At 45.8% G+C, this 144179-nt stretch overlaps 1 long non-coding RNA gene across 1 annotated transcript; it reads left to right on the top strand.

The window, feature by feature from the left end:
- Window positions 1-43304: 43304 nt before the first annotated feature.
- Window positions 43305-128103, top strand: LOC142740562 (uncharacterized). The gene is made up of 6 exons (XR_012880781.1): window positions 43305-43584; window positions 49896-49985; window positions 53327-53440; window positions 53543-53636; window positions 112906-113133; window positions 127902-128103. It is a non-coding gene; the product is annotated as an uncharacterized LOC142740562 (long non-coding RNA).
- The last annotated feature ends 16076 nt before the right edge of the window (window positions 128104-144179 follow it).

Here is a 144179-nt window from a genome sequence, read left to right as displayed (position 1 = left end):
TTTGTTACCCGAATGCCAGTCTGCCTATGGAAGGGCATGTGGGTCAGACCTTTTCCAAAAAACACCGCCACGAGGAGGGTGTGCAAACTTAACTGCACACACCTACTCCCCCACGACCCACGGTCAACCGAAACAAAGCCTTGTCCATACCATCCTGGAGTCCTGACAAGAATATATCCAAACCAATATCGGTGAGGTGCACCCCGTCCTGCAGAAGTAAGCACCTATTATCTTTCTCCAGCTGCCTGTGTCTGATAACCACACCACCACCGGCTCTGACTTTCCTGGAGACCCTAGTTTTTAGAAGGAGCCTGCCCCTTTCAATTGCATGCACGTCACAGGCTCCTTGCCATACTGCCCTAGGAATCGATTCAGATCAGACTAGGATTAACTCGGGGAAGAAGGAAGTAAACCTTTCCAGGTCAGACTGAATTAAGGCAATTCGTTTTCCAAAAATGGACAGAACATAGGTCGTTCCCGCCAACATGGATCACCAGCAATGTGGGAGTTAATCGATGTCTACTGATAGCAACCACCTCAGGCAATACCTCTAACAATCTCAGGCCTGGTAGACCACGCCAGTGAACATCAGCTCCCAATAGACCCAGCAAAAACCTCCTGGTCGTATGGCTGCTTTCCGTTCCGCCCAAAAAACATACAAATGCCCGAGGATCCATATCACGGGGCGTGAACCTGGAATAACAAACAATAATTAATGCAAAATAAAATCCAGGCGTATATGTCCAGCAAAACAATCAGATCGCCAGCGCCCGATGCTGCGAACATCGTCATCAAATAAGCCCAACCCGCTGGTAGTTGTAGCAGCGCCAATGCGGAATGAGTGGGTTCCAAAATTCTTTGGAGGAAAACCAGCACGTGCTAAGGCTGACCTAAAGACTGACGAAAATTGGAACTTAGTGAGGGGTGTGCCATCTATATGAGTAAAAAATTGGGAACCTGACAAACGTACGCGCAAGTATAGGGATATGGCCTGTATTGGGCAGGCGGGCCCGGGTACGGGCCGTAACGATACCCAACAACCTTTGCCAAATACATCTGTCTTGGATTTATGTATATGGAATCGTACCCAAGAGCTGGACAATGCGACATCGTTGAATACCAAACCCCCCGGGCGGGACGCAGACATGGCAATTTATTTGGAAATGCGTAAGACTCCGAAAAAAACCAATGCAAAGGCCGCAGTAAACAGGGAAACTTCAAATGGGGAAGAACATACGTCCGTGAGTACCTGTAACAATTTAAGGAGGATGGGATAGGAAACTAGTTGCCTAGCTTCGTGCCTAACCGCAGATTTCTTCCACCCCTTTAATGCCTGAGCTATGAAGAAGTACTTAGTGACATCCGGCCATGAGTGCAGGTTAAAGAAAAAGGCCAGGCCCGAAAGACGACATTGGGCACACGCTCCTGAAACACCCCGGGACAACAAGAGGGACAGGTATTCCAGTAAATAAGATCGAAGAGCACTTTCGTTGGGACCTAGCACACGGACCCCCACAACATCCAGCCATTCATTCCATGCTTTACCGTATGTTGCCGAAGTGGACGAGGCAAGAGATGACCTCATGAGGGGGACCAGCTGAGATCCAGCATCCTCCACAACGCATCCGGGCAGCTGGCCCCTTCAATGTCCGCCTGTGGGCAAAGCGAACAGAAAACCTGCCAATTAAAAAGTGACAAAGCATTAGCTACTTTATTTTGAACACCTGGAATATGGCGAGCTCTGAACTGTATATTGTGCTGGCGGCATCTTAACACCAAACGTCTAATCAGGATAACTACCGGCACTGAGGAAGAAGTTAAATGGTTAACGGTATGAACAACACTGGAGTTATCTGACCAAAATACCACAGACGAATTAGATAATTTCTCCCCCCAAAGTTCAATGGAAACTATAATGGAAATAGTTCAAGGAGCGTTAAATTACTGCACCATCCGCGCTGGCGCAAGGCGTGGGGCCAGGGGGCCGCGCACCATGAAGAGCCCAATATTGCCGCGTCCGTGAACAGCTGTATCTCCTGGTTAGTCACCGGAGGTGACCTACAGCACGTGCGCCCATTGTAGTCAGAGATATAAGTTAACCAAACCTGAAAGTCGCTTCTGAGAGCTGAAGTAATGCGAACGTAATGTAATGGTGACCGGGCGCCGGCCGTGGCCAGGGATAAGCGGCGTCAGAAAATACGGCCCACAGGCATTACTTTACTCGCGAATACCAACAAGCCCAAGAGCAATTGGACCTGGCGGAGCTGTAACTTTTTGGAAGTTATAGCCGCGGACAAATGCGAATGGAATTTTAGCACTTTTTCAGCCGGTAAGCGAAAAAACATTTCTATCGAATTGATTTCAATGCCCAGGAAGGACAACATCGTTGTGAGGCCCTCTGTTTTACCCTCTGAAAGGGGGATGCCAAAGCGAGCGGCTAAACTCCGAAAATAATGAAGTAAAAATTGGCAATGTGACAAAGAGGCGGGGCCTACAAAAAGAAAATCGTCCAAATAGTGCAACGTAGAAGAACAACCCGTTAATTCCCTTAACACCCATTCCAGGAAGGAACTAAAAACCTTGAAGTAAAAACAGGAAATAGAACATCCCATATCGCACATGTCGTAATAAAATTGTCCGGCCACCTGACAACCGAGTAGGTGGTAGCAATCTGGGTAAACGGGCAATAAACGAAAAGCGGACTCCACGTCTGACTTGGCCATAAGGGCTCCGCGGCCCGCCCGACTAACTAAATCCACCGCTCTATCAAAAGAAACATATGAGACAGCAGATAGTCACATAGTTACATAGTTACATCGTTTGTAAAGTTGAAAAAAGACACATGTCCATCAAGTTCAACCAAGGGTTGGAAAAGGGGAAGTAAAAAATTACTACACATAGGAGCTAATATTTTTTTGTTCTAGGAAATTATCTAAGCCTTTATTAAAGCCATCTACTGTCCCTGCTGTGACCAGCTCCTGCGGTAGACTATTCCATAAATTCACCGTTCTCACAGTAAGGCTGGGTTCACACACCCTATTTACGGACGTAATTCGGGCGTTTTAGCCCCGTATTATGTCCGAAAATGCGGCTCAAAAGCGTCGGCAAACATCTGCCCATTCATTTGAATGGGTCTTACGATGTTCTGTGCCTACGGTAAAAAAGACGCCCGCGTCAAATAAGTGCCTGTCACTTCTTCAGACGTAAATGGAGCCGTTTTCCATGGACTCCATGGAAAAACAGCTCCAATTACGTCCGTAATGGACGCAGCGAAAGACGCCTGCACATGCCATTACGGCTGAAATTACGGTGCTGTTTTCTCCTGAAAACAGCACCGTAATTTCAGCCGGAACGGACGCTGCCGTGTGAACATACCCTAAAGAAGGCTTGTCGCCTCTGGAGGTTGAACCTTTTTTTTCCAGACGGAGGGAGTGCCCCCTTGTTTTTTGAGGGGGTTTTACATGGAACAGGATTTCACCATATTTTTTGTATGTGCCATTAATATATTTATATAAATTAATCATGTTCCCCCTTAGTCGTCTTTTTTCAAGGCTAAATAGGTTTAATTCTTTTAATCTTTCCTCATAACTTAGATTCTCCATGCCCCTTATTACCTTCATTACTCTTCTTTGTATTTTTTCCAACTCCAGGGCATCCTTTCTATGAACTGGAGCCCAGAACTGAACTGCATATTCTAGATGAGGCCTCACTAATGCTTTGTAAAGTGGCAATATTACATCGCTGTCCCGCGAGTCCATGCCTCTTTTAATACACGACATTATCTTGCTGGCCTTAGAAGCAGCTGATTGACATTGCATGCTGTTATTTAGTTTATGATTTACAAGTACACCCAGATCCTTTTCAACAAGTGACTCCCCCAGTGTAGCTCCCCCTAGGACATATGATGCATGCAGGTTGTTGGTACCCAGATGCATAACTTTACATTTATCTACATTAAACTTCATCTGCCAAGTGGACGCCCAAACACTCAGTTTGTTTAAATCCGCTTGCAATTCATGAACATCTTCCATAGACTGAACTATATTACATAGCTTGGTGTCATCTGCAAAAATAGAAATAGTGCTATTAATCCCATGCTCTATATCATCAATAAATAAGTTGAAGTGGTCCCAGCACTGAATAGGTCTTTATCTATCTCGTCGTTAACGGAACTACGTGTGTAGTGTAATGTACTCTAGCAGCGATCAAAGCTGCAAGTCTAAGTGTCCCCTAGTGGGACAAGTGAAAAAGGTAAAAAAAAGATAATAAAAATGTTTAAAAAAAGTGTAAAAATAAAAGTTCTAAGTTATATAAACAAACACTTCATTTTTTTCCTATAATAGGTCTTTCATTATAGGAAAAAAATGAACACGTTAAAAAAAGTACACATATCTGGTATCACCGCGTTCGTAACGACCCCAACTATAAAACTATAATGTTATTTTTCCCGCACGATGAACACCCCCAAAAAAAATCAATAAAAAACGACACCAGAATCGCTATTTTTTTGGTCACCACCCCTCCCAAAATAGAGAATAAAAAGTGATCAAAAAGTCGCATGTACCCGAAGATAATACTGATAAAAACTACAACCCGTCCCGCAAAAACCAAGCCCTTACACCGCTTTTTTGACTGAAAAATAAAAAAGTTACGACTCTCAGAATATGGTGACAGAAAATAAATGATTTTATAAAAAAGAGATTTTATTGCGCAAACGCTGCAAAACATAAAAAAAACCTATATACATATGGTATCGCCGTAATCGTACCGACTCGCAGAATAAAATATAATGGTTATTTATAGTGCACGGTGAACGCCGCAAAAAAGAAACGAAAAAACATTGTCAGAATTGCTTGTTTTTGGTCACCCGGCTTGCAAAAAACTTTAATAAAAAGTGATCAAAAAAATCGCATGTATCCCAAAATCGTACCAATGAAAAGTACAGATTGTCCCGCAACAAATAAGCCCTCACGCAGCTCCGGTGGTGAAAAAATAAAGAGGTTCTGGCTCTCAGAATATGGCGATGCAAAATGTGCAGTGTTTTCTAAAAGCGGATAAGATCCGACACCATTTATAAGTGCGACACCGGGCACACATCTATGAATTATTATTTATTTACCCCATTATTATACCCTCTTATTATGCCCTGATGTTCTCCGCACAGATTACACATGCCCCCACATTATAAACTGAAATACCAGCGAAACCCAAAACAGAAAAACTACCAAGCAAAATCTGCGCTCCAAAAGCAAAATGGCGCTCCCCCCTTCTGAGCCTTGCAGCGTCCCCAAACAGCAGTTTGCGCCCACATATATGGCATCGCCATACCCGGGAGAACCCGCTTAACGCTTTATGAGGTATTTGTCTTCAGGGGCACAAACTGGGCACAACATATAATGCACTAAAATGGCACATCAGTGCAAAATTGCAATATTCACACCATCCGCTGTGCATTAACCCCTTTGAGCATTATGACTTAATAGCACGTGATGGTGCGGGGGTGATGTATGGAGCCGGCTCACGTGCTGAGCTCGCTCCATACGCTGCGGGTGTCAGCTGTGAATTACAGCTGACACCCAGGACTAACGGACAGGAACAGCGATCGTGCGGTTACAGAAGCCTGTAAGAATAACAATACACTGCAATACATTAGTATCGAAGCATATTGTACCCGCAATCCAATGATCGCTGGTACAAGTCCCCTAAGGGGACTAATAAAATGTGTAGAAGAATTAAAGTTATTAGTAGTGAGAAAGAAAAAAAAGTAAAAAAAAAAACCTTTTCCCATTTTTCTTCAAAAGCAATGTAAAAAAATAAACAGAATTTATATCGCTGCGTCCGTAAGAGGCCGAACTATTACAATATACCATTATTTAACTCGCACGGTGAACACCGTAAAAAACTTAAATAATTTAAACCGCCAAAATCGCTGTAGTTTTCATTTTTACCGCACGGCGAAAGCTGTAAAAACGAAAACCCCAAAAAATGGAATCAGATTTTTTTCCTATATTCCTATATTTTCCTATTTTTTTTCAGTTTCCCAGTACTTTTTATGGCACTTTAAATGCTGTCAATAGAAACTACAATTCCTCCCGCAAGAAATAAGCCGTCACATCACTCTACTGACGGAAAAAGAAAAAAGTTATGGCTCTTGGAAGGCGGGGAGTGAAAAACGAAAATAAGAAAGCAAAAAATGGATCAGTCCTGAAAGGGTTAATTCATTTCTAATGAAAAAAATGTATGACCCCATGTAGGGTATTTCCGTACCCGGGAGAAATTGCTTTATAAAAATTGGTTGTTTATTTCTCCTTTATCCCTTGTGAAAATGAGAAAATTCAACATTTTAGTGGACAAAAATTGTGATATTAATTTTCTCCGCCTAATTCTAATAAACTCTGCAAAAGACCAGTGGAGTCTAAATGCTCACTATACCCCTAGAAAAATTCCTTGAGGGGGTTTTCCAAAATGGGGTAACTTGGGGGGCTTCCACTGTTTTGGTCCCTCCAGGGCGTTGCAAAGGCGGCATGGCACCGAAAAACAATCCATCAAAATCCGTGCTCCAAAATCCAAATGGCGCTACTTCCCTTCTGAGCGCTGCCATGGGTCCAATCAGCAGTTTATTACCACATATGGGGTATTGCCGTAATCAGGAAAAATGCTTTACAAATGTTGTGGTTCTTTTTTTCCTTTATTCCTTGTAAAAATTTAAAATTTCTATGCTTTTTCAGAAAAAAGTTGATTTTCATTTTCACTGCCTAATTCCACTAAATTCTGCAAAAAACCTGTGTGGTCAAAATTCTAACTATACCCCTAGATAAATTCCTTGAGAGGTGTCGTTTCCAAAATGGGGTCACTTTTGGGGGGTTTCCCCTGTTTTGGTCTCTCCAGGGCGTTGCAAACGCGACATGGAACCGAAAACCAATCCAGCAAAATCCATGCTCCAAAATCCAAATGGCACTCCTTCCCTTCTGAGCCTTGCTGTGGGTCCAATCAGTAGTTTATTACCACATATGGGATATTACCGTAATCGGGAGACATTGCTTTACATATGTTGGGGTGCATTTTTTTAATTATTTCTTGTAAATATTAAAAATTTCTATGTTTTTTCAGAAAAAAAGTAGATTTTCATTTTTACAGACTAATTCTAATAAATTTAGCGAAAAACCTGTGCAGTCAAAATGCTAACTATACACCTAGATAAATCCCTTGAGGGGTGTAGTTTCCAAAATGGGGTAACTTTTGGGGTGTTTCCACTGTTTTGGCACCACAAGACCTCTTCAAACCTGACAAGGTGCCTAAAATATATTCTAAAAAAAAGGAGGCCCAAAATCCCCTAGGGGCTCCTTTGCTTCCGAGGCCGGTGCTTCAGTCCATTATCACACTAGGGCCACATGTGGGATATTTCTAAAAACTGCAGAATCTGGGCAATAAATATTGAGTTGCATTTCTCTGGTAAAAACTTCTGTGTTACAAAAAAAAAATGTATTAGAAATTAATTTCTGCAAAAAAAATAAAATTTGTAAATTTCACCTCTACATTGCTTTAATTCCTGTGAAACGCCTAAAGGGTTAAAACACTTTGTGAATGCTGATTGGAATACCTTGAGGGGTGCAGTTTTCAAAATGTGGCGACTTCTGGGGATTTTCTAATATATAAGGCCCTCAAAGCCACCTCAGACTGAACTGGTCCCTGAAAAAATAGCCTTTTGAAATTTTCTTTAAAATAAGAGAAATTGCTGCTAAAGTTCTAAGCCTTGTAACGTCCTAGAAAAATAAAAGGATGTTCAAAAAATGATGCAAACATAAAGTAGACATATGGGAAATGTTAACTAGTAACTATTTTGTGTGGTATTACTATCTGTTTTACATGCAGATATGTTTAAATTTAGAAAAATGCTAATTTTTGCTAATTTTTCTAAATTGTGGTGTTTTTCAGAAATAAATACCAAAATTATCGACAACATTTTTTCACTAACATAAAGTACAACATGTCACGAGAAAACATTCTCAGAATCGCTTGGATAGGTAAAAGCATTCCAACGTTATTACCACATAAAGTAACACATGTCAGATTTGAAAAAATCGTCTGGGTACTGAAGGCAAAAACAGGCTGGGTCCTGAAGGGGTTAAGCAAAACTTGCCAGGCTCCTTTTTGGGAACTACACCGAGGGGGGAGACGCGCAGGTTAGGGAATGGTAAACTCGAAAAGGGGCCAGCAATTCGGCCAATCTCCAATTCCTTGCCCAACTTCTCTGCAATAACGGACGAGAACTCTTTGGCCAATTTTAAATTACCAGAATATGTAGGTGATGGGTTATAAACAAAGGGAATAAAGAAACTGAACGAGAAGCCTATTCTAAGCAGGGCGGCTTCCCCCATCTTGGAGTACACGTCTAGCCATGTTAACATCTCTAGGACGCGTATTGGGGTCCTCAATCCTACCCGTATTATTTGGACGTGGGGCCGCGTTATTCGGACGGTTACAACGGGCGGCTGGGTGGGCACCCGGCATCCCCCCAGAAGAGCACTCATGCTTAAACTTGCAGGACCCGTAAAATTTGCAGTGGCCTTCATTGAAAAGCCAGCATGAGCCAATTCGCCTCTTATTGGTGCTCCCGACCTCAGCGGAAGGCCCGCCGAATGCAGGCGGGAAGGGGCCATTGGCTGAAAGGAGAGCTGCAACATCATAAACCGCAGCCAAACGTCTGTCGCTTTGGTGTCCAAACCTACTTCGGGTTTTTGCAACATACGCCTGTGGAACTCCTCATCGTAACGCCACCAAGCTGTACCCCCATGGGACTTGTACACGCTAAAAATCATTGTCTAGGTATACGAAGAGCTGAAAGGACTTGTGAGGGAATTTCTGAGATACTACACAACCCAATACCGCAGAAGCTTGCAACCAATTATTGAAGGTCTTTGCTACTTTAGGCTTAGTAGGAACCCCTCTTTCAAACCGGCGCTCCCTGACGATTGTCGCCGAATCCACTGACACCATGGACCAAATATCAATGTAATCATCCCTTGCTATTTTTTCCTTGGTATCATCGGAGAAGTGAGTGCCGAGGGGGGCAATACCACAAAAATATGTAACCCTGAAAGCGGGCAGAGAAAGAGTAGCTGTGGACGTGGATGCCTCCACTAGGATTTTTCCAGCCATCGCATGCGAGGCCGGTGTGGCTGAAGCCGGTGGAGTGCCCACCAACAGGAATCGCAGCACATTTAATACACCAGAGTCAGAAGTACCTCCTGAACTCCAATCCCGAAGGCAGTCAGACTCACCGTGCCCAGATGACAATGTAGGGACCAGAGCCAGATGGGGGAGGAGGAACAGGTGCTGAATCTGCTACTGGGACCTCCGTAACGCATGGTCATGCTGAACGACGACGATTTGATGAGCGGTTGCTATGGCGACATCTATCATGGCTGTCCTGTGGACTGCCGTGGTGAGACAACCCAGTGCGTGAGCTGGCTGACCTTGAACTTGAGGTTGAAGGCGACCTCCTATGTCGCGGGCTAAGTCGGCTTGATCGGTGAGATGAACGGCGTTTAGAGGAGCGCCGATAACGGGAACGACCTGCACAGTTAGTGTCCCTTGAGCTCACCAACGAGGCATACTCAATATTTTTGGCCAGCACATAAGCGGGTCCAAACCTGAAGGTATCACAAGCACAGCATTGGGTAGGGGGGAGGAGGTTGCCTCACCATGGGTGTCTCCTGCTCACATGGAAAGAAGTCTTTGTCGCTGTCTCCCAATGAGCGATCGCCCCCATCGTCCAGCGGGGGAGGTGAGATCTCGTGCCAGCCTCCAGTGGAAGTAACTGGGGGGCGGTTCTGCGGTGCCTTGCCTCTCGCTCCTCTTCCTGCATTACTCCTGAAGGCTGGGGGAAGGGGAGCCCCCCTTGGCAAATCTACAATGGTGGCAGCGGTGAAAGCCACCTGAGTGGTAGCTTGGGTGGCCGTGCTCCTCACTGCCGCTAGGCGAGGTCTAAGGATGCTAAGTCAGGTGAGGGAGGAATGACATCCTCATCAGCTCCGGCCGCCGCGTCTCGCGAGAGTTGCGGCGGGACTGGAGGCCGGGATGTGCTCTGCGCATATGCCGTCTGTCTGGCCGATGCGGAGCGAGCTCTCGTACTGCTGGATGTGCAGGGAGTGTGCTGGGCAGTGAGGAGAGACTGCAACCAGATGGAGCCCTCATCCTGGAGGCGGAGATGGATAATCTCCTCCAGCTCTTGCCGGTTCATTGTCATTTTTAAAAGTAAGTAAAACTCACAGTTGTATATCCCTCACAAGTAATGGCCAAAAGAGGAAGATGTCTTCTCACCCTTCCCTTATAAACCCAGAACAGGGGAGGGTGGGTAAGACCGCCCATGCCCCACCTAACATCGCCCTGTAGGAGGGTAACCTATGTTTCTATAGGTCATGTTGATGGAATGGTAAATAAACCATCCCCCTAGCCAACTAAAGCTCTCTTAACTCCTTACATGCCTCCCAGTCATGGGCCAGCGGTTAATACGCCTGAGAGCCTACAAAGCAGGATGCAAACGGGAACCTTCATGGGAAACAACTAAGTTGCACAAAAGTTGCTCAGGCATCAGGTGGTCCGAGGAGCTGCCTTAACTAAGTCCAGAGCAATAGGGATTAGGTGGAGGACATTGTGAATTCACACGCTGGACCATTAGGAGTCGGCCAGGGAGCACGCGCGGGCCATATGGAACATGTGGTTATGAGCAACAGAGGGCCCATGCCGCTGGCAGAGAATGTAGGCAAACCGGTGGCTGGGACCGCTGGCTGGAGTAACACCCGCCCCTGGCATTGCATCCCTCTATTCTATGTACAACACTAAATGTATCATAAGAATACAAACTTATATGAAAAAATCAGATCTCATTCTATTGCCCTATGTATATTAATAGTTCACAGAGAACAATCTTTACGCTGTAACCTTGTCACTCTGTGGCTGACCAATAATTGTCCTAATGTCAGTATACGCTATATGCAAATAACGATATAAGAAAGTGAGGGAAGAATGTCTGAATATAGATTGTAACGTCCTGCTCTATACAGTGACATGGGGACATCATGGGAATCAGCTGTATAACTTCTGGGAAAATGTTGACCTCTGAGAATGAAGACAATTCACAGTACCAGTTCTTTCCAGAAATGGCTTCATATTTCCCTTCTGTAATGATTCCCTACATGTTAGACTGCTCAGTCAGCCAGAAAAATCCCAGCATACAATGAAGAACAGGCCTGCGTGACTGTGGTTACGAGGATGTACTGCATTTTTTTAAATGAAATTGCACTATGTCCTATCTAGTTTTTGTGGCATTTTCCCTCCACCATTTAAAGGAGTTCTAGGAACATTTCCTAAAATTGCTTATTAAAAAAACAAGCCAAAAAAGATCTCCACAAATACTCAGCAAATATTGTACTATTAACCCATTTATACATATAACTGGTAAAATTGCATTGCTACATGACCCTGTATGTGTCAGCATGATAGATGTTTGGAGCCTCTTGGTCAAAGAAGGCAGGTTCATTTATTTTCAGGGTGAGCTTTATAGTGGCACCCCAACTGAGAGTTTAGGGAGAGTGCTCAGCGGATGTTATAACCACCATTGAGTTGTGTTTCTTAGGCTTCTTGGGTTTATATTAACCCGTTAGTGACCGGCCTATAGTCTTTTTACGTCGGTCACTAACGGGCCTTATTCCGATGCCATAGACTTTTTACGTCGCGGCATCGGAATAAGTAAACAGAGCAGGGAGCTGTCAAATCGCCCTGCTCTCAGCTGCCAGAGGTAGCTGAGGGCGTCCCTGCTCTGCCGGGTGAGATCGATATTAGTATCGATCTCACTCGTTTAACCCCTCAGATGCGGTGCTCAATAGCGTGCACCGCATCTGAGTGGTTTTGGAGAGAGGGAGGGAGCTCCCTCTCATCCCACTGACACCCGGCGATAAGATCGCCGAGTGTCAGTGTCTCTGATGGCAGCCGGGGGCCTAACAAAGGCCCCCAGGTCTGCCTAACAAAGGTCCCCAGGTCTGCCTGGAGCGAATGCCTCTAGATCATGCCGGAGGCATGACCTAGCAGATGCCTGTCCGTTTTAAACGGACAGGCAGTAATACACTGAAATACAGAAGTATTGCAGTGTATTATAATAGCGATCGGAGGATCGCATAGTCAAGTCCCCTAGTGGGACTAGTAAAAAAGTTAAAACAAAAAGTTTAATGAAGTTAATAAAAAAAAATGTGAAAAAAAATGAAAAACCCACTTTTTCCCCTTACAAACTGCTTTACTATTAAAAAAACAAAATAATGTTAAAAAGTTACACATATTTGATATCGCCGCATCCGTAACGACCCCGACTATAAAGTTATTACATTACGTAAAAAATGTAATAAAAAACTACGGAAAAATTGCTGTTTTCTGTGAATCCTGACTAAAAAAATTTGATTAAAAAGTGATCAAAAAGTCGCATCTACTCCAAAATGGTACCAATAAAAACTACAAGTCTTCCCGGAAAAAAAAAGCCCTCATACAACCGCATCAGCGAAAAATAAAAACCTTACGGCTCTTCAAATATGGAGACACAAAAACAAATAATTTTGAACAAAAAAGCGTTTTTACTGTGTAAAAATAGTAAAACATACAAAAATGATACAAATTTGGTATCATTGCAATCGTAAAAACCCGCTGAATAAAGTTATTGTGTTATTTATACCACACGGTAAACGGTGTAGATTTAGGATGCAAAAAAGAGTGGCGAAATTTCAGATTTTTTTCTATCCCCCCCAAAAAAAAGTTAATAAAAGTTAATCAGTAAATAATATGTACCTGAAAATGGTGCTATTAAAAAATACAACTTGTCCCGCAAAAAAACAAGACCTTATACAGCTATATCGACGCAAAAATAAAAAAGTTATAGCTCTTGGAATGCGACGATAGAAAAACGTAAAAATAGCCTGGTCATTAAGGTCTAAAATAGGCTGGTCATTAAGGGGTTAAAGGCCCAAAGTTAAACGGGTCTGTCATGGCGACAAATTCTATTCAAGCTGGCAATAGACATAAAGATTTGCTCTGGATCCAACCAACTATGTAATATTTGCAACTATGGGCAGGATGTTCCATATGGAGGAATTTTCATTGTTGTAAATATTGTTTATGTGAATTGCTGTACATATATTTTTTCGTCCCATAGCTGATGAGGCTCTACAAGAAAAACGCTTATCAGTATTGAAATGCTGAAAGTTTTTTTGTCCAAATGTATTAATATCAATAGAGGGAATTTACTTTTACTACAGTTACTTTTTCTGCCAAATCTGAACATACCTGGATGCCGACCCTTGACAAGTATTTTCATAATGACATCAGGTAGTTGCCGCATCATGAGCATACACTTTATGCTGATCACCAGGGCATTGCTACTGTGCCTATGCGATCCGGAACAGAGCAACGACTGTAACCCAGTCGCAGCATCACACTAATGGCGGAGATCAGAGGTACCGCTAATCTCTGTCATGTAACCATTTGTATGCCGCAATCAACACCGATCGCAAAATACAAAAGAAGAAACTGAGGGAGGACACCCCTTTTATCCTGTCGCCGGAAATCCCTGTGATGGAGTGCGGGCATTTAGCATATACCTTGCATGGGCAGACAGCCTCAGGATACATTTAAGGACCACAGGATTGTATGACCATACTCCTTGTTGTTAGAGGATACTAACTGCATGTGTACTATTAGTACACAGGCAGGGGAGTAACTAGGAAAGACTGGGCCCCATAGCAAACTTTTGACTGGGGCCCCCCCTCCCCTGCGTGTCACACAACCCCCCCTTGTAGATAGTGCCTTTTTTACAGCCCCCCCTGTAGATAATGGCATACAGCCCCCCTGTAGATAACGCCATACAGACCCCCTGTAGATAACGCCATACAGCCCCCTGTAGATAACGTCATACAGCCCCCTCTGTAGATAACGCCATACAGCCCCCTCTGTAGATAACGCCTTTGTAGATATCTACAGGGCGGCTGTATGGCGTTATCTACAGGGGGGACTCTGTATGGCGTTCTCTATAGTGGGGGCTGTATGGTGTTATCTACAGGGGGGGGCTGTATGGCGTTCCCTACAGGGGGGGTTCTGTATGGCGTTATCTACAGGGGGGCTGTATGGCGTTCTCTACAGGGGGATGTATGGCACTATCTACAGGGGGGCTGTATGGCGTTATCTACAGGGGGGCTGTATGGCGTTATCTACATGGTGGGCTGTATGGCGTTATCTACAGGGGCTGTATGGCGTTATCTACAGGGGGGGCTGTATGGCGTTATCTACAGAGGGGGCTGTATGGTGTTATCTACAGGGGGGGGCTGTATGGTGTTCTCTACAGGGGGGGCTGTATGGCGTTCTCTACAATGGGGGGCTGTATGGCGTTCTCTGCAGATAACGCCATACAGCCCTCCCTGTAGGGAACGCCATACAGCCCCCCCTGTACGGAACGCCATACAGCCCCCCCTGTAGTGAACGCCATACAGCCCCCCTGTAGGGAACACCATACAGCCCCCCCTGTAGGGAACGCCATACAGCTCCCCCCCTGTAGGGAACACCATACAGCCCCCCTGTAGGGAACGCCATACAGCCCCCCCTGTAGGGAACGCCATACAGCCCCCCCCCTGTAGGGAATGCCATACAGCGTCCCCCCTCCCAAAAAAATGTGACCTACAGTGTGTCCTACAAAAGACATGTATCCCCTATCCACAGGATAGGGGATACATGTGTGATCGCTGGCAGCGATAGGGAAAACGGGGGACTGAAAGTCCCCTGAAGTTCTCCATCACAAAGCTCGGACTTCCGGCGTCTGCGCAGCTCAATAAAAATGAAAGGAGCGCTGGTCACGCATGCGCACAAGCGCGACCGGCGCTCCATTCATTTCTACGGAGCTGCCGACACAGACCCCGGAAGTCCGAGGTTTGTGATGGAGAACTTCAGGGGACTTTCAGTCCCCCGTTCTCCCTATCAATGCCAACGATCACACATGTATCTCCTATACTGTGGATAGGGGATTACATGTCTTTTGTTTAATGGCAGAGCGGGGAGATACCTCCCTGGTCTGCTGTAGTGTTCAGTGGCGTCGCGCTGTAGCAGCCATAGCGGCTGCTAGCGGAGCCTCCGGCCATGGTGGGGGCCCGTGCCGGCGGGCGACACGGGCCCCCTCATGCCGCGGGGCCGTAGAAGCCGCTACGGCGGTAGTTACGCCACTGTACACAAGCTAATGTACAGGATTATAGATATATGCTAGTGCATCATATTTAAAAAATAAATAAAAAATCTCCTTATGGGATCTAAAAATAAATAAACAAAAACCCCGGACACGGACGAGTATTACGCTTGTCTGAATGAGCCCTAAATTATCATCAGTTGATCATTAACAATAATAAATCTGCAGGTCAGGTACAATGATCACACTGCTGTTACTTTTTGCACTGCCTGCTCCGTATGTTAACAAGGCGGTGGTAGAATTTAAGAGACGAAACTTTCCCCAAAACATCTTCCAGATGATGCTGAAATGTGTGGTATGTGTTACTGTCCCCTGACATGATGATCACATTAGTTACATATGCATTTCACAAATGTTTTTTTTTACTATTTTGACTCTTTCCAGAGCAGCTACTTTATTCACATGATGCTGGAGGTTGTTAATTCATTTTATGTCATCACACTCCGCAGGCAGGTAGTTCATCGGCAGTGACCGCTGATATCCCATGTGAACAGTAATGTGACTGTAGTCTTTATTGTAGGCCCTGCACTTTGCCTTTAACTAGTCAGGTCTTATGGGGTCACATGTGGCGAACATAAAAATGAAAGGTCTGTAAATTCCATGTCATAAGTTACAGGATTCAAAACCTCTGAAAGAGCTAATGGCCAATGTATAGCCTAGTGGGGGCATTGTCTACAAGAAATTCATGACAACAAGACAGATGAAGCAGAGCCTAATTTATTATTAACGTTCTCTTTTGCACACAGTGGAAACCGTTAAAAGAATAATCCGGTGGAAATCTAATTTCCAATTTCAATTTTTCATTTGAGTAAGCGTTAATTTTTTTAGGAATGATAGCTGCCAGAAAAAGCGTCTGAAAGAGATTGCCGCACACAGTTCTATCTCACTTCACTGATGGGTGTCTCCTTAAATTTACACAATCATTATTCATTGATGCCACAGCTGAAAAATCTAAAACCTACAAACACTTACAAATGCCCATTGACTACTTAAAGGGTTTGTACCAGATTAGAATAACATGGCTGCTTTTTTCTAAAAACAGTGCCACGCCTGTCCATAGGTTGTGTGTGGTATTGCAGTTAGCCCTATTCACTTCAATTGAGTGTGGCGGTGTGTTTCTGGAGAAAGCAGCTATGTTTGTCTAATTCTATACAACCGTTTTAAAATCCCAGAACATTCTAGCCAAATGGTAACTTGAGGACCCAGTTCTTTATGGTCTTAATAATTATACACAGGGCATACAGGATAGGTCTGTATACCACAATGAATTTGTAATGGCAGGAAGGAGGTGAAGGGAAAGTGAGCCCTAATCTACCCACCACCCTGTCCCTGCCTACTTGCAACGACCCGCCCTAGGCGACGGGGTACAACTGGGCGGCGGTCCCTACGCTGTCTAAGTGCACGGGAAAACAAACAGGGAACACGCAAGGGAAGGGGCAGTAGCCCACGGAACGCCACGAGGAAACGGAGTGGTGAATGAGTAGTCAGGACCAGGATAAGGTGGAGTATACCCAAGTGAGCACGGAGGAGGAAGCAAGCCGGAGGCAAAGCAAAGCAGGTTAAGCAGAACAGCAGCAAGGCAGAAGCACGGCAGGAGCAGGCTGGAGCAAGCAGCAGAGGGGCCAGGAATCCAAAAGAATTACAAGCACTGAGGAGGAGAACACAGCAGGTAATAAAGGACAGGGGGCGGAGCTAACTCCGACTGACCAGGCCGCGATAGGCTCTCCCACTCCTGAGCCTGCCACCCTGGTTGGTGGGAGATGGTGTCAGACGAACAGGTCTGGCCTCAGGTGTGGATTGATTAATCCCAGGAGTATACCTAGACGTAGTACCTGGCAGATCCCTAACAGAATTGCTTTAAATGCCATCGCTGCTTGCCCACAACTGAAACCAGTCTGGGGAAAAATGAGAGCCATCACAACCCAGTGCTTAAAGTAGTTAAACATTGATGGCCTATCCTTGGGATCACCGCTATTATTTGAACAATGGGGTCCAACCCCGTGACCCTGGCCAATCCACAGAACAGAATGAAGGGACCGCAGCACTCCAGTGAGTTTATACAGGGACAGCGACTCGTGCATACAGGTGGCTGTGCCTGGTACTTCAGCTCAGTCCTATTTAACGGCTATGTAAATCTTTGAAAGGAATTTTTTTTTCAATAAAAAGGTCAGTCAGTGTAATTGGTGCAACTTTATAATTAGTTTTTATTAGAAATTATTTGTACTTTTTGAGATACAGCTGCTCTGTATTCTGTATACAGAGCAGCTGTATAGTGTGCTAAATCCTGTTCCAGTCAGGTACGCGGGACTGACGGGTTCAGCGACAGCAAGTCCTGCATATCTCTGACATGTAGGATCCACCTGTAATCTATCACATCTAAGTTATGAATTTAGATGTGATAGATTACAGGTAGATCCTGCACGTCAGAGACACGCATGACCTGCCTAGGTAGAGTCGTGTGTTAACCTTAGACCATACTATCCCCCCACCCCCATTTAGTAAAGACACATGACACCGAGGTTGGATGTGAAATGGCCACAGCAGCCGTTTATTAATTTCACAGTTTTATAAAAACAATTTAAATCCGAAACATTCGGATAACTAGTTAGGAATCCACCAGAGAATTCCTCCTAATAATTCACATGACCCAACATGGGTCAGAATCATAAATAACAATTAAACGTTAACATTAACCCGAGCAGAGGAAGTCCTTGAAGCCCCTTCAGATGTTCCTTTCAAGAACACACCGAATTAGCCATCTGCAAACCACCAATTACCTCCAGCCGTAAACCAGCTCGGAAGCACCGTTCACCTCTGCAGATGGCTCCAACCACTAGAAGTCCACTTCAAGGGGATAACACCCGATGAAGCCCTCAAGTGATATACCGACCACTAGAAGTCCACTTCAAAGGGATAACACCCGATGAAGCCTTCAAGTGATATACCTTCTACCAGAAGACCACTTCAAAGGGATAACACCCGATGAAGTCTTCAACCATGTACCTTTTTTGGGGGACGCATACCCCCGATGCGACCCCCCCACCATTTTGTACTGACTGGCCTCAAGGACTCCCCCCGCCACCGCGAAACAGGCCTTGACCACCTTAAGCCTGTGAGTTCCTCCACACCACCACCGCCCTTTCTATGCCTTCTGCTATCGCCAAACTCCAAAGATCAATGCCAACCTCGGTCAGATGAACCCCGTCACTTCTCCAGAAATTCCCCACTCCTGACTCCAAATCCCTATGCCTCACGCAAATGCCCCCGTTCTTTGCCACAAAACGAGACACCGCCCGGTTAACTTTTATGCGAGCCTTATTGACTCTCTCCACCGATCTAGCTAACCGCCAATGCTTTCTTGGGACTATGTCCGACCACACTACCACCAACTTGGGATAAGATACCCACAAACACAACATATCATGTTTGATATCCCGCACCAACTCACGAAAAGGTCGGACTCCTAAATCATTCCCACCCACGTGCAACACTAGAACCTCCGGAACCCTATCAAGCCGCACATATGTCTGGAATTCCGCCAACACCCTGTTCCAAGACATACCTCTAAAACCCAGCCAATGCACAACCGCATCCTGTCGCGGAATGCGCAACTGGCGACCATCCGGGCGGACGTCCGCCCTCAAAGCCCCCCAGTGCACGTACGAATGACCCATCAACCACACCAGACAAGGAGGCGAATCTGAAACGGAAAACACAGTTAGGCACCACCATATAACATTTTCAAACATAAACAACAAAATTACAACATATGGGGGCGGACATAGGACTTAAACCTTTTAAACTCCCAACGACCAATACGCCTCACCCCCTCGTCATCCAACCCCCAGCGCCCCGCTTCCGTTGCTGCGCCAATCCGGAAGGAATGAGATGAATATGAGCCTGCCGCAACCCCCACTGCCGTCAAACATTTTTTAAATACAGCTCCAAACTGAAACCTGGACAAAAACGACCCGTCCTCATGACGTAACAAAGGCAAATCTGGAGACCCCCTGTTTCTCGTAAAACCCCGCATGCACTCCACTGGACACATGACCGACCCCGGGAGAGCGAACAAAACTATCAGTTTACCCTTCCCTACTTGGTCAGTTTTAGATCTACGCAACCATACCTCCAGCCGATCTGCAAAAAGGCTCACCTCCCCAGATCTCAGCCCCCCTGCCTGTTTAGTACTTGGCGACACCAACTCACCTATTCTAAATGCTCCGAAGAACGCTAACGAAAAAGCCAACCGGAACAGATCCATTTCATCTGAAGAACGACATACCGATGCTAATGAACCCCCCAACGAGCCAAGCAAAGCAAACGACACCGGCCTTCTACTATCCGCCTCCACCCTACCTCTGCGCAACCCCTTCAAAGCCTGCGATACCAGAAATTCCTTCGATACATCCCGCAAGCCCCGCAACCTAAGCCCAAACGCCACAGCAGATATGAACCGGTTCACCTTCGCTACTGAAAACCCCGCCTCCCAGGCATCCCCTAACCAATACAAAAGTGCCACCAACCTGTCTCTATCCGTATTGACGTCACCCAACTCTCTTACCCACTCCTCCCACTGCCTCCAACAAGCAGCATAAGCACTCCACGTCGTGCGCGCCAAAGACCTTTGTAACAGCTGCTCTACGGGACCGATACCAGATCCCAAAGATGCTCCGGACAAGCCAAACCGAGACGTTCCGCTCCCGGGGCCAATTGCCGAAACCGGTCCCACTGCGAGCGAGAAAGAGCATCAGCAATACAATTCCGTACACCCGGGACATGCACCGCCACCACCCACGCGTTCAACGACAAACACACCAACACTAAATGTCGCAACAATTGAACTACCGGAGGAGAAGACGCCGTGATGTTGTTAATGGCAAGCACCACCCCCATGTTGTCGCAGTAAAAACGGACCTTCTTATCCCTGAGCCTGTCCCCCCAAATGGTAGCCGCCACCACGATGGGAAACAGCTCGAGCAGGGCCAGATTCCGCGTGAGTCCACTGGACACCCAGCTAGCCGGCCATTGACCTGCGCACCACGGACCTCCCCCGTAAGCTCCAAAGCCACCCGCCCCAGCCGCATCCGTGAAAATATTCAAATCACTCGTATCCTGCGCTGGGGCCATCCATAGCGAGCGACCATTGTACTGGCCCAAGAAGTCATCCCAAACCTGAAGATCAGCTCGGTGCTCCTCCTTGAGCCGCACAAAATGATGCGGCGCACGCACTCCCGCCGTTGCCGCCGCCAACCTTCTACCAAACACCCTTCCCATCGGCATAATCCGGCAAGCGAAATTCAACTTCCCCAGCAGCGACTGAAGCTCCCTCAGCGACATTTTCTTCCTTCTACAAGCCCGTCGAACCTCCAGCCTCAAAGCACCCAACTTATCCGCCGGGAGACGACACTCCATTGCCACCGAGTCTATTTCGATTCCCAAAAAACAAATCGTCGCTACCGGGCCCTCCGTTTTTTCCGGCGCCAAAGGAATCCCAAAATCCCTCGCCACCTTCTGTAGAGCATGAAGCAGATTACCGCAAACCGGCGAACCCCCCGGGCCAACGCACAAAAAATCATCCAAGTAATGGATCAACGAGTCGACCCCGGATGCCCCCCTCGTTACCCACTCCACGAAGCTACTAAACGCCTCGAAGTATGCACAAGAAAGGGAACACCCCATCGGAAGGCACCGATCCACGTAAAAAGCCCCATTCCAAAAACAACCCAACAGCCGTTGGCTTTCTGGATGAACCGGCAACAACCTGAACGCCGCCTCGATGTCAGTTTTTGCTAGCAGCGCCCCAGGGCCCGCAGCCCGCACTAACCCCACCGCCTTATCGAATGAGGTATAAACTACGGAACACAACTCGTGATCAATCCCGTCATTTACCGACGAACCTTTGGGATACGATAAATGTTGAATCAAACGAAACTTTCCGGGCTCGCGTTTAGGGACAATACCCAAAGGGGACACAACTAAATCTTTTACCGGCGACTCAACAAATGGCCCCGACATGCGACCCAACGAAACTTCTTTTAACAACTTTTCCGACACGACTTCCGCATGCAAGTAAGCCGATTTTAAATTCCTCCGCGTAACCGGAACCTCATAAGGAGGTGGAGGAATAACAAACCGAACACGAAACCCTTCATAAAGCAACTTAGCTGCCGCCCTATCCGGATACTCATTTAGATAAGGGGCCATCCTTTCCACCCTCACCGGCGACACCCCCTTGACCAGTCCCGTGCTGGTTCCCTGACCTCTTTTTTCGCAGGCATTTTGCCGCCCCGTGTGATGCACCATTACACTCGGAGCACACGTGCTTGAACTTGCACGTGGCCCCGAACTTGCACTGACCTTCATTAAATTGCCAGCAAAACCCCGCCTTTCCCCCGCCGCTTTGTCCACTCTGACTAGACTGGCCTCCCTGGCCACCGCTCCCGGGAAAGGGCTGCCTAACCGGAGCCGTAACCCGTAACCAGAGAGCAATATCCTTCTGGTCCCACCGAATCGCCGGCCGAACCGCCTTCCGCTGACGGAATTGCTCATCATATCGCAGCCACGCCTGACCCCCATACGCCCTATGAGCCTCCCCAATGGCATCAAAATAACAAAACAGCGCCGAACAATTTTCCGGCGCCTTTTCCCCTATCACACTAGCCAATATGGCGAACGCCTGCGACCAATTAACGAACGTCTGCGGGATCAGCCTATACCGCCGCCGTTCCTCCTCGTCCTTTTTACTCTCATCCCGCTTGCTCTTATCCAAATTAAATTTAGCCAGCGGCAAGAGAGAAAAAATTTCAACATATTCGTCTTTCCAGATCCGATCGCGCACCTCCTGCTTTAAATGCGCACCCAACGGACCCTCAAAACAAACATACACCTCCCCCCGAGCACGATCGTCCATACGCACTCGATCGCCGTCCTTCTGTGCCTCGGTCTGTACCGACACCGCGACCGCCTCTCTAACCGCCACCGCAGGACGCGCCTGTAACGATCCCACGTCCCTGGGGCCTTCCCAAACTATCGCAGGAGACACTTCCGTTACTACCGGCGCCGCGGCCCTATCCAGGCGCCCCACCAGCTCCCGTAAGCAACCCACTAAATCTGCCAAACCCGCTCCGTCGCGTCCGCCCGCGCCACTACCAGCCCCCGATGCAATGCTAGCAGCCCCCCCGCCGACACCCGACATAAAAATCGCTGGATAAGACAATGATGGAGTTATACACTCACCGGGCTGCACAGGCGCTGTGTTCCCGTCAGCCGGACCATCCTGACCTCGACGATACACGTCCAGTTCACCTTCCTCCAGTTCTTCTCTCGCCGACGACTGTCCCTCCCAACGACCTCTTCGGAACGGGGATGAGGACGCGCTGACCAATGGGCCGGCAACCTGCCGCCCGACCGCCGGGACCCAGACTTCCGACCGGACCTGTTGCCTCGACGTCGCTGCAGCTCTAGGCGTCCGTCTAGACGATCCTGACGAAGCCTGCCCCCTGGCCGGAACATCACCATGCGGGGCGGCCGTACCTTGCTCTCCACGTCTTCCATCTGATGGGGGAGGGGTGACAGGGAGCCCAGCCTGCGACTCCCTGCTTACCGCCGGACCCCGTCGCGGCCTGGGATTCCTGCCAGGACGCAGGGCCTGGGAAGGGGCGGTCCTCCCAGCTGCCTGGCCTGCAGCGTCCGGGATCGGGCTCCCTCTGCGACGCCGTGTCCGCGGGACTACCTCCGGACTGAGGCGCTCTGGAGGTCGGGACCGCCGAGAGGGACGGGTCGACCCAGCCTGCATCGCCGTCACCCCTGGCACCGCTCTCTGCCTGCCCAGCGCAGGAGCGGTTGTTGCCGACTCCCCCCCGCCGCCATAGCCATGCTCGTAAGGGGGCCGGGGGAGGGGAGCCTGTCCCTTTCAACAGACCCCGAACGCCGTGCCCGACGTGGCGAAACGGCGTCCGGGATCCTCGTTATTGCAGCCACGGTCTCCTCTAGCCATCCGGGACCGTGGTGCACAGCAGCGGCCCGCAGCCGCTCTAACATAATGGCTTCTGCCATTTCTAAAAACCGGGCAACGGGGAGCTTGCTTACTCTATGTTACTCCTCCCGCTGCTTCCGGCTCAATGCCGAGAAACAGCGGGAAGCGCAGTAACAGCCCCCCCCCGTCCCCCTTAACTCCTCCCCGTCCCTCCTTCAGCTCCTTCCAACCCAACTTTCCCTCACCTCATTAACCCTTTCCCTACCAGGACGGTCATGCCGGCTTCCCTTAACCCTGCGGCTGCGTCCAGCCTCTTCTGGACCTGCTGACACTGAACCCGTCAGGTCCGCGGGACTGACGGATTCAGGTCGTAGAGAACGATACATCTGCTCTGTATACAGAATACAAAGCAGCTGTATCTCAAAAAGTACCAGGCACATCCAAATTTTTATCTTTGCTATGGACACCCCCTTCTCCACGTCCGCCACTGCAATCATATATCATATTTTATGTATTGCTTACATGAGGTATGCTACAAAAACCAAATGAAAAAAAAAGAAACGGTTTTGCATTTTTAAAATACATATTGATCCAAAAAACTACATCTGTGGTGTTTGGGCTCAGCTGTCCTCTAAATCACTGTTACTGCTTAGTGCCCCACAGATGTCCTCTGATAGATTGCCATACTCATATATTAAGAATGAACGACCATTGTCCATTATTAATTTTCCCTTTTACAAGACGCTTCAGCACACAATCTATAATAAAAATAGCTCGGACTAACAAAAGGCTTTTCTTGCAGTGTTCTGTACAGACAAGTAACATAGGATATAAGAGCAGATGAATGGTCCATTTATAAGGACAAGATGCCATATCCGACTATTGCTGGAACTGAGGTCATTGTGGCTCTATATACTTGTGTTTTGGTTTGTTTATTGCCATGTTCTCTGTTTATTCTGCCATGCTGTATTAAATGGATCATTTTTTCCTCCGGCTTCCACTTTAGTGTAGCATCGTTCTCATAGGTCTCTACAATCGGTTAAAACTTCCATATGAAATTTACGACACATTTTAAAAGCTGGAATTAAAAATGACTTTTCCTTGCAGGAAATAACAGCTTAATGTTAGTAAAGTATTCCTTTCCACTGGAGCATATTCAGGAAAAAACGATGGCATCTCTGTGCGGTGATGCAAATCTTACTGTACATTTATTAAGCATCTCAGATGCTGCCCACACAGACTGGTTTTTCATTGCTTGTGGCACATTACCAAAAAAAACAAAACGTTGTTTTCCACAATGGTTTACAGAGTAAAAATGAATAACGTCCATACATTGGCTTAAAGCATGTGTTCAGATTTGGAACACTATTTTACAGTTTATACATATATCCACATAATAAAATGACAGTAACTGTAAATACATTGCATCACTTATCTTCTACCAATCCTGAATTATGCCTGTATGTCCTGTAGGTGTTACGGCCGCGGTCACGTACCGCGACCTCCGCTTACCTGCCTCCCGCACATCTTCCTCTTTCTGCCGGCGTCTCCTTCCCCGGAGCCGTTGGAACATGCGTCCGCTCTGTCCCGTAGTGCTCACTAGAAAACTAATAAACATTCGATTGCCTCCTACTCTCAAGATTCCCAACTCTTTCCACGTGTCCCTCCTTAAACCTGTGGTCCTGAACCACTAGAGTAAAACTTCTGGTCCTGTGGTTGCTCCCAGCGGTTCATCTGATGTCTTTGAGGTGAAGGAGATCCTGGACTGCAAGAGGGTAGGAGGAAGGACTTTCTATTTGGTGGACTGGAGAAGGTTTGGTCCTGAGGAGAGATCCTGGGAGACATAGGAGAACCTCAATGCCCCTACCCTCATTAAAAAATTCCTCTTTCGCTCTGGACCAAAGAAAAGGGGCGTAAGTGGGGGGGGGGTACTGTTACAGCCGCGGTCACGGACCCCGACTTTCACTTACCTGCCTCCAGCAGATCTACTTCCTGCCGGCGTTTCCCTCCCCAGAGCCGTCGGTACATGCGTCCGCTCTGTCCCGTAGTGCTCACTATAGGGCGCGCGCGTGCTGGTTCCCGGCCTTAAAGGGCCAGCGCGCACATATGTAAATAATTTATTCATTATTCCCTGATCACCCTGAACTATAAAAAGGGCCCTGCCCTTCTGATCCTTGACTGAGCGTTGTTAGTAAATACCATGTTAGACTTTGCAAATGGTTCCTTAGTGTTATCCTCTTCCCGTTGTCCCCGTGCCCTGCTACCTGTATCCTGTATCCCGTGCTGTGTTATTGTTCCTGAGCCTGTTTAGTGATTGGGGTTGTGTCCTGCTATACCCGTTGTCATCCGTAACGTCTGGCACAACCTACTGCACCCGTTGTCATCTGCCACATCTGGCGCAACCTACTGCACCTGCTGTCAACCGCCACATCTGGCGCAACCTGTTGCACCTACTACCATCCATGCCAGAGTCCCTGCAACCATCTGAACTATTTCAGGTACCCTTGTGCTACGAACTTGTATAGACTTTTGCATAGACTGTGACTTGGTCAGCTGCCTCTTTGCTATGGCGGAGCGGCTTAGTGGGTCCACATACCCCTAGATCATGACAGTAGGTATGCCTGTATGTCCACAGCTGCATTCACAATCCTGCTGGTTACTATTGACAACAGTCAACAGGCTTGTCAACATGTAACCCATAAAGATGGGGATGTCAATGCTGAGGTAGCAGTGTCCGGAACAGTCAACAAAGGGTGGTGGTACATTGTTCAAGAGTGCTGAAATAGCAGAGGGGACCTGAATAGGAAGTGGTGTGCACCGTTAGTTCCTGTAAGAAGGCAGGAGAATCTGGCAATAAGGAGAGCAGGAGCTGGCTGCCGAGAGATAACAGAGAGAGAGAGAGAGAGAGAGAGAGAGACACAGCTAAGTGTCTGACAGAGGGATTGCGTTTTTTCGTTATCATAATGCTGTTCCAAGCTATTTGCAACTTCTGACCAAGTAAAAGTAAGAAGAATTGTTCTATCCGTCTCTGCCTCCATTATTATGCATATTACAGACAGACACCCCTAAGAGTTTAGCTGAGCTCGCATAATACAAAGGAACAGGTAGTATTTGCTACATCATATTACCATGTGTTACACAATAATGCCTAGATTTTCCAGAATGCAAATCACCAAAGGTAATGCTATACAGATGTTAAGCTAAAAAGGAATGTTGGGAGATTTCAGCTCTGAAGCCCACAGAATTATGAATACAGCTCTAGAGTAAAATACAATCTGTGATTCAGAATTACTACTAGATAAGCATTTGCATAGAGTCAGGACCGTATATACGACACAGCACACAATGCCTTCACACTGGACATTGTGTTGCATTGCATACAACATTCGGAGGCCACCAGGCATCAGAACTTTGTACGCGCCGCAGCACAGAACAGGCCTGATGAGGCAGCCTGAGAGGATCCAAATGCTGACAAGAGAAGATGAAGGAGCGATGAGTAAAGGCTTTTCTTTTTAAAAAAAAATTATCTGTGTGTCTGACCTGGGGGGGGGGGGAGATTGATCTGGGGGTCTGTTTGGAGTGGATGCCCGACACTGCCTTGTTAAACCCCGGAAGATAAGTAATGCAATGTATTTGCAAAGTTACTGATTATACTTATGAAGATTATTTCTATATGTCATTCGTTAAAATTATGTTCGGTGGTGAACATATCCTTTAGGGACCCTATGTTTATAAATTGTGATAAATAAGTGTCCCGTTTTTGGTATAAAACAGCATCTGATTTACAGGCTTGATGTTAGGAAAACACCTGTTCCCTTAAGATCACGATGACTACTGTTCTAGCTTCTGGGCTATTCTGGTTTTACTTTGAGACTATCTCTTTTGCTCTGTCCTTCTGCCTATCAGGTGTAGGCTTAGTATTTATACCTGGCTTCCTCCACCTGTTCTTTGCTTGTGATTCTCCTGGCTGTATGTGCTTTGATCAAGCTATTTACCTACACCCTTTACCTCCGACTTCTGGACTTCTTGGAAATTGACCACGGCGTGTATTTGGATAACCCTTTGTTTACCGATTTTTATTATCTGCTCCCGGCTGGTTCTGACCTCTACTTTACCTGATATCCACTTGCTTACTGCTTTGGACATTCTGTTTACCCTCTGACTGTCTGGTTCCTGTTCAGGTTTGCCTGCATTGCATCTCTTATCCAACACTGAACTATGCTAAGACAACCTGGGTTCTATGCAGCAAAAACCATCCAGCCTTGCAGTCGGCTCTGGCAAAAACCTTAGAGTAGCCTTAGACTATGTCGATCAGAGTTGTGACAGATTTGAGCTTGTGGATTCTAGAAGGGTCAGGGGTACTCTCCAGTACCTGGTGACCTGGAAGGGGTATGGGCCAGAAGAACGAACTTGGGTTCTTGCCCATTCAGTATATACTAGTCGTTTTGTTTTTCATCCAAAGTTTCCTTTGAAACCTAGGCCGAGGTTTAAAGGTCCAGTGACCCCTATTGAAAAGTGGTACTGTTAGGAAACGTCTGTTCCCTTAAAGGAACAGTGTCATCACCCAAAAAATTTTTCATATGTTCAAGATGTTAGTGCTTTATTAAAAACGTTTATATTTATTTGTGTGTTTGTGTTTTACTTTTTCTTATTTTTACACTTTTTCTTCCCTATGGGGGCTGCCATTTTTTGTTCCATTTCTGTGTGTGTCGATTAACGACACATACAGACATGGAATACGGCAGCCACAGTCCCATAGGGACTGCGAACGGCTCCCGTCCCATTGACTGCAGTGTACAGCGTCTGTGTGGGAACTGCGCATGCGCCGCTCCCACACAGTCCTATTCGAAATTGGCACCGTCCGGCGCCATTTTCCTGTGGACCGGAAGTCGTGGCCGGACAGTAATATTACTACTTCCGGTCGCGGCTTCCGGATTTGTGCACTTGCACCAGCGGCAGCAAACGGAGCGGACGGGCCGGAGGGAGCCGCGGCGGCAGGAGCAGGTAAGAGATTTCAATGTATGTTCGTGTTTGTGTGTGTTTACTACTGTATGTAAACCTACTACACTGTGGGTTAGCTCAAAAAATGGCGACACACAGTGTAGGAGGTTACATCGTTCAAACCCCTCGTTTATCCCGGCACTAGCCAGGATAAAGGAGGGGGGAATGCTGAGAGCTCACTAGAGCGAGGGCTTTTAACCCAACGTTGCAATGCTGCAATTTTGGGAACAGCTCCATCTAGTGACCAAAAATGGGTAGTATTATAAATTAGAAATAATTTATAATATTTCCTGGACTCGTGCAAAAAAATAAAAAAAATTTGAACAATGTTTAATCACCCACACACTAAATGTTTAATTTTTTTAAAAAAAACATGTTTTTCTGGCAACACATTCCCTTTAAGATCACCATGACGACTGTTCTAGCTTCTGGGCGATTCTGATTTTACTTTGAGCCTATCTCTTTTCTCTGTCCTTCTGCCTATCATGTGTAGAGTTACTAGTTATACCTGGCTTCCTCCAGTTGTTCTTTGCTTGTGATTCTCCTGTCTGCATGTGTTTTGATCAAGCTACTTACCTACACCCTTTACCTCTGACTTCTGGACTTCTTGGAAATTGAACTTGGCGTGTATTTAAATAACCCTTTATTTAGCCATTTTGATTATCTGCTCCCGTCTGGTTTTGACCTCTGCTTTACCTGATATCCACTTGCTTACTCTTTTGTATGTTCTGTTTACCCTCTGGTTAACTGGTTCCTGTTCAGGTTTTCCTGCATTGCACCTCTTATTCAACAATGAACTATGCTAAGACAACCTGGGTTCTATGCACCAAAAACCATCCAGCCTTGTGGTCGGCTTTGGTGAAAACCTTAGAGTAGCCTTAAACTCTGTCGAACAGAGTTGTGACAGATTTGAGTTTGCAGATTTATTTGCAGGCTCTCTTCCGGCAGTCTCCAGCAGCCTTTTGGGAATTGCTCAACTTGCAATTCTATAACACTTGAACCATGCCAACTGCTTACTACTTACAAATGTGCTAAAAATACATTCACTATATGTCCAAAATTATGTTGACATCCCTCCTAACTATTGAGTTCAAGTGTTTCAGCCAGACTCATTACAAACAGGTGCCGTGTGTGACACATAAAAATTGCCTATTCTCTGCTGCATCTCTCACTACAGACTTCCAAACTGTCTCTAGAAGTGAATCAGCACAAGAACTGTGTCAGGAGCTTCATGAAATGGGTTTCCATGGTCGAGCAGCTATTTGTCCGTCGTGGATTTCCTAGCAAAATCAGCTGTTTTCAGGGGTGCCGGGAACTGGACCAGTGACGATTAGCTGCTTGCCGCTGTTCCTTTCTAAAAGGTGTTGTCCCTAATGAGACAATCCCTTTCAGTCCAGTTTAGTAGAACCACAGGAGATCTGGGTGTTGTAGCTATAATACAGACGCCATACTGTGCCTGTATTATGGTTAGCAGGTATTTCAGAGATCCCAGATCACAATAGATCAAATATCATTAGAACAATAATTATGTTCTTATGGGAAGGAAATGATGTCAGACCAATTACTGATTACCTTAATTGCACTTGTATTTATTCTACAGAAACCTGTCCAAACAAGTTATTGCTATATGAATGGATCACATCAAGTGTTTATTTAATGATGATGATAAGTAGGTGATAAAATGAAACGTACAATCAATTTATGATTAGTAATTCATTAAGGTCAATGTAATAAGAGGGAAATTATGTAAAATTCTCAAAGACACAATTCATAGCCATGTATCCGCCAAATGCATCACTCATTTACTGCCAATAATGAAAAAAATATTTTTTTCATAGCTATTAACAAAAATGGTTCTAAGCTGCAGGTTTTAATTTTTGTTAACTGTACAGATATAGAAAACTTCAACTTGAGACTGATAACTTGCTGCAGCATGAAAACTTAGCAATTAACACAACAAAGTGATTGAAAACTATTGAAAAAGTCGTCTTGCCACAGTGTATTTAACATGTTAAGTGTCAAGTGAAAGATTGCTACTACCAAACATTTGGTGGGTTAATAAAGTAGGGGTGTGATGGAAGGGAGTATGACTGCAGAATCAGACTACTCAGGGTTTATTTGTTGTCGTTACCATGAAGATACTTAGTTCTGCGCAGGACCTGTAGCCACAAAACAGTAGGAGATTTTTTTTTTATTATGACCTATTGCAAAGTTGATTCATTTTTTATTTTACATGCATTAGGGCAAAAAAAATTGATCAAAAAGTTGGACATAGCCTTTAAAAATTATCTTTTATCAATGCATTTTTTTTATAGGACATAAATGTCAATATTTTCCTTTTGCAAGTCTTTTTGGCGATAAAATATTGTATTTCAGACAAATACATTTGTCCATTTACTTCAAGAATCTTTCATTATAATTAGACAATAACACATCTCTGGCTGCTACTGTATTATGCAGCTGTCTGCAAAACAGAATGTGCTGGGACATGGCTGGTGAATCACTGCAAGATTACAGAACATTTGGAAAACTGTAAATAAGAACTTTAATTAATGGAACTTGGAAGATGAAATGGAGCTAACATTTGGCTCACACACTGAAACTCATAGGTGTGATGTAATTAACCCCGCATTGCAATGCCTAAACCTACGAAATGCCCTACAATGTTCCTAAGAGACACAGACAAGCAGAAATACATATCTGCAAAAGTCATTGAAGCCAAAAGTACAAGATATTTCATTATGAAGTTATCAAGGAATGCCTATATTTCACAATATACAGTATATAGATATGTTACATATGGATGTGGTTGCCCCTTATTATAGAATCCAGTGCAATGAATTGGTCTTCTCAATGTAATTTTATACAATTATTGTCAAAATGCATGTTACCTTGGAAAAAATGACACAGTAAACCTATTAGAAGACTATTTACCAATCTCGGCACAATAACGGGTAGGCAAGGTAGATGGTCGTCTAGGGTGCCATAAAGGAAGGGGGTGCAATTTCTAAAGTAAAAAAAAATAATTCAGTGACAATTGTTATCTTTTGCCGATCTCTTTCCAGTGAAGTCCCGCTCCTCTCAAATGCTCCTCTGTGAGGTGTATCAATGCTCGATGTCCCACTCTCTGCAGTCGGGCACCTGGGCGCCTCTTTTCCGGCTAGTGTCCTCCTCTCCACCACCGCTCTCCTGCTGGGTCCTCTACTACCTTTCACTCCCAGCTTCTTAACAGGCCAGCGCGCACAACTGCACTTTCTTTTCAGCCTTTTGCCCTGTCATCTCAGGAATCTTTAGGACCCTTCTACATCTTCATGTGTGAGCAAAAAGATTCTTTAGTTTCCAGTACTTTGAAAAGTTGTTGTTTGTGTTTCGTTTGGCTTTGATCCAGCTTGCAATTTGACTACGTCTATAGTCTGCTGCTCACCCTGACCTCTGCCCATCTCCTGGTTATTATTAAACGCTGTATGCCCTGACCTGTGCCCATCTGCCTTTGTATCGCATTTGGGTGTCTCCAGCTGTCACATGCCAGCCATTGCTAACCCAGACTTCCTAGGGTAGCGACCTGGGAATTCCCTGAGGAAAAGTTCATACCTTTTTGGGAGGTTAAAGAGGCTCTGTCACCACATTATAAGTGCCCTATCTACTACATAAGGAGATGGGTGCTGTAATGTAGGTGACAGTAATGCTTTTTATTTAGAAAAACAATCTATTTTAAACCAATTTATGAGCGATTTTTAGCTTTATGCTAATGAGTTTCTCAATGCCCAAGTGGGCGTGTTCTACTATAGACCAAGTGGGCGTTGTACAGAGGAGTGTATGACGCTGACCAATCAGCGTCATGCACTCCTCTCCATTCATTTACACTGCACTAGCGATATAGTTATATCACTATGTGCAGCCACATACACAAACACTAACATTACTGCAGTGTCCTGACAATGAATATACATTACCTCCAGCCAGGACGTCATGTGTATTCAGAATCCTGACACTTCTGAATCTTTTCTGTGAGATTCCAGCAAGGCAAGTGTAATCTCATTTGAAATGACAGGTTACATCGTAATCTCGCGAGATTACGCTTGCCTTGCTGGAGTCTCACAGAAAAGATTCAGAAGTGTCAGGATTCTGAATAAACATCACGTCCAGGCTGGAGGTAATGTATATTCATTATCAGGACACTGCAGTAATGTTAGTGTTTGTGTATGTAGCTGCAAATAACAATATAACTATATCGCTAGTGCAGTGTAAATGAATGGAGAGGAGTGCATGATGATGATTGGTCAGCGTCATACACTCCTCTGTACAACGCCCACTTGTTCTAACGTAAAACACGCCCACTTGGGCATTAAGAAACCTCATTAGCATAAATCTAAAAATCTCTCATAAAGTGGTTTAAAACAGATCGTTTTTCGAAATAAAAAGCATTACTGTCACCTACATTACAGCGCCGATCTCCTTATGTAGGAGATAGGGCACTTATAATGTGGTGACAGAGTCTCTTTAAGTGTGAGGAATTACTTTAGACTCCGCTCCCTGGATTAGCCCCATGCCAAGACTATTTGATACATCCAATAGGCCTCGTAACACCTATTACCAAAATGAACTAGGCAAACTACTTGAAAGCTAGTATATAATGCAATTTGGTATATATTGTAATATGGTGAAACTATTTTTAAATGTCTATCTATGTTCTACTGTACTATTGATTATATCCATAATTGTACATGTATGTATCCCTCTTCTTTTTTCTCTTTATTTATTGTTTTTCCTTTTGATCAGTTAGGGATGAAATGTGGAAAGACTGCGGGATTTGGGTCGGTGCGTCTATTTTTCCTCTTTTTTTCTGTTGCCCTTTTTTCATAAAAATTCAATAAAAAACAAAAAACAAAGCACTGCCTTTATATTTTGTTCTACAGGCCTGTGTCTAAGTAGCTTAAACAGGATCTGTCAACTATGCTGCCCTTTTAAGGTGCCTACCCTTAGTAGGCAAAACGGCATAAAAAATGTTTGTGACGCTAGGCTAACTGGAGTGCTGAAAGAATACAGGTGACTTATAGTTATCAGTCTGCTGTATTCATGACGGGAGCACTCCCCTTGCCTCTTCCTGCCTTCCTCTGTGGTGACTGACAGGCTACTGTATGCATGTATACACAGCAGCCTGTCAACCACCGGCCTTATGGGTGGGAGGAGTCGGATGGCGCATTCCCTTCATGAATACTGTGGACCCATAACTATGACGCCGCTGTATTCTTTCAGCACTTCTATTAGCCAACAGACCTTAGGTGATGGTGTATATTTTGAAACCCCCACCTTGGGGCCTAAGAGGTTTTCGCACACCTGTGATAGAGCATGGTCAGATAGCTTTCTTACACGTTTTTTTTCTTATTAATTCACATTTTATTGTTGAGTCAAACAGGAAATTATAGAGAAGATGTACACACACAGGGGATTGTGTTACAAGGCTATATATATCCCAAAAAAATAAGTGCAGAATCAAAGAAAGAATGGCAAGGGTAGGGTTGGTGAGGCGGGCGAAGGGTAGTGGGGAGATCGGGCGGTGGGGGGGGGGGGCAACAGATTATCCACACATATATTGACAATGACATCAGAGGCAATAACAGTAAAAATCAGCAATAATAATTACAATAATAATTACAGCACATGGACAAAGTACCCAATCTTCCAAGCCAAGCCTACCAAAGTAAGGCATTATCCGAACCAGAGCCTAGGATCATAGATTCAACAGCTATGATGAACCAGTAGTCGTATTCGGGAAATTAACCTTCAACCAGGAAGACCATACTTTCAGGAATTATTCGTGTTTCCATCAGTCCAACTGAGCATCTCCATGAATCTACAAATCTCATTGTTGATGAGCAGGGGGGATAGTTTGCAGACAGTGTAGCAGTATTTAGCTGCCGCAGGAAGGTGGGTAACTATGCAGGAACGATGGAGTGTAGGTTTGGCGCAAGAAATAAGTGCAGCTAGAGCTTATCTCCAGTATAGCAAAAAAAAATAGAATGATTATAAAGTATGCATTACTTAAAGGGAATGTGTTGCCAGACAAACATGTTTTTTTTTTTTTAATTAAACATTTAGTGTGTAGGTGATTAAACATTGTTCAAATTTTTTTTATTTTTTTCACGAGTCAGGAAATATTATAAATTAGATTCTAATTTATAATATTTCCCATTGCTGGTCACTAGATGGAGCTATTCCCAAAATTGCAGCATTGCAAAATTGGGTAAAAAGCCCTCGCTCTAGTGAGCTCTCAGCATCCCCCCCTCCTTTATCCTGGCTAGTGCCGGGATAAACGAGGGGTTTGAACGGTGTATCCTCCTACACTGTGTGTCGCCATTTTTTGAGCTAACACACAGTGTAGTAGGTTTACATACAGTAGTAAACGTACACAAACACGAACATACATTGAAATCTCTTACCTGCTCCTGCCGCCGCGGCTCCCTCCGGCCCGTCCGCTCCGTCTGCTGCCGCTGGTCCAAGTGCACAAGTCCGGAAGCCGCGACCGGAAGTAGTAATCTTACTGTCCGGCCGCGACTTCCGGTCCACAGGAAAATGGCGCCGACGGCGCCAATTTCAAATTGGACTGTGTGGGAGCGGCGCATGCGCAGTTCCCACACAGACGGCGTACACAGAAGTGGATGGGACGGGAGCCGTTCGCAGTCCCTATGGGACTGTGGCTGCCGTATTCCATGTCTGTATGTGTCGTTAATCGACACATACAGAAATGGAACAAAAAATGGCAGCCCCATAGGGAAGAAAAAGTGTAAAAATAAGAAAAAGTAAAACACAAACACACAAATAAATATAAACGTTTTTAATAAAGCACTAACATCTTTAACATATGAAAAAAAAAATTGTGATGACACTGTTCCTTTAACGACCATAAATTAAAGATTTTCAGGTAAATGTTGCACATATACTGAGTCAAATGAGCCATAGTAAAGGGGTAGTCTGAGAGTCACTTTAAATATGCCTGACTTGGAATCTAACATGTGGGGTCAATCAGGTATACCAATAGTGTAATCCTTTTATCAAATGGTAAGATAAGGTAGGATATACTTGGTTATAGACAAACATAAAAACTCCAAACAGTCCAATACATCATACATGATAGTTATATTATTAAAGACAATTCGAATATTTCTTTTGTTCAAAATCTCAATTTAACTCCGATAAGAGGATCATGGGGTCGCTTGAAGTCTCTTTGTTTATCTTTGGCTTCTTAAAAAAAATGGGGTGTGGCCTTTAACTGGAACTTGTCCGACTAGGTCAGAATTGGATCCAGTTCCAGACTGTATCTAATTCCATGATAAGCTGTTCTGTGCGATGGAAACGGAATGTAGAAATGCTGGAGGGTGGCCACAACAAACTCACGACAGTGGTGCGCTATAATGAAAGCTTTATGTAGTTGTGGTAAGGTTGTGAAACTGTACACATGAGACGGGACCAGTGACATTGTCATAGTTTGTGTGTAATTTATTTGTGATGAATTGAAAATTATGCAATATTATGGTGGGAATTTATTAACTGTTCTACTCAGGTCTCCTGGTGTAGAAAAGTCACAAATTGTGCAAAAAAATTGAGGCACTTACGTCACCCACATCACTTTTTTCAAAAAAAGGGTGGGCTTAGCAAAAGTGGCGTTGCTGACAAATTTACTATAATTTATGCCAGAAACTGGTGTAAATTATAGTGGAGAGCTACGGTAGATTTATTTTTTCAGGCATATGGACAGCCAGAGATGTGGCTAATTTAAGAAGATTTTTTAATAAATTAGGTGCATCTCACTCCAGCTATCTTTATATTAAGACTGGCGTATGAAACGTCAGTCATAATAAATCTCCCCCAATGTCTATATTAGCAAAAGACAACAGTACTAGCTACTGACCTCTAGTGCTGACCAAAACATGAAAAACAGTTGATGGGCCCATTTTGTTTATTTTTTTAGATTAAAGGGGTAATCCCATCTTAGACATTTGTTGCCATATCCACAAAATATGCCATAAATGTATGATAGATGCGGGTCCCGACGTTGGTCTTTAGACCACGTCCTGTCCGGTAAGATGGCCGCTGGCTGCCCTATCTAGGTGGAGAGTCAGTGCAAAGGTGGCTGGGAATTCAATAGCCACAGGATATGCCCAATATGTCAAGATGGGAATACTCCTTTAATATGGAATATAAGATATTGGAGTAGATAGTGTATCACAAGATCAAAAATAAATCAGGGAAAAATTACAGTTTTTTTTTTTTATATGTTATTGCTTTTAGTATGTTATTAAAATACATTTTATTTATTTGTGTTTTTGTGTTTTACTTTTTACTTTTTTCTTTCTTTTACTTCTCTATGGGGGCTGCCATTTTTTTTTCATCTCTGTATGTGTCGATTAACGACACATACAGAGATGGAATATGGCACATACATCCCCATAGAGAATGCGAACGGGAGCTGTTCCATTCACTATAGTGTATGCCGTCTGTGTGGGAACGGCGCATGCGCCGCTCCCACACAGTCCAAAAGGAAGGTCTTCGGCAGAGCGACATCCGGCACCATTTTCATGTGGACCGGAAGCCGCGGCCGGACAGTAAGATGACTATTTCCGGTCGCGGCTTCCGTCCATATGTTCAGAAGCAAGGACAGGGAGCGGTGGCAGCGGCAGGAGCAGGCAAGTTATGTTTGTGTATGTGATGTGTGTGTATGTTCGTGTTATACTGTGTAATTACCACTGTATCTAATCCTCCTACACTGTGCATTCGCTCAAAAAATGGCGGCACACAGTGTAGGAGGTTTGAACATTCAACCCCCTCCTTTCTCCTGGCACTAGCCCGGATAAAGGAGGGGGGATTGTTTGAGCACACTAGAGTTTGACTTCTCCAATTTTGCAGCATAAAGCAATGAGGTTGCTTTACCACATGCCAGTGCTGCAATTTTTGGAATTGCTCCCTCTAGTGACCAGTACATGGAAATGTTATAAATTAGAATCTAATTTATAATTTTTCCTGACTTGTGAAAAAATAAAAAAAATTAGAACAATGTGTAATCATGTATATACTAACTGTTTAACTAAAAATAAAAAATACGTTTTCTAGCGACACATTCCCTTTAATCATTTCAATTTAATGTTTTTTTCAATGGAGTTTGATTGCCCTTTCTATTTTAATCTTTATTTTCGATTGAGACTGTGGATGGATTATTTCACAAGGCTTTTTGCAAAAGTGTCCCAGACAATGCAAAAAGGGGAAGAATTCACGTAGAGTATATAATGCGGTATTATATTTTACGTTTAATAGGAAAAGTCACACAAAATTCCCTTAAATAACACTTAGAGGAAGCAAGAGTGGAATGTGTTCAAATTCTTACACAATCAAAATGAAGACTTAAAACCATTTTTAAATACCCTATTAGGCAGATCTTAGAGGGGGGCGCCCCATTCAGGACTCTTATCTATTAGTCAGAGTGGAGCAGGATTACAAATGCCTTTTTCATGGGAGGACCTGCCACGTCCATGCATTACATGGATGGCCCAGGGATTTCAGTAGTAACTGTGTAATGCTTAATTTCCCCTGCGGTGGTGCTGTAGAGGAATTGAACACTTGCTGCCAGGTTCCTCCAGAAATCCCAGCTGATTGCTGTTCTTTAAATTACCCATTGACCTCTGCAGAGTTCTGCCAGTCTATCTTCTCTCAGGCGTCATAATGTGGGTGTTACATTAACAAATTATTATTTAACACATTTTTATTTTTCGTTTGGAATAAGACAAAGTTACCAGTTTTCTCCAACTTAACATAAAGAAGGACTTCTTTACAATTCAATGACCTACGTCAACTAACTTAGCAAACTTTAAAACACACTGTCCCACATTTACTAAGACTGGCATATATTACACCAGTCTTAGTAAAGGAGCTAGTTGATGTAATTTGTGTCAAATTTATTAAAAGGCCTTTTTCCTGTCACTTTCCAAATTTGGTGAGAAACGATAAAAGTTGCAATTTATGAGCAAATTACCATTTGCCACATTTTTTTTACTGCAGTTTAGGCCAAAAACTTGGAAGAACCAAGTTGCTTTATCCATAAATTGAATGTTTACCCTTGGATACCATTTTTATTTATTTATTTTACTAAATAGGTTCAAAATGTGTTGATTAATTTATTAATACATCTTTATAGTGGTCAGAGCCTTGTTAATCTGATAAAGAGCTTAAAATCCCCAGGATAGTCATAGATTTAAAAGATAACATGCTGGCTGCCTGCAGCCACCACTAGAGGGAGCTTATGAGCTAACTGCATACTGTTTAGATATGGAACTCAATAATAGCACTGTATGCAGTAAGCTCCCTCTCGTGGTGGCTGTATGCAGGCAGAATGTTATATAATGTATCGGAAAAGCAATAAAAGCTCTCACCGATATAAATGGTTTTAAAATGTGAAGATTCCCTTTAAATAAAATGACTTGACTGCATGACAATGTCTCAGTACAATGCACTTGCTCAGGAATTTCATTATGACACTTTATACTAATATAATACATTGATTTTGTTTGCTATATGGAACAGCGGTCAAGTCATTGTCCGCATAAAAACACCTAACAATATTATTCCTTGCATAGAATGGCATAGACAATGTTCTTCTTTTCATTTCACTGTTGAAAACATTGTAACCTATGATACTCATGAAAGGACTTTGTTTACAGAATGACTGATGGTGACAAACAAAGCAATGTCCTGTGCTAATACTGCTGAAAGTGAGCTCACATCAGTCCTGGGAAAGTTAATGATTGAAGGATGAACTTTCACTGTAGACCTGGAGGTGGATGTCCTTCTTCAATCACGGCTCATACTGATGTTATGAGACCCCATTGTCTTCCACTTTGATCACAAAATATGTTTTCAGTTCAGAAACTCCTCATACCATTTCTGTGATCCATAAATGAAAGAGTCACTGGGAAATTCATTGAGAAACAAGCATTTCCTTCCCTTTGAACCCAGTTAGGATAATAACAGTGCTCGTTGTTTCCGAAAAAAAAAAAACTGTTGGCAGATAAAACAACTGCTTTGAAGGTAAAATATCAGAATTCATAATAAACATGTAACGTTCTATATGTGATTGTGACAGGACTTTTAAAACAGCATCTTGAATTAATATAAGGACTTGAATTGCAAACTGAACCAATATGACTGTATATACCATTACTGCGGCCTAGGCGCATTATTTTACATTTATCAACATTAAAATATATCTGCCATGTTTTTGCCCATGCTGCTAGCTTATCTAAGCTGAGTTTTACGTATCCTACAAAGTTTTGTATTGTCCGCAAAAACCGACACCTTACTATCAATCAAGGTCATTAAAGGGTTTTTCCAGACAGTAAAAATTGGTGGCCTATCCCCAGGATAGGCCATCATTAGCTGATCACTCTGGGTCCGGCCACCGGGAGCCTTGCGGATCAGCTGTTTTGAAGGGGTCGCAGCGCTTGTACAAGTGCTGCTTCCCCTTCATTCCGGTCACTGCTCGTACAGTGAATTGCCGACACAGCAGTAGCCGCGGTTTCACAGTATTACAGCCTACTCCCAGTCACTTCAATGGGAGAAGGTTGTAATACTGTAAATTGCTGCTACTGCTGTGTCAGCGACTTGCAATACAAGCAGTGACCAGCATGAAGGGGAAGCAGCACTCGTACGTGCGGCCCCTTCAAAACAGCTGATCCACAGGGCTCCCTGAGGATAGGCCATACATTTTTACTGTCTGAAAAACCCCCTTAAAGAGGCTCTGTGACCACATTATAAGTGGCCTATATTGTACATGATGTGATCGGCGCTGTAATGTAGATTACAGCAGTGTTTTTTTCTCTAGAAAAACGATCATTTTTGACGGAGTTATGACTTATATTAGCTTTATGCTAATGAGTTTCACAATCGACAACTGGGCGTGTTTTACTATATGACCAAGTGGGCGTTGTACAGAGGAGTGTATGACGCTGACCAATCAGCGTCATACACTCCTCTCCATTCATTTACACTGCAGTTAGCGATATAGCTATATTTATATATGCAGTAACATAAACACACTATAACGCTATTCATGTGTCATGACAATGAATATACATTACCTCCAGCCAGGACATGACGTGTATTCATTCTCCTGACCACTTCTGTAGCGTCTCTGTGAGTTACAGCATAACAGGCGTAGTCTGTATATCACAGAGACGCTACAGAAGTGGTCAGGAGAATGAAGACACGTCACGTCCTGGCTGGAGGTAATGTATATTCATTGTCATGACACATAAGTAGCGTTATAGTGTGTTTATGTGACTGCACATAGCGATATAGCTATATCGCTATCTGCAGTCTAAATGAATGGAGAGGAGTGTATGACGCTGATTGGTCACTGATTGGTCAGAGTCATACACTCCTCTGTACAATGCCCACTTGGTCATATAGTAAAACACGGCCAGTTGTCCATTAAGAAAGTCATTAGCATAAAGCTAATATAGGTCATAACTCCGTCAAAAATGATTGTTTTTCTAAATAAAAAACACTGCTGTAATCTATATTACAATGCCGATCACATCATGTACAAGATAGGCCACTTATAATGTGGTGACAGAGCCTTTTTAACAAAGACATTAGAAAGAATTGGGCCTATTCTTTACCCATGTGCATACATGTCCCTGCATCTGTAGCTTCAGTGCAAGACAGTTGTGTGGAACGGTATCAAATGCTTTTTCAAAATCCAGATATATCACATCAGTCACATGACCAACATCCAGATTTGGACTTACTCCTCATAGAATCTGAGCATGTTCTTTAGGCACAACCTTTTTTCATGAATCTATGCTGGTTGTCATTAGATTATTCATATAAACCCTATTTTTCAGACTATAAGACGCACCCAGGTTACTCGGTCTGCATCATCATCATCATCCTTGGAGAGTGTGGATTCTAGAGCATCACAGGGATATGTTCAGACTCAAAATAGGAGATATGAGACCAGACGCCCTCCTATAAAAAGGAAATTGAATTCTGGAGACGATAATACAAGTGGTGAATTAAAGGTAATCAACTTATCTGATGTTGTACTCACCCCCTGTCAGATCTCTGTCCTTTCTCTTGGCTTGTCATTTTGCCCTGTCTCTGGTTTTGATGACTTTACAGCTATTAAGGATGTATTTCTTTTTGCTCGAAAATTTATCTATAAGAAGCACTATGCCAAGAGTGATCCCCATCATCTCTTTTCAGCCCAAGAAGAACTGGACGCGTTCCGGGCACTAGAATCCTTGCTAGAGGAACAGAAGGTGAGCGATGATGGATTTCCCATACATATACGTCCCAAATCCACTACATTTCCACCCTTGTCATTAAATCGAGTAGTGGAGATGTTTGTGAGGATGGTGGTTGATGAATTACGCAAGTTACCCCATAATAGGGGTTATGATAACTTCTCGCGGGCTCAGCGTAAAGCTTTGAGTGAACTTAAAAACATGAAAAATGTGATCTTTAAACCCGCAGACAACGGTGGAAATGTAGTGGTATGGCCAGTTGAGATGTATGAGTCCGAGGCGTTTAGACAATTGCGTGATAGAATTTGTTATAGACGATTGACATCCAACCCGACCGAAATATTTAAGGGCCAACTTAATACAATGCTTCTTAAAGCATGTGATCATAACATAATTTCTAAAAAGATTTTTGATGGATTGGTTGTGAAGCATCCTATTACGCCCATGCTATACCTATTACCTAAAATCCATAAGGATCAGAAGAGACCTCGCGATTGCCCAATTGTGTCAGGCTGCGGGAGTCTTTGTGAACCCATATGCTGTTTTGTCGACTACTATTTACATCCGTGTGGGGCTTATTTACAGTCATATATTAGAGATTCTACTGATGTATTGAAGCGCTTGGATGGGGTAACAATAGAACAGGACATGTATCTAGTATCCTGTGATGTTGAATCTCTGTACATGTGTATTGACCATGATTTTGGATTACGTGCTATTTCACACTTTTTACGTATACAAAATCATGAGTCTGAACTGGTCGAGCTTCTCATTTCCCTCATGCGCTTCATCCTTGAACATAATTATTTTATGTTTAGGGATAGATTTTATCTGCAGCAGTGTGGCACAGCCAAGGGGGAAACTTGTGCGCCTTCATACGCAAATCTATTTCTTGGCTTTTGGGAGCAAGACTGTGTACAGGAGGCCATGGATATGGTATCAGGGAGTGTGGTTATGTGGATGCGTTTTATTGATGACACCCTCTTTATTTGGCTTGGGACACGGTTGGAACTTGATCGGTTTTTGACTATCCTAAATGCCAACCAACAGAACATCAAACTAACCTATGTTATTAGTCAAGAGGTAATGGAATTTTTGGACATTAAAATTGACAGCTAATATTACAGGTAGGCTTAACACGACTATTTTTCGTAAAAAAAAACATCAGTTAATGCTTTGTTGCATGCATCATCATTCCATCCTGCACATACTATACGTGCCATCCCTACAGGTCAATTTTTGAGAGCAAGACGGGTCTGTGATTCTAACTCAAATTTTGAAAATGAGGCATATCAACTGAAAAATCGTTTCCTGCAGCGGGGTTATCGCAGACGAGATATTGAAAAAGGATATCAAAGAGCATGTAGAACGGACCGGAATAACCTTTTGATCCAACACAAACTAAAACAACCAGATCCTCTGGTAAGATTGATCACCACATATAACACGCAGTGGAAAGAAATGAGGGAGATTATGGCTCGTTTTTGGCCAATTTTGTTATCAGATCCTGATTTAAAAAAATGTCTACCTCCTAAACCACAACTGACAACTAAAAGGAGTAAAACATTGAGAGATCTTTTGGTTCATAGCCATCACAGTGCTCCAAAATCAGACACCTATCTGTTTGGCTCCAAAGGTCCTGTTTGGGGGTTATTTCCTTGTGGTCATTGTTCCATTTGCCAAGTGATTACAAAAACAAATACTTTTTCTGATTCTGATAATCAAAAATCCTTTAAAATTGTACATTTCATCAATTGTAGTACCACGGGGGTGGTGTATATGGCGACCTGCCCTTGTGGCCTCTCATATGTGGGGAAGAGAGATGCGAGTACGTATTCAAGAACACGTGAGAGACATCAAGAAAACAGGGACAATTGAATGTAGTGATTGGGAAAAGATTGATAAATTAAAATCTATCCCTAGGCACATTCGGGAACAACACAACAGCAGATGGCAAGACCTATGTGTCTGTGGTATAGATAAAATCATCATTGGATCTCGTGGTGGTGACATCTTTCGGAAATTGGAACGCATTGAATGTAAGTGGATTACTAAATTAAAGACCAGCTGGGTTAAATGAGAAAATGTCCTTTGCATCATTGCTGTAATGATGGGGTCTTGCAGTATCACTATGAATATAAAAATATATACATATAATTGTTTTGCATATATATGAGAAAGAAAAGAGTCATGAGCTATATATAAAGTACAAAATACAATTTTATTAGATATAATTGACATAAATGATTTTAATAAAAAACATGGCGAGGTTTCTAAAAAGAAGAGATATGCCTGTGGGTCACATTTGGAGAGTATATACGACCATGGGTATATTTGTATAATAAACAATGAATGACACGAGAGCATGCAGGTATATATTGCTCAAATGCACCGTTAACAATTTAACCAGCACTGCTGATATTAAAGGGAAAAAGGACAACATAAAGTCTATGTCAAAGGTAAGTGTGCCGTATGAGGAAATCCCTATTACTGGAACAAAGTGCCATTCAATCTAAAAAGTCCAAGGACTTATAGTAATAGCTGCACTCAATGTGCAAAGTATACACCATATGCATGGCTACTACTCCGGAATCACCGAATAGAGCTAGGAAGTATACACTCACCCATAGTTGAAAGAAAGTAAGATCGTGATCCACAGACAGTGAAAGGCCACCCCACTGTCTGTGGATCACGATCTTACTTTCTTTCAACTATGGGTGAGTGTATACTTCCTAGCTCTATTCGGTGATTCCGGAGTAGTAGCCATGCATATGGTGTATACTTTGCACATTGAGTGCAGCTATTACTATAAGTCCTTGGACTTTTTAGATTGAATGGCACTTTGTTCCAGTAATAGGGATTTCCTCATACGGCACACTTACCTTTGACATAGACTTTATGTTGTCCTTTTTCCCTTTAATATCAGCAGTGCTGGTTAAATTGTTAACGGTGCATTTGAGCAATATATACCTGCATGCTCTCGTGTCATTCATTGTTTATTATACAAATATACCCATGGTCGTATATACTCTCCAAATGTGACCCACAGGCATATCTCTTCTTTTTAGAAACCTCGCCATGTTTTTTATTAAAATCATTTATGTCAATTATATCTAATAAAATTGTATTTTGTACTTTATATATAGCTCATGACTCTTTTCTTTCTCATATATATGCTATGCTATCAGTGAGTTTGCTATTTCATGACACTGTGGGGGTACTGCATACCAATGTGGTTTGTACCCAACCAGCTACCTGTCCCTGTGAGACATCTGTTTATAATATAATTGTTTTGGTACATATGTATCCTGGTACATAGTCACTTTTATGTTAGTGAGGAATACGTCTGTGACAAAGGTGTGGTACTTTTGTAGCTATCTATTTTCTTGGGTGACTTATATGTCAGTATTCCATTTAAAGACGACTAATTTTGATCTTTGGCTATAGGTTGGCTTACTATGGATATTAACAATTTCGTTAACTTTGATGGATCTCGTTGGCGACAAGTCTGGGTTTTGAAATGGATCTCTATATATTCTGTGAGTCCAGTGGACATTTGCTGATCTCTTGGTGTGATTTATTGTACTTTCTGGTTTTTGAACCTATTATATGGTGGCACGGAATATCCTCATGTGAATATCCAATTGCGTATAAACTTTTCGTCGTCAGCTTTTTTAAGGGGCATATATTTATAAATTTTTATCCTCCCCTTTTTTTTGTGGGGTGGACACTCGTATTAGGCTTTTTGGGCTTCTATTGGCCTTTTATATTGGGGGTATAATATATATATATACTTTTTATTATCATTTTTATGACTATATTGGGGATTTTCTGATTGAAGATCCTCGTTATATTCATATCAAGCTGCGATGTATATATTTATTTGATTATTATATTGCCTAAGATTTGGATTTCTATATTTTTGTATTGTGATGCTTTATTATTTATTGTTTATGAGAATATTCTATGTAACATTCATTTATCATTGTAATTGATATTCTTGTTTAACCCCTTCCCCCTGCTTGCATTCTGGGCCCTAATGTCCAAGCCATTTTTTAGATTTTTCCATTGTCACATTCGAAGAGCTGTAACTTTTTTATTTTTGCGTCGGCATAGCTGTATAAGGTCTTGTTTTTTGCGGGACGACTTGCAGTTTTTATTGGTACCATTTGAGAGTAGATGCGACTTTTTGATCACTTTCTATCACATTTTTTTTAAGTCAGGATTAACAGAAAACAGCAATTTTTCCATTGTTTTTTATTTTATTTTTTACGGCGTTCACAGTGCGGGTTAAATAATGTAACAGCTTTATAGTCGGGGTCGTTACGGACGCGGCGATACCAAATATGTGTAACTTTTTTGCTTTATTGTAGTTTTTTTTAATAGTAAAGCATTTTGTAAGGGGAAAAGCTGGGTTTTTCATTTTTTTTTTTCACTTTTTTTTTAAATTAACTTTATTAAACTTCTTTTACTTTTTTACTAGTCCCACTAGGGGACTTCCCTATCCTCCAATCGCTATTATAATACACTGCAATACTTTTGTATTGCAGTGTATTACTGCCTGTCCGTTTAAAACGGACAGGCATCTGCTAGGTCATGCCTGCGGCATGATCTAGCAGGCATTCGCTGCAGGCAGACCTGGGGGTCTTTATTAGACCCCCGGCTGCCATAGAAGACACAGACACTCGGCGATTTTATCGCCGGGTGTCAGTGAGATGAGAGGGAGCTCCCTCCCTCTCTCCAAAACCATTCAGATGCGGTGCTCGCTATTGTGCACCGCATCTGAAGGGTTAAACAGGTGAGATCGATACTAATATCGATCTCACCCGGCAGAGCAGGGACGCCCCCAGCCCTCAGCTGCTTCTGGCAGCTGAGAGCAGGGAGATTTCACGGCTCCCTGCTCTGTTTACTTTATTCTAATGCAGCGACGTAGTTTGGCGGCGCTCTAGAATAAAGCCCACTAATGACCGCCGTAAAAAGACGTATCGGCGGTCATTAAGGGGTTAAGGTTGAAATTGCATTCATGTGATTAGCTATAAAATGTGTTTCAGATACAATATACACTACGTATTAATATGCAGCTGTTCTGATCTTCTCCTTCCATGGCATTATGGTGATGCGGGCATTCACTTACTGTTTATGTCTGTCTCCCTGGCACTTTGGGACGACAGGATCAGGCAGCGTCTTATTTACATTCTTGGTGAGTAGGATACTCATGGCAAGTTTGCGCTTTCTTAATATGGCCACGTAGTTCATGTGTTGCGTGTGTGTCGCTCTGATCTCCTTCCCCTGGCACCGTGTGATAACGCAGTGCCACTCTGCTGTTCCAGGGTGATGTGAACATGGCGGCCATACGCGTGCACATGAGATGCACCAATAGGATTCTCTAGGTATGTGATTATGCTAGTTCTGCATTAACATTATAGTCTGGGCAATCTTGCCCTTTTCCAACATGGCTATGATTGCTTCAATGTCATGTGAGCACCGTTATGGTCCCCTCCCCTCGGCGCCACTTGATGATGCAGTGCCTCTCTGCTGTGCACACATGATGAATTAATAAGGTACTCTGGGCTCATGTGCTTGAGTGTTCATTTACTTCACCTGTATGTGCAGGAATGTCGTCCTTTGATTGGAGTATGTGATAGTGTTCCCTCCTATATATACTCATGACTCCTCACTTACCATTACCCCTTGATAAAGCTGACGGCGAAATGTATGTTGGGTGTCTTGGTGTGGTCTGTGGTTGACTCATTTAGGGGCAGATATGCAGAACATGGGTTGGTATTTGACATGGATCTGATCCTGATTTTATATATATTTTTTTATCTTCGATCAGTCTCCCTGACACTGTCATTTATATTTTTTGTCCAGTGTGTACATATTTAGTATACCGTTAACTGTTGAGGTATCCTTGTACAGTATTGTCAATACCTTGACAATACACTGTTTGATTCCATGGATGTATAATATGATACATTTGTTGCTCCTAGATACCACTACCACATTTTTATTATGTGTTTTCTATTGTATGTGATAGGCTATGTATGTTTTTAAATATTTTCCAAATAAAGATTTTTTTTTATATTGGTTAGTGCTTTACTTGTACTATGGTTATTTACACTTCTAGTATTGTCTATATATGTCTTCATATGTATTCTATATCCAGCATTGACATATATGGATGTTATTGCTGAAACAGGTTTTCTGTTTGGCCTGGACTTTATGGGTATTGATATATAGTAAAACACGCCCAGTTGTCCATTGAGAAACTCATTAGCATAAAGCTAATATAGGTCATAACTCTGTCAAAAATGATAGTTTTTCTAAATAAAAAAAACACTGCTGTGATCTACATTACAGCGCCGATCACATTATGTACAAGATAGGCCACTTATAATGTGGTGACAGAGCCTCTTTAACAAAGACATTAGAAAGAATTGGGCCTATTCTTTACCCACGTGCACTGGCGTAGCTATAGGGGTCGCAGCGGTCGCAGTTGCGACCGGGCCCCTAAGCCTGGGGGGCCCACGGGCCCCCGTTGCCAAACGTAGATTAACAGATTTTTACAAACCATTATTTGCGGTGAGGAAGGGCCCTCACGTGATATCGCGATCACATGGTGCATGGAACGCCCCTCACGTGATGTACCATGTGACATCACGTGAGGGGCGTTCCATGCATTCAGGAAGAGGACACAGCGTGGTGCGGACGGAGGAAGAGAGCCTGGACGCAAGTTGGAGCCGATCACCAGAAAACAGGTGAGGAGGTCATTGTGTGTGTATGTGTGTATATGTATCGTGCTGTCTCGTACTGTCTGTGTTTAAAATTGTGGTTCATGTGCCAAGTACTGTATCTGTGCAGGACACAGATACAATTTAATTCAATGCTGGAGCAAGGAGCTGACGGCCCCTTGCTCCAGAATTCACTGTGCCCGTGCAGCAATGATGGCCATTATACTGTGTGGGGCCATTATACTGTGTGGGGCCATTATATTGTGTGGGGGCCATTATACTGTGTGGGGGCAGTTATGGGGGCCATTATACTGTGTGGAGGCAGCTATGGGGGCCATTATACTGTGTGGAGGCCATTATACCGTGTGGAGGCCATTATACCATGTGGAGGCCATTATACTGTATGGGGGCAGCTATGGGGTACATTATACTGTATGGGGGCCATTATACTGTGTGGAGGCAGCTATGGGGGCCATTATACTGTGTGGGGGCCATTATACTGTGTGGAGGCAGCTATGGGGGCCATTATACTTTGTGGAGGCCATTATACTGTGTGGGGGCAGCTATGGGGGCCATTATACTGTGTGGAGGCAGCTATGGGGGCCATTATACTGTGTGGAGGCCATTATACTGTGCTGGGGCCATTATACTGTGCTGGGGCCATTATACTGTGTGGGGGCCATTATACTGTGTGGGGGCCATTATACTGTGTGGGGGCCATTATACTGTGTGGGGGCAGGCAGCTATGGGACATTATACTGTGTGGGGGCCATTATACCGTGTGGGGGCCATTATACTGTGTGGAGGCAGCTATGGGGGAATTATACTGTGTGGAGGCAGCTATGGGGCATTATACTGTGTGGAGGCAGCTATGGGGAATTATACTGTGTGGAGGCAGCTATGGGGACATTATACTGTGTGGGGGCAGCTATGGGGCATTATACTGTGTGGAGGCAGCTACGGGACATTATACTGTGTGGAGGCAGCTATGGGACATTATACTGTGTGGGGGCAGGCAGCTATGGGACATTATAATGTGTGGGGGCCATTATACCATGTGGGGGGCCATTATACTGTGTGGAGGCAGCTATGGCACATTATACTGTGTGGAGGCAGCTATGGGGGCATTATACTGTGTGGAGGCAGCTATGGGGGCATTATACTGTGTGGAGGCAGCAATGGGGGCATTATACTGTGTGGAGGCAGCTATGGGGGCATTATACTGTGTGGAGGCAGCTATGGGGGCATTATACTGTGTGGAGGCAGGTATGGCTGGCATTATGCTGTAGTACCGGCGTCACGACTTTGGGGCTGGCAACCGCTGTGACCCCTATAGCTACGCCACTGGTCGCTATACAATGTACAGCACTGTGCTTGGTGAGGAGGGAAGAGGCTTTTAACAGCTTATTGGGGGTGGGTCCTGGGTTTTGGACCCTCACCAGTCTGATATGATGATCTATCGTAAGTAGGCCATCAATTTTTAAGTCCCAGAAACCCCCTTTAATGTCGTTCTGTGGCTTTGTCAGAAATATCTGAGTTGGGAATAGCTCTTTAAGTGTCAATAAATGGAAGAGAGTCCATGTGCAAAAAAATTACGTGATTGTTTTTTCTTTCCCTAGGACAGAACTTGGAATTGTTTTCATCAGCCAGAAGCAGAAGACTCGCCAGGGATAAGCAATTTGGGAGACTTCACGAAGTGTATAAAAAAAGTAAGTAATATCAGTCCGGAACATTTCACAAATTTGCAGCTGATTGAAGGCACCCGGGAGCTCTGACAAGCACCACTTCATCTACATTTTATACCAGGCACAGCGGCGTACATTCCATACTTTCATTGAAACAAACATGTCCTACCTTTTTGCGGTCTGGGCTCCCAGCCAATGCGCGCGACCGTGGAAACCATGGTTGTGTGCATTGACCAGTAGGATAGAATGTGTCCTATACTATCTGCAATTGTGGATAGTATACGGACAGCACTTTCTTCATATTGGCCTATTGTACATATGCTGCTTTATTATAGATTATATAGTTATTATTCTACCGGAGATATGCAATTTGTCATGCAGTATAAAAAAAAAAAGTCTATTTATTCACAGAACAATTTTTTTTTATATAACTGCATCATGTCTCACCATGCTTTGAGTGGTGCTCAAAAGCGCAAAAAGAAGAGGGTAGAAGAAGAGAAATATGCCAAACTTCAAAAAATATGTAGTTTCTTTAAAGCAACTGGAGATGCAAGTACATCATCTGCTTCTCACAGTAGAAGTGAAGAAATGTCATCAATAGAAGATGTATATGTAAGTCCTGGCAGTATTGTACAGAGTTCATTGCAGGAGAATGTGTAACAAGTGTACATGCAGGCTGTAGCTCAAGTACAACAGAGGAACAGATGGAAAGTCAGTCTGTGTCAGAGTCAACTTCACAGTCTAGCCTTATTGAAGGTGTTCTATCCGAGGAACACGTAACAGACAGAGGCCATTACCCTATTACCATTCAAGATGGAAATGTTAAAAGATTTATTATAAGTAATGGTCCATGCAGACCACAAGGGCCGTTTCCTAGAGATAAAATAGATGGAAGGTGTTTCTCGGCAAGTTTCTATGAGAGAGTCACTAAAACAGGCCTAAAAATACCTGTTACTTGGCTGTGTTATTCGCCCAGACTTAATGCAGCCTATTGTGAGCCTTGCTGGTTGTTTGGAGATCACAAGAGACAGGGATTTGAACCAGCATGGGCAAAAGGTATCCAGAAGTGGCAAAGGTTGTCCGCAAAAATCAAAATCCATGAAACTAGTCAATCCCACATAGAGGCATGTATAGTGTATGACCAATGGAGACGTAATAAAACCATAGATGAGGAAAATTTAAAAAAAAATAAGGAGAGAGAGTACATTTTGGAGACAAGCTTTACATAGGATTGTTAGTGTTACATTAACAATGGCTATGGCCAACCTTGCTTTTCGTGGTCACAGGGAAAAACTAGGGGAGGTGAACAATGGCAATTTTCTCACCATAATTGAGTTACTCGCTGAATATGATCCTGTACTAAAGGACCTTTTGCAGAGACCCCAAGGAACAGTGAAATATCTTAGTCCACAAATACAGAATGAACTGATTAGTCTTCTTGCGAGCAAAGTGGAGGAGGAGATAATTTCTGAAATCCTCAAGTCAGTTTTATTCTATCATAATGGATACAACTCAAGACATTGGGAAAATTGATCAAATCAGTCAGGTGATTAGATAGGTCGTTGTTGAGAGAGATGAAAACTTTCGAGCATCCAGTATTAAAATAGAGGAAGCCTTTTTAGGTTTCCAGTCTGTTGAGGATCAATCAGCAGCTGGCCTCGAAAAGACAATTATAGAATCCATAGAGAAGAAAGGTCTGGATCTATCAAAATGCAGAGGCCAGGGGTTATGATGGAGCTGCCACCATGAGTGGCATTTACACTGGTGTTCAGGCTCGCATTCTCAGCAAAGAAAAGAATGCTCTTTATATACATTGCGCTGCCCATAACCTCAATTTAGTTTTGCATGATGCAGTTTCAAATATACCTGAAATTGCTATTTTTTTTGACACTGTTCAGTCTCTATATACTTTCTTTGGTGACAGTGTGAAGAGATGGGCATTTTTAGCATCCTTTACCTCTGAATCCTCTAACTTTAAAACAACTTTGCCCAACAAGATGGGCTTCTCGATATGATTCTGTCCTAGCTCTAAGATTTAGTTTCAGGATATCTTACAGGCTTTGTCTAAAATTATTATTATTTCCACCAAGCCAAAAGAGAGAGATGAGGCTAGCGCATTGAAGGCAAAAATGGAATCCTTCCATTTTATTTTCATAATTGTCCTGCAAGCCAAAGTTTTAGAAAATGTTAATTTGGTTTCTAAAATGTTGCAGTCAAAAGACATGGATCTTTGTACTGCAACCAAACTGGTATATAATGCTACTCAAGTGCTCAGCGACTTTCGAAATAATTATGACGAGGCAAAAAGGACAGCAGTAACTCTAGCAGAAACATGGGGCATCCAAGCAAAGTTTGTAAATAAAAGAGTGAAGTAAGTTTAGCGACACTTTGATGAGATGTGTTTGGATGAAAGATTACAGGACCCGGAAGAAAGATTCAAAACCACAGTCTTTTACCAATGTTTGGATATTGTTATAAATCAGCTGCAAAACCGGTTTTCTGCCATGAATACTGTTCTACAGAGGTTCAAAATTCTGCAACCAGCAACACTTTCAGGAGAATCTGATGATGTAGTCTTCAAAGAAGCAACAAAATTGCAAGACTTCTACCAGGATGACTTATCCAATGATTTTCCTGGTCAGTTGTTAAGTTTCCGGTCTGCGCTTCCAGAGGATATCAAAAGATCTTCATCTGTTCGAGATCTAGCTACTCTCCTGTTGGTTGACAGCTCTGGATTGGCGTACCCTCTACCTGATGTCTGCATAGCACTTCTGCTTTTCCTTACTCTGCCAGTGACCGTAGTAGCATCAGCAGAACGATCATTTTCAAAGTGATCAAAAATTACCTAAGGAGTACAATGTCTCAACAGAGACTAAGTCATCTTGCTCTACTAAGTGTTGAAAATGAGAGGGCTAGAAAGCTTGATATACAGAGCATGATTGACAAGTTTTCTGAGGCCAAAGCACGGAGACATACCTTTCAGTAGGATTTGTGAGTATACAGTTTACCAGTTCAGTGTGACCAGTTTTATATCGGTTTGGAAGTTTTGAGTTTCACCTAGTTAAACGGTTTATACTAACTCATTTCCTGCTCTCCGTTACATGGTTCCAGTTTACTAATCTTTTGCATGGTTCAGAGTGATACGTTTGTATAGCATCTGCCTAGCTAGAAACCACAGGATAAAACCCTGTATATAGATGTATGTTTCACCAGAGATGACTACTGGAAAAACTTTTCTTAAACCAGAATAGCATTTTATTGCTCCTGTGTGAATTAAGTCATGGCAGATGCTTACAAACGTTAGACTGTTTCTAATATATTTAATATATGTTCCAGACTTCATTGCTCCTCTTCTATTTTTACAGGATGACCATTCAACGTTACTTGTTCAGTTCCCTTGTTTTGTTGACTGTTTTGGGGTTCGTTATCCATGAATGATATTCAAAGAAAATACGCAGTTCACCTCTTTCAAGTTACCAGTAAGTATCATTTGTTTTGAATGAATTTCTGGTTTGTTTGTTTTTTGTAACATACCTTTATGTTTTTTGACCCAAATGCTGATAATTTCCTTCATTTTGCAGGTGAGTTTGTTTTCCAGTTATTGGTTGATTTTCCAAGATTCAGAATCTAGAAGATCACAGACTGCCATCTATAGAATTTAGAGCCATATTGAAGGTAAGTGGTGTTTTTTTTTTTGACCTTTAATTGTCTCACTCCTAAACACAAAGTAAAATATGGACACTATGTTCAAACAATTACTGTTCTATACTGTCTGAATGACCTGATGCACTAATAATGTGGAATTATGTAAACCCCATTCTTACGTAATATATATTGTGAGACAGTGACAGGTAAAGTCATTGAGGGAAGGTACATTTCCCCTAGAATCCTGTCATATGTATCCTAGGCTCCAGGGAATGAGTAGTTCTTGCAATAGAAAGCTCTAGCTTTCCAATCTCGGCTTAAGGAAAAGCCGGAAAAAGGGCCTGGAGTTGGATTGGAGAAGAGCAGGGCGGGTTCCCCAATCCCTAGTCCATCTGTTTGTAGGACAAGGCTGCTGCTCAATTAGCTGCACCTGTAGCCTGTGTATAAAAAGGTGCAGACACAGTGTGTGTGAGTCTCACCCCTGACTCAGACTGGAGACTACTAAGGCTGGAGTAGCCTGTATTCTATGTGAGTAAAGACCTGTGTTACTTTGTGTCCAGTGCCTGGTAGGAAGGCACTCGGTATAGTTAGATAATATCTTGTTTAGTTAGTGCTCAGACGAGCAGGATTTATTTTGTATTTTGCCTTGTTGTACAAGAGGCTGTTTCTTTGACAAGAATAAAAACACAGGCAAAGCCCTGTTATGACTTTTAATGCACGGTGTCCCTGTCTCTGGCTACAAAGAAACCGCTGTACCAACCTCTCCTGATGCTAAACCCTCACATATGGTGGAGAATACGGGCGGCAACAGGGCTAAAAGAGACTGTTAAAATGGATGAAATACTTAAAGGCAATGTGTTGCCAGAAAAACATGTTATTTTTTTTTAAATTAAACATTTAGTGTGTGGGTGATTAAACATTGTTCAAATTTTTTTTATTTTTTTCACGAGTCAGGAAATATTATAAATTAATTCTAATTTATAATACTACCCATTTTTGGTCACTAGATGGAGCTATTCCCAAAATTGCAGCATTGCAACATTGGGTTAAAAGCCCTCGCTCTAGTGAGCTCTCAGCATCCCCCCTCCTTTATCCTGGCTAGTGCCGGGATAAACGAGGGGTTTGAACGGTGTAACCTCCTACACTGTGTGTCGCCATTTTTTGAGCTAACACACAGTGTAGTAGGTTTACATACAGTAGTAAACACACACAAACACGAACATAAATTGAAATCTCTTACCTGCTCCTGCCGCCGCGGCTCCCTCCGGCCCGTCCGCTCCGTTTGCTGCCGCTGGTCCAAGTGCACAAATCCGGAAGCCGCGACCGGAAGTAGTAATATTACTGTCGGATATTAATTTCGAATTGGACTGTGTGGGATCGGCGCATGCGCAGTTCCCACACAGACGCCGTACACTGAAGTCAATGGGACGGGAGCCGTTCGCAGTCCCTATGGGACTGTGGCTGCCGTATTCCATGTCTGTATGTGTCGTTAATCGACACAGACAGAAATGGAACAAAAAATGGCAGCCCCCATAGGGAAGAAAAAGTGTAAAAATAAGAAAAAGTAAAACACAAACACACAAATGAATATAAACGTTTTTAATAAAGCACTAACATCTTTAACATATAAAAAAATAATTTGTGATGACACTGTTCCTTTAAACAGCTGATTCAGGCTAATATCAACCAGGGGAAGATAAGCACAGCTCTGCAAGAAGCCAGCGCGACTCAGCGAATGGTGCATGAGGAAGCCATGCGTGCACAGGCTGAAACCAATATTCTGAAGCCCACAGACTGGGCTTAAAAGAACAGCAGCAAATTAATCGCTATTTGCAAGACCAAATTCAGGCCTCAGTGGAGAGGTCAGCGGGGCCTCATGGTTTGCGCCAAACCACTCGTGCAGCGGTACAGACATCTCTGAAGAAGATTACATCCACCGACGATGTTGAGGCCTATCTCATGGTGTTTGAGCGAGTGGCAGAACGAGAGAAGTTACTTTCAGATCAGTGGGCAGCAGTGGTGGCACCTTTCCTAACCGGAGAGCCGCAAAAGGCGTACTTTTATCTCAATGAGCAGGATGCCAAGGATTACTCCAAGCTGAAGGGTGAGATCCTTGCCCGTCTGGGTGTTAATAATAATGTGCGTGCTCGACGGGTGCACAACTGGACTTTCGTGGAACACCTACCTGCACGATCACAAATGTATGATCTTGTCCATCTTGCAAGGAAATGGCTACAGCCAGAGGAATCAACCCCTGCGCAGATCGTGGAGAGAGTGGTGCTTGACAAATACATCCGCTCCTTACCACCGAAGGTTCAGCGTTGGGTCGGTCAAGGAGATCCTACAGATGCGGAACAGCTGGTGAACCTGATTGAAAGGTACAGAGCTACTCAGGATCTACTCCAAGAAGTACCGCCTGGATGTTCTAACCCCAGGAACAGCAAATCGTGCGGAGCACCCGGTAAGACTGTTCCATTTACTAGAGGGGTGAGAAATGTCTTTAAGGGAGGTGGCTCAGAAGGGGAGCAGACAGAGGGAAGAAATCCCAGAGAGACACTGAAGGCCAGACCAGGGTCTCAAGTTGGGGACCGGGGCCGCATACAGTGCTGCCGGTGTTATGGACCTGGGCATATTGCTGCCAATTGTCCCCTGACTACTGAGCCAATGGAGTGTGATGCAGCAAGGCAAATATCCTTGTTTGCACGTCCTGTTTGTTCTGCTGAGACTGTTTACGAGACTGAGCAACAAATGTGTGTCGTAAAAGTGGAGGGGTGTACTGTGAGTGCCTTGCTGGATTCTGGGAGTCTGGTTACCCTGGTGCATGCCAGCCTGATAGACCCTGGAACATTCAGCGGACATAGTATAGGGGTCCTGTGCATACATGGGGACACTAAAGAATACCCCACCGCTTTGGTCACTCTAGAGACTTCCTGTGGAACCGCTTGCCATGAAGTGGGTGTGGTCAAGTCCCTGATGCACAGTGTGATCCTGGGGAGAGACTTCCCAGTGTTCTGGGACTTGTGGAGGAAGAAAGATGTAACCTCCACTGTAAATGTTAATGATGGTATTAATGTGTGCTCTGTGATTAGCCCAGAACCCTTTAACGAAGATGCTGAGGTGCCAGCAGTAGGGGTGACCACTGAGCCTGATAAATTTCCTCTGGCTGTTTTTACTGGTTAAACAGATGAGCAGGAGGAAATTTCTGAGATACCAGAGTTAAATGTATCACGTAACAATTTTGGGACCGCTCAACTTAGCGATCCCACATTGGTAAAAGCCAGGGAAAATACTAAGGTATTAAATGGAGTGCCTCAACATACAGAAGCTGATAAGGTGTTTTCACACATGGCGGTTAACCAGGATTTGCTGTATCGGATAGATAACGTACATGGGGAGGTTGTTGAACAGCTGGTGATACCCCAACCGTATCGTAGAACAGTGTTGGACCTGGCTCATAAACACGTGCTGGGTGGACATCTAGGTTGCGAAAAGACCAGAGAGCGTATCTTACAACGATTCTTCTGGCCGGGGGTATATACGGAACTTCAGAGGTATTGTGAGTCCTGCCCGGAGTGTCAGATAACGGCTCCTATGCCACATTTTAGGAGTCCGCTGGTGCCTTTGCCTATCATTGGGATCCCTTTTGAAAGAATTGCCATGGATCTGGTCGGCCCTTTAGTCAAATCCTCTAGAGGACATCAATATATCCTAGTGGTGTTGGACTATGCCACACGCTACCCTGAGGCAGTCCCTTTGCAAAATTCCTCTTCAAAAGCCATTGCAAGAGAGTTGTTTTACATGTTTTCCCGTACTGGTTTACCTATGGAAATCCTGACCGATCAGGGAACTCCCTTTATGTTCAAAATCACCAAGGAATTATGTAAACTGCTGAAAATTAAACACCTGCGTACCTCTATATATCACCCTCAAACTGATGGTCTTGTTGAAAGATTCAATAAGACATTAAAAGGCATGTTGAGGAGGGTGGTTAGTAAGGATGGGAAGGATTGGGACTGTCTTCTGCCCTATTTGATGTTCGCTGTACGTGAAGTTCCTCAATCATCCACAGGGTTTTCTCCTTTCGAACTTGTATACGGCAGACAACCCCGTGGTCTCCTGGACATAGCCAAAGAAACCTGGGAGCAAGAGTCCACACCTTATAGGAGTGTAATTGAGCATGTCACGTTGATGCAAGACCGAATCGCTGCGGTCATGCCGATAGTTAAGGAACACTTGGAGCAAGCTCAGGATGCTCAGAGCAGGGTGTATAACCGAACTGCTAAAGTTAGAAATTTTAACTCTGGTGATCGAGTGTTGGTCTTAGTGCCAACCGTAGAAAGCAAATTTCTTGCTAGATGGCAAGGGCCATATGAGATAATTGAAAAGATGGGGGATGTAAATTATAAAGTTTACCAACCAGGTAAAAGGAAGACAGTGCAGTTATACCATGTAAACTTAAAGGAACCGTGTCATCACAATTTTTTTTTTAATATGTTAAAGATGTTAGTGCTTTATTAAAAACGTTTATATTTATTTGTGTGTTTGTGTTTTACTTTTTCTTATTTTTACACTTTTTCTTTCCTATGGGGGCTGCCATTTTTTTTTTCCATTTCTGTATGTGTCGATTAACGACACATACAGACATGGAATACGGCAGCCACAGTCCCATAGGGACTGCGAACGGGGCCCGTTCCATCCACTAACATGTACGCTGTCTGTGTGGGAACTGCGCATGCGCCGCTCCCACACAGTCCAATTTGAAATGCGCGCCGTCCGGCGCCATTTTCCTGTGGACCGGAAGTCGCGGCCGGACAGTAAGATTACTACTTCCGGTCGCGGCTTCCGGACTTGTGCACTTGGACCAGCGGCAGCAGACGGAGCGGACGGGCCGGAGGGAGCCGCGGCGGCAGGAGCAGGTAAGAGATTTCTATGTATGTTCGTGTTTGTGTACGTTTACTACTGTATGTAAACCTTCTACACTGTGTGTTAGCTCAAAAAATGGCGACACACAGTGTAGGAGGTTAGACCGTTCAAACCCCTCGTTTATCCCGGCACTAGCCAGGATAAAGGAGGGGGGGGATGCTGAGAGCTCACTAGAGCGAGGGCTTTTTACCCAATTTTGCAATGCTGCAATTTTGGGAATAACTCCATCTAGTGACCAGCAATGGGAAATATTATAAATTAGAATTAATTTATAATATTTCCTGACTCGTGAAAAAAATAAAAAAAATGTGAACAATGTTTAATCACCTACACACTAAATGTTTAATTAAAAAACAAAAAACATGTTTTTCTGGCAACACATTCCCTTTAATTAAGCCATGGAAAGAAAGAGAGACCCTCGTGGCAGTAAGGATCCCCTATAGTCCTAACCCAGATGTGTATGTGTCAGAATCCCTCGCAAAGCCACAGAAACAGGAGACAAAAGAGTTTGTGCAGAGAAACACAGACGTGTTTTCAGAACTGCCAGGACAGACCAGTATAATAAAACATGACATTGTGACCGAGCCTCAGGTTCGGGTCCACTTGAAACCCTACAGAGTTCCTGAAGCTCGTAGACTAGCCATATCTGAGGATGTCAAGAAAATGCTAGACCTTGGGATTATTGAAGAGTCAAAAAGTGAATGGTCAAGTCCCATTGTATTGATTCCGAAACCAGATGGGTCATTGCGTTTCTGTAACGACTTCCGCAAGTTAAATGAGATGTCAAAGTTTGACGCATACCCAATGGCAAGAGTTGACGAGTTAATAGAGAGACTGGGCCATTCAAGGTATTTTTCAACACTTGATTTAACCAAAGGCTATTGGCAAGTACCCCTCACGGAGGGCGCCAAAGAGAAAACTGCGTTCATCACCCCGGATGGTCTGTTTCAATATATTTGTTTACCATTTGGGCTACATGGGGCTCCAGCAACCTTTCAAAGGTTAATGGACATAGTCCTCAAACCTCATCGTCGGTATGCTTCGGCATATCTGGACGACATTAGAATCTTTAGTGATGACTGGGAAAGCCACTTACCAAAAGTACAAGCGGTACTAAACTCCCTCAGAGCCGCGGGGTTAACAGCAAACCCAAAGAAATGTTCCTTAGGCTTGGAGGAAGCACGGTATCTGGGGTACATAATTGGGAGAGGGGTGATAAAGCCACAGGTCAACAAAGTTGAGGCTATCCAAAACTGGCCCCAGCCCTCAACCAAAAAGCAGGTCAGAGCTTTTCTAGGAATTGTAGGTTATTACCGCAGGTTCATTCCAAACTTTGCCAGCAGAGCAGCGCCCCTGACAGATCTTACCAAGGGAAGTAAGTCTGTCATGGTCAAGTGGGACACGAAGGCTGAAAGCGCCTTTCAAGAGTTGGAACTGGCCCTGTGTAACCAACCAGTCTTAGTCACTCCTGACTTCAAAAAGGAGTTTGTTGTCCAAACTGATGCTTCTAATGTGGGGCTCGGAGCAGTTCTGTCACAAGAGGTGGGTGGTGAGGAACATCCTGTGACCTATTTGAGCAGAAAACTTACCCCGGCTGAGAAAAACTATAGCATAGTTGAACGGGAGTGCTTGGCAATTAAGTGGGCACTTGAGTCCCTGAGATATTATTTATTGGGTCGTCGGTTTAGGTTGGTTACAGTCCACTCTCCTCTTACGTGGATGTGTCAAGATAAAGAGAGAAATGCAAGAGTTACACGGTGGTTTCTTACGTTGCAGAACTTCAAATATACTGTGGAACACAGAGCAGGAAAACTGCAGGGCAATGCTGACGCTTTGTCTAGGACACACTGCCTTGTAGCTAAATGTGTCCGATCCCACGGGCTCGAAGAGAGGAAGAGGGTATGTGAGACAGTGACAGGTAAAGTCATTGAGGGAAGGTATATTTCCCCTAGAATCCTGTCATATGTATCCTAGGCTCCAGAGAATGAGTAGTTCTTGCAATAGAAAGCTCTAGCTTTCCAATCTCGGCTTAGGGAAAAGCCGGAAAAAGGTCCTGGAGTTGGATTGGAGAAGAGCAGGGCGGGTTCCCCAATCCCTAGTCCATCTCTGTTTGTAGGACAAGGCTGCTGCTCAATTAGCTGCACCTGTAGCCTGTGTATAAAAAGGTGCAGACAGTGTGTGTGAGTCTCATCCCTGACTCAGACTGGAGACTACTAAGGCTGGAGTAGCCTGTATTCTATGTGAGTAAAGACCTGTGTTACTTTGTGTCCAGTGCCTGGTAGGAAGGCACTCGGTATAGTTAGATAATATCTTGTTTAGTTAGTGCTCAGACGAGCAGGATTTATTTTGTATTTTGCCTTGTTGTACAAGAGGCTGTTTCTTTGACAAGAATAAAAACACAGGCAAAGCCCTGTTATGACTTTTAATGCACGGTGTCCCTGTCTCTGGCTACAAAGAAACCGCTGTACCAACCTCTCCTGATGCTAAACCCTCACAATATATATACATACATACATACATACATCATTTTCATGATCTATCATGAATAAAACACCAGGTTATGTACATCGGACATTAAAGAGAGCACTTTAAAATGCTATTAACGTTTCTAACTACAAACATTTTTCCTGCTCATAGGTCTGCCACAGTGTGTCCTTGCAGTACCCGGGCCTCTACATTTTTATCTTCAGATTTTTTTTAATTTTTCAATAAAAAAAATTAATTATTTATTACTATGAGATGTTATCCCTATTATTATAATGTACTCCCCTAATATGATTTTGGTCCTGCTGTTGGGCAAGGCGACTGCGTATAGGCGCGAGCAGGGTCTGCTTGGGGAGGGGTTGGGGGGCCCAAGTTGAAATCTTGCACCCGGGCCCACGAGCCTTTAGCTACGCCCCTGCCCACGTGCATACATGTCCCTGCATCTGTAGCTTCAGTACAAGACAGTTGTGTGGAACGGTAACAAATGCTTTTTGCAAAATCCAGATATATCACATCAGTCACATGACCAACATCCAGATTTGGACTTACTCCTCATAGAATCTGAGCATGTTGGTTAGGCACAACCTTTTTTCATGAATCTATGTTGGTTGTCATTAGATTATTCATATATACCGTATTTTTCAGACTATAAGACGCACCCAGGTTTCAGACAACACAAAATAGGAAAAAAAAAAATCTTATTTGCTAACTTTTACGAAGAAAAATCTATTGGTTAAAAAAAATAATTTGTTTGGTTTCACCACATTCTGAGAGCCATAGCTTTTATATTTTTTCATCGTTTGAGCGGTGTGAGGGCTTATTTTTCGCAGGATGAGCTGCAGTTTTTATTAGCACCATTTTTTTTGGTACATACGATTTTATTATCACTTTTTATTTCATTATTTTAAGCGCTATAGTGACCAAAAAAACAACCATTGTGGGGTTTTATTTTTTTTTTTTCTACGCCATTCACCGTGCGAGTCAAATAATGCTATATTGTAATTGTTCTATGGATGCAGCGATACCAATTATTTTTTTTTTACATTGTGCTTGGGGAAAAATGGGAAAAGGTTTTTTTGTTTTTTTTTAAACTTTTAATATTTTTTTACACTCCTGAAAATTTATCTTACTTTTTTTGTTTTTTACATATTCTATTAGTTCCCCTAGGGGACTTGAACCAGCGATCATTAGATCGCTGCTACAATACACTGCAATACATGAATGAGTTATGGAAACAGCGCAACTCGCTGAGCTACGCGGTTTCCGTAACTCCCATAGTAGTGAATGGCAGTTACAGAAGCAGCGTAGCATACGAGGTACGCTGTTTCCGTAACTACTATTCAGTTCTATGGGAGTTACGGAAACAGCGTAACACGACCATATACGCTGTTTTCATAGCTACCGAGTTCTGGAAACAGCATAGCTTGCGGTTTCCGTAATTCCCATTCACTTCTATGGGAGTTACGGAAACAGCGTAGCTCATCGCGCACTTGGCAGTTTCCGTAACTCCCGACCACCTAACCATGAAGTGGCCGGGAGACAGTGGAGTCGAGTAAGATAGAACGAGGTTAAGAGGGCACCGTTCTAGAGATAGGTGCAGGTCCCAGAGGTGGGTCCTGTGGATATGTCATAAATGTCCTTCATGGGAAGACCCCTATAAATGCCGCAGTCGCTATTGACCATGGCATTAAACTAGTTAAACGGCCAGGAACAGCGCAATCGCTGTTCCTGGCCGTTAGAGCAGTGGGTCAGCTGTAAAACACATAATCTCCCTGCTCCATGATGTGCCGGCACATGATAGGTCGGGAAGGGGTTAAGTAAGAAGCGGTCAGGGGGTCCGGCGCTGCCGGATACCTTGACTGCCGACTATAAGACGCAGGGACTATTTAGGATGATTTCTTCTTGTTAAAAACTGCGTCTTATAGTCCGAAAAATACGGTATGTTATTTTGCAGTTCAACTCTCGTTCACATGTAGTTTTTACAGACGTATTTTTGAGTGTAAACTTCTTGACTTACTCCTGGATAAACACTATCAAAATGCCTACGCACGGGCTTGAATTCAATGGAAAATCCACTGTGCTGTTCACATGAGGTGTATTTTTATGTTGCTGAATTAAAAAAACACCTCATAAAAAGAAGTCTCATAAAAAGAAAAGGCATGTCACTTCTTGAGGTGTTTTTTGGAGTTAATTTTCCATTGACACTATGAAAAACGCTTCAAAAGAAGATTCAAATGAAAAAAAGAACTTTCAGCTTCAAAAAATACCATCAAATCAGATGCCTTCAAATCAAAAACGCCATCCAATCAAATTTTCCTTTGAAAACAGCTGCAGAATTTTCAGCCACTTCTTTTTGTACATGTGAACATATCCTTAAAATACCTTCAAATATCAAACTTACTGGACGGTAGTTACTCGGTTCTATCTTCTTACGCTTCTTAAATATTGGTACACGTCCAATCCTGTGGCACTGATCCTGTTACAAGAGAGTCTAAGAACATGAGATACAATGGTCTGTCCATTATTGATCTCAATTTCCTTAATACCTGTGAATGAATGCCGTCTAGTACAGGGACTTTATCAATATTTAATTTGCCAAGTTGCAGCTGTACTTCCTCCTGTGTTAAGCAGGTAATATTGGGTGGAGAACCTTGATTACTGTCCCCCTGAATATATGCCCCTGCCTGCCATGACAATCCATAGCCACTCCACGATCGAGTTGTGGGGACACTAGGCACCGCGGTCAGTCACTATTGACCATAGCATCTGAAGGGTTAAACAGCCAAGATCTTAACGATCGCCGATCCTGACCGTTACAGCAGGACTGGTGATGGTGCAGGTTCAGCTCCTGTACCCAGTCTATCACCATTACATGATAGTACAGCAGTTCGTGGGTACTACCTGCTCTCTGCAATGTACTATTACGTCATGTGGCAGCAAGGGGTTGAGGAAAAGTATAAACAAATAGAAATCTATGGGCATTGATATACAACTCATTGCAACTCGGAGCTTGTACAGAGCCGTAATATAGTTATATCATGTGCACGAGTAAAGATAGGTGGAAACACAGATAAGATGTGTAAATATCTCCGTAGATTAATATTGCCTTAACTTTTGCCACTGAAAGATTTTGAGCCAGACTTAAATTGGTGAATTCATGCTGATGTCACTTTTCCACTTTTGATGCCGTGTAAATGATTTCCTAAAGGCTCCTGATGTTTGACACAGAATATACGCAGTGAGAAACCCAGAAGGACAGAATAAGGCAGACAAGAAGTTTGTCATATTTTTGTAGCACTTTATCAAATACATGAACAGAAGATTCGAGAATATAAAATATGATCATGCTGAGAAAACCTGCTATGTGAACAAGTCCTGGGCCACTGATTTCTAGTGTGTCAGCTGCCAAGCCTAGGACAGCTGTCAAAATACTAGAGGAAAGAAGTCTTCATCCAAATGAGTAGTCTGAGAGATTGCAGAGGAACCGCACGGACCTGTAACAATCAGTCTTCAGTGTACAAAACAAAATACAGGAAAACAGTAAGCCACACAGAGGGCCGCAGGTGTAATGAAGAGAGCCCCATGACAGAAGAGGCAGTAGCTGGAGTAAGGGTGGTATTAGAGTTTTTAGTAAGTGCACAGGGTTAACTGAAGCTAATGTTTGGTTTAGGGATGAGTTAATATTGGTAATATAAAGGGGGGCTGTGGGGATAACGGTCCTTTCTTCTGAGGAGCTGCAAGGAAGAAAATTTACTCTCTTACATGTGATTGCTGATTCTCTGGAGGAATCAATAGCGAAGGTCAAGCAGGCTGCACTTCTCCATGTTTCGGGTTGGATTAAAGAGCAGCTGAGGGGATTTGTCTGCTCCTTCTACACCGTCTTCTACGCTAGCACCTGGGCCCAGGAGCAGGTGTTCTCGGCCTCCTGCGAGGCTAAGCGCTTTTAATACGTGGAGCCCCGGCGTCGCCATAGGAGCCCCAGCTGTGACCCTGCCCCCCTTCAGCTGCCCGGCAACTCCGGTCAGTGCGCCAGAGGGTTGGGAGGAATCCTCAACTGGTGGCAGGGGGAATGTCACCATCGGCATCCCCACCTGCTGTGCGCCAGAGAGATCGAGAGGAGGCGGCCAGTCCTCCTGCGGATGTCTCCGGCGAGAGGCAGGCTCCGCTGACTGATCGGAGGTCGGCGGGAGTGGCTCTGCTGAATAGAAGAGCTGGCTCTTGTAGAAGAAATGTTGTTCCCCCATGGCGGGAGATGTGGGGCACGCATCACAAACCAGAAATACCCGGTCCTTTGGAAATCCGGTCACGGCCTCTTCACCGGAAGTAGGGGCTGGGTGGCCACCTTGCCTTCATCACGTCATGAGGGAAAGGGTTAGTCCTGACCCCAGTGACGTCACTGACGGAATCAGAAGAATTGCGGACGGGGAGGACAAGGACTCTCGTCCCTCTTCCAGGGAGACCATGATTGCAACCAACCTGTTCCCAAGGGGACGGTGAGGACTGGTTACTACAGGCCCAGCACCTGTTCTTCTGCTACAAGTCAGGGGACCCTGGAGGCATCGGCGGTGGAGCTGCTTCGTGTGGACTTCGGGATCGGTGGATGGTGGGGCCGCTGGGACTCCTGCTGCAGGACGGCTGGGTAAGTGCACCATCTCTTCTATTGCAGGGTTTAGGGGAGGCGTTTAGTTCAGAAGGGGCACCGTTTTTGATAAAGGGGCTTCAGGAATTGTTTGCGAGAAGTGGCACTGGGGTGGGTAGTTCCCCGGTTGGTGTTTGGAATAGTATGCAATCAAAATGCTTACTAAGAACCTCATGTTCGTACATTTTATTTTGCTGAGCCACAATAGATCAAATATAACAAGTGGATGTGTGGTCCAGGTTTTCTTTTCTCCATTGTGGAAGTATGCAGTCTGGAGTCCATCAGTGGCCGGGGTGGTTGAGTCGGGGTCGGTGTCTGCCAGTATAATGAGGTGCATTTGGCGGACGTAGCACTTTAGGAGGTGTATGTTTGCTTTGAAAGACCATTGGGGGCTCATTTGAAACCAGAGGTCAGAGAAAAGATTTGGAAGAGTGAATATGTTGATATATTTTCTCTGTTGCCTTTAGAAAAGTCTAATCTCGATCGGGTTAAACCGGACGAGAGTAAGAAGGATGAAGAGGAGCGGCAATTTTGCGAATTGGCATTCGCTATTCTTGCTAGCGTAGTAGAAAAGAAGCACTGTTCTGCCTTTTTTCGTTATTTGGATGCCATAGGTGAGGCATACAGCGTTATGGCGGTAATGCGTGTCTTAGATACGACGAGCAGTTTCATCAGAGGAAAGCTATGTCCTTTCATTAGATGGGATCATAGGGACATAAGATTATGGATGCGACTTATGGTCACTTATTGTGGATCGGTTCAGCCCTTTCGTGGGACGGCCATCGGTTCCGGGTCAGTAACGGAGTGGTCGACTGTGACAGGGATGGGATGTTGCTGGCAGTTTAATAAGGGGCAGTGTAAATTATGCTCTGATTGTCGGTATAAACACGAATGTTCTGGCTGCGGGGTTGGCTATGGTCTCTCAAGATGTTTTAAACGGGGTTATGTAAAATCGGGAGAGACTGAGCAGTAGAGGGGAGATGCCGGTGAAAGTGGAAAGGATGCGGCCATTTCTCAAGGCGTATACAAATAGACATGCAGCTGTCCTGTTACTTAGCGGTTTTACGATTGGTTTTGTTCTTCCCAGTTCTTCCTAATCCCCGGCTGGTGCGTCACGTAATCTGGCATCGGTTTTGGCTCGGCCAGACATAGTCACGGAGAAGCTTATGAAAGAGGTTTCTCTAGGGCGTATAGCTGGTCCACTTGCAGATGTACCAGTGGCTGGTATGCGGGTGTCCCCGTTAGGTTTGGTGCCCAAAAAGGAGCCCAATAAATTCAGGATGATTCACCATTCATGGCATCCGGTTGGTAAGTTCGTGAAGGATGGCATAGATCCTGAACTTTGCATGGTATCTTACACATCATTTGATGGGGTGGTAGTGTTGGGTCCATAGGTATGGCTGCGGTGCGTGATGTTGAGGCTGGGTTTCGCTTTCTACCATTTTACCAGGACAGCCTTCATTTGCTAGGGTGCTGTTGGCAGGTTCAGTATTTTGTAGACTGCTGTTGCTCAATTTCATGCGCCTATTTCATGGGTTACATTACCTGGATGACTTCCTGTTCATTGGTCCTCCAGGCACCAGGGTGTGTGTAGCGCTGTTACACACGATGGAATGGATTGCTCACAGCTTTGGCATTCCATTGGTATTGGATAAAATTGAGGGACCTGATACGGTCGTCAAATTTTTGGGCACTGTTGGAATGTCGGCTGCAGCAGGATAATTTGATGGAGTTAAAAGTTGTTGTTGACAGGGCATGTTGAGGGACCTGCAGTCATTATTGGGAAGGCTTAATTTTGCCTGTAGAATTAGGCCGATGGGTCATGTGTTCTTCGGCCGCATCATTATATTCGGTTGATTGCTCCTTTACGGGAGGATTTGGCGTTTTTTTTTACTCAATACAAGAGTAGGTCAGTGTTTTTGGATAGGGGGCAGAAGTGGAGATGTTTGGAGGGAAGAGTGGCTTGTTTCCAATTTAGCTTTTCTGGAATTGTTTCCTATTATTGTAGCTGTGGAGATTTGGGGGGATCGCTTACAGAATAAGTGGGTGAAGTTTTAGTGCGATAATCTGGGTGTAGTGCAGACGGTGAATACGCAAACAGCTACTTCCCCTCCTGTAGTTAGTTTATTGCAATGTTTGATTTTGAAGGGTTTGATGTTAAATGCTCATTTTGTGGCTGTTCACGTATCTCGTGTGTATAATTCTATAGCGGAATTCTCCAGGACTTCTTTCGGCTTCTCCCGGGGCTTCTTCCACGCCCCAAAAGAAGCCGAAGTAGGGTAAAACCCATGGTCGGGCCTCTGTTTGGCGTGCTGCTTGGTATTTTATATGCACATTTTTATCATACGTATTGTGAGTGTAATAAAGTATCTTTTTGCTTTCAAATAGTGTGTGGCAATACTGCACTATACCAGTTTTCTATTAGCCTGAAATAGGGCCTTATTTCCACACTGGACACGTGGTTGTAGGTAGTACCACTGGGCTCAGAATATCTTCAGCATATGATTGTACACACAGAGCTGTTTTCCATCTGCTGCATATACTCCATCGAGGCAAATGTTGTCCAGTTTCCCTGTGTGCACACGGACCCAGCTGAGTCTCATGTCCAGAGAGCATCTGAGCAGTGAACTATATATGTATATGGACTCATTTCTTAAAGATGTGAGGACTCTAAATTTAGAAATTTCACCTGATCCGATAATCTACTCTTGATCTGCTTATTGGGGCACGTGAACCCCAAACACTTGCTGTTGAAGTTTATTTGGGCCTGGGTGGATCACTCAGCCCTGATGGTGTATTTCCTGTGGCAAGGTCCCCAGGAAGGGTTATAGGTCTTAGAGAAAGTTGGTGTCTTTGGGTCAGGTGCAGAACAGCTGAGGGCAAGGGTAAGACCCTTTAGGAATATAAGTGAGACATGCCTTCAAGGACCTCTTAGCTGTATTATTCATTTATAAAGTTATTTATAATTTTATTTATTGTTATTTATGACTGTGTTGTAATTCTTATATATTTTGTTTAATAAAGATGGCTGCTGGGGCCTTATACCAAAAATAAATTGTCGTGTCTTCTATCATAGGTAAGGTGGCAGGGCTGCAGAACTTATCTTCTATCCCATAGTCATGTAGCCACCCTCAATGTATCGCTGCTGTGAAACTTATAAAGCATGGGTGACATGATCAATATAATGTAACTTTCTTTTTTTTTTTCAAATATATTTTTTATTCAAAGCCAGAACAGTTACAAGTATGCAATGTGTGTCACACATACAATAATACGTTCATCAAATAACAATGTGTTCCAGCTTCAAAATTATTTTCCATTTTACTTGTCATCATTAAGTTACAAAATAATTAATAAGACAAAACAAAGCCAACAATTCCCTTCCCTCCCCCCAACTTCTCCCCATCTCGGTGAACATTTTCTTAACTAGCCATCAGCATGCCTAGCGTGCCCTGGATACTCTGTGAACTATACCATGATGTGTGTCGAAATGTGCGCATGAACACTCCTATCTCTGCTGTGGTATAATGTTGCTCAATGAATGTACGCCAAGTTTTAAAAAATTGTTCTGTAGACCTTTCTTTGTGTCTTTCTAGGTCCGTCTTATCATATCCCAATAAAGTCTTGAGAGTAGTCACGACCTCCGCAATTTCCGGTACCGATGCCTGTAGCCAGTGGCGCAAGATGCACTTCTTGATAGCCAATAATGCCATATGTACTCCTTTCCGGGCCACTATAGGTGGTCCCTCCCCCCCTGGATCCAAAGGGATATAGTGAAACAACACTGCCTGTGGGTTTGCGTGCACCTCTTCCCCCCAGGTGTCTTTAATAAATTGTAGAGCCCGATCCCAAAACGTGCGAATTTGTGGGCAAGACCACATCCCATGAAGTAAATTAGCTTTGTGTAAGTCGCATTTAGTACAACTACACAGATAGTGTGCTGGAGCTTCCCTATAGGATAAATTAAAGGCGTATGTCACTCTGTGCATAAGCCGGAAGTGCATTTCACGCCACTGTTCATTTACCATGACCTTCCTCACCCTCTCCCACCCATCTTGAATTTTGCTGGAGATTTCTGGATCCTCCAGCTCCACCTCCCACGTTCTAAAGCAGGAAGTACTAAAGGAATCAAGATGAACATTCCGAAGTTTACCATATAAACTTGCAAGACTTCTCCCCGTACCCCCCTGCGGCACCATCCCATCAAATGCTCCCCGTATCTCCACTCCATCAATATTACAGACTTTGGTTTTACATAACCCTGTTACTTGAGCATATTGCAAATACTGGTTTCCCCTCAAATTATATTTGCTAGAGACCTCCTGCCACGTAAGCCATCTTCCCTCCTCAACATTCATGAGTTGGCCCAGGACATTGATCCCTTCATCTCTCCACTGCGAAAACAATTTATTCTGACTCCCCTGTGGGAACATGGGGTTATCCCACAACGGCCAGAATTTAGAAAGACCATACGGAAGACCAAAAAGCTTCCGCACAGCCTTCCAGGCACCGATTGTATCTTTCAGCAACAGACTTGCCTTAACATTATTAGGCAGTTGAGCATATGGCAGATGTAGCAGGGCCTGCAGCGGAACCGATCCCGCCAAATCCTGCTCCAGCTGAACATTGGAGTATATATTAGTGTTATGTATCCAATCCCCTATATGCCTGCAGATGGCCGCTAAATTGTAATATCGTATAAGTGGCAGCTGAATGCCTCCATCCACTTTGGGCAGAGCCAATTTTTTATATGCAATCCTAGGTCTCTTCTTTTGCCACAAGAATTGTAAAAATGCTGTCTGTAATTTCTGGTTATCTAGATGCTTGATCAATATGGGTATGGTTTGCATTGGATATAGCAGACGAGCAAAGCTTATCATTTTTAAAAGAGCAGCTCTCCCAAACAACGACAATGGCAATGACGCCCATCGATTTAGTTCCTTATGAATTTTTTCAAACAAGGGTGAATAATTTAGCTTATAGAGGGAAGAGGGAAATTTGCCTATTTTAATCCCCAGGTATGTGATATAAGATCTGGCTATTTCCACCGTGCCCTGCAATGGTGGTCTTGCCCCTGATTCCTTCAAGTAAAGTAATTGACTCTTTTGCGCATTGACTTTATAGCCTGAGAATGATCCAAAGTATTTTAGCTTCTCCAGCACCCCCCCCAAATGATCCCCAGGCGATCTCAGAAACAACAGAAGATCGTCAGCAAAGCATGTTAATTTGATCTCCTGACTGCCAACCATAATCCCTTCAAAATCCCTGGAGGACAAAAGATGTCTCGCTAGCGGTTCCAAGGCCAAGTCGAACAGCAATGGAGACAGGGGGCATCCCTGCCTTGTTCCCTTCTGTAAATGTATCGGTGCTGACAGAAAACCTGCAGTGAACACCCTAGCTAGAGGTTATGAATATAACGCTTCCAGATAATTCCTAAACAATCCTTGTACCCCAAATCTATCTAGAACTAACCTCAGCCAATCCCAGTGGACATTATCGAAGGCCTTTTCGGCATCTAGCGTTAAAAGTGCTGGCGAATCATGTCCCTCCATATTAGAAGTCCTCATTGCGTCTTGTACCGCCAAAACCGTGCGTATGTTTTTGACCGCCGACCTCCCCTTGACAAACCCCACCTGGTGTGGCCCAATCAAATTCGGGAGAAACATAGCCAACCTGTCTGCCAGTATCTTCGACAATATTTTAACATCCTGATTTATCAAAGAGATTGGTCTATAAGACCCCGGGTTAGCCGGGTCTCTCTCCTTCCTTGTACAAGACTTTGATATAAGCTACATTGCCCGATTTCAAGAATTCCTTATTTAACAGCATATGATTATACACCGGCAATAAAATGGGCGTGACTTCCTCCCTTATAAGTTTGTAAAAATCGCTAGAAAATCCATCTGGCCCTGGCGCTTTGTTATTCGTCAATGATTTAATGGTCGATATGATCTCTTGTTCCGTGATCAATGCATTTAATGCTTCTCTATCCGAGTCCGAGAGAGATGGTAACGTTAAGGAGTCCAGAAACTCCCTCCCCTCAGTCCTCTCCGAAATGTCCTGTGCATATAACGCAGTGTAATAATCTCCCAGTATATCATTGACGATCTTTGGATCTTTCTGTACTTCCCCGTTCCCATCTCTCAACCCCCCTATGTGAGTCGGGCGAAATTGTCCTTTCGCCATTTTGGCCAGCAGGGAGCCTGATTTGTTTCCATATCTAAAAAAATGTGCAGTTGTTTGCTCTCTCTGGAACCTTTCTTTTTTATCCAGCCACCTTTCAAACTCTGCCTTAGCCGTGAGCCAGTCCCCCCTAAGCGCTAGTGTCGAGTTTGCCAAGTACGCTGTGTATTTCATGCGAAGATTTCTACTAGACTCGTTGTAATGCTTGTTGGTTTTTCGTTTAAGCGACGCAACATAGGAAATGATCCTCCCCCTCAACACTGCCTTGGCTGTGTCCCAAAACAGGTGGCTGTTCTCTCTATGAGCTTGATTTTCCTGACTATATTCCCCTAACCACCCCTTCAAGCATGATTGAAAGGATTCATCAGTTGCCAGAAACGACGGAAATTTCCACAATATATCCGACCCCCTTTTAAATGTATCTGCCAAGATCAGAGAAACCGGTGAATGATCTGAAATCACCAAGTCCTCTATTCGAGCACTAAGGATCCTAGAGAGGAGCACCGGAGAAGCCATAAAATAGTCAATACGCGACCATGCAGTATGCGCATGAGAAAAATTAGTGAATTCTCTACCTAATGGAAATTGTGTTCTCCATACATCTACCATGCCCGTGGAAGACAGTAATGGGGCCAAGACTTTATCGTGTGTTCTTTCAACCAACACCCTTCCATCTCCCCTTCTCCTATCCTCTGTTGTGCATAAGACTGAGTTAAGGTCCCCTCCCAGCAGAATCTGAGGTTCTTTATCCGCTAAAAGTTTTCCTTCCAGAAATTTAAAAAAGACCCGATTGTTGTCATTTGGTGCATATATACAGTACAAACTCACCCTCCCCATGGAACCCTCTAAGATCACATGCAAATATCTGCCCCCCTCATCCCGCTCAGAAGTAATCACAGAACATTCAATTCTTTTGTGTATGAGCAGTAAGACGCCTGCCTTGCCATTAACTGCTGGAGAACCCATTACTGTGCCCACCCATAATTTGCTCATTCTCTGGAAATCACGTTCCAATAGATGGGTTTCCTGTAAAATCGCTATATCCGCTTTCAGCTTTTTCAGGTGGCGAAGAACCATCATGCGTTTATGTGGGGACTGCAGCCCCTTCACATTCCATGTTATTACCTTAGGCATCTCACAGTAATGGCAAAGCAAACCTCATCCACCGAGACAATTTCCCCCCCTCCTTCCCCCTCCCTAAACATAAAACAGAATTGAAACCCCAACAACAGATCATTACTAATTTCTGACTTCTCTTTTTTCGCACATTTTAGCGTGAAATCTCTGTACATTCCACCACTAGAAACCCCTTGGTATACCATGAACTCCCTGTATACCCGGAAAGTATCAACAGCACCTTACACTCCCACCCGACTCCTTGCAAAAATTTCCTCAAGCCTCATTTCAGCTGGGCCCTCCCCTACCATTAACATCAGTAAACCTCAACCTCCGATGCACCGATAGGTATAACACTTCTGTCTCAAACAATGTGGAACTTAAAATAACATGAGTCCCCTTCCATCACCGCCTGGGCAGCTCCCTTCAATCCGGGGAAGAAGAGGTGAGACCCCTCCTGATACTCCTGTTTCTGGAACGTCCCCTGCGAGGCAGACCGTCCCTGTGTGTCTGGCTATCACCATTGTTGTCTTTGGACAAGCTTTCCACAAATTTAGCCGCCTCCCCTGGAGAAGAAAACGATTCCACCCCACCACCGGGTTCAAAGATCCTGAGAATGGCGGGAAACATCAAAGAGAACCGAATGCGTTTCTGGACCAGTAGAGAGCACACCGTGCTAAAAGCCCGCCGCTTACGTGTAACCTCAGCCGAGTAATCTCCAAACATTAAGATTCTGCTGCCTCACACTCTCACTTGTGCCGATGACCTTCGGTAGGCCTGTAACACATTCGTTTTATCCACATAGTCCAGGTACTTCACGATGACTGGTCGCGGTCGTGCTGGGGCGCCATCTTGGGTCACACTTCGCATCGGTCCCACTCTATGAGCTCTCTCCGCTCTCAGCGGGGCTGGCAATCCCAGCGCCTGAGGCAATTCCACCGCACACAACTTTAGCAGCTGGCCTGCTGGTATAGACTCTGGGAGCCCAATAATACGTAAATTGCTCCTCCTCGAGCGATTCTCCAGGTCATCCACTTTATCAACCAGCTGTAGATTGCAAGCTATCACCTTCTTCACCTCCTCCTGTGTTCCCGCTAGCTCATCCTCCAATAAACTGAACCGTTGTTCCAAATCGTTAATTCGTTCCGCCTGAGCTGAAACATCCGACTGAATTTGGTGCAATAATTTCGACACCGTCGCCTCCAGAGAAGCTGTGATATCTGGGGCTATAAGTTTCGCTACTTCCCTGGCCAAGACTCGACATGAAATGTCCATATTGTGAAACATAGTCTCAGGCTCACCTTCTTCCACTTCTGGCTGCACCAGAGGAGGTTGTGATGCCGAGCGCGAGCTCGTACTCCTCGTGTTCCTGGCCGGCTCAGGCGCCATTTTCCCCAGCGGCAGCATGTCGTCAGTCTGCAGGGCCTGTGAACTTAATCCTGGGGTCCCGGTTTTCACCAGATATATCTCCATACGCCGGAGAGAAGCCTGTATGTAGGGTTGTCGGCCAGCAGCCTCAGGTCAGGTATCAAAGCCTCGGGACCCCGGTTTTTGAGTCGGGTTAACGGAGCTCTCCTTACTCGCGTCTACTCATGTGCGCGCCGGAACCGGAAGTCCATAATGTAACTTTCTTATTATAGCCAGAGGTGGAAAACCTGTACTGATCTAATACTTCTCACAGCTGAGGGTCTGCTACAGTCGTATCCAGTTTAAAAACAATCTTCTGTGAGAGAAACAACCTGAACTTAAGGGCTCATGCTATGTTAATGCTTCATTTTGCACAGAGCTATACCAATGTATGCTTACAATTTCATATAGAGGCAAATAGAGTTCCTTCTTTCAGATTCCATATACTAAAACCAGCAGCAAAATTCACCTTGCAGCAGCAGCCCTGAAGCTACCATCAACTCAAGACATCGTCATATTATAGCAAGGGTTAAAAGGACAGTTGCCCTGAGGCCTTTAATAGTTTAGGGACCTATCCCCCAGGATATGCATTCTACTCTATGCTTCCTATCTGGCATATCATCTCATATTCCTGTCAAGGTGACAAGAAGGTTATGACATCACTTTCCTTCTTCCCACAATAGGAGGGAGCCATACATATTTTGCCCAAGGGCCAGGGCCGCTTTAACCATAGGGCAAAAAATGCATTTGCACCAGGCCCGACCAGCGGCTAAATAATTTTCAACTGTAATTGCATTCCTAGCACAGGTCGGAAGAGGCCTCAGCCGCTTTGTTCATCATAGGAATGGAGTTAGATGACGTAGGTCCCATGATGTAGCAGTATGTCTTTGGGGTAACTATAATTATGAGACAAGTATTTCTGTTGCTGGATTTTTTTAATTGTTCAAATATTTCGGAAGTACAGCATGTAATGACCATCAGGTTTGTGGACCCACTGGGCTACTCCACAGGATTGGCTAGAGCCACCTCCAAGGGCGCCGTCTAAGCAGCCTCCCTGGTCTTTGCCCTTTAACCCCTCTACAGGGGTCTTGTCTTCTCTTGGGAGACTACCAGGTCGCTACCTCTTGAGGTGGCCCCAGTGGAGTAGAAGCTGGCCAGACAGAAGCAATACAGGCACAGGTAGACGGTACCTTGATGGATGGAGGCTGCAGATCACGGATGACAGGTGGATAGCAGACAGCGGAAGACGGGCAGGTAGCTGGCAGCTGAACACAGGCAGGTAGCAGGAAACTGGACATGGGCAGGTAGCGGATTACTGAATGCAGGCTGGTAGCGGATTACTGGATGCAGGCTGGTAGCGGATTACTGGATGCAGGCTGGTAGCGGATTACTGGATGCAGGCTGGTAAAGGATCAGAGGATACATACTGGTAACTAATTGCTGGACACAAGCTGGTAGTGGATAGCAACCGCAGACTGAATACAGGCTGTTAACAAACAACTGGATACAGGCAGATAACTGGTAGCAATAGCAGACCGGATCAGGTGCATACAGGAACCTTCGCAGGATAACACTAGGTATTTCCAATATTGCCCAGGAAACCTGGAAGATGGTGAAGGCGCCTTAAATAGTCTTGGGGAGCAGCAGGGATGATTGGGTGATTTTTGAATTTAGTGCGCGCTGGCACTTTAAGAGACACCCCAAGCATTACAGCGGACCCATCGCCAGCATTACACAGTATTTGTTAATATTGTGCAACGGCAGGTACATTAATAGGGAAAATGGGACTGCAAAATGCAGAGCAAAGGGGAGTTTGTGTAGAAGGTGGGAAGTAGGTGGGGACGTGCTGGAAAAGCAATGAGCCAAATATGTCTGGACAGCAAACTGTGAGACAAGTCATGGCTGGAAGATGTTTTCATGGCGGTCTGGGCAGAATAGAGAAGAAAAGGCAGAGTGATTTATTACAAACAAAGAAGACGTCACCTGTAAGGCAAAACCTTTCCAATTAATGTGTGTAAAAAAAATTCCCCTCTAAATAGATATAATTCGTTTTCTGATGTTTAATTGACTGTGTAGACATCGTAAGACAATGAACAAAATGTTCAGGAGGAGGGACTCTTAAAACCTTTAAAACAGCGCTGCCAGGGTACTCCCCAGCTGTGATCTGACCCTGATTCAATGAACAGTATCACTAAATAAATACATATCCTTTAGCATTATATATATGTAGTACATACATACCAGTAGTATAGGGATATTTACATGTATCACCATAACATATGCAGTACAGATGTGGTGAGGGACGAGTGACTTAGGACCTACAGGTAATAAAAGAAACATGACTTCTAATGTTATGCAACAGATGGTTTCTGTATAACCCACTTTAACGGGCTATAACAACTTCAATGAAAATATTTTCTATGTAGGTATTTTGTGCTTGTGGTAAACAGATTCTCCATCTTCTCTTGTCCGCAGGGGGCCGGCCCCGGATCCCCTCAGGCTGCCACATCAGGTCCGGTCTGTGTAGTGGTGCATACAAAGTACTGATGCCGGGCAGCCTCAAGAGGTTGTATGCGAAGCAACACACAACCTCTAGGATGAGGACATTGTGTTCTGCATTGCATATAATATCCCGAAGATGCCCGGCCTCAGGACTTTGTATCGTGCCGCACAGACCTCCTGATGTGGCAGCATGAGTGAATCCGTGGCTGGATCCTTGCGGGTCCCCTTTCCCTCCGGGCCCGGTTGTGGTCACACCCTCATGCCATGCCACTGCACAGAGAATAGTCAAGACTGGATTAATTGTGGTCAGAATTTTGTGAGAAGTATTAGGTCTGTACAAGTTTTCAGCCTCTGATTTTTAACAAGAATGTTTCCATTGATGGCTACTTTTGCGAAGCAACTTTATAGTAACTCAACAGGAATAACTTTGAATGATAGAACTCTGTAGTGAGGCACATAGAGTCCCTACCGGAGCTGTAGGAACGCCATGCAATGCTAAATGGAGCCTCCATGCTGTGCTGTATTGCAGAGATATATTCCCCCATAAGCCATGCGAATAGGGGAGAATTGCTCCATAATATGGCATCTGATGGAGAATGCCACAGTTTTGTTTCTGTCTCAATCCTACAAAAAAAAAACTTTCTATAAAATATGGAGGACAGTAGCGACCCATAGACTTCTATGCATTTCCGTGTTACAGCCCTATACAACTCAGAGCTTGTACGGAGCTGTATTAGGCCAGGATCACACACACAGTTTTGATGTAGTTTTTGTGGCAGTTTTTGGCTCAGTTCTTTTAGCCAGCGTCAGAAGTGAATCCAAAAAGAGGGAAAGCTAAAAAGAACAGACTGATGCACAGTTTTGATACCAAAAACCGCATCAAAACTGTGTGTGTGTGATCCTGGTCTTACGGTCAAGTGCTTGAGCACTTACCATCACGTAACAATTTTAAGATACACTTAATACATTTTCTAAGTGATGGGATAGATTATGATCAGATTCAGAAGTTTTTATTGTTACCGTAGATTTGGTTCTACCTCCATTAACATAATCCTTTTTTTGTTTTTGCAGAATATACAGTGAAGGAAATAAGTATTTGATCCCTTGCTGATTTTGTAAGTTTGCCCACTGTCAAAGTCATGAACAGTCTAGAATTTTTAGGCTAGGTTAATTTTACCAGTGAGAGATAGATTATATTAAAAAAAAACTGAAAATCACATAGTCAAAATTATATATATTTATTTGCATTGTGCACAGAGAAATAAGTATTTGATCCCCTACCAACCATTAAGAGTTCAGCCTCCTCCAGACCAGTTACACGCTCCAAATCAACTTGGTGCCTGCATTAAAGACAGCTGTCTTACATGGTAACCTGTATAAAAGACTCCTGTCCACAGACTCAATGAATCAGTCTGACTCTAACCTCTACAACATGGGCAAGACCAAAGAGCTTTCTAAGGATGTCAGGGACAAGATCATAGACCTGCACAAGGCTGGAATAGGCTACAAAACCATAAGTAACACGCTGGGTGAGAAGGAGACAACTGTTGGTGCAATAGTAAGAAAATGGAAGACATACAAAATGACTGTCAATCGACATCGATCTGGTGCTCCATGCAAAATCTCACCTCGTGGGGTATCCTTGATCCTGAGGAAGGTGAGAGCTCAGCCGAAAACTACACGGGGGGAACTTGTTAATGATCTCAAGGCAGCTGGGACCACAGTCACCAAGAAAACCATTGGTAACACATTACGCCGTAATGGATTAAAATCCTGCAGTGCCCGCAAGGTCCCCCTGTTCAAGAAGGCACATGTACAGGCCCGTCTGAAGTTTGCAAATGAACATCTGGATGATTCTGAGAGTGATTGGGAGAAGGTGCTGTGGTCAGATGAGACTAAAATTTAGCTCTTTGGCATTAACTCAACTCACCGTGTTTGGAGGAAGAGAAATGCTGCCTATGACCCAAAGAACACCGTCCCCACTGTCAAGCATGGAGGTGGAAACATTATGTTTTGGGGGTGTTTCTCTGCTAAGGGCACAGGACTACTTCACCGCATCAATGGGAGAATGGATGGAGCCATGTACCGTCAAATCCTGAGTGACAACCTCCTTCCCTCCACCAGGACATTAAAAATGGCTCGTGGCTGGGTCTTCCAGCACGACAATGACCCGAAACATACAGCCAAGGCAACAAAGGAGTGGCTCAAAAAGAAGCACATTAAGGTCATGGAGTGGCCTAGCCAGTCTCCAGACCTTAATCCCATCGAAAATTTATGGAGGGAGCTGAAGATCCGAGTTGCCAAGCGACAGCCTCGAAATCTTAATGATTTACAGATGATCTGCAAAGAGGAGTGGGCCAAAATTCCATCTAACATGTGTGCAAACCTCATTATCAACTACAAAAAAACGTCTGACTGCTGTGCTTGCCAATAAGGGTTTTGCCACCAAGTATTAAGTCTTGTTTGCCAAAGGGATCAAATACTTATTTCTCTGTGCACAATGCAAATAACTATATATAATTTTGACTGTGATTTTCTTTTTTTTTTTTTTATATAATCTATCTCTCACTGGTAAAATTAACCTAGCCTAGAAATTCTAGACTGTTCATGTCTTTGACAGTGGGCAAACTTACAAAATCAGCAAGGGATCAAATACTTATTTCCTTCACTGTACATCCCTTGGCTATGGATACATCAATATAAATATTTTGTGAATGCACAGAATGACTGACCCGTACGTTATAATGTCCTTGTAGGGGCATATGTATAATGTGCAGAGAACAGCTGTATTTTCCCATGATAGTTTAGTCTGTAACAAGAAGCACTTGGAATGATGGAACGTTCTCGTCTTCATTACTGCTGTTTCTTTGGTTTTGAATAGATAACCGTATAGCAGTAAGACGACTAGTAATCCTCCTTTAATAAGCGAGCGTGTCCTAGGGGTGCTTCATGAAAGAAAGCAAATCATAACACACAGGCTAAATTGTGCACTGGTTTATGAGGGAGAGACACAGATTTCTCTGCAATATGGGGACGTTTCTATTGTAAACAGGAAGGCTGAGCAGCTGGACTGTGAGGAACTCATCCCCAATAACACCGACTCCCCGTGCAACTACATCAAATGCAACCTAGAAAATGCCTGACACAAATGAGCATTTGAGTGCTAAACATGACTAGGAATTGGGACCGTTAGGGTATGTTCACACAGGGTGGATATGCTGCGTAAAAGTACACAGCGTATCAGCTCCGGCGGCTGCAGGGAATTCCATCCAAAAAACCGCACTAAATTGTGGGGCACGTTATCTGCCAGAATGTCCACTGTGGAGAACGGAAGAGAAAGAAAAAAAACTCTGATACTGACGTCCTGCAGACTAACTTTCTGGGATGACGTTTCATCCCCTGTGACTTCTATCTGTGATTGGCTGCAGCGGTCACATGGGATGAAACGTCATCCCAGGAGGCCGGCCTGGACAAAGAAGTACAGAATTCTGTATAAGATTATTTTTTTTTTTCTGAGTTTCCGATTTTTGCAGTGGAATCGCAGCTTTTCCGCTGCAAAAATCACAACATCTGCTATTTGTTGTGGGGTTTACCTCCCATTGAATTTAAAGGGGAAAACTTGCAACAAAAAAGCAGCGAGTACGCAAATACAATTGACGTGCTGCAGATTTAAAAAAACGCACTGCAGGTCAATTTCACTTTAATGCTGTAATCTGCATCCTAAATACTGCCTGGGTCTGCCCTAGGGTTTTCTGCCCTAAATAGTCTAAAGGCTTCCTTGACACATAGTTTTAAAATTAATTTTAAAATGCCAGTGGTTTTTATGGCGTTTTTCATAGAGAAGTCCTATAAAGAAGCCAATGGAAAAAAAATGGCACACCCAGAGCGCGCTGCATTTATAAATAACCGCCACTAACCACAAAAATGCAACAAAAATACAAAAATGCCACAAGCAAAAACACTCTCTATGTAGTGCTTTTATATTTTACTATAGACTTTAATGTAACATCTGCCTGGACAAAAAAAAAAAAAACGCACCACAAGAACACTAATAAAACCACCATGAAAAATGCATATAACGGAGGCAGATTGCTGCGTGTGAATACAGCCAAATAGTGACAACTGCTAAACATTTCCATTTTGGGCATCTGTGGGGATGACGGTCCACTAGTCCCATGCAGGAAACGAAACTTCTAGTCAATCAAAATTCTCTTCTCGGCTAAGAGCAGTTCAAGCTGTTGCATTATATTCTTCGGCTCAGACAATATTTTTATAATTTATACATGTTAATCACTTCCATTCATGAAGAATTTTTGGGAAGAAATGCAATTGACAGAGAAATGGTTGCATTAGAGAAAATAACATTAAGAGGCATCCAAGGCCATGAACTTATTGTGTTTTATTACATGCTACTGTCAATTAACTGAAAAATGTAATTAGGCCATCGTTTACTTATCGTTTCAAAGACTTGCATTTCTTCTGATAGTTTACTTTATGAGTATGTCTGTCAGTCTCATTCTGAGCGGCAGTCGCCTTTGGTAATGAATGACAGCGCATCTTACTGGAAGAGATCAGTCACTTGTAATGTAAATGTAATGTTGAAGCAAGGGGTGTCTCTTGACGTAAATAAGACTAAAGTAGCAGGGAATGTCTATTGTTTTCATCCATCGTGTTACGTTGCGCACATTGGAGCCGCTGCTTACTGCCTAAGGCCTCATGCACTGTGTTTTTGCGTACACAATTCATCCGCGGATGAATTGCAGACCCATTCATTTCTTTGGGCCCATGCACCCGACTGTAGTTTCCACGGTCCGTGCATTGGCCGGGAACTTATGGGGGCAATGTGGCTGACATTTCTCAGGCAATGGGACTGGCACTGCTGGGATGCAGTTTGTGCTATATTGTTATTTGTGGTACTGTTCAGGAGATATTTTGTGTTGCAATGTGGTATTGGTGCTACTGGGGGATATTTTACGCTACATTTTGATACTTGTTTGGCGTTGCTGGGGGGTATTTTACGCCGCATTGTGGTATTTTTTTCGCACCGCTGAGGGAGGTATTCTGCAATGCACGGTGGTATTTGTTTGACTCTGCCAGGCAAGTATTATGTGCTGCATGGTGGTATTTGCTTGGCACTGCTATGGAGGTACGTCGCTGTACGTATGTATTTGTTTAAGCATGAGGTCCAAGTATCACCATGTATTGGCCGGAGAGGCCTGAGTACAAACGTTTGAGAAGCCTTGCTCTAGAGGACACTATAATTGAATTGGCGAAATGTAATACCACATTTTCCCTGCTGTGGGCACTGCAGGAGAAATGTTTGCCTGTTCACAGATTCCCACAGCAATAACAGCTGATCACCGAGGGTTTCAGTCATTACTAGCCAGGCCCTCATTTAGAAAGGGGGATGGCAAAGATGGGTTAACCCCTTTTGTAAAAATGTTGTCAAAGCCTTTGCTGCTGATAGCATATAAGTCCACAGCGAGTGCAGTTAGGCAAAGTCTAGTCGAAGGGAGACATGACTAGGATTAGGTAAACGAAGTTAGAAAAGGCTAAGGATATGGAAAGGAGGGTCTTAACAGAGCAGGTGGGTGGTCCTTCAGGATGGTATTAAACACAGGGGCAGAAAGGAACAGGTCCCTTCACAAGGACGTCAGAGCAAGGAGCGTTTTTTACTTTTGCATGGAGAGGGACAGTTTTAGGTCCACATGGCTGCCATTGATGCCCTCATGGCTCAAGTTAGGGCTGCTGCTCAGCAACATGGTGCTGAGAAGCGTAGGGCACAACTTGGAGATGTGCTAGGAGGTCAACAGGGAAAGATCGCTTCCTCCCCTGCACCATGTTGCACTAGAAGGTCTAAACCTCCTGAGTTCCTGAGCCCACCCCCAGGATGTGCCACCATATCAGGAAACCCTCTAGAAGGGACCCTTTGTTTGGCGCGAAGGAGAGCAGGCTGCCTTTTGCGGGGTCCAGGTATGGGAGGAATCCACGTCAGAGGCAGCAGCTGTTGGCCCAGGTGGCCTTCCGAATATATGCTGCTAGGTAGCCTGTGGCTTCATCTGCTGCTGTTCGGACAACTTGCTGTTGGAGTCAGGGACATGGACAAGCCTTGGATTCTCCTCCTGGGTCAGCCTTGCAGGGTTTAAGATGGAGCACGCCTGTGAATCAGGTGGGAAACAGCAGGAAGGTCTAAGTAGAAGAAATCCATATCCCTAATAGCACCCACTAGCAACTTACTGGAGGACCAAGACAATGGCAGCCTGGGTTCAGATGGCCTGTTTACTGAGGAGCATACCTTTCCACATGGCTCACAGGTGAACAAAGCTGTAGAAGCTGCTGAAGCACCTCCTCCATGGACCAGCTTAGGACAGCAAGAGGAGCTGTATCTGCAGCTGTGCAGGGGCTTTCCCTGAGTCAGCCTGGTGAGTATGCTTCTCTATTCCCTGTGTGTCCCCCTTTGCCCGTGTCCCCTGTCTTGGTGCACCTGAGACTGGTGTGGTTTTGCTTGTGTCGCATTTGTCTTCTAGTATAAGTTAGCTCTTGGATACCAGGGTTCCAGTCATGATTGAGAAGGGGAGCGAGCTGACCCAGTGAGTATCTGGGGTGTGATCCCAGTTGTGCTTATTGTAGGTTAGGTGTCTGGGGTTGCTGAGTCTGTAAAGGAGTCTGGGGCCCTGAAGTGTAAGACAGTAGTGGGTGAGGCAGGGAAGGGGACAGTGTTAGGTTGTCCAATTCAAATTGGTGCATATGTCTTTTAAAGGATCCCTGACAGCCCATTTGAAACACAAGATTAGGGAAAAGGTTCAGGGCAGGTTAGGTGTCACGCAGGGTTCGTGGACCCACAGGGCCGTACTGCCTTGGCGGTATGGCAGCTGGCCAAGAGGGCGCAGGTCAGAGTCTAGAGTTCATATAGGGTACTTGTGGCAGCTCGGACAGTTGCAAGGCAGGCTTGGTTGGGACTAAACAGCAGGTCGACGTCAGGCGTGGAGTAGCAGGACAGGCATGGTATACAGCACAGCATGGCTACAGCTCAACACGGCACTAGATCAGGATACAGGTTACAGGAACAGGGAACACTGGGAGCAGGAAACACTAGGGGACCATTTGCAAGACAAACTTAGGATACGAAAACAACGCTCAGGCATGGGAGGATGGGGCTGGGACCTTCTTATAGCCCAGGGTGCTCTGGGAAAAATCAGCCCAATCTTCCACATGTGTGTGCTTTGTCTTCTTAAGTCTGGACTGAGCTCTCAAACGCACCCTGGTGGTCACTGTGGAACCTGGACAGCCGTATGTGCAGACATCTCTGGAGAGAAGGGTGTCGACTGGATGGAAGGAGTTCGTAGTCAGTGACCACGGATGTTACAGTATCCCCCCTCTTACGCCCCCTCCTCTTAGGACCAGAACGAGAGAGAAACCTCTTAATGAGGGTAGGAGCGTTGAGATTCTCTTCTGGCTCCCAGGACTTCTCTTCTGGACCAAACCCCTTCCAATCTACTGAATAAAAGGTTCTTCCTCTTATTTTTTTAATGTCCAGGATCTCCTTAACCTCGAAGGTGTCTGAAGGACCGCTGGAGGCAACCGCAGGGCTAGGAGTCTTGGTAAAGTGGTTCAGAACCAGTGGCTTCAGGAGGGAGACATGGAAGGTGTTGGGGATCTTGAGGGTAGGAGGCAGCCGAAGCCTGTAGGCGACAGGGTTGTTCTGCTGTAGGATCTTGAAGGGTCCGCGGAACCTAGAAGCAAATTTGTACGACAGCACCCTGAGTCGAATATTCCTGGAGGACAGCGAGACCTTCGTGCCAGGAAGAAACTGAGGAGGTTCTCTTTTCCTTGTGTCTGCCTTCTGTTTCATGCTGTTGACCGCCAGCAGGCTGAAGGATCGAGTCTGCAGCCAGATCTGCAGAAAGTCCCTAAAAACTGTGTCAGCAGCTGGTACCTCGGACGTATCAGGTACCGGGAGAGGAATTTGTGGGTGTTGGCCGTAGACAATGAAGAACGGTGTCTTCTGTGTGGACTCGCTGGTGTGATTGTTGTATGAGAATTCAGCCCACGGAAGCAACTGCACCCAGTCATCATGCTGCTTGAAGATGAAGTGGCATAAGTAGTTCTCCAAGATCTGATTGATACTCTCAACCTGACCATTGGACTGAGGATGGTAGGCCGAGAAAAAGTCCAACTTTACACCTAGGAGTCTGCAGAGGGCTCTCCAGAATTTAGAGGTGAACTGAACCCCCCGATCAGACACAATATGCTGCGGTAAGCCGTGCGGGCAGAAGATGTGTTGGTTTAACAGCTCAGCCAATAGAGGAGCAAAAGGAAGACCAGTCAGAGGAACGAAGTGGGCCATCTTCGAAAATCAATCCACCACCACCCAGACAGCACTGCATTCAGCAGAGAGAGGCAGGTCAGTAATAAAGTCCATAGCTATATGCTGCCAGGGAGCATCGGGCACAGGCAATGGCTGGAGCAGGCCATAAGGTTTGGAGTGAGCGACCTTGTTAGCTGCACACACTGAGCAGGACGAAACAAAGTCCAAAATGTCCTTGGGCAGCGTGGGCCACCAGACCTGCCAGTCTAGAGGAGTGTCACCAGCGGAGGATTCTCCCTCGGTCAGCCAGGCGCACAAAAGTCCTCCCTGGAGGAATGTACCCAACTTGCAGGGGATTGACAGAGACAATGCAAGACAAATCAATAATGTTCTGTGGCATCTCCATGGTGTCCTCTGTCTCGAAAGACCTGGACAAGGCATCGGCCCTCACATTCTTGTCGGCTGGGCTATAGGAGCTCAAACTGGAACCTGGTAAAGAAGAGCGACTACCTGGCCTGTCGAGGATTCATCCATTGGGCCATCTGGGGATAGGTGAGGTACTTGTGGTCCGTAAAAATCAGGATGGGATGAGCTGCACCCTCTAGTAAATGTCTCCACTCTGCCAGTGCCAACTTGATGGCCAGTAACTTCAGATCCCCAATCGAGTAGTTGCGTTCCTCAGAAAGGAAGAGCTTAGAGAAATATCCACATACCATAGACTTACCCTGGGAACCTCTCTGGAACAGGAGTGCACCAGCACCGACAGAGGATGCGTCCACCTCCAGCGAGAACTGTAGAGAAATGTCGAGATGATGGAGGATAGAAGCTGACGTGAAGGCACTCTTCAGGCTATTGAATGCAGACTCTGCCTCAGGAGTCCACACCTTGGCGTTCATGCCCTTCTTAGTGAGGTCAAAGATAGGAGATGTCAGTGAGGAGAAGTTTGGATTAAACTGTCTGTAAAAATTGGTGAATCCCAGAAAGTTCTGTATGGCCCTCAAGCCTTGAGGGCGTGGCCTTTCCAGAACGGACTTTACCTTTTCAGAATCCATCATGAGACCTCTATTCGAGACAATGTAGCTGAGGAAGGGCAGAGCATCCTTTTCAAACACGCACTTCTTCAACTTAGCATACAGACAATTCTCTCTTAACCTCAGCAAAACTTGACGGACATGTCTCTGATGAGTCACAGGATATGGAGAAAAAAATCAAGATGTCATCAAGATAGACCACAACACAAACATAGAGGAGGTCACGGAAAATGTCATGAACGAACTCCTGGAAGACTGCAGGAGCATTACACAGGCCGAAGGGCATTAATAGATACTCAGTGTCCATCACAGGTGTTACATGCAGTCTTCCATTCGTCACCTTGGCAAATCCGGATTTGGTTGTAAGCCCCACGCAGGTCTAGTTTGGAAAAAATTTTGGCACCACGTATATGATCAAATAATTCAGAGGTCAGCGGCAACGGATATTTATTCTTCACCGTGATTTGGTTAAGACCCCAGTAGTCAATACAAGGACGCAGGGAGCCATGATTTTTTTTGACGAAGAAGAACCCGGCTCCTGCCGGGGAGGAAGACTTCCGTATGAAGCCCCTCTCCATGTCTTCCTTAACATAGGCGGACATGGACAGAGTCTCTGGCAAGGAGAGAGGATATATCGTACCACGGGGAAGGGATGCACCAGGGATCAGCTCGATAGGACAGTCATACGCCCGGTGTGGGGGCAGTGTCTCCGCCTCCCTTTCGCTGAAGACGTCCAAAAATGCAGCATAATGACCAGGCAATCCTGCCAATGATCGAAGCAGAGGAGGCTGGACCGAACGAATCTGCACCAGGAATCGGCTGTGACACTCGGGGCCCCACTGGAGAACCTCTCCAGAATTCCAGTCCAGGACTGGGGCATGTAGTCTGAGCCAAGGCAGACCCAGCAGCACAGGGTTAACGGCCTTGTACAGGACATAGAACGGTAGAAGTTCGCAGTGGAGAGCCCCTACTTGGAGCCTCAGCGGCTTGGTCACAGCTATAACTGTCTCTGGTAGAGGTAGTCCATTTACTGATGCAACGATCAACAGTCTCTCCAGAGGGGTAGTGGGTAACTGGAGAAGGTCCACCAGGTCTCTACAAATGAAATTATCAGTGGATCCAGAGTCCAGATAAGCAGAGGCCTGATGCGTTTTCTCACCGGACACTATGGTCACGGGTATGGACAACTTAGACGGGAGTCCTTCTTTACCCAAGGTAGGTTGTCTTTCCTACCAACCCTAGGCTTTGGGGCTTTTGGGGGCACAAACGCACAAGATGGCCTCCAAGGCCGCAATAAAGACAGAGTCCCAAAGTGCGTCTGCGTTGTCTCTCTTGGGTAGATAGCTTACATTTGTCCATCCTCACAGACTCCTGAGGAGGATCGGCATCTGAGGATGACAGGGGTTGCTGCAAGGTAGGGGCCAGACTAGGAAGGCCTCCCTCCCGACGTACCTCTTGGAACCGTTCTCGGAGCCCTCTATCAATCCGGGCAGCCAGGAGGATGAGGTCATCCTGGGTAGACGGCAGGTCTCGAGCGGCAAGTTCGACTTTAATCTTAGGAGATAGTCCATGCCAGAATGTAGCCACCAGGGCCTCATTGTTCCACAACAGTTCTCCCGCCAGGGTGCAGAAGAGGATGGCATACTCGCCCAGAGATATGTCTCCTTGGTGTATGTTCAACAAGGAAGCCGCAGCAGAGGAGACTTGTCCAGGCTCCTCAAACATCTTGCAAAATGTCCGGAGATATACCTGGAAGTAACGGGTCTCTGGTCCTTGTCTCTCCCAGATAGGGTTCACCAATGCAAGGGTCTTGCCAGTAAGAAGAAAGATGATGAAAGCGACCCTTGCGCCATCAGACGAAAATGCCCTTGAATACAGGCTGAAGTGGATCTGGCACTGGTTTAGAAATCCATGACAGGTACTTGCGCCTCCATCATAGTGGTAAGGAATTGGCAAAGAAAAACGAGCGTCAACACTGCCAGGAGGTGTAGTCGGAGGATCAGTACTGCCAGGAGGTATAGTAGGAGGAACGGCAGCTCGTGCCTCCTGCCGACGTGCGAGAATGTTCAAGACCTGGAGGAGTTGGTCCTGTCAAGACCGGAGGTCTAGCATATCCGCCCGCATCTCTTGTGACGTCGTCATGGTCTTGGATCGACCAGCAGGGTCCATGGCCTGAGCATACTGTCTCTTAGGGTTCGTGGACCCACAGGGCCACACCGCCTTGGCGGTATGGCAGCTGGCCAACAGGGCGCAGGACAGAGTCTATAGTGCATATAGGGTACCTGTGGCAGCTCGGACAGTAGCAATGCAGGTTTGGCTGGGACTAGGCAGCAGGTAGACGTCAGGCGTGGAGTAGCAGGACAGGCGTGGTATACAACACAGCACGGCTACAGCTCAGCACGGCACTAGATCTGGATACAGGTTACAGGATACAGGAACAGGGAACACTGGGTGAAGGAAACACTAGAGGACCATTTGCAAGACAAACTTAGGATACAACAACAACGCTCAGGCATGGGACGATGGGGCTGGGACCTTCTTATAGCCCAGGGTGCTCTGGGAGCAATCAGCTCAATCTCCCACATGCGTGTGCTTTGGCTTCTTAAGTCTGGACTGAGCTCTCGAGCGCACCCTGGTGGTCACTGTGGAACAGGACGGCCGTATGTGCAGACATCTCTGGAGAGAAGGGCGTCGACTGGATGGAAGAAGTTCATGGTCAGCGACCACGAACGTTACATTAAGTTTCTCCTGGGAAAGTTTAAATTTGCATGTCGCATTATACCCATGGGTAGGATTTTTTAAAGGCGCATAGCTGCCACCACGGCAGGTGTGCGTTTTTTCCCATTATTTCATCTGGTTGTTGACTGACTTGTGAGTGCATTTGACAGTGTGGGCAATATAACAGTAAATTGGTGTGGATGGCACCTGTGGAGACTAGTTCCACACTTCGTTTCTTCCACTGATTCATCAGGATCGGTGAGTTTTGGAGCTTTTTTTCAGGTAAATGGAAGGATGCAGGGTTGCTTGGGAAACTAACTTTGCTGGACTTGTGCCCTATTGTGTTTGCTTGTGAGCTTTGAAAGGACCATTTCCATGATAGGAGGGTGACATTTTATTGTGACAACTTGAGTGTGGTGATGCCAATAGACAGGCTGCGTCCTCTCCACCTGTAGTCCGTTTGTTGCGGTATTTGGTGTTGTTGGGTTTGCATTTGAACTTTCGGCAGTGCATGTGCCTAGTGTACATAATAATGGCTCATGCCTTTGGGACAGATTCCGAACATTGGCATCGGAGGTGGAGCACTGAGGAATCAATTGCCCCAGTCAGCTGTGGAGGTTGCCATTGGAGTGACTAGTTGTTGTTTGATTTGGCTGTCTGTGAGCAGGGCTAAGTGGTCTGCGTACTGCACTGTCTGGCAGGACTGGGATGTTTTTGTTCAGGAGGTGAGTGATTGTTAGTATGACAAGTTGAGTGTACTGTTGTATTTCACTGCTTCTTCATTTACAAGGGGTGTTTCGGCAGTGGTCATGAATCGGAAAATGTCAGCTTTGCCTTTGCTGTTAAAGTTAAAAAGGGAGTGTCACAGGGCCTGTGAATAGTGAGACTGTCACGGGGGCCCTCAGTGGATAGTGTGAACTGACTGTGTCCCCAAGGGGTTTGACATGGGGCTAAACCCTTTAACACCTATTCAGAAATCTGGACTTCGCTGCTGGGGATTCATCAGGTCGCTGCCCCTTGAGTAGTCTCACTTGATAATGGCCGTCGTTAACAGGCATGGTACAGAAACAGTAGATGAAATGCAAAGGTCAGGTATAGCATAGGACAGGACAGGCGGCAGATGAGCATTTACGGTTGGTTGAGCCAAAGTTCACAGCAGGCGGTAGATATTCGTCATGGGCAGGGCCGCCATCAGGAATTTCAGGGCCCCCTACAGCTAAATTTTCTGGGCCCCCCTACCGTGGCACCGCCTGTTAACGGTACTCCGTCCAGCACTATATCATGGTACCCAGGGCCGCCATGAGGGGGGGTATTATGGGTACTGATGTGAGAGGCCCGGCCAAACCTAATTGAAAGGGGGGCCCGGCAACTGCCGCGACTTGCCTTTGGTAGAAAAAAAACAGGCCCCTGCAATGGGGCCCGTTTTTTTCACCAAAAGAATGTCGTGAGCTGCGGGCCCCCCTTTCAATTAGGTTTGGCCGGGCCTCTCACATCAGTACCCATAATACCCCCCCTGATGGCGGCCCTGGGTAGCATGGGGGTCGTCATGGGGGCCGTCAAACACTGCCGCCCGTGCGACCGATCGCGCGCACCCTCAAACTCCCGCGCATGCGCACCCGCGACCGCCTGGAACCGCGCACCGAATTTTGAGGCAGATTTTGAACTGCCCACACTATCTTGCCGCGTTTTTTGCCCGCGGCGATTGATGACAGCAGACAAAAAACGCAGGGAAATATGCATTTTCTGCCTCCCATTGATTTCGATGGGAGGTCAGAGGCGGAACCGCGGCAAGAAAGGACGTGCTGCTTTTTCTTTTTTCCGCGACTGGCTCCCATTGATTTCAGACTAAATCAATGGGAGGCGGTTTTGGAAGTTTTTTGGTGCTGATTCTGGCGCAGTGTCCGAGTCAATATCAAGGGCCAAAAACTCTGTGAACTGGGCCTTATTGTTAGGGCTTATTCAGACGAACGTGTAATACATCCGTGCAACGCGCGTGATTTTCACGTGGCTCGCACGGACCTATGTTACTCTATGGGGCCGTTCAGACGGTCAGTGATTTTCATGCAGCGTGTGTCCGTGTGTCCGCTGCGTAAAACTCACGACATGTCCGATATTTGTGCATTGTTCGCGCATCACGCACCCATTGAAGTCACAATGGGTGCATGAAAATCACGCCCAGCACTTCCGCAGCAGTATAAACTATGAATGAAAACAGAAAAGCACCACGTGCTACAAACATACAAACAGAGTGTCATAATGATGGCGGCTGCGCGAAAATCACGCAGCCGCGCATCATACGCTGCTGACACACGGAGCGGTTATGACCTTTTGCATGCACAAAACGCCACGTTTTGGCGCACACAAAAAGCACACGCTTGTGTGAATCCGGCCTCAGGGTAGGAACACACTAGGCATTAACGCTGCAGTTTTTATGCAACACATTTTATTGTGGATAATCCGCAGCGTATCAGTCGCAGCAGAGTGGATGAGGTTTAAACAAATCTCATCCACACGCTGCAAAAAAAATGGACCTGCAGTGTGACTTTTTAAGCCGCAGCATGTCAATGTATTCTGTGGAATCGCTGCTCCTCTGTTGCGGAAATGCTGCGGTTCTGCCGCAAAAATCACAAATGAGAAAAAATAAAAAAGGCACTTTTTTAAATTTATACAAATTTTAGACTTGCCCCGGCCATAGTCCTGGTGACGCGATCCTCTATTCTTAGCGCAGCCCCGCCTCCTGTCATGACGTTTCATCCCATGTGACTGCTGCAGGTCACATGGTCTACAGCGTCGTCCCAGGAGGCGGGGCTACGTTCAGAAGAGAGAGATGCGTCACCTAAACTACGGCCGGGGCAAGTCGAAACTTTTATTTCCCTGCAGGATTCCCTGCAGGATTCCCGCAGCGGACACGCCTCACGAAACCTGCGCCACTATTTGGTGCGGTTTTGCTGGCGGAATTCCCTGCGGCTACTGGGGCGGATAAGCTGTGTAGTTTTACTCAGCATATCCGCCTAGTGTGTCCCTTATGATGTCGCTCCTGGAGCTGCTGCCGGTCTCTAAATAGGCAGTTGGTCCAGTAGAATTTGGAATTATTTTTTTTTCGTGAACCAGCTTAAAAAAATACAAAACTTTTTTGTTAGGGCCTGTTCACATCACCGTTCGCTTCTGTTCCGTCTGAGGTTTCCGTCGGGTGAACCCCGCAACGGAAAGTGAAAGTTTCCGTCACCATTAGCGCAGTCGACTACGCTATTGATTCCGTCCGAAAACCTGCCGGAACGGTGACGAACGGAAACCATTAGCGATGTTTCCGTCACCATTGAGATCAATGGTGACTGAAACGGAAGCTGTGCTGTCACTTTCACTTTCCGTTGCGGGGTTCACCCGACAGAAACCTCAGACGGAACCCCGGAGAGGAAGCGAACGGTGATGTGAACAGGCCCTAACAAAAAAGTTTTGTGTTTTTTTAAGCTGGTTCACAAAAAAAAATAATTCCAAATTCTACTGGACCAACTGCCTATTTAGAGAGCGGCAGCAGCTCCAGGAGCGACATCATAAGGAACACACTAGGCGGATATGCTGAGTAAAACTACACAGCTTATCCGCCCCGGTAGCCGCAGGGAATTCCGCCAGCAAAACCGCACCAAATAGTGGCGCAGGTTTCGTGAGGCGTGTCCGCTGCGGGAATCCTGCAGGGAAAAAAAGTTTAGACTTGCCCCGGCCGTAGTTTAGATGACGCATCTCTCTCTTCTGAACGTAGCCCCGCCTCCTGGGATGACGCTGTAGACCATGTGACCGCTGCAGCAGTCACATGGGATGAAACGTCATGACAGGAGGCCGAGCTGCGCTAAGAATAGAGGATCGCGTCACCAGGACTACGGCCGGGGTAAGTCTAAACTTTTTTATAAATGTAAAAAAGTACCTTTTTTTTTTCTCATGTGTGATTTTTGCGGCAGAACTGCAGCATTTCCGCAACAGAGCAGCGGCGATTCCACAGAATAAATTGACATGCTGCGGCTTAAAAAGCCAAAAGCCACACTGCAGGTCCATTTTTTTTGCAGCGTGTGGATGAGATTTGTTCAAATCTCATCCACTCTGCTGCGACTGTAATACGCTGCGGATTTTCCACAATAAAATGTGTTGCATAAAATCCGCAGTGTTCATGCCTAGTGTGTTCCTACCCTGAGGCCGGATTTACACGAGCGTGTGCTTTTTGTGTGAGCAAAAACGTGGCGTTTTGTGCATGCAAAAGGTCATAACCGCTCCGTGTGTCAGCAGCGTATGATGCGTGGCTGCGTGATTTTTGCGCAGCCGCCATCATTATGACCCTCTGTTTGTATGTTTGTAGAACGTGGTGCTTTTCTGTTTTCATTCATAGTTTATACGGCTGTGGAAGTGCTGGGCGTGATTTTCACGCACCCATTGACTTCAATGGGTGCGTGATGCGCGAACAATGCACAAATATCGGACATGTCGTGAGTTTTACGCAGCGGACACACGGACACACGCTGCGTGAAAATCACTGACCGTATGCACGACCCCATAGAAAATCACGCGCGTTGCACGGATGTATTACACGTTCGTCTGAATAAGCCCTAACAATAAGGCCCAGTTCACACAGTTTTTGGGCCTTGATATTGACTCGGACACTGCGTCAGAATCAGCACCAAAAAACTTCCAAAACTGCCTCCCATTGATTTAATCTGAAATCAATGGGAGCCAGTCGCGGAAAAAAGAAAAAGCAGCACGTCCTTTCTTGCCGCGGTTCCGCCTCTGACCTCCCATCGAAATCAATGGGAGGCAGAAAATGCATTTTTTGCTGCGTTTGTCTGCTGTCCTCAATCGCAGCGGGCAAAAAACGCGGCAAGATAGTGTGGGCAGGTCAAAATCTGCCTCAAAATTCTTTAAGGAATTTTGAGGCAGATTTTTTCGGCCTGCAAAATACTCTGTGTGAACAGGGCCATACATAAACAGCACTTTGAGACACTTTACTCACCGTGTCAGAAGAGCTGCTCCCACTCCAGTCCTCTTCAGGCGATGTCTTCGGTCCAGATGTCATCCTTCACCTTCACCTCCAGGCTCCAGAAAATGGCGGGGATCGTAGAACTGCCGCCGCGCAACAACTAGACTCCTCCCCCTCTCCTTACGCAGCCACGCTCTGGAGAAGGAGGAGGAGGCGGAGTCGGACGAGGAGGCGGAGTCGGACGAGGAGGAGGACGAGGAGGACGAGTCAGAGGCGGGCCAGCAGGTAAGTAGACTGCGCCGCTGTCCAGTGTGTCTGTGCTGTCCTGTCCTTCCCCCTGGATCTTGTGTTGCGGGCGCACCGCCTCCCTCTCGGCGGCGCGCCTGGACGTGCGCGCTTGCGGTTGTTCGCGCCCCCGCTCGCGGTCGTTCGCGCGCTCGCCCGTACGCGCGCAAGCGGGCGGTGTTTCGCGGCGGTGATAAGAGGGGGGCCCGCAGCTCACGACATTGTTTTGGTGAAAAAAACAGGCCCCATTGCAGGGGCCTGTTTTTTTCTACCAAAGGCAAGTCGCGGCAGTTGCCGGGCCCCCCTTTCAATTAAGTTTGGCCGGGCCCCCTACACTACTACCCCTAATACCCCCCTGATGGCGGCCCTGGTCATGGGTAACAAGCATGAGGTCAGGGCAGGCGGCAGGCAAGGATATTCAAAAGGTACAGGCAGGGTCAAACACAGAAATTCCAAGCAAATTATTAGCAGGATATCACTAGCAAGCTAGGAGGAGCCAAATTGTTCAAGCAATGGTGGACTGCGAGAGGTTCCTTTCATACACTGGTAGAGGTGGGAAGTAGGCGCGTGCTGGCCCTTTGAAACCAGGGGAATTAGCTCGCGCACTAAGAAGTGCATGAGACACAGGAGGAGAGCGGCGGCAACTGTTACAAAAAGCAAGATTGGTCTTTTTTGGTGAAGCAGATGATAAAAGGTTTTAGAGGAGTCCTGCGTGACCTTAGAAGGCTTGTGTCCTTTGAGCTGCTTGGACGCTTGTATGATATCCTGAAGCAGGTTTGCGTGTCGGTGTATGAAATAGTGCTGTTTAGATTGGGTTTTTACTTGATCTTCTTCGAAACTTTTAGGATAGGTGAATTGGTTCCAGCCAGTAGGTTGTGTCCCGTAGAATGGCGAAGGTGGGCCCGGTTTTTTGTTTGGACGAATATTTGAGGTTTTGCGGCCTGATGGGATGGGGGCTCTGTTGATTCATGTGGATGGGTCTGCACTTTCTTGTTATCAGTTTGTGTCTGCTTTTAGGGCATGCTTGATGAGATTTGGGGAGTGTGTGAGTGTGTTTTGTACATGTTCGTTTTGCATTAGCGTGGCTACTGTAGCCACCCGTGTCTCAAGGCAGATGTGGTGAAGAAGATTGGACGGTGGGAATCTGAACGGTTCTATCTGTTTGCTCACCGTCATTTGTTGTGATGTTGCTTCTGTATGGTCATTTGCTGTATTGTTTTGTTTTAGGCCCTCCTTTAGGGCCTTGTTTGGATCGTTGGTTATTCGTATGTTTACTACGGTGCCATCAGGGCGGATGTCCGTCCGTCGGGCCGGAAGTTGGGAATCCCTAAAACTCTGGCCAATGTACAATGGATAGGGGTAAGGAGGATGCTGTGGGGTAAGGTACTACCGGAAATAAACTTTTAGACTAGCCTGGAACAGCCTGAAATGTGCTGTTGTTGAACATCAGGGTTAATGATTTAGGAGTGTGTACATCCAGGGAGCTCATCAGTCATTAAAATTGATCTGTTGCATCTGATAACGTCATTTCCAGGCCTAGTGGTGGTGTGGTCGACATTGTAGTGAGACGTGTCTGGCAAAATTCTAGGTCATCCTTAGGCCGGATTTACATGAGCGTGTGCGTTTTTCGCGTGGAAAAAATGTGGCGTTTTGCGCACGCAAAAGGTACTTAACATCTTCGTGTGTCATCACCATATGATGCGCGGCTGCGTGATTTTATGACACTCTGTTTGTATGTTTGTAAACAGAAAAGCACGTGGTGCTTTTTTGTTTTCAATCATAGTTTTGACTGCTGTTGCGCGAATCACACGTGTCCGACGGAAGTGCATCCGTGTGGTGCGCGTGATTTTAACGCACCCATTGACTTCAATGGGTGCGTGATGCGCGAACAACGCACAAATATAGGACATGTCGTGCTTTTCACGCAGCGGACACACACTGCGTGAAAATCACGGACTGTCTGCACGGCCCCATAGACTAACATTGGTCCGTGCGACGCGTGTGAAAATGGAGCGCATTGCACGGACGTATTACACGTTCATGTAAATCCGCCCTTAGGGTTCAAAAAAGCCTGTATTAAAGTTAACAAGGATGTTGCTATGTTTTTGGTTCACAATGGAAGGAGGGGTGGTTGTGAGACATAGGGACCTGGAGTCTGCTGCTAGTATGTTTTTGCGTGATGACAGAGCTCGTTTGAATGCCATCGGCATTGATTTTTGGGCCCTAGCTTTACAAGACGGTGTAGAAAAGGGATTAGGTTTGTCGCGGGCAGTGCATGTTAAAGGATTCACACATGCTTCCTGTGGCAGAGGAGAAGTGGGTCATTTTTAAGGCTGAGGTGGTTAATTAAAATGGGAGCCTGTGGACATATGGGTCCTGGGTTTAAAAAGAGAAGTCAGCCAGAGGAGTCTTATGGAACCTTTGAGGCGGAGTGAGCGACTGAGGGTAAAAAGAGGTGGTGGATAATTTGAGTCGCCTTCAAGTGACCCCTATCCAGACTTTACGGTTTACAATATTATTTTGTTAAAATGTTATTTATAAAATGTATCTGATATTTCTTATTAAAGTGGCTGCTGTGGCCATTTCAACCAACAGTCACGCAGTGTGTGGTGTGGAGAGACTCGAGGCTTGGTGAGTTTATTCGCAACTTCTTAGTTATGTTTAATGTGGAGGCCGTAATAATAAATCAATGTTTATTATTTATCTGGAGATAATTTATGATGATAAAATGCAAGCAAAAAAAGTGGAGGCGTTTTAAATATTTAATAATGAGAATTTGAGCGCATAAAGCATGATAATCAGTGTGTCTATGGTAACAAAACAATCTGTTCCATCAGCTGCAAAATGTATTCAATGTCCCATTTTGCTCAGCAGGTTATCATAGTGTAGGAATTCCTATGCAGGGCCAACCAGATGAGATGTCATAGTGGTTTTTGCTAGTATTGAAAATTGATTGTGGAAAAATTGTTGTCATAGTAGAAAAAAAAATATCTATACATGTGTGTATCTATACCTGTAATACATGGATAGGCAAACCCAGCATATCCATGTATTACATGGTTGGCCATTGCGAGGGAAATTTATGGCCAGCTGCCTCCACTGATGATAGCTGATCACCGGGGTACCAGGATATGGACCTGCAGCTGTCTTCAAAGAAGGGGTTGTCTTCTAGAAAATGTTTCTAATATTTTTTCTAGCGTTTTTACATGCATACTTTAATGGTAGGATTCTTCCAAATGGCAACAGATATGGCATGCCATGAAGATCATGTGGTATTAAGTATACATAGATGACAAATTAGGAACTACAGTGGCTGTAAATATGTAACATCACATCTTTATCACCTGGGGGAAGGTGCTGTAGGGTCCTGAGGCCTCTTGTACAAGGCAGATCCGGATTTCAGAGCCATAGGCACTCAATGTGGTGCCATATTGTGCCTCCATACGTCACGTATTCTTTCTTAGAAGCAATGTTTCTAGGTGGGAATATTTCCATAAAATGGCATGCGATACTGCTCACCCTGTATTCAGACTTAGGGTATGTTCACACGATGAGAGGCATTTACGTGTGAAAAGACAGACTGTTAACAGCTGCCTCGTTTCACACGTAAATGCTCCTCCTCGCATTTTGCGAGCCGTCTGAGACGCTCGTAAATCTTGAGCTGTGCTTCATTGAGTTCAATGAAGAACAGCTCAAATTACGTGGCAAAGAAGTGCCCTGCACTTCTTTGCCGAGGCAGTCCATTTACGCGTCGTCGTTTGACAGCTGTCAAACGACGACGCGTAAATGACAGGTCGTCTGCACAGTACGTCGGCAAACCCATTCAAATGAATGGGCAGATGTTTGCCGACGTATTGTAGCCCTATTTTCAGGCGTAACACGAGGCATAATACGCCTCGTTTACGCCTGAAAATAGGTCGTGTGAACCCAGCCTTACAATGTGAGCCCATAGATCTGCACAGATCTGAACAACATAAGTCTGTAATAGGGGCATGAGGCTTCCGCTGTGAAGTACACCTATAGGAAATAGGTTGTTTGGAACTATATGGTGGATTCTGTCCCATGAATGTAAATTCCAGTGATGTGGATTCCGCAAACAGCTGGTTTACAAATGACACAAGCAGAACATTTAAAAACAGTGTATACAATGCCAGCTGGTGCCTGTGTTCACAATTCACATAGTACAATTAGTGCCTTTGACTTCGGCAAGTATTTTAGGGACATCAGTGTTGATCCAGACATTGTGATGAAAAACTGTGTGAAATCATTGTAGTTACCTGGACACTTGGCAGGGAATGCAATAACCTCAAAATAACTAGGTTTCACACCTATTTATTCTCAATATCCTAATTGTAGCACCGGTTATTTTGTTACATTTTATTTTTGTCCCAAATGGAAACTTTTAATTAAATTATTTGACTATTTTTATATCATTATTATTATTTATTATAATGCATAATAATGTACTATATTCCAATACATTATAGTCTATGCACGTACAATGCACAGGCAGCTGTTAGGGCATACCTCAGGTATGCTCTAGCAGGGATTGTCTCAGAACAGTTTTGGGGGCCTTTGTTAGGCACAGGGTTACCCCTTAAAACCATCAGCCCAGGTGATTACTGTTGGCGTAGAAACGGAGATGGCATCAGAAGTTTTTAATTGTCTGGATTCGAGTCATCTCCGATCCAGGCTGTTACTGTGGCCTGCCAACTTCCCTCTCGCCACAGATCTCGCAATCACCACACAGTAATTGCATGGCACAGTACGCTAAATGCATAGTTCCAGATCTGTACATTTATGGCACGGTGCAGGAAGGGGATAAAAAAAAAAGATTCATTTTGTAGAATTGGCCTAAACAACAGATGTTTACATTTATTTTAATGCATAAAATATCTAGAAAAGATCTTCAAATGCAATGATAAATCTATAAAAACATACGATGAGGATTGTCTAGGCTTTGGTATCTTCTGTGGCTCTCTGTGGATGTGAAAACTGGAAAGCTAAACCTGATACACCGGGGAATATATGATAAAATATTGCAGTCAATTTGTGTTTCTTTTTGTTAAATTACATCATCTTTATCTTTCTAGACTATTTGAGTGACGATTAAATATTTGTATGTCCACAAATGTTGAAAAATTATTATTATTATTTGTTAGCGCCATTACTTTCAGAGCACTGTACATATGATATACAGAAAGGTTTATATACATGATTTTATGATAAAAAAAAGAAAGAAAATGCAATAAGCATGAGCTTACTGAGTGACAGCCAGGCGCAGAAGGCCGTGACCGGGAAGGCTGACCATCTACAAGGGAAAAATATAGAAGGTGAGTGTAGAAGCTACTTATACAGTTGTCTAGTGGAAACAGGGTAACTTCAGGGTGGAAGCTTTTCTGAAGAAATGTTTTCAGGTTGCATTTGAAAGTTAGGCTGTTGGGAGAAGCTCTGTGTTGGGATAGCAAATTCCAGAGTATGGTGGATGTATGGGGAAAATCTTGGAGACAATGATGTGGAGAGCAGACAAGAGATGAACAGAGAAGAAGGCCTTGTGAAGACCAGAGATTACGTGTGGGGAAGTATCGGGTGTTAAGGCAGAGATGTATTGAGGGACAGGTTGGGAATGCTTTGTAAGTCATTGTCAGTATTGTGAAATATAATGAGTGCCAGTGAAGGGTCTGGCAGAGAGGGGAGGCAGTAGAGGAATAAGGAGAGAGGAATGCAAATGTGTTAGAAGAGAATCCACAATTTTTTCCCATGACTCCCATGCATCTCCAGGTCTGAGAACCTCCAGAAACATATACATACAGATACATATTGGATTATATTATTGTCTCTTTTTCTAAACGGCACATTTGTAGGCTTTGTAGTCCAGGTTTTTTTCCCTTTAAATCTATCAAAGTCTTGTACTGTACCAGGTTTACTGATGTCCAACCTGCAGGTAGAGCACCAGAGGGTGAAGATAAATGTAACTTTGACTACAGTTGTAAATGAATTCCCATCAAAATAATTCTCACTAATACGTTTCCTATAACCTTTCACTGGTTCAGTTAGCAGAACAAGTGTAACTTTCTCAAACTGTGTAAGATCATTGGTTTGTGTCAGAGGTCAGACCGTGACCAGTTAATTCCACCGTGGGAAATGACAATAGGTTTACTCATCCATTGTCTTTTATCATACCGGGGATATTGCTTCAAGGAGCAGGTCAGTAATCTGCCATGAAGATGTATTGTGCATTGCTCCAAGCTCAAAGACAGATTTATTATCTGGCTCATCCTCTGTTGCTCCAAGTACATCAAGTAAGGAGCACTCAACTTTACTCGGTCTTTGTCTTTGGGTTTCTACTCTTAATTTAAAAATGCTCTACAAATGCACCATAAATAATGGACGGGACCTGCGGCTACTTCATATACAATACATTGTGCTCACACAATCCCTTCATGAAAAAAACATTTATATATATATGTATATGTACATAAAACCAACATCTCCCCAACATTGAAGTCCTGGTGCCGTTACTTGCTCTTTATTACTGCTATATATATACATATATACATATATATATACACACACACATATATATATATATATATATATATATATATATACATATATATAACAGGAAGATAAGAGCACGGAAGCAGCACTCAAAGAAAAAGGTGAAGTTTATTCACCCAACAAATGCTATATATATATGTATACAGAGGTGGATTATTTACTGATATAAGAACAGTCAATAAAAATATTTTTCAACGCAAACCTATACTTGGGCCCAGGGCCAGCCTTAGGGGTGTGCGACCTGTGCTATTGCACAGGGCGCATCACTCCAGCAGGTGGAAGGGGGCACTGCGCTGGCTCCCTTCCCCTGCTTGTGTTTTAGGAGCACCCAGACCGGCGACACAGCAGCTATTGAACAACTAGCAGAGTAGGGAGGTATCTCCCTGCTCTTCTATCTAATAGAGCCACTGTAGCTCCTTGAAGGAGCAGAATCCCCATGTGGTCGGGGATTCCGCTCTTGGACAAAGTGCTTGATGTCTCTGTCCATATATCGACCATGTCATCTGGGGCAACTCCTGGAGTGGAATCCCCGTCCACAGCATTACCAACACTGTGACCAGGGATTCCACTCCAAGGGAAGCCCCTGACATCACTGTCCATAAATGGACAGAGATGTGAGGGGCTTCTCCTGGAGTGGAATCCCCAATGCTGTGACCGGGGATTCCACTCCAGGAGATGCCCTTGACGTCACTGTCCATAAATGGACAGAGACGTCAGGGGCTTCTCCTGGAGTGGAATCCCCGGTGACTGTGTCGGAAACGCTGAGGACGGGGATTCCGCTTTAGGAGTTGCCCCTGATGTCACTGTCTATATATGAACAGAGACATCAAGTGCTCCGTCAAAAAGCGGAATCCCCGGCCAAAGGGGGTTTTCGCTCCTTCAGGGAGCTACAGTGGCGCTATCTACAGGAAGGGGGGTGCTATCTACAAGGGGGCTGTATGGCACTACCTACAATGGGGCTGTGTGGCACTAGCTACAAGGGGGCTGTGTGGCACTAGCTACAAGGGGGCTGTGTGGCACTACCTACAAGGGGGTGGTGTGGCACTACCTACAGGGGGCTGTGTGGCACTACCTACAAGGGGGCTGTGTGGCACTACCTACAGGGGCTGTGTGGCACTACCTACAGGGGGCTGGTGTGGCACTACCTACAAGGGGCTGGTGTGGCACTACCTACAATGGGGCTGTGTGGCACTACCTACAAGGGGACTGTGTGACACTATCTACAAGGGGCTGTGTGGCAGTATCTACAGGGGGGCATCTGTGAGTGGTGGGCTGATGGTAATTTTAGTGATAGTGGCGGGCTGACGGTCATTTTACTGTGAGTGGCAGGCTGATGGTAATTTTACTGTGAGTGGGGGTTAATTTTTTTATATGGGGTGCCTCGAGTCCGAAAAGGTTGGGAAACTCTGTACTTTGCTATAGGATCACGCCGACCTATGCAAGGATCCCGTTGTCGGTGTTGTGAAGCAGCTCAGTTCATCATGGGAACGGGGCCTAGGTGAGTAAAAATGTTTTTGTTTGGGGGACACTGTCTACATGGAGGAGGTGGGGGCTGTATAACAATGTCTAGATGGGGGGGCTGTATGGCACTGTCTACAAGGAGGAGGTGGGGGATTATGGCACTGTCTACAGGGAGGCTGCATGGCACAATCCACAGGGGGGCACTATCTACGATGGGGGGGCTGTGTGTGGCAGCCAGGGGAGGGGGGCATTATACTGTGTGGAGGCCACTAAGCGGACATTATACTGTGTAGGGGCATTACAGGGGGGAATATACTGTGTGTGGCACTTAGGGGGCATAATACTGTGTGGGCTCCATTCGAGGACAAAATAGTGTGTCCTTGAAGGGGTTATAATATATTATATTATTAAATATTATTATACCCTATGGGTGGCACTAAGGGGGCATTATACTGTGTGGGGGCAGTATTCAGGGCATTAAATTTTGCATGGTGTGCCATCTATCCTAAGTCCAGCCCTGCTTGGGCCCCATGCACACTACTGTATGTTTTATGTTCCTCTGCTATCCACTGTTTAATGGATAGCACATGGACCCGTTCATTTCTAATGGCCCCATTAACATGACCGTGGTTTCCACTAATTTGTTTGCGGGCCGTGGGACAAGGCTTCAAAACTCAGAGCAGCTCCTATTCCTGTCTGTGTTTGCAGCTCGGTCTCGCCCATTCAAATCAAACCTATGGAACATACGAAACGGATGCAGAGGACACACTCATGATGAATGAACCGAAAAAAAACGGACAACGGATCCATTGTTTACGGGCCGCAAAATACAAACGGTCGTGTGCATGTAGCCTTATAGTTAACTTATAGTTACATGTAAGATGGCCATGTGACTCACATCATACTCTGCGACAGATTTAGGGGATGGCAAACTAGGCAATTACCAGGTGCCCCTATTTCCAAGGGGGTACTCAAGGATTTACCCCCCCGGGAGCAACCTCAGAGTGCAGAATGTAAACCTTTACTGCCCTGGATAACCAAGGACTTTACCATTAACCCATTCACTATTTAGGCATTTTTCATTTGGCATTGAATGGCTATCACGGCGCTGGGTGTGGAGCCACTGGGCCGTACCGTGTAGCGGGACAACAGATGGCCAAACAGGTACAATACAATATCTATAGTCCAGAAAGGGTACCTGAGGCAATGTAGACAGTAGAGGTGGAGTCAGGCTAAGATGAGCCTCTGACAGTAGACAGACACCCGGCGGGGTGTGACACAATAGATGCAGCGGAAGACACAACGCGACTCCAACTCTTGACGGCACAGAGGCATGGTAGCACGGGACACATGGTACAGGCAGCAGGAACGGGTAACACTGGGAACTGGAAAACACTATGAGACCATTTGCAATGACAAACTTTAGGTAACACAACAACACTCAGGCAATGTCAAGGGGGCAGAGTCCCTTTTATAGTCCAGCAGCATTCTGGGTTAATTGCAGATTTTCTGCAACTGTGCGCGCACTGGCCCTTTAAGGCCGTGCAAGCGCGGGCATGCGCGCCCTGTGGGAGACAGTGTTCGGACCAGGAAGTAAGTTCCGGCGTCTCTCAGGCGGCAGATGCCTCCGAGAACTCACACGTCCATGGCCACGGCCATCAGAGGGTAAGTCAGGATGTTGGTCTGCGGCCATAGATGTTACAGTATCCCCCCTCTTACGCCCCCTCTTCTTGGGACCAGAGCGGGAGAGAAACTTCTTCACGAGGACAGGAGCATCGATGTTCTCCTCTGGCTCCCAAGACCTCTCCTCTGGACCAAATCCCCTCCAATCCACGAAATAAAATGTCGTTCCTCCTACTTTCTTGGTGGCCAGGATCTCCCTCACCTCCAAAGTACCAGACGATCCGCCAGGAGCCACTGCGGAACGAGGAGTCCTGGAGTAGCGGTTCAGGACTACAGGCTTCAGCAAGGAGACATGGAAGGAGTTTGGGATCTTGAGGGTAGGAGGCAGCCGAAGCTTGTAAGAGACGGGATTCATTTGCAGCAGAATATCGAAGGTCTGAGGAACCTGGGGGCAAACTTGCAATATGGCACCCTCAGCCGGATATTCTTGGAAGACAGCCAGACCTTAGTAACCGGAAGAAACTGGGAAGGTTCACGTCTTCTAGCGTCTGCCTTTTTCTTCATGCGGTCGACCGAAAGCAGAATAGAAGATCGGGTCTGCTGCCAGATCTGAAGAAAGTCCCTAAAGGTAGAGTCAGCTGCAGGCCCCTGGGACATAGTGGAGACAGGAAGAGGTATTCGTGGATGTTGGCCATAAACAATGAAGAACGCACTGGAGGTGGTGGACTGACTAGTATGGTTATTATAAGAGAACTCTGCCCAAGGAAGCAGCTGCACCCAGTCATCATGCTGTCCGGAGATAAAGTGGCGCAAATATTTCTCCATAATCTGGTTAACCCTCTCAACTTGACCATTGGACTGGGGATGGTAGTCCGGGGAGAAGTCCAACTTTACACCGAGGAGACTGCAGAGTGCTCTCCAGAACTTTGAGGTGAACTGGACCCCTCGATCCAGACGGAAGATGTGTTGAACGAAGAGATCGGCCAGTCAGGAAGCAGAAGGCAGGCCAGTCAGTGAAACAAAATGAGCCATTTTGGAAAATCGATCCACCAGCACCCAGACCACACTGTATCCAGCAGAGAGAGGCAGATCTGTAACAAAGTCCATTGCAATATGTCGCCAGGGGGCGCCAAGCACAGGCAGTGGTTGGAGCAGACCAGCTGGTCTGGAGTGGGCAACTTTGTTTGCTGCGCATACCGTACAGGAGGAGACAAAGTCTTTGGGCAGCGTGGGCCACCAGAACTGACGGGCAATTTGGTCTCGGTTCTTACGGGCACCCGCGTGACCTGCCAGCTTGGAACTGTGTCCACAGCGAAGGATTCTTCCTCTGTCTGCAAGACGTACAAAAGTCCTTCCCCCAGGAATATCTCTAACTTGCAGAGGGTTGACAGAGAAGATGCAGGAAGGGTCAATAATATTCTGTGGGGACTCCACAGTGTCCTCTGTTTCAAACGACCTAGACAAGGCATTAGCCCTCACATTCTTGTCGGCAGGTCGGTAGTGGAGCTCAAACTGGAACCGAGCAAAGAACAGCGACCACCTGGCTTGACGAGGATTCAGCCGTTGAGCCGTCTGAAGATATGTGAGGTTCTTGTGGTCCCTGAAGACCAGAATTGGATGAGCTGCGCCTTCTAGTAGGTGTCTACACTCCTGCAGGGCCAGCTTGATGGCCAGTCACTCCCGATCTCCAATCGAGTAGTTGCGCTCTGCGGGAGAAAACAGCTTAGAGTAGTAGCCACATACCATAGTCTTGCCTTTCGAACCTCTCTGGAACAAAAGTGCGTCAGTACCAACAGAGGAGGCATCCACCTCTAACAAGAACTGTAGGGACACATCAGGATGATGAAGAATTGAGGCTGACGTGAAGGCCTTCTTTAAGCTCTTGAACGTGGCCTCTGCTTCTGGAGGCCACACCTTGGTATTCATGCCCTTTTTGGTGAGGGTAGAGATGGGTGCTGTCAATGAGGAGAAGTTGGGAATGAACAGCCGGTAGAAGTTGGCGAATCCCAGGAAGCCCTGTATGGCCCTTAAGCCTTGAGGGCGTGGTCATTCCAAGACAGCCTTTACCTTCCCAGGATCCATATTGAGGCGCTGATCAGAGATGATATAGCCCAGGAAGGGTAGAAACCTTCTTTCGAACACGCACTTCTCCAGCTTGGCATATAGGTGATTCTCCCTCAATCTAAGCAAAACCTGGCGGACATGTCTCTGATGAGTTACTGGGTCTGGGGAAGAAATCAAAATGTTATCGAGATACACCACAACCCAGACATAGAGGAGATCACGAAAAATGTAATTGACGAACTCTTGAAAACCGCGGGGGCATTACATAGGCCGAAGGGCATAACCAGCTATTCGTAGTGCCCATCCCGTGTATTAAATGCAGTCTTCCACTCGTCACCCTGACGAATCCGGATCAAATAGACCCCGGTAGTCAATGCAGGGTCAGAGGGATCCGTCTTTTCTCTTGACAAAGAAAAACCCAGCTCCGGCCGGGGATGAGGATTTACGTATGAAGCCCGCCTCAAGATTCTCCTTAATATAGGCAGACATTGACAACGGTTTCAGGTAAGGAGAGAGGGTATACTCTACCGCGAGGAGGGGACGAATCAGGAATCAAATCAATAGGACAATCGTACGCTCGATGTGGTGGCAATGTCTCCGCCTCCTTCTTCTCGAATAGATCTGAGAACTGAGAGTAACAAGGAGGCAACCCTGCCAATGACTGATGTGGAGGAGACTGAGGCAGATGCATATGCCCCAGACAGCGGTTGAGACACTTGGGGCCCCACTGGAGAACTTCTCCGGAGTTCCAATCCAGGACTGGGGTATGTAGATGGAGCCAAGGCAAACCCAGAAGCACTGGGTTGACGGCCTTGGGCAGGACAAACAGGGAGATGAGCTCAGAGTGAAGGGCTCCCACTTGAAGACTCAGCGGCTTGGTCACAGACAATATTGGGTCAGGCAGCAGCAGTCCATCTACCGAGGCAACAACCAACGGCTTCTCCAGAAGGACAGTGGGCAAGTGAAGAAGATACACAAGGTCTTGGCGTATGAAACTGGCTACAGAACCAGAGTCCAGGAAGGCGGAGACCAGATGGGGCCTCTTGCCAGCGACAATGGTCAGAGGGATGAACAGTTTGGAGAAGAGTTCTCTATGAAATGCTGTGTCGCCCAGGGTTGTCTCTCCAACCAATCCTAGGCGTTGGAGCTTTTTGGCTTCTGGGGACACAGACGCACCACATGGCCAGCAAGGCCGCAATATCAACAGAGTCCAGAAGTGCGCCTGCCCTGTTTCTCCTGAACAGACAGTTTAAGCCGATCCACTTGCATCGGGACCTCGGGTGGAGTAGTAGATGAAGGCAAGAGGGGTTGCTGGAAGTTGGGCACCAGTCTAGGAAGCCTTCTCTCTTGTCGAACCTCTTGGGATCATTCTCTGAGCCTCATGTCCACTCGGGTGGCAAGTAGAATCAGGTCATCCAAGGTAGATGGTAGATCCCGAGCAGCAAGTTCATCCTTGATCTTGGATGATAGGCCATGCCAGAAGGAAGCTACCAACACCTCATTGTTCCAGGACAGCTCTCCTGTCAGGGTCCAGAACTGGATGGTGTACTCGCCCACGGAGGCTTCCTCCTGGCGAAGGTTCAGCATAGCAGTAGCTGGCGACGAGACTCGTCCAGGCTCCTCGAACACAGTTTTGAATAACCGCATGAACGCTTGGAAGTCTCTGGTCCCTGTCATTCCCAGATTGGGTTCGCCCATGCCAGGGCCTTGCCAGCAAGCAACGAAGTGATGAAGGCAATCCTGGCTCCGTCTGAAGGAAATGCTCTGGCGTGCAGGGTGAAGTGGATATGACACTGTTTAAGAAATCCCCTGCACGTGCTTGCATCTCCATGGAAACGAGGTGGCAGTGGCAGCGAGAACCGAGGATCAGAACCGGAGCTGCCAGCAGGAGTAGAGGGAGGATCAGTCAGAGAGGCTGAAACAGGTGCAGAGAAGGAAGCAGCTAGCGCCCCTAGCTGCTGTGCCATGGAGTCTACTGCCATAAGAAGTTGATCCCACGTGCATGGCTTGGGAGGGTGACAGGCCCTTGAATTGACCAGCGGGGTCCATGGCCTTAGCGTACTGTCACAGCTCCAACTCTTGACGGGACAGAGGCACGGTAGCACGGGATACAGGGTTACAGGGTACAGGCAGCAGGAATGGGTAACACTGCGAACTGGAAAACACTAGGAGTCCATTTGCAATGACAAACTTTAGGTAACACAACAACGCTCAGGCAATGGTCAAGAGGGCAGAGCCCCTTTTATAGTCCAGCAGCATTCTGGGCTAATTGCAGATTTTCTGCAACTGTGCGCGCACTGGCCCTTTAAGGCCGTGCGGGCGCGCGATCCCTGCGGGAGACGGTGTCCGGACCAGGAAGTGAGTGCCGGCGTCTCTCAGGAGGGAGATGCCGCTGAGAACTCACACGTCCATGGCCGCAGCCGTCAAAGGGTAAGTCAGGACGACAGTCCGTGGCCATAGACGTTACAATGGCAATATTGTGTAGGAAATGTATGGCAGTATTATGTGGGCAGTCTATGGTAGTATTATTTGGATATTGCATTGAGATATTATGTAGGCATTGTAAGGCGGTATTATTTGGGCACTAAATGACTGTATTGAGTGGGCATTGTATGGAAGATCTATTTGGCATTGTATGGCAGTATTCAGATATATACATAAGGGTAAAAAGTGCATATGTATCTGTGTTTCAAATATATATTTTTAAATAGCAAGAACAATAATCTAAAAATGGAGAGTGAGAGGGTCCTCTTTTGCTTGTTGCCCAGGGACACATTATTATTTTTTTAATTTTTTTATTTTTTTTAAATAAAACTGAGTCAATCTAGAGCTCTAGAACTTATCTGCAGACAACAGTGGTTGAGGTTGGCACAGAATCCTTCTTGGTCAATTCACTTCTATTGGTTCATTTCAGCTCTTAAAGCAATGACAGACAGCGGTTTTTCCAGACACCAACATGACTGTCACTGACAGTGAAGTTCCACTTTTGGAGGCGCTTTGCTTGAGATATTATGGAACTGTCTAAATTCCGACTAACTAATATAACATTATTATAGGAAACACACCAGTGTCTGAATCTACTCAAGAGATGTTATTTTTGCTCAGTGGATTATTGACTTATGTTTATGAACTTTTACAGTCTGTGGTTTTTAATTTGCTACAGAACCTAAATATCATGACAATATTATAAAGCTATGTTATCGTGATAGTTATTAACAGGAGTTTGTATCTGCTACTACCAAGAAGAGGAAACTATTCAACATGTCTAGCGAGTTGTGCCAAACTCCAGTTGTGGCAAATTGATAAATTTGTCACAATTTGCCCCATATTAACCATCTCATAATATGAGGCATTTTAGGATAATATTAATAAATCTCGCTTATTATTCTTATTACAGATGTAGAAAAGTTTATCTTGACTCTGATTACTTGCTGCAGCGTGATATCACACAACAAATGCCATTGAAAAAGTCAATTTAAAGATTCTTGCTACTGTATATTTGTCTACATCTGTATATGACTTCTGTTAACCAGGAGTCATATAATAGCCAGTTCGCAATCTTGTGGATTGTTAAAGGAGCTGTACAGGATTATGAAAATATAACTGCTTCCAAAAACAGCGCCACACCTTCCATGGTTTGTGTCTGGTATTGCAGCTCAGCTTCACTGAAGTGAATGGGACTGAGCTGCAATGACGCAAGCAACCCATGGACAGGTGTGGCAATGTTTTTGTAGGAAATTAGCCATTTTCATTGTTTTAATCCTGTAGATCTCCTTTAGGATTTGTTGCTGTTCTATGTCTAATTGATCTGGACACATCAGGAGACTAGTCAGTTTTGATTAATTCAGCAGAGTGAACATAGTTGGCACCTGAAATTTGACCTCATGGGGGATGACAGAACTTAAATTGTTCTCCAAGGTTTGATCCTCAACTAGAACATTGAAAGTTACACATTGCTGCCACCTACACAGCCAGATTAGTCGTAACTCACAACTAATTGACTCCTCACTGTGTGGTTCCACATTGTGCAACAATGACCCTGGCGGACAAGGACTGCGCTAGGTGTTCCAGCGTTCCCAAGTGGTCTCGTAAGTAACTGAAAGTGCAGGGATACTGGTGAGATCACCGGCTTCATGGGGAGTGGGTCTTGTACAAAGCCTGCTCTGACCCTGTGTTCTAAAGAGCCATTGTTATACAGAGCGCCGGGCAGAAGGCACAGAGAGACGCCTGCAGCTGCCAGCACTTCCTGAGCTGCCTGCATTTTATTGTGCTTACTTTTACATGTTTGTGTGTTCTCATTTGGATGGTTTATTATTAACCCAACAGAGATTTGAGTTCCTTTCCTCTATATATTTGTCTGTGATTTATTGCTGCGGTAATATTTTAGGCTGTACAATTTTTCAATACATAGGGAGCAGATGTATCAATTTGTCTTAAAGAGGATCTGTCACCTCTCCTGACATGTCTATTTTAGCAAATACATGTATTACCGATGAAATAACAATTCTGGAACATATTTTCTTAGCACTCTGTATTATTCTCTTCCTCTGTTATTCCTCCTAGAAATGTATAAATAAATTGAAAAATGGGTGTTACCATTCCCCTTGTCAAAAGGGCGTGTCCCTTCACAGTCCCAGTGCTTATTCAGACGAACCTATTATAGTTCATGCAACGCGCGTGATTTTCACGCGCCTCGCACGGACCTATGTTAGTCAATGGGGCCGTTCAGAAAACTCACGACATGTCCTATATTTGCCCGTTTTTCACGCACCCATTGACTTCAGTGTGCCGCGAGCGATGCGCGCTACAGTAGTCAAAACTGTGAATGAAAACAGAAAAGCACCACGTGCTTTTCTGTTTACAAACATAAAAACAGAGTATCATCATGATGGCGGCTGCGCGAAAATCACACAGCCACGCATCATATGCTGCTGACACACGGAGCTGTTATGGGCCTTTTGCTCGAGCAAAACGCCGCGTTTTTTGCACGCGCAAAACGCACACGCTCGTATGGATCCGGCTTCATTCTCTATGCACTGATTGGACATAGACTGTCTAGGAAAACACCTCCAACTGGTAACACCCAGTTGTCAATATATTAATCTGTTTCCAGGAGGGATAAAAGAGGAACACATAACAAAGAGTTCTAAGAAAATATGCCCCAGAATTGTTGTGTCATGAGGAATACAAGTATTTACTAAAACCTTTGTGAAAGTGATTATGTACCATTTATCACCATGTCATGATTCAGGTCCAATGTTTCACGCTGATTCATTTCTTAAAGCAATTGAAGCTGCATTTTTGTGATACAGAGCTTCAAATTTCCCACACGAGACATAAATGTAAAAGATAAAATTGCGGCTGCCTATAGCCTGCATATAGCTTAGGAGCTTACTGTACACTGTTATAATTGAGTTTATATTATATATCGTACAGTAAGTTCCTAAATTCCCCTTATTGGTGGCTGTAGACAGAGAAAATTGTATCATTGATCTCTATGGGGCAGATTTACTAATACTTTATACACTAGTCTTGGTATAATGCCCACAGGAGTAAGATGCGGCTAATTTGTTGAGGAGTGAGCCTCTTAATAAATTTGTCACATCTTCTGCTGTTCGTGCACCAGAAATGGAAATCTATGGCAGCTACGTTGTGGCGTAAATTTTTGTAAATGTGTTGGGCCGTGGGTGACCCTGCCCCTTCAGCTAAGCCCCACCCACTTTTAAAATAAAGACGTGAGCAGCAGATAAGGGTAAAAAGCCATAAATTATTGCGCCATAATTTGCGCATTTTTAGGCCTCATTTACACGAGCGTAATATACGCGCGTGCGACGCGCGTGCTTTTCACGCATGTCGTACTCACCTATATTACTCTATGGGGGCATGCAGACAGTCCGTGAGTTTTGCTCAGCGTGAGTGCGCTGCGTAAAACTCACGACATGTTCTATAAATCTGCGTTTTTCGCGCATCACGCACCCATTGAAGTCAATGGGTGCGTGAAAACCACGAAGGTCGCACGGAAGCACATCCGTTCGAACTGCGTGATTCGCGCAAGAGCTGTCAAACTGAATGTAAACAGAAAAGCACCACGTGCTTTTCTGTTTCCAAACATCCGAACGGAGTGTCTTACAGATGACCGAACCGAAGTTTACCGGGTTCGGCCGAACTTGTTTTGACCGAACCCGGCAGGAGACAGTCACTGTGCAGGGTGCTGAAAGAGTTAAACTGGTTCAGCACCCTGGACAGTGACTTCCGATTCCAATATACGATTCTGACTTACCGATAACTCCCGGCTTCTTCCTCCAGTCTGACCTCCCGGGATGACAATTCAGTCCAAGTGACAGCTGCAGCCAATCACAAGCCAAGCACAGGCTGCAGCGGTCACATGGACTGCTGCGTCATCAGGGGAGGTGGGGCCAGATGTCAAGAGAGGCGCGTCACCAAGGACGCGTCACCAAGGACGCGTCACCAAGGCAACGGCCGGGAACTTCTCGGTAAGTACGAACCTCTTTTTTTTTAAACAGGTTACTCGATATGGTGATCGGAATGCACTGTCGAGGGTGCTGAAAGAGTTACTGCCGATCAGTTAACACTTTAAGCACCATGGACAGTGACTGACGTCGGCTAGCCTCATCTCTATGATGGCGGCTGCGTGAAAATCACGCAGCCGCGCATCATACACGGATGAAACACGGAGCTGTCAAGTGCCTTTTGCGCATGCAAAACGCTGCGTTTTTTACGCGCGCAAAACGCACACGCTGGTGTAAATCAGGCCTTAAAGCCAGAAAACTGGCGTAAAGCCCTTTATAAATTTCCTGTTATGTCTATGCAGGGGATTTGGAGCACTGTATCAGGAAAACAGAACTCAGACTGTTATAAAGATATATAAATGAATTATTCAGCACAAAAACATAAAAATAAGGTATAAGAAGAGGCAATTAACAACTAATGTGTTAGTTCAAGCAAGACAACTGCACTCTCCGCATATTTACCGCAGTCTTTTCTATCTCTCTTGAAATCTCTCTTTATAACAGAATATTTTACGACTAACCGTTGATTTATGTGAGCTAAATCCATTTCCCGAATTGAACTCATGTCTGAAGCAGATGCATTAGCTGGTAACAAGGAAACATGAACTGAAAAGACCTCCTGGCCCTGAGACCAGGCAAAATCCGCTTACACTACATGGCAGCTTACATTACAATTCTAACTATTTGCCACAAAATGAATGCACGGCCGAAGTGTGATGACCGCTGACAAGAGTACGTACAGAGCTCAAATCTATGTAATTGTGCTGGTACTCATGCATTATAATGTTATTTCAAATAAAGTGCCTAACACTATTGCTGGGGGATGACTAAGGTTAAAGGACATGTAAATCTTTGCAGACTTTTTTTCTTTTTACAAAGACCGTGTATTTTAGTGTTTAGTGCAACTTTGTAATTTGTTTTTCAGAAGAGGCTGGACGCAGCCTGCAGGGCTTAAGGGGAAGCCTCCATGACCTCACTGGTAGGGAAAGGGTTAATAGGTAAGGGAGAGTTGGAGGGAGAGTTAGGAGGAGGTGGAGGAGGGACAAGGAGGAGTCAGGGGGCCGTTGCTGAGCTTCCCGCTGTTTGCGGCATTGAGCCGGAAGCAGCGGGAGGAGCAACACAGGGAGAGACAAGCTCCCCGTTGCCCGCGCTTATAACAATGTCGGAGGCCGTATTATTAGAGCGGCTGCGTGCCGCTGATGTGCACCACGGTCCCGGATGGCTTGAGGAGACCGTGGCTGCATTAACTAGGATCCCGGACGCCGTTTCGCCACGCCAGGCCCGGCGTTCGGGGTCTGTTGCAGGGGACAGGCTCCCCTCCCCCGGCCCCCTTACTAGCATTACTATGGCGGCGGGGGGGGAGTCGGCAACAACCGCTCCTGCTCGGAGCAGGCTGAGAGCGTTGCCGGGGGTGACGGCGACTCAGGCCGGGTCGACCCGTCCCTCCCGGCGGTCCCGACCTCCAGAGCGCCTCAGTCCTGAGGCAGTCCCGCGGACACGGCGTCGCAGAGGGAGCCCGATCTTGGACGCTGCAGGCCAGGCAGCTGGGAGGACCGCCCCTTCCCAGGCCCTGCGTCCTGGCAGGAATCCCAAGCCGCGACGGGGTCCGGCGGTAAGCAGGGAGTCGCAGGCCGGGCTCCCTGTCACCCCTCCCCCATCGGATGGAAGATTCGGAGGACAAGGTACGGCCGCCCCGCCTGGTGATGTTCCGGCCAGGGGGCAGGCTTCTTCAGGATCAGCGAGACGGACGTCTAGATCTGCAGCGACGTCGAGGCAACAGGTCCGGTCGGAAGTCTGGGTCCCGGCGGTCGGGCGGCAGGTTGCCGGCCCATCGGTCAGCGCGTCCTCATCCCCGTTCCGAAGATGTCGTTTGGATGGACAGTCGTCGGCGAGAGAAGAGCTGGAGGAAGGTGAACTGGACGTGTATCGTCGAGGTCAGGATGGTCCGGCTGACGGGAACACAGCGCCTGTGCAGCCCGGTGAGTGTATAACTCCATCATTGTCATATCCAGCGATTTTTATGTCGGGTATCGGCGGGGGGGCTGCTAGCGTCGCATCGGTGGCCGGTAGTGGCGCGGGCGGGCGCGATGGCGCGGGTTTGGCAGACTTAGTGGGTTGCTTGAGAGAGCTGGTCGGGCGCCTAGATAGGGCGGTGGCGCCGGTAGTCACGGAAGTGTCCCCGGCGGTAGTTTGGGAGGGTCCCAGGGAAGGGGGATTGTTACAAGCGCGGCCCGTAACGGCGGTTAGAGAGGCGGTCGCGGTGTCGGTACAGACCGAGGCGCAAAATGATGGCGATCGGGTGCGTATTGATGATCGCGCTCGTGGGGAGGTGTATGTGTGTTTCGAAGGTCCGTTGGGGGCGCATTTAAAGCAGGAGGTGCGTGAGCGGATCTGGAAGGACGAATATGTAGAGATTTTTTCTCTCTTGCCGCTCGCTAAATTTAATTTGGATAAGAGCAAGCGGGACGAGAGTAAAAAGGACGAGGAGGAACGGCGGCGGTATAGGCTTATCCCGCAGACGTTCGTTAATTGGTCGCAGGCGTTCGCCATATTAGCCAGTGTGATAGGGGAAAAGGCGCCGGAAAATTGTTCGGCGTTGTTTTGTTATTTTGATGCTATTGGGGAGGCTCATAGGGCGTATGGGGGTCAGGCGTGGCTGCGATACGACGAGCAATTCCGTCAGCGAAAAGCGGTTCGGCCGGCGATTCGGTGGGACCAGAAGGATATTGCTCTCTGGTTACGGGTTACGGCTCCGGTTAGGCAGTCCTTCCCCGGGAGCGCCGGCCAAGGAGGCCAGTCTAGTCAGGTTGGACAAGGCGGCGGGGGAAAGGCAGGGTTTTGCTGGCAATTTAATGAAGGCCAGTGCAAGTTCGGGGCCACGTGCAAGTTCAAGCACGTGTGTTCGGAGTGTAATGGTGCATCACACGGGGCGGCGAAATGTATGCGGAAAAGGAGGTCAGGGAACCAGTCCTCCGCGGCTGGTCAAGGGGGTGTCACCGGTGAGGGTGGAAAAGATGGCCCCTTATCTAAATGAGTATCCGGACAGGGCGGCGGCTAAGTTGCTTTACGAGGGTTTTCGTGTTGGTTTCGTTATTCCCCGCCTCCTTATGAGGTTCCGGTTACGCGGAGGAATTTAAAATCGGCTTACTCGCATGCCAAGGTCGTGTCGGACAAATTGTTAAAAGAAGTTTCGTTGGGTCGCATGTCAGGGCCTTTTGTTGAGTCGCCAGTAAAAGATTTAGTTGTGTCCCCGTTGGGTATTGTTCCTAAGCGTGAGCCCGTAAAATTTCGTTTAATTCAACACTTATCGTATCCCAAGGGTTCGTCGGTAAACGACGGGATAGATCACGAGTTGTGCTCCGTAGCCTATACCTCATTCGATGAGGCGGTGGGGTTAGTGCGGGCTGCGGGCCCGGGCGCGCTGCTAGCAAAAACCGAAATCGAGGCGGCGTTCAGGTTGTTGCCAGTTCATCCAGAAAGCCAACGGCTGTTGGGGCTGTCTTTGGAATGGGGCCTTTTATGTGGATCGGTGCCTTCCGATGGGGCGTTCCCTTTCTTGTGCGTACTTCGAGGCGTTTAGTAGCTTCGTGGAGTGGGTAGCGAGGGGAGTATCCGGGGTCGACTCGTTGATCCATTACTTAGATGATTTCTTGTGCGTTGGCCCGGGGGGTTCGCCGGTTTGCGGTAATTTGCTTTATGCACTACAGAAGGTTGCGAGGGATTTTGGGATCCCTTTGGCGCCAGAAAAAACGGAGGGCCCAGTAGCGACGATTTGTTTTTTGGGAATTGAAATAGATTCGGTGGCAATGGAGTGTCGTCTCCCTGCGGATAAGCTGGGTGCTTTGAGGCTGGAGGTACGGCGGGCTTGTAGACTGAAGAAAATGACGCTGCGGGAGCTTCAGTCGCTGCTGGGGAAGTTGAATTTCGCCTGCCGGATTATGCCAATGGGGAGGGTGTTTGGTAGACGGTTGGCAGCGGCAACGGCGGGAGTGCGAGTGATTTGAATAATTTTACGGATGCGGCTGGGGCGGGCGGTTTTGGAGCTTACGGGGGAGGTCCGTGGTGCGCAGGTCAATTGCCGGCTAGTTGGGTGTCCAGCGGACTCACGCGGAATCTGGCCCTGCTCGAGCTGTTCCCCATCGTGGTGGCGGCAACCATTTGGGGGGACAGGGTCAGGGATAAGAAGGTTCGTTTTTTTTTACTGCGACAACATGGGGGTGGTGCTGGCCATTAATAACATCACGGCGTCCTCTCCTCCTGTAGTTCAATTGTTGCGACATTTAGTGTTGGTATGTTTGTCGTTGAACGCGTGGGTGGTGGCGGTGCATGTGCCGGGGGTACGGAATTGCATCGCTGATGCTCTTTCTCGCTCGCAGTGGGACCGGTTTCGGCAATTGGCACTGGGAGCGGAACGTCTCGGTTTGGCTTGTCCGGAACATCTTTGGGATCTGGTCTCGGTCCCGTAGAACAACTGATACAAAGGTCTTTGGCGCGCACGACGTGGAGTGCTTATTCTGCTTGTTGGAGGCAGTGGGAGGAGTGGGTAAGAGAGTTGGGTGACGTCAATACGGATAGAGACAGGTTGGTGGCACTTTTGTACTGGTTAGGGGACGCCTGGGAGGCGGGGTTTTCAGTGGCAAAGGTGAACCGGTTCATATCTGCGGTGGCGTTTGGTTTCAAGTTACGAGGCTTTCAAGATGTATCTAAGGAATTTTTGGTGCTACAGGCTTTGAAGGGGTTGGGCCGAGGTAGAGGGGAGGCGGATAGTAGAAGGCCTGTGTCGTTTGCTTTGCTTAGCCAAGTAGGGAAGGGTAAGCTGATAGTTTTGTTCGCCCTCCCGGGGTCGGTTATGTGCCCAGTAGAGTGCATGCGGGGTTTTTTAAGCCGCAAGCGGGGTCTCCAGATTTGCCTTTGTTACGCCATGTGGACGGGTCGTTTTGTCCAGGTTTCAGTTTGGAGATGTATTTAAGGAATGTCTGACGGCGGTTGGTGTCGCGGCGGGCTCATATTCATCTCATTCCTTCAGGATTGGCGCAGCAACTGCAGCGGGGCGCTGGGGGTTGGATGATGAAGGGGTGCGGCGCATTGGTCGTTGGGAGTCCAACTGAGTTAAGTCCTATGTCCGCTCCATTTGTTATGAGGTTGTGGTTAACGCTTAAAAAATGTTTTGTATGGCAGTGTCTAATTGTTTTCCATTTCAGATTCGCCTCCGTGTTTGGTGTGGTTGCTGGGTCATTCGTACGTGCACTGGGTCATTCGTACGTGCCCGGACGGTCGCCAGTTGCGCATTCCGCGACAGGATGCGGTTGTGCATTGGCTGGGATTTAGAGGTATGTCATGGAGCAGGGGGTTGGCAGAATTCCAGACATAGGCCCGGCTTGATAGGGTTCCGGAGGTCTTAGTGTTGCACGTGGGTGGGGATGACTTGGGAGTCTGCCCCTTGCGTGAGTTGGTGCGGGATATCAAACACGATATGTTGGGTTTGTGGGTTTCTTATCCCAAGTTGGTGATAGTGTGGTCGGACATAGTCCCGAGGAAACATTGGCGGTTGGCTAGGTCAGTGAAAGAGTCAATAAGGCTCGCATTAAAAGTTAATCGGGCGGTGTCCCGTTTCGTAGCAAAAAATCGGGGGCATTTGTGTGCGGCACAGGGATTTGGAGTCAGGAGTGGGGAACTTCTGGAGGGGTGATGGGGTTCATCTGACCGAGGTTGGCATTGATCTTTGGAGCTTGGCGATAGCAGAAGGAATAGAAAGGGCGGTGGTGGTGTGGCGGAACTCACAGGCTTAAGGTGGTCAAGGCCTGTTTCGCTGTGGCGGGGGGAGTCCTTGAGGCCAGTCAGTACAAAATGGTGGGGGGGGTCGCATCGGGGGTATGCGTCCCCCAAAAAAGGTACATGGTTGAAGACTTCATCGGGTGTTATCCCTTTGAAGTGGTCTTCTGGTAGAAGGTATATCACTTGAAGGCTTCATCGGGTGTTATCCCTTTGAAGTGGACTTCTAGTGGTCGGTATATCACTTGAGGGCTTCATCGGGTGTTATCCCCTTGAAGTGGACTTCTAGTGGTCGGTATATCACTTGAGGGCTTCATCGGGTGTTATCCCCTTGAAGTGGACTTCTAGTGGTTGGAGCCATCTGCAGAGGTGAACGGTGCTTCCGAGCTGGTTTACGGCTGGAGGTAATTGGTGGTTTGCAGATGGCTAATTCGGTGTGTTCTTAAAAAGGAACATCTGAAGGGGCTTCAAGGACTTCCTCTGCTCGGGTTAATGTTAACGTTAAATTGTTATGTACGATTCTGACCCATGTTGGGTCAAGTGAATTATTAGGAGGAATTCTCTGGTGGATTCCTAACTAGTTATCCGAATGTTTCGGATTTAAATTGTTTTGATAAAACTGTGAAATTAATAAACGGCTGCTGTGGCCATTTCACATCCAACCTCGGTGTCACGTGTCTTTCCTAAAGGTGGGGGTGGAGGGATAAGATGGGTAAGGGAAGGTTCATTAACACACGACTCTACTTAGGAAGGTCAAGAAGAGGCTGGACGCAGCCTGCAGGGCTTAAGGGGAAGCCTCCATGACCTCACTGGTAGGGAAAGGGTTAATAGGTAAGGGAGAGTTGGAGGGAGAGTTAGGAGGAGGTGGAGGAGGGACAAGGAGGAGTCAGGGGGCCGTTGCTGAGCTTCCCGCTGTTTGCGGCATTGAGCCGGAAGCAGCGGGAGGAGTAACACAGGGAGAGACAAGCTCCCACCCTCCCGCCCTTTGTTTGTTACCCCTGTGGGGCTTTATGTACGTCCGTTTATGAGTGTTGTCTTTGTTTTGTGTGCTTATTTAACATGTTTTTCCTTTTTTCCCGGAGTAGGTTCTGTTGTCATGGCAGCTGGCGGGGGGAGTCCTTGAGGCCAGTCAGTACAAAATGGTGGGGGGGTCGCATCGGGGGTATGCGTCCCCCAAAAAAGGTACATGGTTGAAGACTTCATCGGGTGTTATCCCTTTGAAGTGGTCTTCTGGTAGAAGGTATATCACTTGAAGGCTTCATCGGGTGTTATCCCTTTGAAGTGGACTTCTAGTGGTCGGTATATCACTTGAGGGCTTCATCGGGTGTTATCCCCTTGAAGTGGACTTCTAGTGGTCGGTATATCACTTGAGGGCTTCATCGGGTGTTATCCCCTTGAAGTGGACTTCTAGTGGTTGGAGCCATCTGCAGAGGTGAACGGTGCTTCCGAGCTGGTTTACGGCTGGAGGTAATTGGTGGTTTGCAGATGGCTAATTCGGTGTGTTCTTAAAAAGGAACATCTGAAGGGGCTTCAAGGACTTCCTCTGCTCGGGTTAATGTTAACGTTAAATTGTTATGTACGATTCTGACCCATGTTGGGTCAAGTGAATTATTAGGAGGAATTCTCTGGTGGATTCCTAACTAGTTATCCGAATGTTTCGGATTTAAATTGTTTTGATAAAACTGTGAAATTAATAAACGGCTGCTGTGGCCATTTCACATCCAACCTCGGTGTCACGTGTCTTTCCTAAAGGTGGGGGTGGAGGGATAAGATGGGTAAGGGAAGGTTCATTAACACACGACTCTACTTAGGAAGGTCATGAAAAAATAAATGTTTTCTTTGAGATACAGCTTCTATGTATCCTGTATACATAGAAGCTACGTCCTGCGCTGAAACCCGAATCCGTCAGGTCAGCAGGACTGACAGCTTCGGCGACAGCGGGTCATGCCTGTCTCTGACACGCAGGATCCACCTGTTTTTTGAACATATCTAAGTTATGAACGGTACAACAAAACGTTGTTCTTTTTAAAAATAATAACCAATTACAGAGTTGTACTAGACACTAGAATACACTAATTTAGTAAAAAATAAATAAGTCTCAATGGTTTACATAGCCTTTAAGGTGTTCTTACTTTTCTTTACTGACAACGATTTACACAACAAACTGTATATCAATATATGAACCAAACTATCTCTATAGAAACATACTTAAAGGGGCACTCCTACTATAAGAAATGATGGTTTATGGCTAGGACATGCCATCACTAACAGATCGGTGGGAGTCCAACTGCTGGAATCCACATTGATCCTCAGATTGCTGCTTTTCCACAGTTTTTACTTGCAGAGCGACGCTCTCCTTCACACGATGGGCAGGGAACTGCAGCACAGTCCCAATTACTTGAATAGATCTGAGTTGCAGTTTTTTGCACAGCGGGTGGCTAATAGCACCGCTATGGAATAAATAAGCCAAAGAAACCTCAATCCCTTCATTCTCATGATCACAGGCCTGACGCCCACTGATCATATTGTTATGGCATATCCTAGTGATGTGACATAATTATTATAAGTTGGGAATACCCTTTTAATCGGCACTGCTTATTAGTGAACATATAATTCTGCTATTGCGTCTGTAAAGTGGCCATACACAATCTATTGTTTGTCCGTCAGTTATGGGTCAAAATCTCCCCATTTAACATGAATGTAATTCCAATAGCACAGTGGATAAGCAGCTGACGGACTTCTCGGGTGCCATTTTCTCGGTGGGAAACAAAAGAATCGAGACACGAAAAATTGCTCTTGATCCTTGTTACTTTCCCACAACACCTCTTAGCCAAGCAGCTACCAAGCCCCGTATTTATTAGGCAGTTTATATATACTATCAAAATTGTCAGGAGGATCTTGCCACAAAATCTAATGTCTATGGTTAGCTTAGGCCTCATGCACAATGCAGAAACATGTGCAAAAAGGTACACAGACTATGCCACTGCTATGGGGTACGTGATGAGAAGCGGGCAAAGCTCTAATGTCCTCTTTCTTCCCGACATAGAGCCATATCATTTTCCTGCAGCCACCACTAGGGGGAGGTCAGCGCAAAGAAATAACTACAGCATTCTTTGAGTTCAATAGTATCATTATAAATTTATATGCACTGAGCTCCCCCTAGTGGTGGCTGCAGGCAGCCATTTTTAGCATGTACTCTGTGAAGTGAAACAGGTTATTCAGATCTGTATGGGGGAGATTTATCAATATATTTATGTCAGTTGTCTGGTGTAGATACACAGAAAAATATGAAAGCAGATTTACTAAGACTGGTCATGCCTCTTAATAAAGTAGGCACATCTCTAGCTGTTTGTGCGCCACAAAGTAAAATCTACGCTAGCTATGAACTAGCGTAGATTTGCGCTAATATTTACGACAATTTCTGGCGGCAATTATAGTAAATTTGTTGGGACATGGATGCCCTGGCCCCTACAGCTACAGCAGGTCCCACCCACTTTTAAAAAAAGTGCCATGAGTGGCATAAAAATTAAAAAGTCAGAAACTTTTGCGCAAAGTGCACGTTTTTACGCAAAAGTAGACTTTTCTATGCCAGAAAACGACCGTAGATAGTTTGATAAATTCCCCTCATAGCGTTCAGACTGAGCGCAATATTTTTGAAGCACGTATTTCACTTTTTCCGACATACAAGTCAGGTAAACTTGGCGAGGCTTCAGAGTTGTGCAGAGCGCAGCTTTTTAATTAAACAATCCCTCAACTTTTGTATTTGAAAAGTGTTGGAAAAAGTCTGATCTGACTTTTTTCGCTTAATCCAGATTTAACAACAAGGCATGCACCCCAATCTGTTACACGCGCAATAAGGCTGGGTTCACACGAGCACATTACGTCCGTAATGGACGGAACATATTTCGGCCGGAAGTTCCGGACCGAACACAGTGCAGGGAGCCGGGCTCCTAGCATCATAGTTATGTATGATGCTAGGATTCCCTGCCTCGCTGCAGGACAAGTTTTGCTATGCCGCCCAATGACTTTTGTGTACGCCCCTACCCTACAGTATATCATCCTTAGGCCATGTTCACGCGACACATTTTCAGACATATTTCGGGGTGTAATATGCCTGAAAACAGCTGGGAAATACACTGTGTAGTTCATATATGGCGTATTGAATTAAAAAACGCCTCCTAAAATTATGCTTCGGAAAAAAAAAATTACCTGCCACTTCTGGAAATGTTTTGCAAACACATTTTTCACAGTTTCCACAGACTTGCTTTGAAAATACGCCTTAACATATGCTTGCGAAAAACACCTGCAAAAATCTAATACGCTTTGAAAGTCAGTGCCAAAAACACCGGGATTTAGAGTCTGTTATCTCTTGAAATCAGCCTGGTATTTTTCAGCCTGAACATACACCGTGTGAACATAGCCTTAGAAATCATGTGCCTTAAAGAGAGCCTTTCACCTGCCCATACATATGCAGCTGAGTGCAGTATGTAATGGGGAGGGCTATACAAACCCTGGGGCACTTTACACTTTTTTCCTATCTTCCTCCATTATTTAGATATCGGTGCCATTACATTTGGCGCCCGATATTTAAATAACCCCCTGAACTGTCAATGGGGAGGTAATTGGGAAGGGGGCGTGTAACATCACTGTGACACTGTCCAATCAGCTATGGACAGTATCACAGCAGGAGCTGGGGAGAGGAGAGCGAATGTCTGCGCGCGCACGCAAGGCTCGGAGCTGTGCGAGCATACGCACACAGGCTTTTGCTCTTTAGCTCTCGGCAGACAAGCTGAACAAGACTCAGCTACAAATGTATGAGCAGGTGAAAGGTTCTCTTTAATCAGGGATTTTCAATCTTTTATTACTGGGTCCTCACCAGCCAGAACATGGTGATATCCAGGCATCTTCATTGGTCGTAGTACATGCCAAAATATTTCAAAATTACCTCAATTTACTTTAAAATTTGTCTCCAGAATTTAGTAAAACTTTAAAATAAATGCAGGAGCCAGTTATGTTGATAAACCAGCGATTGGTGCAATCATAGAAAGGCCTGTGCAGCATATGATCACTTCTGTCAAAACTGCCCCCCCCCCAGCTGCGCCCCACCAACCACTGGGGCCCACCTAACAGTTTGAGAAGCACTGGCCTAAATAACTCAGAAACAGCTAAAGAGAAAATAAACTTCACATACGAGGACAATTTAGGGACTCAATACAATGATCATTGTGGAAGTCTCTGAATGTAAACAAAAGTAGAGGTTTCTTTTGTTAGAAAGCCTATTGAGCTATTGAACGTAGTTTGTGACTCATATGGGTAGAACAGAGTGCACCTTGTCTGGTGAGGCTGAATTATAGAAAATGAAAGGGTGAAAAAAAGTAACATGGCTCCAAAGAAAAAAAGCACACATTGGTGAAATATAGGGTATCATCTCACGATAAATAGGAGAGGCAGGAAAGTGAGAGGTTTACACTCACCTGGTGGTGTCGTGCTGGGCGCATGACAACCTGGTAGTCAAAATGATGTATATATAGTCCGAATGCTGGTTCGGGAGACTGCAAGCCACAGGTCTTTCTGGGTGAAGAGCTTGTCCCAGATAGAGTATAAGCGATATCGAATGCTGAGATGCAGTAGGATATTCTGAGTGCAAGACGGCAAAAAATGCCCCTAACGAAGGCGCTGTTCACTTTTGCGGTATTAAGGAGGATCCTCTCGAGTCATGCAAATGTTAACCTTTTATTAATATTGTAGCCGTACCGGCTTCTTCATCAGGCAGATTTATATGATAGAAAAGCAGTGGCCACTATGGCCTTATTTAAGCATAATAAAAATGAGAAAGCAGTGATTACAAAGGTCATGGGTCAATTGTGTCCAGCTGTCCAAATTAAAAAAAAAAACATTTATTTTCTATTTTTTCCTATGTGTCAATATAGAAAATACCCGAGCTTTCTAATTAGGATTTCACTAGTGACACAACAGTTTCACAGTAGCCACTACTACTAGTCCTACAGTAGCCACTATTGTGACCTCTACTAGTTTTGTGCAGCCACTTAAATTGATAGAGCCCTGCTCCCAGCACTCAAATACTCAGCACCAAAATCCCCTGACCTTTGTAATCACTGCTTTCCTGTTTTTTTATGCTTATATAAGGCCATAGTGGCTGCTGCTTTTCTATTATGTAAATCTGCCTGAGGAAGAAGCCGGTCCCGCTTTGAAACGCGTTGCATGTTACGATACTAATAAAAGGTTAACATTACTGGATCTTCCGTAATACCGCAAAAGTGAACAACGCCTTCGTTAAGGGTCATTTTTCGCCATCTTGCAATATCCTAATGCATCTTAAGAAAAATAACATGGCGTATACTAGTACCCTTCTAACATCTTGAAACAAACTTGTGCTTTACTGAAATTATATTTAAATATTTAAGGAGAACAACTAGAAGCGATATATGAAAGACCATTTAGTGTGCATGAAAAAATGTGAAAACACAAAGCCAGAAGCAGATTTTTAAACTTCTGGAACCTTGTGTAACTCTCCGTATTAGACTATAAGTTGAAGAGCATACCAGGATGTCAGTCCCCAGCTAGTGCAGTCAGACCTTGGATGACGTCTTGAGGTCGGTGACGCAGAGTAGCACAGCATAGTGGGTAAAGATTTTGGTGGTACCATGCAGACTTGCCAGAAAAGGAGTTGCGCTCTAGCGCAGGAGAAGTTTGGTAGCAAACATGAAAAGTAAATGACTGGGACTGTTACTTAGACTAAACTGAGCTGCTGAGTCTAAGGAAACCTCTGTTCTTCACCCTTATCCCCCTGCAAGGAGGTATGGACTTTGTGAGTAAGATTCCCAGATTGCAGGTCCCCAGGATAGTCCCTATTAGGCGATTAGGCTGCAGATGGTGGGTATGAACCATTTTGTGGTCAAACAGATCCAGATCAGTAACAAGCAGGCAAGGTCAGATCTAGAAATCAGAATTAGGAGGCAAGGTCAGGACAGAGGTCGGTACACGAATAAGTCTGATCAAGCGGAGTCAAGCCAAAAAGCCATGCAAACACAGGGAACATAAACAAATGTTAGGAAACTGCCCACCAAGGCTGACAACCAAACGCTTCAACACTGGAACTGTTACCCTTTAAGTTATAGGAGGAGCGACATTGTCACGATCTGTGGGTATGTGGACCCACTGGGCCGTACCGCTGTAGCGGGATAGCAGCTGGCCAAACAGTGTACCAAGTCAATGTCTATATAGTCCAAACACAAGGGTACCTGTAGCAGTTCAGACAGTAGAAACGACACCAAGCGTGGTGTAACACAGCAGGCGTGACCGGTGGCACAACACGACTCCAACTTTCTAAGGCACAGGAACAGGGTAGCCTGGGATACAGGATACAGATAGCAGGTACAGGAACACTGGGAACAGGATAACACTAAGGGACCATTTTCAAGACTAACACGGCTAAACACAACAACGCTCAGGCAAGGAGTAAAGGGGAAGGGCCATTCTTATAATCTAGGGTGATCATGGACTAATTGATGATTATTTTCATGTACGCCCTTTAAGGCCAGGCACAAGCGTGCGCGCGCACCTTACGGGACAAAGCAGAACAGAGCTGAAGTGAGCGCTGGCGTCTCCTAGGGAGATGCCGGCCAGCGCACACAGATCCATGGCTGCGACCATTGGAGGGTGAGTATTCCCGACGGTCCGCGGCCGTGGACGCTACAGACATCACGTGCCGTGCCTGATCCTGATCCTGCGGTTGGAGCCACAAACCACCAGCAGAGTAGACCTGTGGTGTCAAATCATCGAGGGGACACCATGGCTCTGGATAAGATGACACTTTCCCAGTCAAGCTGGGAGAATGCCGCAGCTGAACCTCCACCAACCATGAAGTAGGGCCAGGTGCCACTGCTATCTCTGCATCCTCTATAGCAGGGCAGGGGAACCTTTGTTTTGCCAAGGGTGATTTGGATATTTATAACATCATTCGCAGGCCATACAAAATTACCAACTTAAAAATGTGCCTGCTATATTTGGTCAAACATTTAATTAACTCACCCCTAATGTGATGGCTGGAACTGCTTCTCTTTGGTGAGACGAGTGATGTTAGCCGGTAGTAATGATGTTGCTACTGCGTCGGTCAGTCTGGAGCGCAGTCAACTTTGCAATGGTAAGTTTTGAAAAGAACTCACAGCAGTAAGTTGTTCCGACTTACTTAAAGGGGTTTTTGCCATCAGGGACATTTATGAGATATCCACAAGATATCTCATAAATGTCAGATAAATGCGGTTCCCACCTCTTGAACCCACACCTATCTCTAGAACAGGGCCCCTAAACCCCGTTCTACCTCTCTGTGTTCCTGCTGATTTCCGACCATAAGGAAGGAAACAGCATAGCTTGTTGAGCTGCGCTGTTTCCATAACACCCATAGTAGTGAATGGCAGTTATGGAGGCAGCATAGCATGCGAATTACGCTGTTTCCTTCTTTATGGACGGAAATCACAAGCTTCAGCACAACACAAAGAGGTAGAATAGTGCTTAGAGGCCCCGTTCTAGAGATAGGTGCAGGTCCCAAATGTGGGACCTGCATCAATCGGATATTTATGACATATCCTGTGGATATATCATAAATGTCATTGATTAAATAAAAAACCTTTAAGTCACTTGTACCTCACTTTGAGTAAGTAGGGGGAGCGGACAGAGCCAAAGAGGGAATGACACGGTGGCAGCGGCGGTCAGAGTGAGGTAGAAGCGTGCTGTAAAAAGGAGTGGACCAGTCCAGTCACCTGACCTCACGTCACTGACGTGAGGTCAGATGACTGGACTGTGCCGGTCCGGGAGTGGACCAGTCCGGTGACATGACTTCACATCACTGACTCAGGTCAGGTGACCGGATAGGTCCACTCTTGGTCCGGCACAGTCCAGTCACCTGATGTCACGTCACTGACTCAGGTCAGGTGACCAGACAGATCCACTCTTGGGCCGGCACACACCGACCCCACTCAAACCGCCGCTGAGGGAGCCAAGTAGCGAATGACGCGGCGGCAGTGCCGTCTGAGTGAGGTTGGGCCGGACCAAATGATCCCGCGGGCCAGACGTTCCCCACCCCTGCTCTATAGCTATGACCCTGATGATAGCTTACCTCTTAGGAATGATACCAGTTCTTAAAGTTACTCTCCATGCGTTCTTATGGCAACATTGTGCTCTGCCAGTTCTGTGTTATAATGGGGACATTGCGTAAATCTAAATCCTCATCCACATCAATATCAAAATCCTGACTGACGCCTATACATCGTTCAGCCATAACATTAAAATCACCTACCTAATTTTGTACCCCACTTTTAAAAACTGACGTGCATTGACAAATGGCTCAAGTGGTTAATATGTCACACAGCCAATTGTCACTATTTTGGAATAAAATACGCCCAAAAAAAGGTGCAAATATATTGGTAAATGTGGGCCTATGTGTACTTATGATAACACTGATGCACCAGACAACAGAGCAGGAAGTGTGGCCATGGGTACGGAGGAGCAGGCTCAGGCTTATAACTCCAAGCATGGATAATACTGATAAGTAAGCTAAAAAAAAAAAAAGCTTTTATGGAACACTTTGGGCTCTTCTTGTTTAAATTCATTTTACACATGAAGCCAACATGATACAATATTAAAGTTTTAAGATCAAAGTACAGCATTTGCTCTGTTTTCACTTAGAGATTTTTTTCCCTCTCTTTCAGCCAAGATGTTCTGTTTTATCCAGAAAATAAATTCAGTGCAACTTTCTACATATCACGATCACCATGTGGACATTCTCTGGCCTGAAATAACTGTTCTTTATAGAAAACCATTGCTAGTCCTACAAGGATGTTTGTGGTGGAGATGACTTTAGGATTAGTCACCTTCCTAATTTGTCAATTATGTGTTACCGTCAGTAATAAATATTGGGAAAAAGTGCTTGTTACTACTGGTCAGTGATGGATCTGGCAATGATGCAACAAGTTTTATTCAGATTTCCCCCTTCTTTTGTTGTTTTTTATATGAAGATGGTTTTAGCAATTGTGGCCCCAACATTCTCATGTCTGTGTAATTGCTTGTAAGAAAGTCTGTATTTTAAGTAGCTCCACGCAACCATTATAATGGGTCATGTGCATTTGATATGAATGTATGTGATGCGGAAGCATTGGCTCCAGACAGCGGTCAGGGGATACATTCTACAGACCTTTTGGTGCCAGATATGAAAAGGACCAAACCATTACGCCTTGTATAAGGTTACATTTTATTGATGAACTGTTAAGGGGTAAATGCAGCGAACCATAAATCCAACACCTTGCATGACGTATTAAAGGGATCAGTTTTAAATAACCAGCACCAAAAGGTTTGGAAATCACTGTTCCTGCTTCACAGAAGAAATGACTTTTACACAGAGGGAAGGTGTTCTCCCATGAGGGCCGGTTTTATGAGGTGACAAATTGGGCAATTGCCCAGGACTCCTAGGGGGTCGCTGAAAACTAGACCCCAAAGAGCAACCTGAGAGTGGAGCAAAAAAGCATTCTTCTCAGTTCCATTTACACTGAGAACTCAAAAAAAGATTAAAATAAACCGTCCAATATTATTTGCCAATATATTTTGGAATTCACATATACAAACCACTCGTGAAAGTATTGGAGATTTGAATAAAGTGTAACTCTCCAAAAGTTCTCACATTAGAAGTCCATTGTCAGAAGATAGATGGAGCATGACACAATTTTTTTATGTATGTATGGAACAGAAAAAAATATTCTGTATGTTTCCATATGAAGTTTGAGTTATATGGAGGTACAAGAGGGGTCTATTAGTGGCGTAATACAACCTCCGAGCCATACATGTGCAGAGCTATAATTTGCTTGTCTGCTTGAGACCTTACAATGATTAGTGTGCAAAGAGAATTTCTCATTTTACCCTTTTTCATAAAGTTTTCTGTTTCTAATGCCTAAATAGCAGTGTTGGACTAAGGTTCCATAGACTCACCACTCTCCCTCTATACAGAATATGTGCATATCCTCTTCTAAGTTTTATTCAGAAACGTACTTGTTATCATTGCACACAGGACATATCATCGATAAGGTCTAATAGGTTATTTGTGAATCATACCATCAGAAATAAACTCAAATTGCAAGTGATTGGCTCCAAAGTCAACTCCAGATGGGGTTGTCTTCTGCTGGACCTTTGGGGCTCATTGTTGTATTGGAGTCTGGACCTACTGGAGGATCCTCTGGTACTCTTATGGGCCAGTTTGACTCTGCTAAAGATTATTACTGAAATATAACTATGTAAAGTATTTTATTAAGCTTCCATTCACCATGCACTGATCCATCCAGGATTATGTCCACTTTAGTGAAGACCTGTACATTATCACTTATCAAATACCTCCAGGCAGCTCTGAGACCCCTTCACTCCCCACCAAGCTCCACCCTTCTTGTTCCTCTGTATTTCCCCCAATGCATATAGTGCTGCTGAAGAGATTATTTCTGCCCTATCTAAGGGAGCAGGAGTGCAGTGATATAATAGGTGAGTCCATACAATGATTAGCTGCAGAGTTATAAACTCCTCTGGCTCACACTGTCTGTCTATACTATCTGTGTGCTGGTTAAAAAAAGACGCTGCACCTCACTGCCTCCTGTGTAAAAACTGACCTGGAGAAACCTTTTACAAAGGCAATGCAGAGGGTGGACAGTCTGAAGCTGCAACACATAGAATACACTGAGACTCTGCAGTGTGAGGATATAAGGTCTATGTCACTGATCTATCACTTGCTGCACTTAGATAGGCCTCAGAGCAGAGCAAGAACAGTGTGATGGGACTCAGCCCCCTCTGTAGGCTGCATTAGGGGAACCATATCCGGGGGGGGGGGGGGGGAGAAGGAACCAAGATGACAGACAACCAATAAATGGCACATCAACTAAAACAGGTATACACAAGGCATACACAGGAGCCTCCACATTATTCTTTAATAATAGTCTATGCTGCACTATATAGGAGAGAATGCTAGAGTTCTTCTTTAAAGACTCCTAATCTAAATAAATCTTCCTACATGAAGATTATTCATTTTTTCCCGCCAGGAGATAGACAATGTTTTTAATCATTGCCTACAATTTCCCAACCGCAATCCTGCCTCCCAGGAAAGTTTCAAACAAATAATGCAGATGTTAAAGTGCCATCTGGGATTTTCTATATAAAATTTTTTTCTGGAGGTAGCGTAATCTGATACAAATGTGTTAACATGCAAGCAGATTGCATTAGCTAATTTAGATTCTTAGCCGAATGTATGTACAGCATGTGTATGTGTGTATATATATATACACACATTGTCACATCTTGGGGACCATTTAGCTTACAGGATCGCCATCTCCAGGGTGAGATGGTTGGCACACTTATAAAGTTTACTCCAACTCATTGAATAACCGCAGCTAGCTTTATTGTCTTCACCACAGCAAGCAGTGTTACAATAAAAAAACATACAAAATAAACCCTAGGTCGTCCAGCCTCTAACTAAACATTAAATGTCCCTCACTAAGAGACCCTGAGCCTTGTGCCCAGTACCTCAAAACATAGGCAGTTTTACCTTACACGTTGGTGACTCTCACAGGTTAGCATGCCTGTCTTCCCCAGACTGAGAGCCCTGTGTGAACAGCACACACCTCAATTGAAGAGTCGTCTCAGGTGAAGCCTAACTAGGCTCATCAGACAGCCCAAGACACAGACTGTCTGTATGGAGTGGAAGCCCAAGACACGGACTGTCTGTATGGAGTGGAAGCCCGCCCTTCTCCTTCACACTCCAGCAAAGCAGGCCCTATTCCTTGCTTTACACCCAAGCAACAGCAGAGAAAACCCTCTCTGCTGTACATGTTCCTTGGTTGCTTAAAACCAGGCAGTTTCTGCACTGTCCAGTAGCTGCACTGCTACAATATATATATATATATATATATATATATATATATATATATATATATATATATATATATAAAAAATCAAAAAAGTTTGATCAGCACACTCCAGCAAAATGAAACAAAGCATGTATACAGGAGCAAGGAAGCCTAAGACCGCAAGGCAATACAATATACCAAAATGGAGACAGCACTCTGCAAAAACTAATGCCACCTAAGAACTATAGATAAATATGTAATGATGGGGGTAGGGAAACGGACAAGTGAGCCCTAATCTACCCGCCACTCTGTCCCTGCCTACTTGCAACGACCCGCCCTAGGCGACGGGGTACAACTGGGCGGCGGTCCCTACGCTCAGTAAGTGCACGAGACAAACAGACAAGGGTACACAAAGCTAAGGGAAATGGGGCAGTTGCCCACGGCAACACCGTGAGCAACAAGAGAGGTAAACAAGCCAAGTCAAACCAGGAGTGTACGAGGTACCAAACGCAGAGCAGGAGAGTAGTCAGTAAGCCAGGGTCAGTATGGAGCAGGATCAAATAGTAGAAGCTGTAGCTGGGCCAGGAAACCACACAAGAAGAATCACAAGCATAGGAGGAACAGGAAAGGCAGGTATAAATAGACAGAGGGCGGAAGCTAGCTACGTCTGGCCAGGCTGCGATAGGCTCTCCCACTCCTAAGCCTGCCATCCTGAGTGGTGGAAGATGGAGTCAGTCTCAGAGACATAGACTCAGGTGCAGACTGATTACCTATGGGCGTATACACAGAGGTTGTGCCTGGCAGATCCTTTACAGTACCCCCCCTTTTATGAGGGGCCACCGGACACTTTCTAAGTGGACCTGGTTTATTGGGGAAACGAAGGTGGAACTTCCTGACCAATACCCCAGCGTGAACATCCCGGGCGGGTACCCAAGTCCTCTCCTCAGGCCCGTATCCTCTCCAATGAACCAGGTACTGGAGGGAGCCTTGGACCATCTTGCTGTCCACAATCTTGGCCACCTCGAATTCCACCCCCTCAGGGGTGAGAACGGGAACAGGAGGTTTCTACGAGGGAGCCAAGGACGGGGAGCAGCGTTTAAGGAGGGAGGCATGAAACACGTCGTGCATTCGAAAAGATGGGGGCAACTCCAGTCGGAAGGAGACAGGATTGAGGACTTCAATGACCTTATACGGCCCAATAAACCGGGGAGCAAACTTCTGGGACGGGACCTTAAGGCGCAAGTTCCTAGACGATAACCACACCAGATCCCCGACCATAAACAAGGGGTTAGCAGAACGTCTTCTATCAGCCTGAGTTTTTTGTACGCTCTGGGACGCCTCTAGGTTCTTCTGAACCTGGGCCCAGACTGTGCACAGTTCCCGATGAACGACCTCTACCTCGGGATTGTTGGAACTACCAGGTGAAATGGAGGAGAACCGTGGATTAAACCCAAAATTACAGAAAAAGGGGGAGACCCCTGACGAGTTACTGACCCGGTTATTAAGGGAAAATTCGGCGAGGGGAATGAATGAGACCCAATCATATTGACAGTCAGAGATAAAACACCTTAAATATTGTTCTAAAGATTGATTAGTCCTCTCAGTTTGGCCATTAGTTTCAGGATGGAAGGCAGAGGAGAAGGACAGATCAATCTCCAACTTTTTACAGAAGGCTCTCCAAAACAATGAAACAAATTGTACCCCTCTGTCCGAAACAATATTGACAGGGGCCCCATGGAGACGCAGGATGTGTTTGACAAACAAGGTAGCTAACGTCTTGGCATTGGGTAGTTTCTTGAGGGGCACAAAGTGGCACATCTTACTGAAGCGGTCTACTACAACCCACACCACCGACTTGCCTTGAGATGGAGGCAAATTGGTGATAAAATCCATGGAGATATGGGTCCAAGGTCTCTGGGGAATGGGCAACGAACGTAGTAAGCCCGCTGGTCGGGACCTGGGAGTCTTGGACCTAGCACAAACCTCACAAGCGGCAACGTAGGCCTTAACGTCTTTAGGCAACTCAGGCCACCAATAGTTTCTGGCAATGAGGTGTTTGGTACCCAGGACGCCTGGATGACCAGATAGTGCGGAGTCATGATTTTCCCTAAGTACCCTTAGCCGGAATTGCAGGGGAACAAACAGCTTGTCCTCAGGAAGGTTCCCGGGAGCTGAACCTTCATCAGCCGCGATTTCAGAGACTAAATCAGAATCAATAGAAGAAATGATTATACCAGGAGGCAAAATACAAGCAGGATCTTCCTCCGAAGGAGGGCTGGCCATGAAGCTACGCGACAGTGCATCGGCCTTAATATTTTTAGACCCAGCCCTATAGGTAACCAAAAAGTTGAATCTGGTAAAAAATAGCGCCCATCGAGCTTGTCTCGGGTTTAGCCTCCGGGCAGATTCTAAGAAAACCAGATTCTTGTGGTCGGTAAGGACCGTTACCTGGTGCCTAGCCCCCTCCAGGAAGTGGCGCTACTCTTCAAATGCCCATTTAATGGCTAAGAGTTCGCGGTTGCCAATATCATAGTTACTCTCAGTGGGCGAAAACTTCCTGGAGCAGTAGGCACAGGGACGGAGATGGGTAAGGAATCTGGTACCCTGGGACAAGACAGCCCCAACTCCCACCTCGGATGCGTCAACTTCCACGATAAATGGCTCCATTTGGTTGGGCTGAACCAGCACCGGGGCCGAGATAAAGCACTTCTTAAGGACCTCAAAAGCCTGGACAGCCTCAGGAGGCCAGTGGAGGAGATCAGCACCTTTGCGAGTGAGGTCCGTAAGAGGCTTAGCGATGACCGAGAAGTTAGCAATAAATCTCCTGTAATAATTAGCGAACCTCAAGAAACACTGTAACGCCTTCAGGGAGGCAGGTTGGACCCATTCCGCCACAGCCTGGACCTTGGCGGGGTCCATGCGGAATTCATGAGGAGTGAGGATTTGACCCAAAAATTTTATCTCCTGTACCCCAAACACACATTTTTCGGTTTTCGCAAACAGTTTGTTTTCCCGAAGGACCTGGAGCACCTTCCTGACATGCTCAATGTGGGAGGACAAGTCCTTGGAAAACACCAGTATGTCATCAAGGTACACTACAAGAAATACCCCCAGGTAATCTCTTAAAATCCCATTTATGAAATTCTGGAAGACCGCAGGAGCATTACACAACCCAAAGGGCATGACGAGGTATTCGAAATGACCTTCGGGCGTGTTAAACGCAGTCTTCCACTCATCCCCCTCTTTGATGCGGATAAGGTTGTACGCCCCCCATAGATCAAACTTAGAGAACCATTGGGCCCCCTGAACCTGATTAAAGAGATCAGGAATCAAAGGAAGGGGATACTGGTTCCTTACAGTGACCTTATTCAAGTTACGGTAGTCAATGCATGGCCTAAGACCACCATCCTTCTTCCCTACGAAGAAGAAGCCAGCACCTACCGGAGAAGTAGAGGGGCGAATGTAACCCTTGGCCAGGCATTCCTGGATATACTCTCTCATGGCTTCACGTTTGGGACAAGAAAGATTAAATATCCTACCCTTAGGGAGCTTAGCTCCTGGTACCAATTCGATAGCGCAATCGTATTCTCTATGAGGAGGTAACACTTCGGAGGCCTCCTTAGAGAAAACATCAGCGAAGTCCTGAACAAACTCAGGTAGCGTGTTCACCTCCTCGGGGGGAGAAATAGAATTAACAGAAAAACATGACGTCAAGCATTCATTACCCCATTTGGTAAGCTCCCCAGTATTCCAGTCAAACGTGGGATTATGCAACTGCAACCAGGGAAGGCCTAAAACTAAATCGGACGATAGTCCCTGCATCAATAGTACAGAGCACTGCTCCAAATGCATGCAGCCAACAAGGAGTTCAAAAACAGGGGTATGCTGTGTAAAATAATCATTAGCAAGAGGAGTGGAGTCGATACCCACTACCGGGACAGGTCTAGGCAAATTAATCAAAGGCATAGCTAGAGACATAGCAAATTCCACAGACATGATATTAGCAGAAGACCCTGAATCCACCAAGGCACTGCCGGTAGCAGACCTACCACCAAAAGAGACCTGAAAGGGAAGCAAGATTTTATTACGTTTCATATTTACGGGAAATACCTGTGCGCCCAAGTGACCTCCCCGATGATCACTTAGGCACGGAAGTTTTCCGGCTGTTTATTCTTACGCCTAGGACAGGTGTTCACTTGATGCTTGTCATCCCCACAATAGAAGCAGAGACCATTCTTCCTGCGGAACTCTCTACGTTGTCGGGGGGACACGGAGGCCCCGAGTTGCATAGGTACCTCCGAGTCTTCCGTGGAAGAGCGAAGCAGTGGGACCTTGGTAGGAATCATGGTGGAGTCAGAGGGGAAAACACAAAAACGTTCAAGTTGTCGTTCCCTGAGACGTCGGTCAAGTCGTACCGCTAAAGCCATAACCTGGTCTAGGGAGTCTGAAGAGGGATAGCTAACTAGCAGGTCTTTCAGGGAGTTCGACAGACCCAACCTAAACTGGCACCTTAAGGCAGGGTCATTCCACCGAGAAGCTACGCACCACTTCCTAAAGTCTGAACAATACTCCTCAATAGGTCTCTTACCCTGACGTAAGTTCACCAGCTGACTCTCGGCAAAGGCAGTCCTGTCAGTCTCGTCATAAATGAGTCCGAAAGCAGAAAAGAAACGGAGGAAAGTTCAGGGGCGTCAGGAGCCAAGGAGAAGGCCCACTCTTGGGGCCCTTCCTGGAGCCGGGACATAATTATACCCACCCGCTGGCTCTCAGAACCTGAGGAGTGAGGCCTTATGCGAAAGTAAAGCCTACAACTCTCCCGAAAGGAGAGAAAAGTCCTCCGGTCCCCTGAGAACCGGTCAGGCAACTTGAGGTGGGGTTCAAGATGAGAGGTGAGGGGCACTACCATTGTAGCGTCAGGCTGGTTGACCCTCTGAGCCAGGGCCTGGACCTGTAGGGAGAGACCCTGCATTTTCTGGACCAGGGTCTCAAGGGGGTCCATAGTAGTGTCAGGGACCAGGGTAGACTAGGTATATGGGCTTGTGATTATGTAATGATGGGGGTAGGGAAACGGACAAGTGAGCCCTAATCTACCCGCCACTCTGTCCCTGCCTACTTGCAACGACCCGCCCTAGGCGACAGGGTACAACTGGGCGCCGGTCCCTACGCTCAGTAAGTGCACGAGACAAACAGACAAGGGTACACAAAGCTAAGGGAAATGGGGCAGCTGCCCACGGCAACACCGTGAGCAACAAGAGAGGTAAACAAACCAAGTCAAACCAGGAGTGTACGAGGTACCAAACGCAGAGCAGGAGAGTAGTCAGTAAGCCAGGGTCAGTATGGAGCAGGATCAAATAGTAGAATCTGTAGCTGGCCAGGAAACCACACGAGAAGAATCACAAGCAAAGGAGGAACAGGAAAGGCAGGTATAAATAGACAGAGGGCGGGAGCTAGCTCCGTCTGGCCAGGCTGCGATAGGCTCTCCCACTCCTAAGCCTGCCATCCTGAGTGGTGGAAGATGGAGTCAGTCTCAGAGACATAGACTCAGGTGCAGACTGATTACCTATGGGCGTATCCATAGAGGTTGTGCCTGGCAGATCCTTTACAAAATAGATATGCATGACTGCTAAATCTACTTACAATAGTGAGGTTCTTAACGCACATTTTGATCAAATTGTGTGAGCCCACCTGCCACGACAAAGCGTCCTCTATAAGTGGGTCCCTACTGTGCTCCTACACACAGAACTGGGACTAAGTTTGATCAGCATACTTTGAATTTTTGGCATATATGTGGAGTTGGTGACTGCCTCCATTTTTGATCCAGCACTCCTCCCATTCTGCCTTGGGTGATTTTAATTAGTTTAATGCTGGTTCCTACCATCCACAGGTATATGTAAGCTTAGCTCCAGTTCTGGGGGTATGAGCAGCATAGTGACCCACCTATAGGGGACGCCTTGTCGTGGCAGATGGGCTCACCCAATTTGATCAAAATGTGCGCTAAGAACCTCACTATTGTAAGTGGACTCAGCAGTCATGAATATTTATTTATCTATAGTGTGTAGGTGGCATTAGTTTTCGCAGAGTGCTGTCGCCATTTTTGAATATTATGTATATATATATATATATATATGTATATATACACTCCTCAACATTGAAATTGCAATACATAGAAGAAAAAGTTTTGGAATTGTGGAAATCACAGGATCGCTAGACATGTTAATGATATGCAAATGATAAAAAATGGAAACTAATATTTCAAACATCTTGATTTATTGAGTATCGGATATGAGCTCCACACGCAGAAATACATGCACCTTCACGCCTTGCGATGCTATCACTGAGGTTATTAATGGTTGTCTGAGGAATGTTATGCCACGCTGAATGCACTTGGGCACGCAAATCATAAAGATTGGCTACTGGCAACTTCCTTTGCAATTGCCGACCAATGACGTTCCAGATGTACTCGATGGGAGACAAGTCCGGAGACACTGCAGGCCATGGTAGCACATATAGGCCACGCAGGCTACTCATAGTATCATGAGCAACATGATGCCTGGCATGCAGCCTGACAACAAGTTTAGAAAAAGGTCTAGGCTCAGGTAATTATGTTTGTGGCTGGAAAACAGCTTGCAGCATCAGGAATCCCCTACCAATGCAATGTCTGCAGTGGAGACCAGACAAGCTAAGCCCTGCCATCAACAATTCTTAAAGAGGCTCTGTCACCAGATTATAAATTCCCTATCTCCTACATAATGTGATCGGCGCTGTAATGTAGATAACAGCAGTGGTTTTTATTTTGAAAAACGATCATTTTTGAGCAAGTTATGAGCTAGTTTAGATTTATACTATTGAGTTTCTCAATGGACAACTGGGCGTGTTTTTACTTTTTACCAACTGGGTGTTGTACAGAGGAGTGTATGAGGCTGACCAATCAGTGACCAATCAGTGACTAATCAGTGTCCTACACTTCTCATTGTTCCAACCCAGCATGATCCACAGCACAGTGTGATTGTGCAGTGAAACAAGTAAACACGCCCAGTTGCTAAAAACACAATACACGCCCAGTTGGAAATAAGAGAAAACATGCCCAGTTGTCCATTAGAAAGGCTCATTTGCATAAATATAAAATTGCTCATAACTTAGCCAAAAATGATCGTTTAAAAAAAACAAAAAAAAACTTACTGTTATTTACATTGTAGCGCCGATCACCTGCAATAGGTGATAGGAATTTGATAATCTGGTGACAGAGCCTCTTTAAAGTGAAATGATAGGAATTGGTGGAAACGGATTTCTTCTGTTTGCTCTGTCAGATTTCTACAAGACTGTTTGTTTCAGGAGTTTCAAGAATGGCTTGAAGACTGACAAATTTCTGTCATTTTGAGGTTCCCGGAATAGTCACCGATTGGCAGCGAGTGTGCTGTAGCGAAGTCAGGAACATAGCCAGGAGTCATAAAAAGGAATGGCAGTAAGGCTGCAACAAGCTGGAGGACAAGACGGAATAGTAGTTAGTATACAGGCCAGTATTCAATATCAGGAGTGGAATCATAGCTACTAGGCGACGAATCTGAGGGATGAGACAGGAGCGTAATCCAGGAACAATGTCGAGGTCAAGGTCAGAATCAGGAGTCAAGAACAGTGAAAATGTACAGGAACAATAGCAACAACATCCAAGTGAAGGATTAACCTTGATTTGCAGGCAAGCATCCCATGGTGGCTTCTTCTTTGTTCAGGCCGCCAGGTCTAACATCATCAGTAGCCACCTGGTCGCCAAACCTGTCACGTCCGGCTGATAGATTCAGGAAGCTGTGGCATCACTGGAGCAAAGGAAGAGGCAACCTAGCAACTGTATGGAGCCATCAGATGGAGCCACAGGCCATCACCGGAAGTAGTCTCTGGTGGGTAGCCAGGAGAGTAAAAACCCCCTTTACTTTAACGGTGCCGAGATGTTACACCAGACACATGCGCATGGCCAGGAGTAGTGCTATATCTGAGAAAAAGCAAACCCTTTATTCTCATCATAAAGTTGAGCTATTAACCTGTTAAAGTTAATCATTTTTGCAAATACCTCGCTTTATAAAAATTATGTTGTTTTCGTGCTATGCGTCCTCCATGTCGCTGTCAGTTCCTCTTTGTTTATCGCTCATTGTCTAGGGTTCCAGCCACCACCTGTTTTCAGATAGCGGTGGCCACGCATGCGCAATGATATCCTCTCCATCCATAGGAGAGGATGTCATTCTAATCGTGAATGCGCATATCAGCGCATGAGCATTAGATGTCAGCCCGGCCACCGCTTGTCTGGATATATTAGCGGTCAGATCCAGGTACTGCATGTTGCAGCGAGGATGGTATAAGCAGATGATGAAGAGGGGGGGGGGTGGGGGTGCCGCCACTAGAGTTATTACAGGTGAGGGGGAAGTGTTTCTGTGAGGGGGGGTATACAGCTTATCGCGGGGGGGGGACGTGGGTTAAAGAGAATGGTGGCGGGGGGTTGCAGTGAGGAGTGGCGTGGGTGTCTTGAAAGTAAAGGTGTTATTACATAAAACTATGTGGGGAATTAGGGGGGTTTTCTTCTCAACCACGCTTACCATGCTGAGACGATCGTTCTCCCGATGCTGCTAGAACTACATTATCTAGCAATGTCGGGAGCACACACAGTGCAGAGCGGCTTGATTGACATCAAGCCGCTCACACCCACTTTTCTAAAAGATAACAAGCACTAGCTGAGTTATCAATTTAGAAAAATGTTAGTTATAATAGATTTATAATTCAATTTCTGATTAGGATTCATTATAAAAAAAATGACTCAACTTGGGAATAACTCTTTAATGTAATATGCCAATATCATTATTAACATTGCCCTTAACCAGAGTCTCATTTTATTAATATGTAAACTCATATGTCACTGTTTGTTATTGTACTGAGAAATATAAGTCGATAGTATCAGCTAACCAACAGATTTAGGAGCTGTAATAGGACTACGTACCCCAGATATGCAATCCATATGCCAAGAATTTCATACAGAGATTTTTCGAACAAATCATGGCGTGCTCCATGGAACTCTGTACTGTATCTACTGTATGAAGATATTTTCTTCCCTAGAAGCCTTGCTTTTAGAGTATCTCTGTACACACAGAGTCCGATGGAGCCCTTCCATAGTATTTACACCGGTGTTATGCTGTTCAGAACAGTGACCCGGGGCGAAACAAGTTGTCATTGAGGCCCAGCAGCAAAACTTAGCATGCAGTCCCATTTCACCATGACCTCCTACACTAATGGAGTTCAGGAAATTGAAAGGTCATGTTTATTGTGATTTTCAGTCTGTCTTGTGTATTCTCGCCTCTTATTCCTTCTCACTTATGAGGCTACTTTAAAGAGAACCTTACGCCTGCCCATACATGTGAAGCTGAGTGCAGCATGTAATGAGCAGGGCTGCCCAAATCCTAGGGCACTTTACATTTTTCTCCTATCCTTCCATCGGTGCCGTTTTATTTGGCGCCCGATATTGAAATAACCCTCTGAGCTGTCAATGGGGCGTGTTATTGGCAAGGGGGCGTGTTACCATCGCTGTGACACTGTCCAATCGGCTATGGACAGCGTCACAGTGTCAAGAGCTGGAGAGAGGAGAGCATGTGCGCATGCGCAGCTCCGCCGCCGCCACTGAACAGAAAAGTAGAAGAAGAATGTGAATTCTTCTTCTTCTGTTCCGTGGCGGCGGGAGTATCGTCAGTAGCGGCTTCGGGGTTGTTCGCGCACGCTCTCAATCTTCAGACTGAGTGATGTCTCGCAAGAATATCACAGTCTTGTCATCCTTGTCTCTGCCGAGAGCTGAGCAGTGGGAGCATGCGCGCACAGCTCCAACGCCACTGCTGACGATACTCCCGCCGCCACGGAACAGAAGAATTCACATTCTTCTTCTCCTCTTCTGTTCAGTGGTGGTGGTGAAGCTACTCGTGCGTGCTCGCGCACACGCTTTCCTCTCTCCAGCTCTTGCTGTGACACTGTTTGTTGCTGACTGGACAGTGTTACAGCGATAGTAACATGCCCCCTTTCCAATTACATGCCCCATTGACAATTCAGGGGGTCATTTAAATATTGGAAGCCAAATATAACTGCACCGATATCTAAATAACGGAGTTTGATTCCCCTGAAGCTCTACCTCAAGAGAAATTAAGCATTTCACAGTTTTCATTGAAATCAATAGACTGAAGCATAATACCCCAATGTGTTGGAACCTCCATAGCAGGAGATGCTTTTTTGTAGCTGCAATGGTTAATAGAGTAGATGTGGGTCATGAAGAGACACACATGGTTATAACGTAAACAACATCGCAGTATTGGATCCGTTGTATGGCAGATACCCACTACACCTGCTGGACCCCATTGACTTATAATGGGTCCGTCAGGTTCCGTTGTGGTGTCTGTTTTTTTGACGGGAAGAAAGAAGGGGCTGGACGCAGCCTGCAGGGCTTAAGGGGAAGCCTCCATGACCTCCCTGGTAGGGAAAGGGTTAACAGGTGAGGGAGAGTTGGAGGGAGTCGGAGGGGGGGACAAGGAGGAGTCAGGGGGCCGTTGCTGCGCTTCCCGCTGTTTTCGGCATTGAGCCGGAAGCAGCGGGAGGAGTAGCACAGGGAAGACAAGCTCCCCGTTGCCCGCGCTCGTAAATATGTCGGAGGCAGTTTTATTAGAGCAGCTGCGTGCAGCTGCTGTGCACCACGGTCTCGGATGGCTGGAGGAGACCGTGGCTGCATTAGCGAGGATCCCGGACGCCGTTTTGCCACATCAGGCCCGGCGTTCGGGGTCTGTTGCAGGAGACAGGCTCCCCTCCCCCGGCCCCCTTCCTAGTATGGCGGCGGGGGGGAGTCGGCAACATCCGCTCCTGCTCGTAGCAGGCAGAGAGCGTTGCCGGGGATGACGGCGACGCAGGCCGGGTCGACCCGTCCCTCCCGGCGGTCCCGACCTCCAGAGCGCCTCAGTCCTGAGGCAGTCCCTCGGACACGGCGTCGCAGAGGGAGCCCGATCTCGGACGCTGCAGGCCAGGCAGCTGGGAGGACCGCCCCTTCCCAGGCCCTGCATCCTGGCAGGAATCCCAAGCCGCGACGGGGTCCGGCGGTAAGCAGGGAGTCGCAGGCCGGGCTCCCTGTCACCCCTCCCCCATCGGATGGAAGATTTGGAGGACAAGGTACGGCCGCCCCGCCTGGTGATGTTCCAGCCAGGGGGCAGGCTTCTTCAGGATCATCGAGACGGACGCCTAGATCTGCAGCGACGTTGAGGCAACAGGTCCGGTCGGAAGTCTGGGTTCCATCGGTCGGGCGGCAGGTTGCCGGCCCATCGGTCAGCGCTTCATCATCTCCGATCCGAAGATGTCGGTGGGATGGCCAGTCGTCTGCGAGAGAAGAGCTGGAGGAAGGTGAACTGGACGCGTATCGTCGAGGTCAGGATGGTCCGGCTGACGGGAACACAGCGCCTGTGTGGCCCGGTGAGTGTGTAACTCCATCATTGTCATATCCAGCGATTTTTATGTCGGGTGTCGGCGGGGGGGCGGCTAGCGTCGCATCGGTGGCCGGTAGTGGCGCGGGCGGGCGCGATGGCGCGGGTCTGGCAGATTTAGTGGGTTGCTTGAGGGAGCTGGTCGGGCGCCTAGATAGGGCGGCGCCGGTAGTCACGGAAGTGTCCCCGGCGGTAGTGTGGGAGGGCCCCAGGGACGTGGGATTGTTACAGGCGCGGCCCGTGCTGGCGGTTAGGGAGGCGGTCGCGGTGTCGGTACAGACCGAGGCACAAAAAGATGGCAATCGGGTGCGTATTGATGACCGTGCTCGTGGGGAGGTGTACGTTTGTTTCGAAGGTCCGTTGGGGGCGCATTTAAAGCAGGAGGTGCGTGAGCGGAGCTGGAAGGACGAATATGTTGAGATTTTTTCTCTCTTGCCGCTCGCTAAATTTAATTTGGATAAGAGCAAGCGGGACGAGAGTAAAAAGGACGAGGAGGAACGGCGGCGGTATAGGCTTATCCCGCAGACGTTCGTTAATTGGTCGCAGGCGTTCGCCATATTGGCTAGTGTGATAGGGGAAAAGGCGCCGGAAAATTGTTCGGCGTTGTTTTGTTATTTTGATGCCATTGGGGAGGCTCATAGGGCGTATGGGGGTCAGGCGTGGCTGCGATATGATGAGCAATTCCGTCAGCGGAAAGCGGTTCGGTGGGACCAGAAGGATATTGCTCTCTGGTTACGGGTTACGGCTCCGGTTAGGCAGTCCTTTCCCGGGAGCGCCGGCCAAGGAGGCCAGTCTAGTCAGGTTGGACAAGGCGGCGGGGGAAAGGCAGGCTTTTGCTGGCAATTTAATGAAGGCCAGTGTAAGTTCGGGGCCACGTGCAAGTTCAAGCACGTGTGTTCCGAGTGTAATGGTGCATCACACGGGGCGGCAAAATGTCTGCGAAAAAAGAGGTCAGGGAACCAGTCCTCCGCGGCTGGCCAAGGGGGTGTCACCGGTGAGGGTGGAAAAGATGGCCCCTTATCTAAATGAGTATCCGGATAGGGCGGCGGCTAAGTTGCTTTACGAAGGGTTTTGTGTTGGTTTTGTTATTCCGCCTCCTTATGAGGTTCCGGTTACGCGGAGGAATTTAAAATCGGCTTACTTGCATGCCAAAGTCGTGTTAAAAGAAGTTTCGTTGGGTCGCATGTCGGGGCCTTTTGTAAAAGATTTAGTTGTGTCCCCGTTGGGTATTGTTCCTAAGCGCGAGCCCGGAAAATTTCGTTTGATTCAACACTTATCGTATCCCAAGGGTTCGTCGGTAAATGACGGGATTGATCACGAGTTCTGCTCCGTAGTCTATACCTCATTCGATAAGGCGGTGGGTTTAGTGCGGGCTGCAGGTCCAGGTGCGCTGCTAGAAAAAACCGACATCGAGGCGGCGTTCAGGTTGTTGCCAGTTCATCCAGAAAGCCAACGGCTGTTGGGTTGTTTTTGGAATGGGGCTTTTTACGTGGATGGGTGCCTTCCGATGGGGTGTTCCCTTTCTTGTGCATACTTCGAGGCGTTTAGTAGCTTCGTGGAGTGGGTAACGAGGGGAGTATCCGGGGTCGACTCGTTGATCCATTACTTAGATGATTTTTTGTGCGTTGGC

This window comes from Rhinoderma darwinii, chromosome 2 (assembly GCF_050947455.1).
Source record: "Rhinoderma darwinii isolate aRhiDar2 chromosome 2, aRhiDar2.hap1, whole genome shotgun sequence".
Taxonomy (NCBI): domain Eukaryota; kingdom Metazoa; phylum Chordata; class Amphibia; order Anura; family Rhinodermatidae; genus Rhinoderma; species Rhinoderma darwinii.
This window is presented reverse-complemented; position numbering and strand designations above follow the sequence as displayed.